Raw genomic sequence first — 144,179 nt, 5'->3', positions numbered from 1 at the left:
CTTCAATAAGATCTTACAATCATTTATAGAAAACCTAAGACCTTATCATAAGGTTAGCTCACCAAAGATATTACATATAAATCAATTACAAATAAGTCTTGATGTGATATAATATGTTGGCTCAATACATTTACACAATATCGAATCAATAAACCATTTCCAAAACATGTTGTGTTGATCTGTAACATGATATCTTGTATTGGTCCATAACCTAGACCTATATGCCAGTAAAGGAAAATATGTCAACCTGATTAGACCAATAGGAAAAACACCAAATCCAAACATTCAATCCATGATTTTGACATAACCAAATGATCTCGAGATGATAACAATTCATCATCACTGTCGGTGAACATATGTCAGTGACAATAAACCAATACAACCAGAGTACCAAATCAATAATGTAGACCTCCAGGAAGATAAGTGTTGGGATCAATGACAAAACCAATGCACACATGACAAAGCCATCCATAATACCAACAAATAGATCTAAACCACCTTATAGATTTGAGAAACATAACACAAGGTTTTCCTAGGCTCCCTTAACCTATAACTGAGGCTCCAACTCACCAACAACAAGACCTTAAGAGTGGGTTTTAACAAGGCACCCAAAACCTTCAACATAACCAACCATGATGGTATGAAGCCTCTATGCAAAAATAGAAGCATCTAGATCCACCTCAATAGGAAATAGGTCTCCTCTAGTCACATCCATCTCCCCTTCCATAGAAGACAGGACCACCTCAACAAGAAAAACTACGGAAACCCCAAGATGCAGATAAACAAGAAAAAATGACCTTGCCATGGAGCCAATAGAGTTCATAATATAAAAAACCTCATCAAAAAGAAATCCAGGATAACAAAGATCTAAGCAGAGAAGAACAAATCCCAATAACATGATATATAAGGGTTTTAATAAGGCTCCCTTAACCTTCATATGGAACAAGAAAATTAGGTTTAATATAAAAATCTCAAAGCCAATAAAATCCACCCCATGGGGTTTTTGCAGGCTTCCCAAACCCAAAACACTAGATTTTAACATGGACCCTAGAACCAAAAAAGATTGATGACAGAGAGAAGCCATCCAAAAATTATCCCTTCATCTACTCACAAGAGGAAAACCCAGCTACAACTCCACCTCAATAGACATTTCAACAAACAACCCATGAGAAAGAAAACAAAGAGAGAATCTACAAAAGAAAACAAACCCCATATCGACCTTTGAGCAAGAGAAGAGACAAAATCCACAAAGATCAGCATCATCCAACATACCCACTAGAGACGACGACCCATAATGAAAGAATAGCACAAAAAAAACACACCCATTAGAAGCATTATCAGATCCATCAAGTAGAATTGCAGCAAAAAACCCACCAGGGTCCCAAAGGCAAACAACACCCCACCTAAACACCACTCTGCAAATACCATACACTTCCTATAACAACATATACTAAGAACATCTCCCACACAATCGGCCAGTTGTAGTGGAAAGAGTGGCGTAACAACATAGATGGGCAAAAACAAAGCCACCCAAACCCATCTACACGGGGAGTAATAGTGATGAGATCAACAGAAACACCGTTCATGGAAAACATACTAAATAAGGTAGTTTCTACACTTTAAACTCACTAATGATTTCCACCTTAGACCTCTACTTGTCTATAATAATTTATTTTTTAAAATGAAATTATTCACAATAGTAATTAATGCATACTCATACAAAAGGGTTATGTTATTAGATTAATTTAAATTAATTGCAGCAACTAAATAAAGTAGTTTCTACCCTTTAAACTCATTAATGATTTCCACCATAGACTTCTACTTTTGTATAAGAATTTATTTTTTTAAATCAAATTATTCACAATAGTAATTAATGCATACTCATACTTTTTTCTAAGATTTTCCAAGATTTTCTACCAAACAATTTTGATGTAAAAAAATTTGCCAATAAAATTAATATTTTTCTTTTAAAAACTAAATGATTTGCAAATAAAAATTATTATTTTATCCAAAATAAATAAAAATATGCCAAGGTTTTATATCTTTTTCTAAGGAGGGGTTTCTTAAATTTATCACTGTTTATCAACTCTTCTTTCATAGCTAACAACTGATATTCTAATACAAACTACTATGAGATAATAAATACTCTTCTTAAACATCAAATGATTTTAAAATCAATAAATCATTAACAATTTTATTTCTTAACCTAACAAAAAAAAAAAAATGTTTATCATACATTACAAAAAAAGCATACATTTAACATTTATAAATTCAGTTTTTAAAACTTGAATTACTCTATACTTAGTTTAATTTTAACTTTTAGAAAGCCTAAAAAATGATATTTATAATTTAATGAATACTGTGAATTTTTTTGATTAAGTGAAAAGTAGGTTTTGAAGGGGCCCCAAAACCCTATTACAGAAAGATAATCAAAAGATGAGACATTAAAGACTACCTAGATATAGCAAAACACAAAAAAGAGATAGCTAGCAAAGACAAAAAGCTAGCAAGAAGCTAAAAGAGGCAAAGGGACAACACACAAAAACTAAGGGTCAACCACAAGTAACAAACCCTAAGAAAATTTTATGAGAAGCTCCACTGCTTCTTGCTCCAGGTGGACCATAGAGGCAGTAGTAATCTTCAGTTCCTCTAGCTCCTTGGCATGTTGGGTCATCTTCCTAGTACTAGCTCAAGTTCTTTTGCCATGACCAGTAGTCCCCTCTTCAATAGTCAGAACCTTATCCTCGATAGTATCAATATTGTTTTTTTCCTAATAGATCTATTCTAGTTTTTTGATTATCACATTGAAAGTGTCGACAGAGGCTTTCAAATTTTTTTGGCTTTGTTCTCTGATGTAGAATGGATTGTCTCTCACTAGTTTGTTCTACCTTGTCTAGGTATCTCCTCCAAGCTACACAAGAACCATCCAATGATTCTATACCTCACACCCTCCAAGCATCTAGAAGACTTACCCTCTTTGACCTTCCCAAGGTCCTTAGGCTAGGATAAGCTCCTTTTGTTCTGTGAGTTCCATTTTCTTAGCTAGGAGACCATGTTTTTCCACTCCCTTTCACACTCAACCAAAGAGTTAAACCCCTCTATCGTAGTATCTTCATTCCCCACACTACAAACATTAGGATGGATGATTTTGGAAGGATTCCAAACCCTATTCCTTATTCAAGGGATTTTTCACTTACTGGTTTTGTCATTTACAAAGAAACTGCACTTTTAGGCCTAACTGAAGACCTAATTCCAATAGCCCTGTCAGCGGAGTATTCTACATTTACCGGTTAAAATTCCCTACTAATCCTATGAAATATTTTACATTCTAGACACCCTTTTAGGGATTACATACAATATTTCAAAATCGGAGGTGGGTTCTATCACTAACATATCTAACCCTTACCAATTAAATTAGACCTAATTGCCCCTTCCTAGGCCTTAAAAATAGGGATTGTTCAAAACTCCTTAACCAATCCAATTGATTGAGTGAATTAATGATAGTTTGGGGTCTATGCTTCCATATAGAATTGCAATCCAATCATACATTGCCTTCACCCACCGGATTCACCCAATTAGGGCTTGTTATCCATGATTCCTAATGCTTGCCAACTCAACATGCCAACCTTAGGGTATGGTGGCAAATATTGATTGGCTTCCCCTATCTCAAAACCAAAAATAAAACATAAAATACATTACAACCTAACATTCCACAATGTTTCAGAGAGGAAATCTACCATGGAACGTTAGGTTGGAGCCATTTTACTAGACGAAAATGCTAGATTTTAGGGCTCGTATACCTGCCTACAACAAAATGAAGTTTATTCACAAACTACAACATTTCAAGACTCAAAAAAACAAAAAAAATGAAGGTAAGACTCCATTCTAACATTCCATTGTTGGTATTTTGGTATGGTTTTGTCATTGATGTCAACACCTACCAACACTTATCAACTCTGGCACTTTGGAGGATTGGCAATATTCACTGGCAAACAAGTGACTTTATGCACAGTCACTGGTATTTGGTACACTGGCAGGATATATTGTTCACCGGTACTTGGAATGACATGGAAAACATCTGGTTATGTCGAAGACATCATTTAGACACTTTGTCTTGGAGATATGTTCATTGGTATATTTGTATTTGCATATTTGTTATTATCGGCAAATAGGTCATCGCTATGCACTAGTAGGCTTATCTATTCCAGATCAGCATGACACACTTTGGATATGATTTCGTTGTTATTCTAATGCATTAAGCCAACATGTTGAATTAGATATTGCATGGGTTATTGATTTACTTGTAATTATTTTATTGTAAAATCTTTTAGAGATGACCTACCAAAATTGGTCTTAGGTTATGGTATATATGCAAGATCTTATTCGTAAGATCGATAAGCGATTGGGATAAGGAATTGTAAGAAGGTATATGCGAGAATAAGAAGAGCTAGACACCCATACATCATTTAAGGTGAAGCAAGGTTTTTGTAAAGGCAATCAGAACTAGACCAATACTGAATCCAGCATATGAAGATGCTATTTTGAGAAGTACATCATTATTGGATTTAACCATCCAATTGTAGTCAGTGTGACTCCTATTTGTGTTTGAGCAGTGAGCTCTAGGTGCTTGTCCTTTCTTCATCTACAGACCCCATTTGTACACACATACTATCTGTAGTAGTATCATCTGATTGTGGGTAGGGTTTTCCACTATGGTTTTTCCCCTTATAGGGTTTCCACGTATAAATATTGGTGTTATGTGTTGTGGAAGTTATTGTCTTTTTTTTTCATGCATTAATCTTTACCAGTACTGCAGTTAACTGATAAACTATCTACCAGTATAAAGTTTGGTCTACCAGTATTAAGCATTAAGGTTGGTTAAGTTATTTTTGGTTTGAATTTATTTGACAACTAATTCACCCCCCCTCTTAGTTGTCTCTGGGACCTAGCAATTGGTATTTGAGCCTAGTCCTCTTTTTGTAGAAGTTTAACAACTTGAAGAGATCTAATGTCTACTAACTATTTTAGGAAGGACAATCCTAAAGTCGATGGAACCAAATATGGCATATGGAAGATCAGAATGGAGACACATCTAAATTGCATTGGAAAGGACATTTGAGATGTTACAAAGAATGGATACATTGTTCCTACTCAAATTCAATGTAATCCACCTACCTTAGGAAAAGATGATGAAAATGATTGCAAGGAAAGCGAAGCACTTTTGAGCACATTATCAGATTAGAAAATCATGGGATTATCAGATAGGTCGTCTGCTAAAGATATTTGGGATCATTTGGAAAGATTGAATGAAGGAGATTCCATAGTCAAAATTGCAAAACTTGAAAGCTTCCGGGTCAGGTATGAAAATTTGAAAAATGGAAGAAGATGAAAGGATTTCTGCTTTTATGGAAAGAGTAAATGAAATTGTTTTGGTTATTAAATGTTGTGGAGGAACCTTAAGTGAAGATGAAATTGTTTCAAAAGTTCTAAGAGGATTGCCACCGGCATATAAAATGAAAGTTACTACTATAAATGAGTTGATAACAATGCCTAATACATCAATAACTATGGATACATTGATTTGAAAACTTTCAGCTTTTGAAATTGGGGAATTTGGTCCTGTTGCTACTACAAAGGCAGATTTAGCATTTAAAGAATCAACATCATCTACACCATCTTTTGACAAATCTGACTGGAAAGACTTTTATGCAAGAGAACTTTAGGAAAGAAGGAGAGAAAATGAATAACTTGAAGAACATGAAGCACTATTTGCAAGGAAAATGCCTAAAGGTCCAGTTGGAAGTAAGTATGAAGGTAAAGCATCCTTTAAATGTTTTAACTATAATAATATTGGTCATCTGGCTTCAAGATGCCCTGATAGACATGCTAGACTAAGAGAAGAAGCTAGAAGATCATACAAGCCTAACCCTGAATATCAGAGATACAAATTAAATCTTGTTATCTTGTTGATGAAGGAGTCACTAATGATTTTGATGAAGATCCGATAAACAATGGATGGGATTTTGTTGCTACAATAGAAGATCAACCGACACCTACTACTCAACCGGTAGAGCAAGACCTGACAGCTAAAGTCGAAGTTAAGGATGAATGGATCATTGATTCAAGATGTTCACATCATATGATTGGTGATAAAGGTAAATTCTTGAACTTTCAGGAATTTAATGGAGGTCTGGTAAGATTTGGAGATAATAAAGCTTGTTTGATAAAAGGAAAAAAAGTACTATATCTCTTGATGGTAAGCATAATACTGACAATGTTTAATATGTAGAAGGCTTAAAGCATAATATTTTGAGTGTTGGTTAATTAGTTGAGAAAGGATTTTAGTTACAATTCAAGAATGAACAATGCAAAATTATGAACAGAACTGGTTTGGAAATTTAAATCGGTAATCAAACTAGAGGAAATATCTTTCATTTAAATAACAGTGAAAAGACATGCTTGATTGCACACATTGATGAAATTTGGCTATGACATAAGAGACTCTATCATGTAAATTTTGATTGCATGGTAAAAATCAGTACTATTAGGATTCCCAAAGATACTGAGAGGGGGGGGGGGGGTGTGAATTAGTATTTAGCTAGTGAATAAATTTATTTGACTTAAAACATGAAAAACATATTAAAACTGTGTACCGGTAAACCAAAAATAATGCAACAAACAAGAATAACAACCACATGAGAAGCACACCATAACCCAGTTTTTTAACAAGGAAACCCGGTGTGGGAAAAACCTCAGTGGGATTTGTGACTCACAATATTCGCTTACTAGCCAATAAGGGAATATTACTCTTACAATAGGGGCCTACACATGCAAGAAGGCCAAGTGCCTAGAGCTCACTGCTCCATTACAAAAGAAGTCACACTGACTTACAAAAATGGATTATATTAATCAAAAGTCTTGTACTGCTTTAGATTATCATTTGCTATGCCAGATCCAGTACTAGTTTAAGCTCTGCTACATACATAAACCCTTAACCAATAATTCGTGTATTAGGTCTACATAATTTTGCCTATATCCTTATTACAAAATGATCTACAATGATCTCATACATATATGAGTCATATTACAACTCTCTATGTCAGCTTACAATGATTTTACAATTAATTACAAAATACATTTTAAACAAAATTGAAGTCAGCCAAGGTGTCGGTGTCCTTCCTTTCACTGTCGGTGTTTTGTATGCCCGTGTAGAGTTTGTCGGTGCTAGTATCATATGATTGCAAGGTTGCCATCAATGACAAAACCTTCAATCACCTACAATTTCTCATTGGAGTCTGCATTTGCCAACAAGTACTACTAAGGTAGTTAGAGACTTACCTAAGATTGTTAAACCTCACAATCTGGTTTGTAAGAAATGTCAATTTGGAAAACAATTTAGAGCATTTTTAAAAAGTATTCCAGAAAAATCAAATAATGCTCTTGAATTAATTCACACTGATTTATGTGGTCCAGCTAGAACTAAAAGCTTACAAGGTGATAGATATTTCATCCTAATCATTGATGACTATTCTAGAATGTGTTGGGTTACTTTTCTCAGAGAAAAATCAGAAGCACTTGGGAAGTTCAAACTATTCAAAGCAATGGTAGAAAATGAAATCAGTAACAAAATAAAATGTCTGAGATCAGATCAAGGAGGTGAATTCATATCTAAGGAATTTAATACATTCTATGAAGTGAATGGAATCAGAAGATAGTTGTCAACACCCCATACACCAAAGCAGAATGGAGTTGTAGAAAGGAAAAACATAACTATCTTGGATGCAGCTAGAAGTATGTTATCTGAAGTAAATCTACCACATGTATATTGGAGAGAGGCAATAAGCAAAACAGTCTATACATTCAACAAAGTTCACATCAAAGGTGAAATCGGTAAGACCCCTCATGAACTATGGTTTGGTATTACTTCTACTTTTGTATGGTTTTGTCATTGATGTGAACGCCTATCAACACTTATCAACTCTGGCACTTTGGAGGATTGGCAATATTCAACGACAAGCAATTGACTTTATGCATAGTCACCAATATCTGGTACACTGATAGGATATATTGTTCACTGACACTTGGAATGACATGAAAAATATCTGGTTATGTCGAAGACATCATTTGGACACTTTTTCTTGGAGATATGTTCATTGGTATATTCGTATTTGCATATTTGTTGTTACCGGCAAATAGGTCCAAGTTATGCACTGACAGGCTTATCTATTCCAGATCAGCATGACACACTTTGGAGATGATTTCATTGTTATTGTAAATGCATTAAGCCAACATGTTGAATCAGATATTACATCGGTTATTGATTTATTTATAATTATTTTATTGTAAAATATTTCAGATCTGACCTACTAAAATTGGTCTTAGGTTATGGTATATATGTAAGATCTTATTTGTAAGATCAATAGGCGATTGGGATAAGGAATTGTAAGAAGGCATATGCAAGAATAAGCAGAGCTATACATGCAGACATCATTTAAGGTGAAGCAAGGTTTTTGTAAAGGCAGTCAAAACTACACCAGTACTGAATCTAACATATGAAGATGCTATTTTGAGAAGTACATCATTATTGGATTTAACCATCCAGTTGTAGTCAGTGTGACTCCTATTTGTGTTTGAGTAGTGAGCTCTAGGTGATTGGCCTTTCTGCATGTGCAGGCCCCATTTGTATACACATACTATCTACAGTAGTATCATCCAATTGTGGGTAAGGTTTCCCATTATAGTTTTTCCCCTTACAAGGTTTCCACGTACAAATATTGGTGTTATGTGTTGTGAATATTATTGTCTTTCTATTTCATACATTAATCTTTATCGGTACTACAATTAACTAATAAACTGTCTACTGGTATAAAGTTTGGTCTATCGATATTAACCATTAAGGTTGGTTAAGTTATTTTTTGTTTGAATTTATTTGACAATTGATTCACCCACCCCCCCCCCCCCCCCTTCTTAGTTGTCTCTGGGACTTAACATCCATGCCCTATTTTATGATTTTAAATCTGTACAATCTGTACATGTCATACAACTTGCAAAGAACAACAAAAACTCAAAAGAACACACACAAATGGCAAACCCAAATTGTTTATAATTTTCTTCAGATCTTCAACCACCTTCAACAACTGATTATCATTGGCCTTTCCAAGCCTTATACTGACCTTGGTGTAGTTACAAATTCTCACTACTGATTGTGTCAACCAACTAACCCTTGGTGTATGAAAATTTTGCAAAGTTTTATGAGCGTCTTTTGCAACTTTTCCAATTTATTGCATAGGTGAGAAAATTTTCTCAAACCTAATCTTGGTCACTCTCAAATGACTCATATGACCTTAACAATTTTTAAACAACATCAACCAACCTAAATTACTCATAAACAACTTATCCTATGAAGTGTTATACTTGCCACCCTTAAGAACTCACATGCCAACATTGGCCAAACAAAGACTCTTAGGGCCCTTATAGTCATTTGAGAACAGACTCAATGGCCTCTTGTCCTTATTACAGAACTAAAACAATGATTCCATCATCCTATAAACAAACTCAACAAACAATTGCTAAGTTCCCTTGCACCATACTCCTGAGGTAGGAAAAACTCAAATCCCTTGAGTGAATAGCACTTGAACAGTGGTTTCATGATGTAGTATATCTCCTTTAGACATTCATGTAGCTTCAAATTCAGAGAGACATGTCCATTTTATTAGGTAGTCTCTATAGACTCAGTTCCTGATACTTTTGACAATCGTGGAATCCAGAATGCAATCCAATGTCACAGGTTGGCTTGGAGGTAGGTCTTGTACCCAATCTACATCTTTAGTAGTAGTAGACTTATTTGTTTGTAGTTGACTGAGTTCCTTTATACCAATACACATCACATACATTAAAGATTGGTGACTGTAGTGTCCTAAAATTGTCACACTTGCAATTTCGACTGCATTTCGGTCTTCACGATGGCGACGCAACATGCAACCTGAATGGAGACCCCGAAACTCGCTCACGACACTGAAAACTGCATTTTTCAAGTACTCTGGCGTGAACCTCCTTGCACCCTGATGTCCCGGGAGGTGGGACCAGAGCGCCCAGCGCCCTGGTCCCTCAGGACCAGGGCACCCAGCGCCCTGGTCCTCCAGGACCATGGTGCCCAGCGCCCTAGTCCCTGGGTCCTATTTTGGGCCCGGTCTCCTAAGGGGCTCGAGTCTCTTTGTTTGCAATGTGGAAATATACTTCCCTGGTCGGCCTAAGGTCGGGAAAATCAGTCTATCAGCCCTAAATGACAAGTATATAAACTACATTTTCCTCTTTCATTCGATATGATGGAAAAAGCGTGGAAACTATACTCAAGCATTCAAGCATTCAAGCATTCAAGCAATTGATCATTTCAAGTCTCCATTCAAGGCTAAGTGTTGCATTCAAGTCAAGGATTCAACCATTGAAGAGGAGATCACTCATTACATGCTACATACTACAACATACAACATCTAAACCTTTGCACATAAGGATACAAACATCCTTAGAACAAGGTATTAGTACTTGTTTTACATTACAGTCATTTACATTTACAGCTCTTGCTCATTTCTTGGTTAATTCCAAAACCAGGGTTCGACCTAAAGGCAAACCCCTAATCCCTAACCCCCCAATCATCTTCACTTTTCTGTGTGTAGGTTGTAGGTACGCAGCTGAAATTGAAGATCTGGAATCCTTGTGCAGAGACGAACAGATCCCCCTTCGTTTCGCAGATTTTTTGGAGGACCGTGGCGCCGGGCGCCATCGTCCCGACAACTTTTGCTCAAATTTGCAGGATAGCGCCGTATCGACATTTTACTGCTAATTCCAGGTCCGCAGCTTCATCCTATAACCCGAACTCAGTTTATAAGCGAATCTTTATGACTTTCTATGCATCCTTAGCTTAATTTCCTTAATCTTTACAAAAGAGGGTAGCCTTGCTTTCCTAACCCTTGAAATTCATTTAGCATCCAATCTTGCATTACGTGGGATTGGATCTTATGAGTTTCAACCCCTCTTTTGAATGTAAAGTTTTCCCCCCTAAGTGAAAACCCATCGAATCCTAGCGAACCTCCCTTCTCTCTCCTTGGAGTTAGAAGAGGGGAGACCAACTAGGGTTCGACCGCGATTTTCCGCTTTACATTTTGGTGAACCCGACGTGAACATCCTTTCTGATTTTTCATGCTTAGATCTGAAAAAATTGATTACATTTCCATGTTTGATCTTTTGCAAAGTTTTAGAGGTGATTGCATTAAAACCCTAAAATTTCTTTTTAATTAAACTTGCGAAATGTCTAAATGTTAACTCTTGTTTCAGATCTGTCCTTCTATTACAAATTATCAATTCATATTTGTGCTTTAATTCTGAAAATTAAGTGGTTAAAAGTCAAAACCCTAATTTTTGAAATCCTCTTGATTCAACCTTTGTCCGACAATTTGACCGATCAAAACATCTCCAAATCAGCTGTAACTTTGGATTCCGCAATAAAATCACAATATCTTTCATCCCTGAAAATTTGGAAAAAAGTTGCGAGGACCGTGTTGCACTCCGAGCGCCATCGTCCCCGACATTTTTTCCAAAATTTCGGGAGCGAGATCTTGCTGTATTTTCCTGCTAAAATCCAGAATTTTGGCTGATTTTGTCAATTATAACACTTTCAAAATTACAGTCAAAGTTGGTCTTGTGATTGCTTGGTCTAAGGCTCCTAATCATTCAAAAATTATCGAAACTGAAATTTTGTGTCAAAATTGTGTTCTTATTGTCTTAGATCTGAAAATTGTATTTGCATTCATTCGAAATTTCAGTGCTTTATTCAAATATTTGCATTTTGTGACTTTTGAAATTAAGTGCCTAATTACAACAACTTCGATTTCCGCTTTCAAAATTGAATTTTGCGTGAAATTGAGTCAATTTTCAAGTTTCAAAATTTGCATTGCTCTTGACATTCCCTCTAAAATCATAAAATTCAAAATTTTAGTTTCCCTCTCTTTTTCAAAATTCAAATTTTGCATTTTTTGACAATCTTGATAGGGTTCAATTTTGAATTTGCAACTTTAATTTGGCCTATCTGCAGATCATAAAATCCCTCAATTTTTTCAGATTAGCTCTAAAATCATCATACCTTTCATCCCTGCAAATTTCGAAAAAAGTTGCAAGGACCGTGTTGCACTCCGAGCGCCACGGTCCCGGACATTTTTTCCGAAATTTCGGGAGACTGTTGTGATTGCATTTAACAGCTTAAATCTGGAAGATTGGCTGGTTTTACTGAAAATTGCTACCTCTAAAATCAAAATCTTTTCTCTCTCTCTAGTGCATGAGTTTTACAACAATAAGCCCTACTTATACTATTCCCGTTAGACGAAGCCATAGAATTAAGTCTTTCCGAGGTTTAACTACTGAGGAGATGGAACCTAATTTGAGTAGTCTTTTTAACAAGGACATGGGTAATTCCTCTAATCTTCCTAATGATGAAGAAGCTCCCCATGAAGTTTCTGTTGAACAACTTTCCAAATTGGATAACCAATTTGACGATTTTCACCAATGGATGTCTCATAAGTATCCCGATAGTCAAGCTCTTCCTTTAATTGAGGGTCTAAAACGTATGCTTCAAAGTGATAAGAATGGAATTGATGTTTTACGTGGTATCGCACACATTGTGGATTCGAATGTGATGCCTATGAAGAGTTGTGCTGAATCTTTAGGTTATACACAACCTCCTACACAAGTCAATCATTCTATTCCTTTGACCACTTCTATTGCTAGTTTACCTACCTTTACATCAAACATCATGGCTACCTCTATACAAGACATTCCTCCTGTGATCACTAGTCATGGGGGCAATCCTCCTTCTTCAATTAACCCTATTCCTTCATTCAAACCGATTTCTTCATTCATTCCTTCAATAAGTGTTCCTATTACATCTTCACAAATGAACATGACACAAGGGGGCAATTCATTTAACCATTCCATTCCTCCTTGTAGTGTTCCTCCTATCCAATCATCCCCTATGGTTGACTATCATAGGGTCCCACCACCTTACTCTTTACCATCTTTCAATAACATCACACCTCCATCTCAATCTAACACACCTAATATGAATTCTTCGACTGAAGCTACCATTAATAATCTTGCGCAAATTGTCTCTTCTTTACAGCAACAAATTGCCTCTATGAATCAATCTAAGTTTAGTGTGCCCACATTTGATGTTGCGAGCCCACTTTCTCTTGACATTGTTCGAGCTATTCCTCCTAAGCATGTTGAAATCCCGCATTTGGAACTTTATAATGGTAAAGGAGATCCTCTAACACATGTTAAGACTTTTCAAACAATATGTACTGATTTTGCTTATGACCAAAGGTTGCTTGCAAAACTATTTACTAGAACATTAAGAGACAAAGCCCTACAATGGTATTGCTCGTTGCCTTCTTATTCTATTACTTCTTTCGAACAACTTGCAAATGCTTTCATTCAACAATTTCAAAATAATATAAGTCCTAGAGTTAGTTTGATTGATTTGATGCATTGTAAACAAGGTGTTAAAGAAAAAGTGACTGATTTCATTGGTAGATATAAGCATTTGTATGCTCAAATTTCTTTTCCAGTGCCTGATAATGATATTCAAAGAATCTTTATTTCTAATTTGCAAAAAGATATTCGAGACAAACTTCTATTTTCTGAGTTTACTTCTTTCCAACAGTTGTGCGCCACTCTTCACAATTATCAACTGACTGTGAGTCAAATGGAACAATCACATCCTATGGCTCCGAGTGATAAGGGTGATAGCAGTCAACAACCATTTGGGAAGTTTAAACTGAATAGAGATTCCATCAAATTCAATGAAAACATCATCAACAACAATGTGAATGCAGCATCAGGTGTGCCTCCTATTTCTAAATTTTTCAAGAAAGAAAGAAAGTATACTCCTTTGAATGAATCATTGCATGATATTATGAATAAGTTATTGGGACAAAATGTGCTTACCCTTCCTCCTATAAGACAAATTGATCCTGCAAAGATTACTTCACCTTATTTTGATCACAAAGCTTTTTGTCACTTTCATCGTCAGCCTGGGCATGCTACTGAAAAATGTTTTTCTCTAAAGGGTAAAATTCAAGATTTGATTGATAATAATACTATTTCTGTTTCTGGAGTGAATGATAAAGGCAACACATCTGTAGCTCCTCCTAACCAAAATCTTCAGATTTTTATTGATCCATTACCTTCTCATACTTCTCATACTTCTAATGTGATTGAGGCTAATGATTCCTCTCTCTCATCTGATGGTCTTGTGTCTATGACTCCGAATGTGATTAACTTTGTAGAGCAACAAGAAAACCCTAAAGAACCTTCCATCACATTTGATTCTAGCGAAACCATTAGGGCACCTGATGGTCCTTTATACATAGTTGCAAAAATCAAGAATATGCCTTGCCGTGGAGTGCTTATTGATCCTTCGTGCATGGTTAATGTTATTACTGAAGAATTTCTTTTTACTTTGCAATTGAATCAAGTGATCTATGACAAAACAGATGTGATTGTGAAACTATTTGATGCATTTTCTTCTCCTGCAATTGGTTCTATTACATTGCCTATTGAGGTCCATAACAAATCTCTTGATGTGAACTTTGCTATTATTCCTTCTTCTGAACAATTTCGTGTGAAGCTTGGCTATCCTTGGCTATCTTCCATGAAAGCTATTGCTTCTCCTATTCATAAGTGTTTGAAATTTCCCCATAATGGTGAAGTTGTTACTGTCAATCATAGTCTCTTTAAACCAGCTGAAAGAACCTCTAGTGTTCCTATTGATTACTTTTGGCCTAAACAATTCCAATCTCTTCCTCCGCGAAGTGATCATCTTTTCAAATCTTATCAAAAGTGGAAAACAGATATGATCCTATCTCTAAGTGAACCTAGAGCACCTAAACTTGACATTCCTATCATTCTTGAGAAGGAAATTCTTCCTTTGAAAGACAAAACTAATGTCTTTCCCCAAGAAGATTCCCAACCCGTCCCCATGGATGTGACTATGTCTATGCCTAATAAATCTTCTAAAAATAGACCTATACCTCCTCGTCATGATGGACTTGGTCTTCTTCCTAAACCAAAAATTCTTCCTTTATATGGAGCAGTTCCTCCTCCTGCCTTCTATAGAGAGAAGAGACCTTCTTCTTCTCCTATTATCCAGCCTAAAAGACCTCAACCTAAACATCCAAGTGATAGGGATGAGAATATTCCTCCTCCTCTATCTTCTACACTTCCTACTAAGACTAGACGTAATCGTTCTGGATGGGAACGTCGACGAAAGCGTCGTCTTAGGGCTCAAGCAGCTGCTTCTCAAACTTTGCAATCTCCACAAACACATTCAACAACCATTATTCCATTTTCCCCTCAGCCGGATATTGAGCCTAAATCTCCTAAACATAAGATGCATGATGGTCTTGATCCTGTGCGAGTTAAAGATCCTATTTTTATAAATCTTGATGATGATATAGATGAAAATATTACTCCTCTTGCTTCTGATAGTGAATATGAACTTGTTGATGTTGATAACCATTTATCTAATGAATTTTCTAAAGCACTTATCCTAGCTCCTAGACAAGAACAATGTGGCTTGGAACATGAACATAGCCCTTGTTTGGATCTTGTGATAGCTCCATCTGCTGTGTTGGATGTTCCTCCTCTAGCGTGTTCCCTGCCTTCCCGAAACATTGATCAGCAAGATCGAGGGGTAGATGACATGCTAGACTAGCTACATTAGCATAGCAGACTCTCTCCCCCTCTCTTTTGTTACTTCTTCTATATGTTATTCTCATTCTTCTATTTTTCGTCCTTAGTGTTGTCTACTTGAGGACGATGCAAAGCATTGAGATCTCTCGATCTCTCTCATGTTGACTCAAAAGACACATGTGTTCCCTTCTTCTAGGTGACCTTCCTTGATTGGGGAATGAAGAAGAATTATGCATACATACATATGATATATACATGACTTATCATACAGCATACTGACCCCGAGGAAAGCGAAGTCACCTTGTGTTTTTTGTTTGTGTCTATTATCCTTGGGTTTATCTCACACTTGGGGGCTAAATCCTTGCGATAACGTGCTCCTTTTTCTTATGTGTATCACTACGTTAAAACAATCACCCCCGTTGAGGTGTGTGCGATCGCTTTAACGTAGGGGGGCATACACCCTGTCTATCCTTTCAAAGATACTTGAAAATTTCTTGGCAAACTTAGCTTTGTCTTGAAGATTTTTGGTATTTCTTTTGCATGACTCATAGCGAGGGAACCTTACTACTGACAGTCATGGTTCTTCCTCGTGATCTTCCCTTTTACTTTGTCAATCCAAGTTGTAAGATCCTTAGTCCACTAGGGGCTTGGTGTATCTTGCCTCCTTGACGTGGTGAAAGTCTTTCAACGTTGTTTCCTTGTACTTTACCGGAAGTATGAGCATACATACTTCCGCTAAAGTGGGGGCTAAATGTAGCATCCTAAAATTGCGACACTTGCAATTTCGACTGCATTTCGGTCTTCACGATGGCGACGCAACATGCAACCTGAATGGAGACCCCGAAACTCGCTCACGACACTGAAAACTGCATTTTTCAAGTACTCTGGCCTGAACCTCCTTGCACCCTGATGTCCCGGGAGGTGGGACCAGAGCGCCCAGTGCCCTGGTCCCTCAGGACCAGGGCACCCAGCGCCCCCCTGCGCCCTGGTCCTCCAGGACCATGGCGCCCAGCGCCTTGGTCCCTGGGTCCTATTTTGGGCCCGGTCTCCTAAGGGGCTCGGGTCTTTTTGTTTGCAATGTGGAAATATACTTCCCTGGTCGGCCTAAGGTCGGGAAAATCAGTCTATCAGCCCTAAATGACAAGTATATAAACTACATTTTCCTCTTTCATTCGATATGATGGAAAAAGCGTGGAAACTATACTCAAGCATTCAAGCATTCAAGCATTCAAGCAATTGATCATTTCAAGTCTCCATTCAAGGCTAAGTGTTGCATTCAAGTCAAGGATTCAACCATTGAAGAGGAGATCACTCATTACATGCTACATACTACAACATACAACATCTAAACCTTTGCACATAAGGATATAAACATCCTTAGAACAAGGTATTAGTACTTGTTTTACATTACAGTCATTTACATTTACAGCTCTTGCTCATTTCTTGGTTAATTCCAAAACCGGGGTTTGACCTAAAGGAAAACCCCTAATCCCTAACCCCCCAATCGTCTTCTCTTTTCTATGTGTAGGTTGCAGGTACGCGGCTAAAATTGAAGATCTGGAATCCTTGTGCAGAGACGAACAGATCCCCCTTCGTTTCGCGGATTTTTCAGAGGACCGTGGCGCCGGGCGCCATCGTCCAGACAAATTTTGCTCAAATTTGCAGGATAGCGCCGTATTGATATTTTACTGCTAATTCCAGGTCCGCAGCTTCATCCTATAACCCGAACTCAGTTTATAAGCGAATCTTTATGACTTTCTATGCATCCTTAGCTTAATTTCCTTAATCTTTACAAAAGAGGGTAGCCTTGCTTTCCTAACCCTTGAAATTCATTTAGCATCCAATCTTGCATTACGTGGGATTGGATCTTATGAGTTTCAACCCCTCTTTTGAATGTAAAGTTTTCCCCCCTAAGTGAAAACCCATCGAATCCTAGCGAACCTCCCTTCTCTCTCCTTGGAGTTAGAAGAGGGGAGACCAACTAGGGTTCGACCGCGATTTTCCGCTTTACAGTGACATATCCAAGTCTGGTGGTAGTTCCACCTTATAGGAATTGTTGCCAAACTTATGCACAACTTTAAGAGCTCCAATATTTTTCATGCATAGCTTGATTGGTTGTCCCTTAGGAAGTCTTTCCTTTCTTAGATAGGCCATAACCATGTCACCTACCTTCTAGTGTACTTATCTTCTTGTTTTATTTTCTTGTGTCTTGTATTTCTCATTGTTCTGTTGTAATGTTTTTTTGACTTGTTCATGGATCTCCTTCATATTCTCTACAAAGTTTTCATCTTGAGCACTCCTATTATCCATAAAACTAAGATCTCTGATTTCTAAGATACCCCTTGGATGACATCCATATACAATCTCAAATGGACTTCGGCATGTGCTTCTATTGATAGAGTCATTGTAGGCATAGTCTACTTGTCCCAATACTAGATCCCAAACTTGACCATGTCGTTTGGTGAGACATCTCAGTAGATTACCCAATAACCTATTTAGTATTTCAGTTTGACCCATCAAATTGTGGATGGTATGCAAATGAAAAAGAAAGGTTAGTATAAATTTTCTTCCACAAGGTTCACCAAAAGTGGCTCACAAATTTTGTATCCCTATCACTCACAATGTTGAGACATAAACCATGGATCCTCACAATCTCATTGAAGAATAACCCTACTATATAGGAGGCATCATTAGTGCATTTGCAAGGCACAAAGTGTGCCATCTTGCTGAATCTATCCACTATGGCATAGACACTGCCATATCCTCTTGGAGTTCTAAGTAAACTAAGAACAAAGTCCATATTCACACACTCCCATGGCCTTGTTGGTATGGCAAGAGGCTGATATAAATTTGCATTGTTGGAGGTACCATTTTCCCTCTAACAAATAGCACATTGCTCCACAAATATTCTAACATCTGACTATAGTCTAGGCCAATGGTAGAACCTGCCAACCTTCTCTAAGGTTTTATCAAAACCAAAATGTCCACTTAGACTTTCTTGATGCTTCTCTTTGATGATATTATCTCTGATAGAGCACAGTGGTATGCAAAGTAGGTGTCCTTTAAACAATAAGCCTTGGTATAGGTCTCTGAGGTCATATAACCCCACACTTTGCAGTTGTACTTCTTGAATGGTTAGAATCCTTCTACTTAAGGCATCTGCTACCTTATTGGTGACTCCTTTCTTGTGCTTGATAGAAAAGGTGTAGGCCTATAGATACTCAACCCACTTGAGGTGTCCTTGATTCGAATTCTCCTACCCATTCAAAAAACTAAGTGCATGATTATTAGTGTAGACTATGAACTCTTTAGGTAACAAATAATGCCACCATTTCCTGAGTGCTTGCACCATGGCATATAACTCTAGATCATAGTTAGAATACTTTTATTTTGCTTCATTGAGCTTCTCAGATGAAAATGCAACTAGGTGACCATCTTGGCTCAAAATGGCCCCTTTAGAAAACTTGATGGCATCACACTCTATAGTGAAGAGATGATTGAAATCAAGGAGCCTAAGGTAAGAGAGTTCTGCTACATTTTGTTTTAGAAACTCAAACCCCTTGTCTGTTGCGCTAGTCCACTTAAACTGACAATTTATTCCACCTTTGATGTTGTTCAAGATAGGTGCACACACATGGCTAAAACCTCTAATGAATTTCCTATAAAAATGAGCCAAACCATGGAAACTTCTTACGTCTCCTACTAACTTAGGAGTAGGCTAGTTCACTATTGCTTCCACTTTTGATGGATCCATTTTTAAACAGTCTCGAGAAACTAGAAAAGCAAGATAAAAAAATTCATTTCTAGAAAACTCACATTTATCCAAGTTGATCATCAACTTTTCTTCATGTATCTTCCTCAAAAATTGATTCAAATGTTTGATATGCTCCTCCTTTGACTTGATAAAAATCAAAATGTCATCAAGATAAACAATGACAAACGTACTAATGAACTCTACAAGAAATTCATTCATGAGTCTCATGAATCTGTGAGGTGCATTTGTGAGCCCAAAGGACATCACCAGTTATTCATAAAGCCCATCATTTGTTTTAAAGGTTTTCTTCCATTCATCATCATGTGTGATCCTAATTTGATGATAACCTGATTTCAAATCCACTTTATAAAAGTAGCAAGCTCCACCTACATAGTCCATTATATCCTTAATCCTTGGCATTCAAAACTGGTATCTAATTATGATTTTATTTATGTCTGTAGAATGAGTCCACAACCTCCACTTACCATCTTTTTTAGGTGCCAAAATAGTATGCACTAAACATGGGCTTAAACTCTTCTTTATCAACCCCTTATCTAGCAATTCCTGCACTTGATTTGCTATTTCCTCATTTTGAATAGGTGCCATTTTTTTAGCAGCTTTGTTTGGCAAAGTTGAACCCAGTATGAGGTCTATTTGATGGTTAACATCTCTCATAGGGGGTAAGGCATCCAAAATAACATTGACAACTATGTCTTTATACCAGTCTAACTTTTAGGACTCCCAAAGATACTTAGAGGGGGGGTGAATCAGTATCTAACTGGTTTGTGAATTTACTTGATTTAAAACATGTAAAACATATCAATACTATATACCGGTAAACCAAAAATAATACAGTAAACAAGAATAACAACAACCACATGAAAAGCACACCATAACATAGAAGTTTAATGATGAAACCCGGTGTGGGAAAAACCTCGGTGGGATTTGTCACTCACAATATTCGCTTACTTGCCAATAAGTGAATATTACTCTTACAATAGGGACCTACACATGCAGGAAGGCCAAGTGCCTAGAGCTCATAGCTCAATTACAAAATAAGAAGTCTCACTAACTTACAAAATGGATTATACAAATCCAATGCCTTGTACTGCTTCAAATTAGCATCTGCTATGCCAGATCCAGTACCAGTTTTAGCTTTGCTTCATACATATACCCTTAACCTATAATTCACATATTAGGTTTGCCTTATTTTGCCTATCACATTATTCTTATAAAATTTTCTACAATGATCTCATACATATATGAGTCATATTACAACTCGCCATGTCAGCTTACAATCATTTTACAATTAATTACAAAATACATTATAAACAAAATTCCTGTCAGCTAGCGTGCCAGTATCTTTCCTTTGTCTGTCGGTGTTCTATGTGCTGGTGTAGAGTCTGTCGTTGTCAGTGCCAGTATATTGTCTTGCCGGTATCGTATGATTATAAAGTTTCCATCAATGACAAAACCTTAAATCACCTACAATTTCTCTTCGAAGTGTGCATTTGCCAACAATCTCCCCCTTTGGCATTGATGGCAACACTCATGAGAAAAATCCAAAAAGTGTCATCCAAAAATTAGTCTGCCAGAATTGTCTAACCAAAAAAAAATATGAGCTCCCCCTAAGCTGATGAGCCATTTTTTGATTATTTTTCTCATAGCTTTTACTCCCCCTTTGACATCAATGACAAAGGTTGTCATTCGTTGTCAGTGGAGTCCTGCCTAGTTTCTTTTAACTGGTGGGTTACACTGTAAAATATATCTATCAAAATTAAATTTATGTCGTTGCTGAATATTTGACTTTCTTTTATAGCCTCATGGGTTCTCTGCACTATACCGGTGAGTATGTGCATTTTCTCTTCCAGTGTCTTTAGTCTAGGAACCAGAGCCTTAGATATTTCTTTTATCAAAGAAATAAGATACTCTAGTCTTGGACCAAGTCTACATTTTAAGTCCTTTTCTTTGTCCTTTATTCTTTGTTCTTTATTCTTTGTTTTTCATTTTCCAGTTTCTTGATTTTCTCTTCCTACTCTACAATTTTCTTCTCTAATTCCAAAAATGAATCTGATGTTCCAATCAGATTGTAAGCAATATTGTTAATCTTATCCTGTGTCTTTCTGATTTCATTGTCAAGATCTTCTGTTAATACATATGTTTTGCAATTATCCCTGTACAATTTCTTGAAGTCAAAAATGATTTGATTGAGTTCCGATAAAAGAGTATCCATCTCCTTTTTGTTCTTATTCATAATTTCCATAAAGAATTTCTCTTTTTCTTTTATCATCCTTTTCTTAAAAGTATGCTCATTTATTTGATCAACAATGATTAGGTTACCAGTGATTAATTTAGACAATCTGTCTAATTGTTCTAAAGAATCTTTATTCTCTATTTTACACTTGGGTGCAATCATCTTCAAAATTGGTATGGTGTCATCAATAGCCTTATATGCTAGTGCATTACAATCTATTATTTTCTTAATTTAATCTAGAAATACCTCTATTACATTTGTTGGTTTGAACATGGAAGTTTTGGATGTCTGTCCAATTGTCTTCACAATTTGTAATTCATTGGTGGTGATAATAGCATTGCTTTCCTCATTCACTGGAGGATCAATTTGTGTCTGTATTTTAGCTACCAAAGGTTTAGGTCTTTCAGCTGTAGCTAGTGGCATTGTCTCTCAATGTACTTGTGAATGAACCTATTGTTCTACCTATTTCTTTGTACTCTCTACTAATGGTTTCTTTGATGGTGCCTCTGATGATTTTTCATTGGTATCCACTGCCGGTTTTTTTGTTTGTGACTCTGTATTTTATACTGGTTTCTCTAGGCTTTCTCCTGAAATGTTTTGAGCTAGTATCTCAATAAATTTTTCATTGTTATCAATTGTCATGTTGTTTATCAAAACTAATTAACCCAAGTACACCTGCAATTGATCTATGAAGTAGCCAGTTCAATCTATGAAGAACCTCAGGGCTTGGACAACATGACAAGGATATGAATCCTTCTACTCTTCAGGCTTTGCAAAACCTAGGTGATTATACCTTTGATGCTTAAAATTCAGAGTCATTACCCACATATGACAGCATCAATAAAGCAGATAGATCTCATAAACGGTTCAAAAACAAGGAGGGTACTATAGATAGGCTAAATCTACATTGACAACTCAACAATGTTTAAATCATGAGATGGATGGACACTTCCACATAACATAAAACATAAAAAGATATTCTAATTTTATTTTTTAAATGATGTTTTAGCAACCCTTCAATGTTACAAAAGACCAATGCCTTATCTAGGCCACAAAGTCATGCATAAAACTGAAAGAGAGATCTCAATTACTAGTTATTTTCCATATTAAATTCTCATTTATTAATCTCTTACACTAACACAATCTTCTGCTCTATCACAAAACCATACACATACATATCAAATTTACACACTCAAAATCACTAATGTGGGATTTCAGGATTTAAATCCTTCCTTGAAGAATACCCAAAAACACACATTACACTCTCAGAAAGGACTGAAAGAAACAAATCCAAATTACCCTTAATAAAATGAAATCATATGAACTTGAATGGTATTTTGGAGACAATTTTGTTGGAACTCACACATTCCTTGCATATGTGTAAACCTGCAAACTGAAACCAAACTTATAGCAAAGACAACACTAAAAACCTCGAAGAACACACTATCATTTGCAAAAATAAAAAGATGCCATCATTGGAACCTACAATTTCAGATTTCTCCCTTGGAGAAAATCTCTCAAACATTGGAACCCCTACAATTGAGAAGAATTGTGAATAAGAAGAAGGAAAAAGATCAGAATCCATCAGAACATGCCAAGTGTCTCCTTTGTCCCTAACTGCAAAAATATCTTCTTCATTCCCATGTAAAATGCTCTCTAAATATCCCATATCTATTGAAACTAACTCCATAACTACATTCATCATCTCAAGAGCTTTCCGGCAATATATAATACTTCATATTTTGGCCAAAAATAAGCCTCTGAGCGAATTAATCACTCATGTGTGCACAATCATTTAAATTTTCCAATTTTTTATATAGTCTCAACTATATATTTAATCTGATTTTAACTTTGATTTTTGGCTTTGATTTTGGCTTGATGCCCTGCCATGTGGTGGTCTCTGACTGGTTGATGGGGTCCACTAGGTGCCACCTAGGATGAAACCTCATCACTCTGCCACATGTCTACCACCAAGCTACTTGCTCATCGCCATGTGTCTGCCACCTGTGCGCCACCTCATTGCCACTAGACAACCATCTCATTGGGACCCACCTGTTGGACTGCCAATTGGACCTGCCACCTGGCTTTCATCATTTCGCGATAGGTAACTAGTGTGCATCTTCAGGCTCCAAAATTACGCGAGCCATTGGATCTTCTTCAACTTGCACGATCTTTACCTCAATTTTTGTGCACATGGTTTTTTGGTATTTCACGAAGGGTATTTGGCATGCATCTTCCCTTCGCGAATCCACTCGCATTGTCAATCTTTTTGGAACATGCTCACTGGTTAAACCATCTGTTTCCTACAAAACTCACATGTCTACCTCGAGATTCATGCCTGCGTGGGGTCCACCTTGGTCATCTCTCAACCTTCTCAGTCACCTTGGAATCTGTGCCCACCTGCGTGAGGTCTGCCTTGGGTGCCCATAGCACCTTGCATCAAAAGCCCTTAAACCTTTGACACTATAGTATGGTGGAGCCTTATATTTAAATACCAAAACATTACATTTCCTAGCCAATGTGGGACAAATGGTTTTGCCCAGAAATGCACTTTCTGAAGGTTTTTCCTAGAGACTTTTCATGGCCACACAGGGAGGAGTTACTATCATTTGTTTGGAAACCTTTTGCAATTTTTGGCAAACACAACATGACCATTGGAGATGGGGAGGCACATGAGGGAGGACTGCTATTACACCTTGATTGCATTTGCTTTGCATTTAACATGTTGCTACCCCTTTTCCACCACGTGAGGGATTATGTTTCATTTTATGCACTTGCTACAATCAATAAACCCCCACATGAAGCTTTATGTTTCATTTTCTGCAGGTGAGGGAGGGGAAAATGGCTTTGAACTAGCCAATTTGCATGTTCTTTGTTTCTGGTAGCCTTTTCACACACCACAGCCAGCAGGGAGATGGGGAGGATTTGTCTTGGTAGAACATCTGCCACTTACCATTTGTATAAAATTTAAATGTGCCTCCAAACACCACACCAACCACTGATTTCCTTCTTCCATTGCATTAGCTTGAAGTTTCTAATGCCCACATGACCTGCCAATTTGCATTGGTTGCAAGTTTCATTTTTTTGTTTTTTGTTTTATTTCACTCACCTCATGTGAAGGAGGGAGGACTAGCAAAAGGCACTACAGTTGGGATATACACTAGGTAATTGCATTTTTGTTTTAAACCTCCCCACTCTCCATGCAGGGGCTTCACTAATTCCCACTTGGGGAGGGGAGTATGCTGAAATGTTGTAAAATCTAGGCTTTACACCAACCAAAGGCAAATTTTGAAAGCTTTAAAAATTTACTGAATTTCCCCCATACTCCACCTCAAATGTAGCTGCATCTGCCATCATTGCATTTTCTTGATTTTTATACGCTTGGGTCAACCACCATGTAGAGGGATATTGCTGCCATTTTGACTTGGCAATGCATCTGCTCGAGCCTTCCATCGATCAATAGAGGAACAAGATTCATTTGTTCTTTTCGGTTCCTCTCCTCGTCTTGTTTGCTTGTGCTTCCTCTAAAAATTTCTCTTTTATTCTTAAATCATATAACATATGATTTAAAACAACAATTCAAACTTTGCCTGAAAAGATGCATGAAGTGGCCAGCCAGGTTGGGCCCCAAAGTGGGTCCGGCTAAATTTTTTTTTGTTTTCACACAACTGACCTCTAGAATATCTCAGGAACCTTAAAATTACCTCTGGAAATGATCGACACCATTTTTGGATCACCAAACTGAGTTTTGCAACTGTTCGGCGCTTACCCCACATTTTCGCATTTAATTGTGAAGACGTATTTTTCAAGCCAATCAAAACACCTTTCTGGACCTTGCCATCTGACAGATGTGTACCCTAATATACAAGGATGAACTCTACAAAGTGGTTTTTCAAGACAAGTCCCGAGTGAAGAGATATTAATTTTCAAAAATGCCCAATTGGCTTTGTCGACACTACGGACTTGATGAAGTCAATGTTCTGGCAACACATGATGCCTTTCTTAAAAATATCAAATGACCTTCGTAGACCCTTAAATTTGAAACACCGGTACCTTGAAGTACATATTAAATCTTTGGATTCTTAGTTTGACCAAAAGTCTGACTCGGTGCAAATGGCGTGCTCATGAAAATGGCTACTTTAACTGATATAGCATTGAAAGTACGGATCACTGAAAATGATAGACTCAATGAACCCTTTTGAAAACTGGTCAAATGGATTAGCAGAGGCTTGAAATTTGAAATGTAGCTCATCATTTATACTAACATTATCCTGGAACAAAAATTGTGTCATAAAACTTGTTGAGGCAACTTTTACACTTATGCAAAATAGGGCTCCGTCTGGCGGCTGAAACAGGGACTTTTCCAAACATTCAAACTGCAAATAGTTTGATCTTGGTAAACTAAGCAAATGGATTCATGAAGACTTTAAATTTTACAAGATAACCCACATTTATACATACAATTCAATCCATTTTAAATTATTCATGATGATCAATAGGGAAAAAGATATAAACACCCAAAGTAGGATACTCAATAAAATCCGCATTTGTGCCTAAAATGCACTTTTAGCTCACCCCTTGAAATGGGTACCTCATAAATTTATCCAAACTGAATTTTGAAAGTTGCACATCACTGAATAGGCCAAATGAAAGGTTTACAACAAGTTTCCAAAGCCTTACCCCCTAAAAATCAACTGGCTCCATTTTACCCCCTCTCTAACTAGGCCATTCAAACTAACTCATTTGGAAATCCAAAGCAAAAATTTGAATTGGCCCTCAAAACTTGACTAAAATTTAATGAGTCCCAATAGTGGCTCTGACAGGGGATGTTTGATTGCTAGATCAACACAAGAATCTAGAATCTATGGTTAAGAAGACAGCCCAAGAAAATGGATCACTTCTTCTCTTCTCAAAAATAGGGCTTCCTTATTAAACCCAAACAACATGGCACTTAATTGAAAGCCACACAACTGAAGTAAAGGAACTATACAAGATGTACAAACATACTTACAACTGATTATAAGCTACTCCACTTTCCCTAGCAGTTACATCTATCAAAAATCTGATTTTCATCTCTTGATATCGTGATCCAAACAAAGGCACCTTCCAGTAACAACTGAGCATAATCATTATAATCAGCCTCTTTTGTCTCATTATTGTAACAGCTGGTGTGCATTCCTCTTATCTGATTTTGAACTTTATAACCACACACTAATTCAACAAAAGCAAAATCATGAGATAAACCACTACAAAGGCTTTCCCACAAGCTACCATACCTTTCACTATCCCAGTCAATTCTATCTTTTGCAAGGACATCATCATGCCGAACTTCAAACATAAATCATTAATTTTCAACATTGTAATTCTCATTAGCACATACCTTACTATCATTTAAATCAAGAGAATAAGGTACACTACTGTAACGTCCTAAAATTGTGACACTTGTAATTTCGACTGCATTTGGGTCTTCACGATGGCGATGCAGCACTGAACCTGAATGGAGACCCTGAAACTTGTTTATGACATCAAAAACTGCATTTTTCAGCACCCTGGCCTGATCCTCCTTGCACCCTGCTGTCCTGGAGGTGGGACCATGGTGCCCAGTGCCCTGGTCCTTCAGGACTAGGGCGCCCAACGCCCTGGTCGCCCAGGACCATGGCGCCCAGCGCCCTGGTCCCTGGCCCTATTTTGGGCCCGGTCTCTTTTTGGGCCTCGGGTCTTTATGTTTGCAATTCAGGAAATAATGTTTCTTGGTCGGCCCAAGGTCAGAAAAATCAGTCTTTCAACCATAATTGGAAAGTATATAAACTACATTTCCTCTCCCATTTTAAGGAGGAAGGACATATGTGTGGAAGATGCGGAAGCGATATTAAAACATTCAAGCATTCAAGCATTCAAGCATTCCTTCAAGCAATTGAGCATTCTAAGTCTCCATTCAAGGCTAAGTGTTGCATTCAAGACAAGGATTCAACCATTGAAGAGGAGATCACTTACAACATACAACATACAACAACATTTACACCTTCGCATGTAGGAATACAAACATTCTTACAACAAGGTATTAGTACTTGTTTACATTACAATCAAATACATTTACAGCATTCTCATTTCTTGGTTAATTCCAAAACCGGGGTTTGACCTAAGGGCAAACCCCTAATCCCTAACCCCCTAATCGTCCTCTCTTTTCTATGTGTAGGTTGCAGGTACGCGGCTGTAATTGAAGATCTGGAATCGTTGTGCAAAGACGAACAGATCCCCCTTCGTTTCACGGATTTTTCGGAGGACCGTGTGCACGTCGGGCGCCATCGTCCCATCAACTTTCACTCAAATTTTTAGGACAGCATCGTCTCAACATTTTACTACTAATTCCAGGTCCGCAGCTTCATCCTATATTCCTATCTCTGTTTATAAGTGAATCTTTCTCACTTTACATGCATTCCTAGCTCAATCCTTCTATCTACATTCTTTACAAAAGAGGGTAGCCTTACTGTCACAACCCTTGAAACTCATTTAGAATCCAATCTTGCATTGTGTGCGATTGGATCTTGTGGGTTTCAACCCCTCTTTTGAATGTAAAGTCTCCCCTAAGTGAAAACCGTCAATCCTAGTGACCTCCTTTCTCTCTCCTTGGAGTTGGGGAGGGGAGAACACTTCGGGTTCGAACATGATTTTTCACTTTACATTTTGGTGAACCCAACGTGAACATCCTTTTTGATTATTCATGGTTAGATCTGAAAATTGGATTCCTTAATTACATTTCCATGTTTGATCTTTTGCAAATTTTAGAGGTTAATTGCATAAAAACCCTAAATTTTCTTTTTAGTAATTGAGCTTGTGAAATGTTTAATTGTTAATGCTTGTTTTAGATCTACCCTTCTATTGCAAATTATCAATTCATATTTGTGCTTTAATTCTGAAAATTAAGTGGTTAAGTGTCAAAACCCTAATTTTTAAAACCCTCTTGATTCAACCTTTGACCGACAATTTCACTGATCAAAACATCTCCAAATCAGCTGTAACTTTGGATTCCGCAATAAAATCATAATATCTTTCATCCCTGAAAATTTGGAAAAAAGTTGCGAGGACCGTGTGCACCTCGAGCGCCATCATCCCCGACATTTTTTCTGAAATTTCGGGAGTTAGATCTAACTATATTTTTCTGCTAAAATCTAGAATCTTGGCTGATTTCATCAATTCTAACACTTTCAAAATTAAAGTCAAAGTTGGTCTAGGGATTGCTTGGATTAAGGCTTCTAATCATTCAAAAATTGTTGAAATTGAAATTCATGTCAAAATTGTGCTTCTTACTATCCTAAATCTGAAAAGTGTGTTGGCATTCAATCGAAATTTCAGTGCTTTATTCAAATTCTTGCAATTTGTGACTTTTGAAATTAAGTGTTTAATTGCAACAACTTTGATTTCCAATTTCAAAATTGAATTTTGCATGAAATTGAGTCAACTTTTAAAATTCAAAACTTGCATTGCTCTTAGTATTCCCTCTAAAATCATAAAATTCAAAATTTCAGTTTCCCTCTCTTTTTCAAAATTCAAATTTTGCATTTCTCAACAATCTTGGTAGGGTTCAATTTTGAGATTGCAACTTTAATTTGGCCTATCTACAGACCGTAAAATCACTCAATTATTTTAGATTAGCTTTAAAATCATCATAACTTTCATCCCTGAAAATTTCAAAAAAAGTTGTGAGGACCGTGTGCACTCCATTCGCCACGGTCCCTGACATTTTTTCTGAAATTTCGGGAGATTGTCGTGATTGCATTTAACAACCTAAATCTAGGAGATTGGCTGAATTTATTGAAATTTGCTACCTCTAAATTCGAAAATAAATTCAAAATTCAAAATCTTCTCTCTCTCTCTAGTGCATGAGTTTTACAACAATAAGCCCTACTTACACTATTCCCGTTAGACAAAGCCGTAGAATTAAGTCTTTCCAAGGTTTAACTACCGAGGAGATGGAACCTAATTTGAATGGCCTCTTTAACGAGGACACGGGTAATTCCTCTAATCCTCCTAATGATGAAGAAGCTCTCCATGAGGTTTCTATAGAACAACTTTCGAAATTTGATAACCAATTTGATGATTTTCAGCAATGGATGTCTCAAGAGTATCCCGATAGTCAAGCTCTTTCCTTAATTGAGGGTCTAAAATGTATGGTTCAAAGTGATAAGAATGGAATTGATATTTTGCGTGGTATTGCACACATTGTGGATTCGAATGTGATGCCTATGAAGAGTTGTGCCGAAACTTTAGGTTATACACAACCTCCTACTCAAGTCAATCATTCTACTCCATTGACAACTTCTATTGCTAGCATACCTACCTTTACATCAAACATAATGACTACTTCTATACAAGACATTCCACCTATGATCACCAATCATGGGGGAAATCCTTCCTCTTCAATCAACCCTCTTCCTTCATTCAATCCGACTTCTTCATTCGTTCCTTCAATGAGTGTCCCTATTATATCTCCACAAATGAACATGACGCAAGGGGGCAATTCATTCAACCATTCCATTCCTCCTTGTAGTGCTCCTCTTTTCCAACCATCTCATATAACTAACTATCATAGTGTCTCACCACCTTACTCTCAATCAATACCTTCTTTCAATAACATAATACCTCCATCATAATCTAACACGTCTAATATGAACTCTTCAACTGAAGTGACCATTAACAATCTTGCACAAACTATCTCTTCTTTACAGCAACAAATTGCCTCTATGAATCAATCTAAGTTTAGTGTGCCCACATTTGATGTTGCGAGCCCACTTTCTCTTGACATTGTTCGAGCTATCCCTCCTAAGCATGTTGAAATCCCGCATTTGGAGCTTTATAATGGTAAAGGTGATCGTCTAACACATGTTAAGACTTTTCAAACAATATGTACCGATTTTTCTTATGACCAAAGGTTGCTTGCAAAACTGTTTACTAGGACATTAAGAGATAAAGCCCTACAATGGTATTTCTCATTGCCTTCTTATTCTATTGTTGGAATAATGATATATTTGTCATTTAGCGAAAACACTTATTCGATTTTGAATGCTTACCGAGCTCATCATTCAGTCCACAGCCTATACCGAGCATTCGGCAAAGCTTACCGATTAAACAGTTCATACCGAGCAGTAAGACTATTACCGAGCATATGAGACAAACAGCAGTAACCGAGAAGTCAGTTCTTACCGAGTTACCAGTGGTTACCGAGTGACACTATATCTACCGAGTCACCGCAGCTACCGAGTTCCAAGCTACACTTCAGGACTAGTATGGACCAAGCTTCTACTCTTACCGAGAGCATGTCGATGTCAAGTACTGTAGTGGATGCCGTGTATCAGAAGATCACCGAGCCAGCTTGAGGAACCGAGTATCTACCGACTCAGTAATATTTTGTTCACCTATGTAAGGCCGACTTAAGAATGAGTTTATGTTATTAATTTGTATGAGGCCGACTTTATGAAATGTAAATGTAATTATGGACGGTATATATATGTGATGTATTATACCATCTGTAATCCGTAATGTGAAAAATGTATGTAAGAGGTATGAATATGCAAAATTAGAAAGAGCAGAGCAGAAACTGCATTAAGGCAGCAGACCAGAACATTTTCGCAGAGTCAGTAAAGGAGCAGAATCGACATATCTATCTCAGAAGGAGATCAATACTCAAAGGATCTTATCAGCAATAAAGTTGTAAGTCAAGATCTACTGTTTCATCCTAACAGTTGAATCAGTTTGTAAATCCTTTTACCGGGTAGACTTAACAGTCTTTTGTAAATCTCTTAACCGAGTGCATACTTCATTGTATGTTTGTAAATCCTCTAACAAGGTGGACCTAGCAGTCCAAATTTGCTTCTAACAGGGCAGATCATCAGAAGTGATCATTGTAAGCCTTAACCGGCCAACTTTTACTGCAGTACCAAAGTTTTGTGGGTACCATCCCCACCCCAGTTTTACTTTCTATTTGGAAGGTTTCTGGGTCACCAAATCTTTGTGTTAAGTGTTATGAATGATTATACTTTCATGCATACAGTAGATTAAATGAATGAATGGTTTAATATATACAAGTGCAGAAATGAGCTAAAAGGTTTAAGTGTTACTGATTCACCCGTCCCCTCTCAGTAACTTGGTTAGTCCTGAATATTTTCAACAATTGGTATCAGAGCATTGTGGTTCTCAGAGTAAAAGTTTGACAGCTTGAGAAAAGGTCAAGACAATGGAGATATTCAGACTTGACAAAGCTATTGAGAATGAAAAGCTAGATCTGGAAATGGCCATTGCTCAACTCAAAGAAGAAAGAGAACATCTTTCCCAATCCCTAAAAAGAAGGAAGGAACTAGCAAAAGAAATAAATGATCATGAGTATGTTGAAACAAAAATTGAAGATCTCTTTCCTACAGTAGTTAAAATGAAGTAGATGAAGCAAACAATGCAATCAAAGAACTCCTAGAAAAGAATGGATTACTGCAAAAAGAAGTAAGGATGCTAAGAAGAGAACAGGAAATTCAGTCTGCAAGATTTTGTGAAATCCTGGAACAAAGGAATAAAATGCAAAATGAAATAGAAGGAAGAAGCAATGAAATTGTACAGCATGAAGATCTCACCGAGCAACTCTCCAATGCAAATGAAGAGATCAGAATTCTCAAAGAACAGAATGAAAGTTTGAAAAATGAGCTAGATATTCAAAAGCAAGCAAATGAAAGGATGATGAAAACTCAAACAGACTTGGATCAATTAAATGAGCAAAATCTTCACAAACAAAAGGGTAAAGCTGGTCTTGGTTACAATGAAGAAGGTGAATCTTTCGAGCAAGGTAGCCAAAGAAATCAAAGACCTACATGCAATTACTGTGGTAAGACAGGTCACACATCAAACAAATGTTGGAGCAATGGAAAGACAAGATTCAAAGGCAAATGCTACAACTGTAATCAGCATGGTCACAAGGCTAGTGAATGCAAGGAGAAACCAAAATTTGAAGGCAAATGTCACAAATGCAAGAAACAAGGTCACAAAGCATCAGAATGTAGAACAAAGATATTCACTCCAGCAGAACAAATTGTCAAGGCAATATTTGGTTGGGATTACAATACCTGGTGCAGATGTCATTATTGTGGAGAATATGGACACATTGGGTTGAATTGTACAAGGCATCATCTAAGGAAGAAAGATACAACCATAAGATGTTATACATGCACTGAACTCGGACATATAGCCAAGAACTGCATGAACACAAAGAAGATTGAAGATGAAAAGAAAGCTAAAGCTGACAACATTCGGAAACAGATGAGACAGCAGTGGGTTCCTAAACCTACCGAGCAGGATAATTCAAGCAATGGTCCTGTCACTCAAGAATTGGGTGACCCCACCATTACAAATTAGATCCATTAAAGAAGATAAGGAACTGCATCTTCAAAACCTTACCATAAGCAGTTCCAAAATACAAAAGCATAATCGATGAAATCAATATTTCCGATACATACAGAAAAGTCACTTACCGAGTTGAATGTTACCGAGCATGGTAAAACTGCAGACCTTACCGAGTTAGGTCAGAAATAAGAACACCGAGTTAGGTCAGTCTTACCGAGCAATCGCTAAAGTCATTAAGTCATCTCACCTACCCACTTATCAAGCATTAATGATAGATTTTAATAAAAAGGGCAAAATCGACTTCATTCTTCACCGCGTTATTCAGCATTCGAAGAGCTTAGGTTTTCAAAATGCTTAAGGAGATTTAAGACGAATTTGCAGTGAAGAATCTAAAAGGAACTCAGGTTATTCAGCAATGACTTCTACTAGCACAACCAGCAGGAGCAAGGCGAAGAAGACTTCCAATATGTTAGTGAAAGGAGTTAAATGGACAGCGCCGAACTTCAAACTCGTTCCAGCGATCGCAGAATCACTCGACCCAAGTGGAGCACAGTCCAGAATTCCTTCCAAGGTACTTCTCATCAATGACATTTGTACTCATTTCAAATGCACTATTCAGGAGTTAGGGACTTTGGAAATGGACAATGCCCTAGATCAGCTATGTGTTGACAAAACCCTGAAACCCGTGCATAGACATTTGGAAATCAAAGGCTTGACCCATATCCCACACCTACCAAGAAACTTTCAAGTAAAATGGATTAGGTATGTATTGAGCCGTGTACATGATGGGAAACTTTGGTTAGATCAACCTATCTTAATAACAAAGAAGATGATTCATAGAATCACAGGATTACCGATGTCAGACAGAGCAAAATCCACCAAAACCCTAGGTCGGGACGAACTGCAGAAGTTAACTCAAGTCGAGTGGGATGGTAGAGGAATGAAAATTAACAATGTATCTGATGTTGAACTTAAATTTGGTATTATTATCATTGCATATAAGCTGTATAGTTCCAGTAGGCTAAATAGTGTGTCATGTGAGGCGGTAGACCTTGGCTACAAGGTAGTAAAGAAGAACATGGATTTTGACCTAGCAGAGGTTTTACTAACACAATTCAACAAGAACATGGACAGTATAAGGACATCAAAGAATAATCCATGCAAATTTGGTTCTTTGTTGATTTGTATATTTTTCTATGTACAAAACTTTTTCCCTTCTAAAGGCATGGTAGTATGGAGGAAGGATACTCCAATTTTGTATCAGATAAATGAGTTTATAGCAGAAATAGGTCAGAATTTTGAGACAGTAATGGATAATTATTTTGAAGAATTTAAGGACAAAATGAACAACAGGTTCAGGATTCCTCCTAAGTTGGTAAAATATTACAAGGATGATATATGCTTCATGGTAGACTGTGATAAAGTTTACATCCAGGCAGCCATACCCCGAGTGGCATGGGTAAAACCATTACCCTATGAAATTAACATAGATGAAGCAAGGGATATCATAGAAGCACTGATAAATGAACCAGCCATTCCCAACACCCCTGCATTTGGCACTTATGATGAGGCTAAAGCTAGAATTGAGCTTGAAAACAAGCTTCCAAAGGCCACCACCAGTACCAAGAGAAAGGCAGCTAAAACAGAAGAAACAGAAGAGGAATCAGAGGAGGAAACAGAAACATCAAAGAAGAAAGGCAAAGTAGTAATCACAAAGCCCAAACCTAAAACTGCAGTGTTCACAAGGAAAACCAGAAAAGGGCAAAAAGAAAGTGAAATTCTATTCAGGATACCCCCTCCTTCCTTCGAAGAAAAATTGAAGCAGTTGGAACAAGGATCTGGCATGTCTAACTTCAAGGCACTGAGGTATGAAAATAGATCAGATGCAGAAAAGATGCAGATCGAGGAGCTTTTACTGAACAAAATGGGTAAATGGAAATATACCCCAGATGATATCAGTCCTCAAATTCCAAATGAGCTTCTAGACAGGATTAGACCAAGATGGACTTCAGCAGTGCAAACTGTCAAAGACATTTATGCACAAACCTTAAAACAGTTGTTACCAAACTTGACATATAAAGAAGTTAAAGAGGCATTAAAGAAGAATGAACACCAAATGACACTTAGGTTTCATACCTTCTTAGTTCTCTCCAAGCAGATAGAAGCAATAGTAAATAATGCCACAATTGTGTGGAAAAGGATATATAATCTGCCAATGCCATCTGACCCCACGGTAACAACTGAGGATGAAAAAGAAGAGGATGAAGAGGATGAAGAGGAGAAGGAAGAAGAAGAAGCAGCTGAGGAAGAAGGAGACACGGTAATCATAAGTGAAGAAGAAGAAGGTGACACGGTGATAATAGGTGATGAAGAAGATGATCCTGAACAGGTAGCAGCAAAAGTCATTGCATCTCTTCCTCACTCACCGCAGAAAGGCGTTGCATCATCACCTTCAGCCAGCAGGATTGTGAGCACAGTAGCTACATCTATTGCTCAATCCTTGCCAATCACCTCTCAGCTCTAGACTCCAATAGTTACCTCATCCACCGAGCTGCAGAGCATGTCATTATCTACCGGGATGCAGAGTGTTGCTTCTACCGAGCAACAAGTGATTTCTTCAGTCACCGAGATCACAACTTCTCCTGCAGCATGTATAGTAAGTTTTGCAACCTCTCCAGTTTTGACACATTCTTTTGCACCTATCAGCACTCCTGCATGTACATCAATTTTGGAAACAGTCGGTACATCCATGAGTCTTCCTATTCCAGTTATAACAGCTAGTCCAACCTTATCAACCATTATAACTACATCAAAAAATAAGGTAGTAAGCACAGAAGTAATACAAAAGACACCTTTAAAACTTCTGCTTACCGGCAAGGCTATAGAGGAAGATATAGATCTGGATAAAGAAATTGTCATACCACAAATAGACCTCAATACTGCATCAATTGATGAAATGAGATTGATCAGCCAGATGTTAGAACAGAAAGCAAAACAAAAACAATTAAGAAGTGAGAGAGACAGGGAGTTCAACATCATAAATGGTGCAAAGACCATTCTTACAGATGCCTTAGGCATAAAAGTTGATCCCTCTCAACACATTTTGCTACAACTCGAAGAGGCTGTGAATAGATTCAATGAGGACTCATCAGGAGAAGAGAAACTGATAGAACGAACCGAGAAGAAATTTGATAACAAGGTGCTTGAGCACATTGCTCAGCAGATAGCAATAAAACAAGTTGAATTGACCACTAGTTTGGCCAAGTTCGAAAATTCTTTTAATAATGTAACTTCATTCTTTGCAAAGTTATGTGATGTCACCGAGTTCACAAAAGGAATCAGAGATCAACTGAAGAAAGTTGATGATGATCTGAAAGCAAGTGCACAACAGTTGCAGCTTGACCCCAGCTCAAGCTCAACTCACCATTCAAAAATCAGACTCCTATCAGATAAGCAATCAGAATTGCTTAGGGAAGATGCAAGGATCCGGTCTACATTGTTAGATATTCAGAATATGATCCTCCCTAACATGGATACAATGCAGAAACATATTACACATTCTAAAACATTGATCCATGATAACAGTTTTTCAGTTGCAGAGCATGTAATTGAACTATCAGCCAAAGTTCAAGTTGCATTGTCTATTTGCACAATTTTGCAAGGAAATTGGGATAATACCTTGGCTCATATCAAACAGGTACACTCAGAGTTTATCTCACGCTTTAATATCTCTATTTGAGTTATCTATTCTTTGGCATTATTGTCAAAAAGGGGGAGAATATGGAACATATTATTAGAGACAAGGGGAGAATGTAAATAACAATTGGTATAGAGATAAGTATAGAATCATGTGTATATTCTATGGGGGAGTTATGTACAGTGACATATACAGGTATATACAGCAATCTACAATTGGTATCAATTTTGAAGAATCAAGTCAGCATGACAGATTCATTTTTGTCTCATAAGTGTTTTTTTCACTAATGCCAAAGGGGGAGATTGTTGGAATAATGATATATTTGTCATTTAGCGAAAACACTTATTCGATTTTGAATGCTTACCGAGCTCATCATTCAGTCCACAGCCTATACCGAGCATTCGGCAAAGCTTACCGATTAAATAGTTCATACCGAGCAGTAGGACTATTACCGAGCATATGAGACAAACAGCAGTAACCGAGAAGTCAGTTCTTACCGAGTTACCAGTGGTTACCGAGTGACACTATATCTACTGAGTCACCACAGCTACCGAGTTCCAAGCTACACTTCGGGACTAGTATGGACCGAGCTTCTACTCTTACCGAGAGCATGACGATGCCGAGTACTGTAGTGGACGCCGTGTATCAGAAGATCACCGAGCCAGCTTGAGGAACCGAGTATCTACCGACTCAGTAATATTTTGTTCACCTATGTAAGGCCGACTTAAGAATGAGTTTATGTTATTAATTTGTATGAGGCCGACTTTATGAAATGTAAATGTAATTATGGACGGTATATATATGTGATGTATTATACCATCTGTAATCCGTAATGTGAAAAATGTATGTAAGATGTATGAATATGCAAAATTAGAAAGAGCAGAGCAGAAACTGCATTAAGGCAGCAGACCAGAACATTTTCGCAGAGTCAGTAAAGGAGCAGAATCGACATATCTATCTCAGAAGGAGATCAATACTCAAAGGATCTTATCAGCAATAAAGTTGTAAGTCAAGATCTACTGTTTCATCCTAACAGTTGAATCAGTTTGTAAATCCTTTTACCGGGTAGACTTAACAGTCTTTTGTAAATCTCTTAACCGAGTGCATACTTCATTGTATGTTTGTAAATCCTCTAACAAGGTGGACCTAGCAGTCCAAATTTGCTTCTAACAGGGCAGATCATCAGAAGTGATCATTGTAAGCCTTAACCGGCCAACTTTTACTGCAGTACCAAAGTTTTGTGGGTACCATCCCCACCCCAGTTTTACTTTCTATTTGGAAGGTTTCTGGGTCACCAAATCTTTGTGTTAAGTGTTATGAATGATTATACTTTCATGCATACAGTAGATTAAATGAATGAATGGTTTAATATATACAAGTGCAAAAATGAGTTAAAAGGTTTAAGTGTTACTGATTCACCCCTCCCCTCTCAGTAACTTGGTTAGTCCTGAATATTTTCAACATCTATTACTTCTTTCGAACAACTTGCAAATGCTTTTATTCAACAATTTCAAAACAATATAAGTCCTAAAGTTACTTTGATTGATTTAATGCATTGTAAACAAGGTGTTAAAGAAAAATTGACTGATTTCATTGGTAGATATAAGCATTTGTATGCTCAAATCTCTTTTCCAGTGCCTGACAATGATATTCAAAGAATCTTTATTTCTAATTTACAAAAAGATATTAGAGAAAAACTTCTGTTTTCTGAGTTTACTTCTTTCCAATAGTTGTGTGCAACTCTTCACAATTATCAACTGACTGTGAGTCAAATGGAACAAGCAAATCCTATGGCTCCGAGTGATAAGGGTGATAGTAGTCAACAACCATTTGGAAAGTTTAAACCAAACAGAGAGTCCATTAAATTCAATGAAAACATCATCAACAACAATGTGAATGCAGCATCAGGTGTGCCTCCTATTTCTAAGTTTTTCAAGAAAGAAAGAAAGTTTACTCCTTTGAATGAATCACTGCATAGTATTATGAATAAGTTATTGGAACAACATGTGCTTACTCTCCCTCCTGTAAAGCAAATAGATCCTGCAAAGATTAATTCACCCTATTTTGATAACAAATCTTTTTGTCAATTTCATCGTCAACCTGGGCATGATACTGAAAAATGTTTTTCTTTAAAGGGTAAAATTCAAGACTTGATTGATAATAATACGATCTCTGTTTCTGGAGTGAATGATAAAGGCAACACATCTGTAGCTCCTCCTAACCAAAATCTTAAGATTTTTACTGATCAATTACGTTCTCATACCTCTAATGTGATTGAGACTAATGATTCCTCTTTCTCATCTGATGGTCTTGTGTCTATGACTCTGAATGTGATTAACTTTGTAGAGCAGCAAGAAAACCCTAAAGAGCCTTCCATCACATTTGATTCTAGTGAAACTATCAGGGCACCTGATGGTCCTTTATACATAGTTGCAAAAGTCAAGAATACACCTTGTCGTGGAGTGCTTATTGACCCTTCTTGCATGGTTAATGTTATTACTGAAGAATTTCTCTTTACTTTGCAATTGAATAAAGTGATTTATGACAAAATAGATGTGATTGTGAAATTATTTGATGCATATTCTTCTCCTGCAATTGGTTCTATTACATTACCTATTGAAGTCCATAACAAATCCCTTGATGTGAACTTTGCTATTATTCCTTCATCCGAACAATTTCGTGTGAAGCTAGGCTATCCTTGGCTATTTTCCATGAAAGCTATTGCTTCTCCTATTCACAAGTGTTTGAAATTTCCCCATAATGGTGAAGTTGTTACTGTCTATCATAGTCTCTTTAAACTAGCTGAAAGAACTTCTAGCATTCCTATTGATTAGTTTTTATCTAACAATTTCAATCTCTTCCTCGGCGAAGTGATCATCTTTTCAAATCTTATCAAAAGTGGAAAATAGATATGATCCTATCTCTAAGTGAACCTAGAACACCCAAACTTGATATTCCTATCGTTCTTGAGAAGGAAGTTCTTCCTTTGAAAGATAAAACTAATGTCTTTCCTCAAGAAGATTCCCAACCCATTCCTATGGATGTGACTATGTCTATGTCTAATAAACTTTATAAAAGTAGACCTATACCTCCTCGTCATGATGGACTTGGTCTTCTTCCTAAACCAAATATTCCTCCTTTATATGGAGTAGTTCCTCCTCCTTCCTCTTATGGAGAGAAGAGACCTTCCTCTTCTCCTATTATCCACCCTAAGAGACCACAACCTAAACACCCAAGTAATAAGGATGAGAACATTCCTCCTCCTCAATCTTCTCCACTTCCTACTAAGACTAGATGAAATTGCTCTGCATGTGAACACCGACGAAAGCGTCATCTTAGAGCTCAGGCAGCTGCTTCTCAAACTTTGCAAACTCCAAAAACACCTTCAGCTAGTATTCTTCCATTTTCTCCTCAGCCGAAAATTGAGCCAAAATCTCCTAAACATAAGATGCATGATGGTTTTGATCCTGTGCGAGTTAAAGATCCTATTTTTATAAATCTTGATGATGATATAGATCATGATGAAAATGTTACTTCTCTTGCTTCTGATAGTGAATATGAATTTGTTGATATTGATAACCATTTATCTAACGAATTTTCTAAAGCACTTATCCTAGCTCCTAGACAAGAACAATGTGGCTTGGAACATGAACATAGCCCTTGTTTGGATCTTGTGATAGTTCCATCTGCTGTGTTGGATGTTCCTCCTCTAGCGTGTTCCCTACCTTCCCGAAATATTGATCAGCAAGATCGGGGGGTGGATGGCGTGCTAGACTAGTTTCATTAGCATAGCAGATTCTCTCCTCCTCTCTTTTGTTACTTCTTCTATGTGTAATTCTCATTCTTCTATTTGTTGTCCTTAGTGATGCAAAGCATTGAGATCTCTTTTGGTCTCTCTCATGTTGACTCAAAAGACACATGTGTTCCCTTCTTCTAGGTGACCTTCCTTGATGAGGGAATGAAGAACAATTATGCATACATACATATGATATACATGAATTATCATATAGCATACTGACCCCGAGGAAAGCGAAGTCACCTCATGCTTTGTGTTTTATGTCTATTATCCTTGGGTTTATCTCACACTTGGGGGCTAAATCTTTGTGATAACGTGCTCCTTTCCCTTTTCATTTCTTTTGTGTATCACTACCTTAAAGCAATCACCCCCGTTGAGGCGTGTGCGATCGCTTTAACGTAGGGGGGCATACACCCCGTCTATCCCTTTAGGATACTTGAAAATTTCTTGGCGAACTTAGCTTTGCCATGAAGATTCTTGGTATTTTTCTTACATGACTCATAGTGAGGGAACCTTACTACTGACAGTCATGGTTCTCCCCTCGTGATCTTCCCTTTTACTTTGTCAATCGAAGTTGTAAGATCCTTAGTCCACTGGGGGCTTGGCGTATCTTGCCTCCTTGACGTGGTGAAAGTCTTTCAATATTGTTTCCTTGTACTTTATCAGAAGTATGGGCGTATGCTTATACTCCCGCTAAAGTGGGGGCTAAATGGAACATCCTAAAATTGTGACACTTGCAATTTCGACTGCATTTGGGTCTTCATGATGGTGATGCAACACTGAACCTGAATGGAGACCCCAAAACTTGTTTATGACATCAAAAACTGCATTTTTTAGCACCCTGACCTAATCCTCCTTGCACCCTGATATCCTAGAGGTGGGACCATGGCGCCTAGTGCCCTGGTCCTTCAAGACAAGGGTTCCCAGCAACCTGGTCCCCCAGGACCACGGCGCCCAGCACCCTGGTCCCTGGCCCTATTTTGGGCCCGGTCTCTTTTTGGGCTTCGGGTTTTTATGTTTGCAATTTAGGAAATAATGTTTCCTGGTCGGCCCAAGGTAAGAAAAATTAGTCTTTCAACCCTAATTGGCAAGTATATAAACTACATTTCCTCTCCCATTTTGAGGAGGAAGGACATATGTGTGCAAGATACAGAAGCGATATTAAAACATTCAAGCATTCAAGCATTCAAGCATTCAAGCATTCCTTCAAGCAATTAAGCATTCTAAGTCTCCATTCAAGGCTAAGTGTTGCATTCAAGACAAGGATTCAACCATTGAAGAGGAGATCACTTACAACATACAACATACAACAACATTTACACCTTTGCATGTAGGAATACAAACATTCTTACAACAAGGTATCAGTACTTGTTTACATTACAATCATTTACATTTACAGCATTCTCATTTCTTGGTTAATTCCAAAACTGGGGTTTGACCTAAGGGAAAACCCCTAATCCCTAACCCCCCAATCGTCCTCTCTTTTCTATGTGTAGGTTGCAGGTACGTGGCTGTAATTGAAGATCTGGAATCCTTGTGCAGAGACGAACAGATCCCCCTTCGTTTTGCAGATTTTTCGGAGGACCGTGTGCACGTCGGGCGCCATCGTCCCATCAAATTTCGCTCAAATTTTTAGGACAGCATCGTCTCAACATTTTACTACTAATTCCAGGTCCGCAGCTTCATCCTATATTCCTATCTTTGTTTATAAGTGAATCTTTCTCACTTTACATGCATTCCTAGCTCAATCCTTCTATCTACATTCTTTACAAAAGAGGGTAGCCTTGCTATCACAACCCTTGAAACTCATTTAGAATCCAATATTGCATTGTGTGGGATTGGATCTTGTGGGTTTCAACCCCTCTTTTGAATGTAAAGTCTCCCCTAAGTGAAAACCGTCAATCCTAGTGACCTCCTTTCTCTCTGTTTGGAGTTGGGGAGGGGAGAACACTTAGGGTTCGATCGCGATTTTTTGCTTTAAAACTACTAACCAACTGATGCAAACAAGGAACATAAACATTTCGGTTTAGAGGTGATACTTCCCTATGCTGATCACACTCTTTACCATCCTTGTTCATCAAGCTCAAAACCTTCGCATTCTCAAAATCCCATTCATGAAAAAGAATGCATACCTCTAGCTGAAGCAAATCCTTAGCTAAGTTTTCTTCATTTAAACTTATATCCACCTGAAAAAATTCCATCTGTGGTCTGGAGTAATCATCACACAACCCATGCCCCTTACCTTCATCATGAAGTAATTTTTTACTAGATTGAGTTTTGCAACTTTCCAGCGCTTATGCCACATTTTCGTATTTAACCGCGAAGACGTATTTTTCAATCTAGTCAAAACACATTTCTGGACCTCGCCATCTGACAGACATGTACTCTGATATACAAGGATTAACTCTGTCAAGAGGTTTTTCAAGATGAGTCCTAAGTGAGGAGATATTAATTTTCAAAAATACCCAACTGGCTTTGTCGACACTGCGGACCTGATGAAGTCAATGTTCTGGCAACACATGATGCCTTTCTTAAAAATATCAAACGACCTTCGTAGGCCCTTAAATTTGAAACACAGGTACCTTGAAGTACATATTAACTCTTTGGATTCTTAGTTTGACCAAAAGTCTAACTTGGTGCAAATGGCGCGCTCATGAAAATGGCTACTTTAACTGATATAGCATTGAAAGTACGGATCAATGAAAACAATGACTCAATGAACCCTTTTGAAAACCGGTCAAACGGATTACCAGAGGCTTGAAATTTGAAATGTATCTCATCATTTATACTAACATTATCCCAGAAAAAACATTGTGTCATAAAAATTATTGAGGCAACTTTTACACTTATGCAAAATAGGGCTCCGTCTAGCGGCTGAAACAAGGACTTTTCAAAACATTCAAACTCCAAACAGTTCGATCTTGGTAAACTAAGCAAATGGATTCATAAAGACTTGAAATTTTACAAGCTAACTTACATTTATACATACAATTCAATCCATTTTAAATTCTTCATGATGATCAACAGGGAAAAAGATATAAACACCCAAAGTAGGATACTCAATAAAATCCGCATTTGTGCCTAAAATGCACTTTTAGCGCACCCCTTGAAATGGGTACCCTGTGAATTTATCCAAACTGAATTTTGAAAGTTTTACATCACTGAATAGGCCAAATGAAAGGTGTACAACAAGTTTCCAAAGCCTTACCCCCTGAAAATCAACTGGCTCCATTTTACCCCTTCTCTAACTACGCCATTCAAACTGACTCATTTGGAAATGCAAAGTAAAAATTTGAATTAGGCCTCAAAACTTGACTCAAATTTAATGAGTCCCAATAGTGGCTCTGACAGGGGATGGTTGATTGCTAGATCAACACAAGAATCTAGAATCTATGGTTAAGAAGACCACCCAAAAAAATGGATCACTTCTTCTCTTCTCGAAAATAGGGCTTCCTTATTAAACCCAAACAACATGGCACTTTATTGAAAACCACAAAACTGAAGTAAAGGAACTATACAAGATGTACAAACCTACTTACAACTAATTATAAGCTGCCCCACTTTCCCTAGCATTTACCTCTGTCAAAAATCTGATTTTCATCTCTTGATATCGTGATCCAAACAAAGGCACCTTCTAGTAACAACTGAGCATAGTCATTATAATCAGCCTCTTTTGTCTCATTACTGTAACAGCTGGTGTGCATTCCTCTTATCTGATTTTGAACTTTATAACCACACACTAATTCAACAAAAGCAAAATCATGAGATAAACCACTACAAAGGCTTTCCCACAAGCTACCTTACCTTTCACTATCCCAGTCAATTCTATCTTTTGCAAGGACATCATCATGCTGAACTTCAAACATAAATCATTAATTTTCAACATTGTAATTCTCATCAGCACATACCTTAGTATCATTTAAATCAATAGAATGAGGTACACTACTAACCAATTGATGCAAACAAGGAACATAAACATTTTGGTTCAGAGGTGATACTTCCCTATGCTGATCACACTCTTTACCATCCTTGTTCATCAAGCTCAAAACCTTCGCATTCTCAAAATCCCATTCATGAAAAATAATGCATACCTCTGGCTGAAGCAAATCCTCAGCTAAGTTTTCTTCATTTAAACTTATATCCACCTGAAAAAATTCCATTTGTGGTCTAGAGTAATCATCACACAACCCATGTCCCTTACCTTCATCATGAAGTAATTTTTTACTAGACTGAGTTTTGCAACTTTCCAGCGCTTACACCACATTTTCGTATTTAATCGCGAAGACGTATTTTTCAATCTAGTCAAAACACATTTCTGGACCTCGCCATCTGACAGATATGTACACTGATATACAAGGATGAACTCTGTCAAGAGGTTTTTCAAGACGAGTCCCAAGTGAGGAGATATTAATTTTCAAAAATATCCAACTGTCTTTGTCGACACTGCGGACCTGATGAAGTCAATGTTTTGGTAACACGTGATGCCTTTCTTAAAAATATCAAACGACCTCTGTAGACCCTCAAATTTGAAACACAGGTACCTTGAAGTACATATTAAATCTTTGAATTCTTAGTCTAACCAAAAGTCTGACTAGGTGCAAAGGGCACGCTCATGAAAATGGCTACTTTAACTGATATAGCACTGAAAGTACGGATCACTGAAAACAATGACTCAATGAACCCTTTTGAAAACTGATCAAACAGATTGGTAGAGGCTTGAAATTTGAAATGTAGCTCATCATTTATACTAACATTATCCCAGAACAAACATTATGTCATAACACTTACTGAGGCAACTTTTACGCTTATGCGAAATAGGGCTCCAACTAGTGGTTGAAACAGGGACTTGTCAAAACATTCAAACTGCAAACAGTTCGATCTTGGTAAACTGAGCAAATGGATTCATGAAGAATTGAAATTTTGCAAGATAACTCAAATTTATACATAAAATTCAATCCATTTTAAAATTCTTCATGACAATCAACAGGGTAAAAGATATAAACACCCAAAGTAGGCTACTCAATAAAATCTGCATTTGTGCCTAAATTGAACTTTCAGCTCACCCCTTGAAATGGGTACCTCATAAACATATCCAAACTGAATTATAAAAGTTGCACATCATTGAATAGGCCAAATTAGAGGTGTACATCAAATTTCCAAAGCCTTACCCACTGAAAATCAACTGGCTCCATTTTACCCCCTCTCTAACTAGGCCATTCAAACTGACTCATTTGGAAATGCAAAGCAAAAATTTGAATTGGGCCTCAAAACTTGACTCAAATTTAATGAGTCCCCACATGTCTTTTGCTCAATATTATGTACACTAGTGCTACCAGCTTTTCTTGTATCCATTGTCTATTTAGTTTGTTGCTCACTCCCAATTTCAATGTCTCTAACTATATCTTCAACATTTGTCTCAAATGTTGTGTCCTCTACCAGTGGCTTAGTTGCCACATCTCTTTTCTCACTTTTTTCCTTATCAACCACAATGTTGACTTCCCGTGTGTCGATATTCATTGTGTACAACACCTCAGAATCAGGATTTGTGTCGTCATGTGTTGTCTTCATACTCTCTGTTGCTGGTTGATTTTCAGTAATGTCTACTAGTGGAGTATCTAAAGGCGGTGGGGGTAAGTTGTATGTTATCTTTATACTAGGGGGTCCACCAACCTTGCCTTTTCCTTTGTCCCTATCCTTTTGATATACCTTGAATGTTTTAGGTTTTTGATACTCTTCTTATTTCTCCTTTTGTACCAGTAATATATCCCATGCATATGTTGTTTCCTTTGTTATCTGATTCACTCTTCCTGCCATCAGTGCTACATGTTGGTGAGCAGTTGAAAATACTGATTGGTTAGCCTCAGAGATTAATTGATCTATCTCATCAGGTGAGTTAACAAGGTGTACATCAAGTAGTTTAAAAATCTTTATTTTCTTATCTAGCTCAATAATAGCTACTCTTCTAGCTTCTAGTCTGTTATATAGATCTACTGGTATTTCATCAACAGCTTGTATCAAAAATTTCTTGAAAATATCTAAGTGTAATATTACACTGTTCTCTACTCTCTCTTTGTCATCAACGGATAGTGTGTTGTACAGTTTGCTGATATTCTTCAACTTGCCATCCTCAGTAATTTCATTTAGTAATTTATCAATAGGAGCTATAGTTTGTTTTGACTTTTTCTTAGGAGTCAACTTCTTTTTTCTTTGGAGTTAATTTCTTTGCTGGGGGCCTTACTGCTTGTTGCTTCTATCTTTCTGGTCTAGGAGAAGGTTCCAGTGAAGGTTTTCTTTTTCTCTCAACTCTCTTGAATACTGCCAGTATGTCACTTTCTGAAGAAGTTCCAATTGGTGAAAGGTGTGTTTCCAGTTAGATTGCTTCTAATTCACCTTCAGTTATACCGGTTTGCTTTAGCACATATTCTTTAATAGCTTTTGCCTATCGAGTTCCTTTTCTAATAGTTGCCTCAATCCTTTTAACTCTTTTCTTTGATTGAATTTAACTTTTTATAGTTTCAGCATTACCAAATACTTCTTCTTCAGGTTCCTTAGGAACTTCTAGGAGGGGTTTTGCATAGGTTTCTATTATGTTGTCATCAGTCTCATAGCCCATTTCAATAACCCAGATGGTTCTAGGAACAACTGCCTCCATCCAAATTTCATCTTTCTTTATTACAAAATTGATTTCCTTTTGGTACTTATCCACAATAGCTTATGATAACCTCAGTCTTGTTTTCATTCGAGCTTTCAATGCATGAAAATACTCATTTAAGTTCTTTTCCCTATTCTCTTCCATGTTGTTCAACAATTCTGATAGTTGTTTTCCTACTGGTATATCATATCCAAAATCTTTGGTGCCAATACTAGGTACTTGTTTGGTTATATATAGCATCAAACAAACAAGTAGGTTTCCAAATCTAAATGTTCCTTTCTTGTCTTTCTTTATCTTTCCCAAATTATCAACCAGTTCATCTTTAAGCCATTCACATATGTCTATCCTTGCATTATTATTTACCATATCATAGGCACTTTTAATGCATAGGCTAGAGACTGAGTTTAACCTATTTTTATGTGTAGTTTTGTAGCCTAAGATCATACTGATAAATTTGACATTGATATCCGTTCCATCATTTACCCTCAGTGATCTCTTATCAAATGTTGCACTAGTTAGGTTTGTCACTAGATCATTTGAGACCTTCTTAGTTTTGTCAGGGCTATTACCAGTGGAAGGTAACCTTGTTACTGCTTTGACAACTTAGTAATCTTGTGAATAGAGTCCAACCAAAAGAATTCAACATGAACCCTGCTTAGCAAAATTCTTATGATATCCTTGGGGAAATCCGGGATACCGAGAATTTCAGTGAAACCTAAGGTTTCTATTATCTTATGTTTAGGTTTGACATTTCCTAATTCATCACAAATCACAGATTCATACATATTCTTAATTTCCTCATCACCTAGGTCATCAATATGATAGTGTATATACATTCTAGGTTCTTCACCATATACAACCCCTTTAGGTATTTGAGAAAATGCACCTAAACTATCATCTTTCTTTGCAATTTTGGGAACTAGCTAGAATACGGGTCTAGGGCATTTAATAACTTCAACAAAAGTAGGGTTTACAATAAATTCAAGAGTAGATGAAGATGCCATAGCTATAAATATCTTAATCTTCCCTAGGGATGAAAGATTTGATAGATTGCTTCGCTTCTTTGCATGGAATTCCTTTGCTTGGTATTTTCATGCTCTCGAAGATTTGAATGCTCGGTGAAATGAAAATGGAGCCAAAACACTTGTTTTATAATGTTATTTTCTTCACCTACCACATTTAATGCTTGCTGGTTAAGTCACAACTTAACTTATCTACCGGTAAAGAAGTAATCTCAACTTCTCACCATCAACCAAGGGAATAATAGCATGTTTTTCATTTAGTTGCTAAACCCCCAAAGGAATTTTCTTCAGTTAGATGAAGAGTCTCCTATTGGTGAAGTGTTACTTTGTTCTGCTGATGGAGGAGTATTCCCATCAACATTTTGTTTTGATTTTCTGATCCATTATTTTGAGAATTTTTTCTTTACCTCTTCAACCCTTTCTTTACCTTTCAAACTAGAACCATTATTATTTTCTGGTGGTGCCTTACTTTTGCAGAATTTTGCAATATGTCCAATCTTGTTTCAAGCATAACAAGTCACATTATTTTTCTGAATAGCTTTCCCATATCCTATGTTGGTTTATGTTCTACATTGATTAGATAAGTGTCCAAATCTCCCACAAACATAACATCTTACATTCATTCTGCAATTCTCTGAATTATGACCAACTTTGTTGCATTTAGAACATTGACCGATGGGTGTATTGGTGTTTTGATTATTTCTAAATCTGCATTGATTTGCTCTATGACCATACTTGTTACAGTTAAAGCATCTACCATTAAATTTATAAGAAATTGGTTTCCTTACCTATTTGTTATGATCATGTGTGTTTGTAGTACCAGATCTTTCACCAGCTTCAAAGCCAAGGCCAATAGTGTCACCATTAGGTTTTTGATTCTTCAGCATGTCACCAAGTTCTTCTAAGCTTTTCTTGAATTTTTCTTTGTGTTGATTTGTAGTAGCCAGTTCTCTTTCCAAGATTCCTTTATGTCTCACAAGTTCGTTTGAGTCATTTTATGTATGCATCAGGTCTTTCTTCAACATATCATTTTCATAACTAAGTCTTGTGTTCTCATTTGCAGCATCATTTAGTCTTTTAGTCAGATCTTCTTCATTTTTCCTCCTATCTTCAATTTCTTTGCAAAATCTCATAGTCATATCCTGCATCTCATTTTGTGTTGTATTGATCTCTTGTCTTAGTTTGTTTACCAGATCATTAAGAGTTTCCTTTTCATCTCCCTCTTTCCGCATCTTCTCACAAAGGTCTCTTCTTTTATTCCTTGCTATAGTGTAATTCTCTTGAAGTTCTTGAATGATATCCTAAGAAGCTTCTTGATCATCTTCAAGTTTGATATTCTTCACCTTTTTTGCATCATAGTCTGAAAGAGTTGTTTTCAATTGTTCTCTTAAGTTTTCCATCTTTATCGATGTCAAGATTTTCCTCAAGCTGTTAGGCTTCTGAAAATAGAGGACCAAGCTCTGATACCAATTTTTAGGATTCCCAAAGATACTGAGAGGGGGGGGTGAATCAGTATCTAACTAGTTTGTGAATTTACTTGATTTAAAATTTGTAAAGAATATCAATATTGTATACCAGTAAACCAAAAATAATGCAGTAAACAAGAATAACAACAACCACATGAAAAGCACAACATAACACAGAAGTTTAATGAGGAACCCTAGTGTGGGAAAAACTTCAGTGGGATTTGTGACCGACAATATTCGCTTACTGGCCAATAAATGAATATTACTCTTACAATAGGGGCCTACACATGCAGGAAGGGCAAGTGCCTTAGAGCTCACTGCTCAATTATAAAATAAGAATTCTCACTGACTTACAAAATGGATTATACAAATCCAATGTCTTGTACTGCTTCAAATTAGCATCCGCTATGCCAGATCCGGTACCAGTTTTAGCTCAACTTCATACATAAACCCTTAACCTATAATTCACATATTAGGTCTACCTTATTTTGCCTATCACATTCTTCTTACAAAATGTTCTACAATGATCTCATACATATATGAGTCATATTACAACTTGCCATGTCAGCTTACAATGATTTTACAATTAATTACAAAATACATTATAAACAAAATTCTCATCAACCAGGGTTTCGGTATCCTTCCTTTGTCTATCGGTGTTCTATGTGCCAGTGTAGAGTCTATCATTGTCAGTGCCGGTATAATGTCTTGTTGGTATCATATGATTACAAGGTTGCCATCAATGACAAAACCTTCAATCACCTACAATTTCTCATTGGAGTGTGCATTTGCCAACACTAACAAGGTTTGCACTTTTTGAGGTATTACCGATTTGGTTTTTGTCTTTGTCTCTTCTTTCGGTTTCACTATGAGAGCATATCCTTGGTTCCCTTCATGCTTCAACAATTTCAAGAACTCTTTCCTGCCAAGCAACATAACACTTTATCCAACATGTCTTTCTTCACCCTGATCAATCGAGGGATCCATTTGAAACTTTCTACTCTCCTTGGTGATAACATATGAATTCTTCTCCCCATCATGTATGGCTTTGACATCATACTACCAAGTGCATCCTACCAACAAGTGACATGCATCTATATGTAATATGTCCTATATAACTCTATCCTTGTAATCTCCTATTTCAAAATCTACCCAAGCTTTCTTGTCTACAAGCACATGCTAACATTTAGTCAACCAAGATACCTTATAGGGGGTGGTATGTGGTAACCTTTTCAATTTTTGTTTGTCTACTATCTCAACTACTACAATGTTCTCAATAGACCCTAAATCTACTATAACTTTATAAATCTTACTATGAGATCTATAGGTGGTTTTGAAAATTATTTTCCTTTGAGTAGGTTCTTTGGACTGTGGTACCTTCAACAAGGTCCTTCTTAGCATCAGGTTCTCTCCATCTAGGACTGGTCCTACCTTTTTGATTGGTGAGGTAACACTTTAAAAATATTCCTCTTTCACCAACTGAGTTCTCCTATCTCCCATGTGAGAGCTTGAAGTCTTTTTAGGACACTCACTCATGGTATGCACCACTTGATGATAATGGTAGCATTTTCCAGTGAAGACTATGGTTCCTCTTCCTGAATTGGCAAATCTACCTCTATAGTTATTTCTCCCTCTATATTTGTCTCTGAATTGTCCTCCTTTATTATGATTATCCCCACCATTCTCGGATTGATTTCCTTCTTTATTCTTGTTGGGGTTATAGCCCCTCCCAAAGGTGCCTCTTCCTCTGTAATCTTTGCCACCTTTGCCCCTTTGATTATGTTCACCTTTCCTTTTGATCTTATCTTCTTCTCTCAAGGATAACTAAAAGCACTTATGGACTATGTTAGGTGCTATCATGTTGATCTCATCTTGAATGTTTTGTCTAAGGCCATTTAAGTACCTTCTAACACTCTCCACTTCTTCCTCTTGCTTCCTATCTCTTAGGATAAGTTTATTGAATTCCTCTATATAGGTACTCACATCCATTTCTCTTTGTTTTAAATTCTACAGCTTCTTGTATATTTGCACCTCGTAATCTACAAGTAAGAATTGTCTTCATTCTTTCCCAAGAGATGATCTTCTTTCTCGCAGTTTGTTCTCTTTCTTCTTGCACCTGTTCCACCATAGTAAGGTTGATCCCTTCAATCTTGACTTGGCCAAATTGACCCTCTTTTATTTTACAACTTCCTTGTTTTCAAAATGATTTTTCAAGGCTTCTATCCAATCCAATAACTCTTCTCCACTTAGGCTTCCATTGTAGATAGGTAAACATTCTATGTTGTCTTTATTGAGTGACTTGAGGGCATCTGAGAACATCTGTTGATCTCTGTCCAACTCCTTCTTTTCTGTGATGACTCCTATCACATCTGCATCTTCATCATCAATTTTATCACCCCATTCAGTGACCTTTCCCTTTTCTTTCTTGGTTTCTTTCTCCTCGGCTTCACTAAGCATGACTTGGACCAACTTCCTAATGGCCTCTTGACTCATTTCCTCTGGTGGTATGATGCTAGTTTCTGACTCTACCTCTCAGTCTAAAATACACCACTTTGTTCAATCAATTGGCTCTAATACAAATCTGATGTAGAGTAGATTGTCTCTCACCGCTTTGTGCTACCTTGTCTAGGTATCTCCTCCAAGATGCACACGGACCATCCAAGGATTCTACACCTCATACCCTCCAACTATCTGCAAGACTTACCCTCTTCAACCTTCCCAAGGTCCTTAGGCTAGGATAAGCTCTTGTTTTAATGTGAGTTCTATTTTCTTATCTAGGAGACCTTATTTTTGTTGGCATTGAGTTGTCATTGATGTTAACTAGTATTGTAGGCTACCGGTAGAGGTATGTCACTTGGTATGAAGAAGATTGAATCATCATAAGGAATAATAACATGAAGGCTTGTCAATCAATATGGTGTAAGATGAGTAGGTATTAGGACTATAAGTAACATCATCGGTTAGAGGTGATATGGAGTTGTGTGTTGTCATGACAAGTTGTAACTGGTATAAAGGTTCATTGTTTGCTTGTGATAATGTTTGTGATAAAGAGGTAGACTGACAAAGAGATCACAAACCATTAGAGGTGAAGTTGTGCTACCAGTGTAGTGTATACTGTCACTTATCAACAGGAGAAGGTCTCACCTGTAAGGGCTTATGTTGGTATGAGTTTGTTGAATGTTCAAGTTTAAACCGACCTTGTGTCAGCACGCTGAGTGGATGTCGACGTGATGCCACATGGAGCTAAGGTGGCATGCATGCAGAGGTCGGTGAAGTTTCGATTGACATGGTTGTTGGAGAAGTTTGTCAATATTAAATGAAATAGCCACAAATCACGGTTCAATAACAGATTGATGTGGCTCATGAAATAATGAACGATAGAGAAAGATTAGGCAATTGTTGGGGCCTAGATCAAAGAAAGGAAAGAAAATTGTAGGAGGAACTCAAGAAGGAAACAACTGGGTCATGAATGAGTTGATAGATTTCAATGCCAAAAATCATGGTCGAGTTTCCTATTTTTGGCAAACACACTTTGGACAGATGGAAAATGCGTGGTGACTTATTCCTCTAATGTAGGTGTGAGATCTAAAGTGGATTGGACTAGATTGGATGAAAATTTGGTCGGTATAAGGGAACCCTATCCACCCTCTATTTCAATTTTTTTTTGGCGGGGAAAACTTCATTTAAATATTACAACCTCAGATAGATAGTGTTACTGTTGAAGAGTGAAGAAGAGTGTGAAATTTCTATCTAGAAGTTGAAGACAAAAACACTTGAAGTGTTTTATGAGTGAAGATAGTACTAGGAAGGAGAAGAAGGGTGAACCAGTGTAAGGAACTAACTGGCAGAGTGAGCATAAAAGTTAGAGGTAACAAACTAAAAGAAGCAGTACCTGATAGATTGTGACCAAGTGCAATTTGAGTTTAGTTGAATAAAGGGAGAGAAGATTAAGGAGAGTTAGAACCAATAGGAAGGCTAAGTTGCAGTGTCTGTTGACTTGATATAGACCGGTAAGATAGAAACTGGTAGTGCAAAGCTTTGAAAGGTTTTAAAACTTCATTTGCATATTTGAATCTTTCATATTGCATACACTGAGTAGGTGCTAGGTGCATGGGTTTTATCTCCTTTAGGTTGTAGCATATAAATTGTGTAGTGGTTGGTTCTCCTTTGATTTGGTGCCCTAAAATTTGTAATCAGATCCTTTCATTGTGAGGCTGGATTGGAGTAGAATATCTCCAATAACTATTTTCATCGACATTTTTCACACACTGGGTTTTCCTCATACATTTGGTGTTATGTGTTGCACCTTCATGTGTGTGAAGTATTAATCCTTTAGTTATTTCCCCTACACACATTGTTTGCATTATTGTGGCAACCAGTCTGCATCTTGTGTATTTCATATTGAGCTATTATATAACTCTAATTAATGTAAAAGTTTTTAAATCACCGATTCACACCCCTCTCAATGATCCATTGTGTCCAACAATTGATATCATAGCATAGGTACCCTATTTTGTCAAAGTGTTCTCTAGCTTTGGTAGATCCTGTTAAGTGTTCACAATGGCAAGAAATGAATTTGCCTCCTCAAAATCCCCTATGCTTGATGGTATCAACTATGATTTTTGGAGTAGAAGAATGTAAACCTATTTGTCCTCTCTAGGTCGTGATGTGTGGATGTCGATTGTGAATGGGTATAGTGTTCCTAATAATCCTCCTAGTGATCTAGATGCTAAGAAGGAATATGAGAACAATGTTAAGGAAAGAAACTATTATTCTTAGTGGACTATTTGATAATGAGTTTGTTAAGGTCATGCACTGCTCATCTACCAAAGCAACTTGGGATAAGTTGCAAAAACATTTGAAGGTTATGCTAAAGTCAAGGAATCCAAGTTATATACATTAAGAGCACAACTTGAGGGTTTCAAGATGAGAGATGAAGAGAAGATTGCTTACTATCTCCAAAGGATTGATGAAATGACGAACACCATTAGAGGACTTGGAGATGGTATTAAAAATAGTACTTTGATCCCTTACACCTAAGTATGATACTAAGGTATCTGCAATAGAAGAAGCAAAAGATCTAAAAATGTTTATAATGGATGAATTTTATGGTTCCCTAACTGCTTATGAAATGAGGACTGCCAGCATTGAGGCTATGAAGAAAGAAGTTGCATTCAAAACATTAAGAAAAGGAAAAGAAGAATCTACTCATGATGGAACCAGTGAAGACTCTAATCTTAACATGGAAAACTTTTTCAGAAGACTCAAGATAGGTTTAGGTAAATACAAAGGCAAGTTTCCCCTGAAATATTTCAACTGTGGAAAGATTGGACATTTTTCTGCCAAATATCCCTATGGTAATAAGAGGAAAGATGATCAATCAAGTGGTAGTAGATCATATGGTAAAGATAGGAAGAATAATGTCTATCAGCATGGTAGAAGAGGCAACCGGAAGCAAAACAATCTTTACACACATGAAAATGATACCAGTGATAAGGAGAGTGTTTCAGATGACTGTTGAAGTGAAGATGTTGTCAGTGCAACCCTTTTCATGGCCCAAGAGGTTTTGGTACGTGAGGAAGGAGAAGTAGATCTTGAAGTAGAGCTCATCAGTGCCTTGGAAGAGATGAGGAAAACAATAAGAGATCTAAAGAAGGTGAAAGAGGTTGCAACTCAAGAACAAGAAATGTTGGATAATTTTCTTAAAGAGTCCAAGAAAATAATTTATGATCTAAAACTTCAATTAGAAGAAGCTAAGAGGATATGTGAAGTTACTAGTACCGGTTTGAGTAAAAAGGAGAAGGAGCATCAAAACCTATAAGAAGAAATTGTCAACCTCCAGAAGGAATTAGAGAAAAGTAAGGAAGAAATGAAAGTGACAAGCAAATATGAAGACAACATCGAATCTTTCAACAAGATGTTGAGAAAACAAAAGCAATCTAAGGATACCTATGGCTTAGGATTTGAAGAGGGTCAAAGCTCGAATAGAAAAGACACATTGAGTAAGGAGATACTATTTACTTCTTCAAATGAGGGTGAAGAAAAGAAGACATTCACAGTAAGAAAAGATACACGTAAAAAGATATATGTAGATGTTGTCAAGAATCGTCACACAAATTGGTATACATAATCAATGAACTAGAGACCAAATTCAATATACCGGCATGTAGATCTAAGGAGAAATGCAATAGCTGATCATGAAGGATTCACCATAGTTAGAAGCATGAAAGGAAGACCCCCGACGAGGCAGTCATTTGCAGGACCAAGACAATCTAACCTGTATGTTCCAAGCTTTCATGGTTATTGTCACCGGTGTAATAAGTTCAGTCATAGAATGGAAGACTATGGAAAAATAAATGTAAATCCTAGTTTTGAGAGTAGAAACTCATTTTCTACATTACAAGGTACAGATTTCACTTGCTACAATTGAAATGAGCTTTGTCATAAGAGTTATGCATGTAGGAGAAGTGTGCAAATTTCCTACAAGAATTCTTTGGATACATCTTTCAATGTTGATGTAAAATGTTATAAGTATCAAAATTTTGGTCACATAGCAAGGCATTGTAAGTTGTGAACTAGTGAGAAAAAGAAAACTATACTAGATCATAGGATAGAGATTAAACTGGAACACAAGGTGACAGAAGAGGAGAAGAAAGAAGAAAAACAAGTTTGGATAAAGAAGGAGAAGAATATGATAATGTCAAGCTTGATTTTGCAGACTGCTCTACATGTTGAAAGGAAGAATTTATGGGTAGTTGATAGTGGCTTCTCAAATCACATGACCAAAGACATGAAATTTTTTATTAAGCTTGATGATTGGAATGGTGGTTCTGTCTATTTTGGTGAGAACTCCTCCATCAAGATTAAAGGTCGCAGTACATTGAATATTGATGGAAAGCTTAAGGCTCATGATGTGTACTACATGGAAGGATTGAAACATAATCTATTGAGTGTAAGTCAAATGTGTGACAAAGGGTACTAGTTCACATTTGACTCTACCGGTTGTTACATAAGAAAGAAGAGTATCAGTCAAGTTGTGGCAGAAGGAAAGAGAACAACTGTTAATCTCTATTATCTGAAGGAATGCTATGAGTCTCAATGCATGATGGGACAAGTTGATGAAATCCAGTTGTAGCACCAAAGATTAGGTCATGTGAACTTTGACAATATGGTGAAGATAAGAAAGAATTGATATGTAAGAAACATTCCAAAAATAACAAAACCAACAAGTATCTTTTGTGATGAATGTATCATCAACAAGAAAATCAAAGTAAGTTGTAAAACAAAAGAGTATAATACCTTAAAACCTCTAGAATTAGTGCATACAAACCTGTGTGGGCCATCAAGGACAAGGGCTTTGACCAGTGAGAGATACTTCATGTTGTTAATTGATCACTACTCAAGGATGACTTGGGTGACATTTTTGCATGAAAAATCATAGGCATTTGAAAGATTTCAGATTTTTTTAAAAATGGTTGAAAATGATAGTGGACATCGGTTAAAGTGTTTAAGATTAGACTAAGGTGGAGAATATTCTTCAATTGATTTTATTAACTACTGTGAGAAACATGAAATCCAAAGACAATATTCAGCAACAACAACACCATAGTAGAATGATGTGGTAGAAAGGAAGAATAGGATAGTAAAGGAAATGGCTAGAACAATGTTAAATGAGGCTAGCATACTAGATACATACTAGAGGGAAGCAATTCATACTATTGTCTATACATTAAATTGGGTACAACTATGAGTAAATAGTAAAATGACTCCCTATGAGTTATGGTACAATTGGAAACCATCACTCAAGCATTTTAGGGTGTTTGGAAGTAAGTGCTTCATCAGGAAAGATGCAGATTGACTAGGAATTTTTTATTCTAGAAGTGATTAAGGAATCTTCTTGGGTTACTCAACCAAGAACAAAGCCTAAAAATGCTACAACAAGAACTTGAGAAAAATGGTTGATAGTATAAATGTGAGAATAGATGAAGATCTACATAAGAAAGAATTGGCATTGACAACCTATATTAATGTTTCAGATGATGAGCATTAAGACCAATCTAAAAATGAAGAAATAGAGGAAGCACCAAGCAAGAACTCCAACCTGTATGTGTAGAAGAATCACCCTAAAGAATAGATCGTAGGAGATAAAAATGAAGGTGTGAAAACCAAAAGAATACTAGCCTGAAATGATGGGCAGGTAAATTTCTGCCTCATGACAGGACTTGAACCCAAAACTTTTGATGAAGCTAGCAAAAGTGAGAAATGGGTAGATGCCATGGATGAAGAGTTGACACAAATTGAGAAGAACCAAACATGGGAACTTGTTCCTAGACTAAAAGACAAGAATTTCATAGGTACCAAGTGTGTCTACCAAAATAAGATGAATGAAGAAGGGAAGATAATCCGGCATAAAGCAAGGTTAGTTTGCAAAGGTAATGCTTAAGTGGAAGGTATTCAATTCAAAGAAACCTTTGTACCAATTGCTAGGTTAGAGGCAATAAGAATATTTTTAGCTTTCTCTTCCTATAAAGGTTACAAAGTCTACCAAATAGATGTCAAATCTTCCTTTTTGAATGGTAAACTTGAAGAAGAGGTATATATGGAACAACATAAGGGTTATCTTTTACATGATGATGAGAGTTTTGTATGTCGATTGAAGAAAGCTTTGTATGGATTTAAGAAGGCTCCCAGAGCATGGTATTCCTAGTTCGATAAATACTTGAAGGACCAAGGACTCCACAAAAGGAATGCATACAATAATTTGTATGTCAGGGTAAATGGAGATCACATGATTATAGTGGTAGTATATGTGGATGATATTATCTTGGGTGGAGACAAAGACATCATGTGCAAAGAATTTGCAGATCAAATGAAGACAAAATTTGAGATGTCCATGTTGGGTGAGTTGTCCTATTTTCTTGGTTTGCAGATCTCACAATAGGAGAAAGGAATTTTCATCTCCCAAACCAAGTATGTGAAAGACATGCTAAAGAAATTTAAAATGGAGGACAACAAACTAGTAAGTACTCCCATGGTTACTAGTTATAAGTTGAGAAAACTAGATGAGTCACCGGAAGTTGAGCAAACATTGTATAGGTCTATGATTGGTAGTCTATTATATTTAACAACATCTAGACTAGATATTGCACATGATGTTTGCATGGTAGCAAGATTATATAATGCTCCTAAATAGTCTCACCTAAATTTAGTAAGAAGGATCTTGAAGTATCTACAAGGAACTATGAGCTATGGTTTGTGGTATATAAAGAAAGGATACTTCTCTTTGCAAGCTTATACTGATGCAGATTGGGTAGTAAGTATTGATGACTGAAAAAGTACAAGTGGAGGTTCTTTCTACTTAGGAGACCGGTCTGTATCATGGCATAACAAGAAGCAACACCTAGTGTCACTATCCACTGCTGAGGCTAAATATATAGCTACTACTACATGTTGCTCACAAGTGTTATGGATGAAGAAGACATTGAAGGACATACAAGTGGAGATACCAGATCCTATACAATCTGGTGTGATAAATAAAGTGCAATCAACATCTCCAAGAATCCAGTAATACACTCAAGAATAAAACACATTGCAATCAAGTATCACTTCTTAAGGGAGAAGGTAGCAGGCAAGGAGGTCATAGTTGAATATGTTCCAAGTGAGCAGAATGCTAACATGTTTACCAAGCTACTTTCTTTGGGCCCACTTGAGTACTTGAGACAAAAGATGGGAGTTGTCCCAACAACTGGTAGCACTTAAATGCATAGGCAGATGTATGATTCAGGGGGAGTCAGCCATTGTTACTATCTTATGACTCTTGAATCATGAAGAATGGACATAGGGGGAGATTGTGTCCTAACTAGGTGTAGACTATGGTTCCCTTTTCCATTGCTATCAAAGGGGGAGAGAAACCAGAATAGACAATGTTGACATCAATGACAAAGGGAGAGATTGTTGGCATTAACTTGTCATTGATGTCAACCGATATTGTAGGCTATCGGTAGAGGTATGTCAGCTGGTATGAAGAAGATTGAACCAACATAAGGAATATTAATATGAAGGCTTTTCAAGTGGTATGATGGAAGACAAGTAGGTGTATACACCTAAAAATGGTTTGAAGATAGTTAATTAAATACGTAGTTATTTGATTAATTCCCCTTCCCAATTAATTGAATTCATAAGCAATTTAATTAATTTCTCTATTCATAGATACTACTAAATAAATCTAAATGATTTATTTATATAGTTCATCTCATATCCCCCTTTGATTAATTAATTCTAAATTAATTAATGTCTCCCCATACTAATCAATTCTTCTAATCCCTAATTAAGATTAACAAACTCAAGTTTGTTGAGATTAATTACCATTTTCCAATTATTTGAATTTCTAAATTCAAATGAGCACATGGCTCATAACTTTAACCACCCAACCTAACCATCCCCTAACCTAACCCATTCAATATAAACTTGGGTCTAACTAACCCTATCCTATCTTGCACATTCTAACCTCCTTATCCTAACCTCTCATGGTGTGGATATTCTCTCCTTGAGACACATGGCACTTTTGCCACATATCTCCTCCCTTGGACACTTGCCCTCTCATGAGCAAGGCTCCATGACACTTGTCACCATAGAGATGACAAGTGTCCCTTCCTCCAACTTCTTCTCCAACTTCCTCAATCTTGGCCTTTGATATCTTCAGATCAAATCTGGACCGTCGATTCCTACCACCTCAGCTTTGGCCTTGGAATTCCTATAAATATCCCCCATTTTGGAGCAACATGGATCCCATCTCATATCAATTTAGGCATTGTTACTATAGGCATTCACATTTCAATTATCTAGTAATTAGCATTTGGAATTGATCATAGCATGTTAATCTAGTTTCTTAAATCATGCATTTCATATCATATCCATAGTCAATCATGATCAAATAGCTACTCAACTCTTGAGTTGTCACTTTGGAGGTCATTGCTCCACTGAGAGCCCACCAATCCAACACTTTAAAGGTCCTCAAGAATAGAGGAAAATGGGACATTTCAAGGAAGGCTTATGGTTTGCATTTCTAATCTAGTTTTTCAATTAAGCTTTTCAATTACATTATATTGTCTCATTATATGTGTATGCCTTTATACTAACCACATTTTTAGCATCACAGTAGGTATTGAGATTGTCACTAACATAACTGGTAAGAGGTGATATGAAGTTGTGTGTTGTCATGACAAGTTGTAACTGGTATAAAGATTGGTTATTTGCTTGTGATAGTATTTATGACAAAGATGTAGAGTGACAAAGAGATCACAAACCGCTAGAGGTGAAGTTGTGCTACCAATGTAGTGTATACTACCGGTTAGAAATAGGAGAAGGTACCACTGGTAAGGGCTTGTTCTAGTATGAGTTTGTTAAATATTCAAGTTTAAACTGACCTTATGTTGGTGAGCTGAGTGTATGTGATGCGATGGCACATGGAGTTAAGGTGCCATGCATCCAGAGGTCGGTGAAGTTTCCATTGATATCATTGTTAGAGTAGTTAGTCGACATTAAATAAAACAACCACAAATTACAGGTCAATAACAAATTGATGCAACTCAAGGAAGAATGAACGACAAAGAAAGATCAGGGAGTTGTTGGTTTTGGCAAATGCACACTCCAATGAGAAATTGTAGGTGATTGAAGGTTTTTTCATTGATGGCAACCTTGCAATCATATGATACTGGCAAGACAATATACCGGCACTAGCAACGATAGACTCTACACTAGCACATAGAACACAGGTAGAGAGAGTAACGATACTGGCACCCTGGCCGACATGAATTTTGTTTATAATGTATTTTGTAATTAATTGTAAAATCATTGCAAGTCGACATGACGAGTTGTAATATGACTCATATATGTATGAGATTATTGTAGAACATTTTGTGAGAAGAAGAAGAATGTGATAGGTGAAATAAGGTAGACCTAATATGCAAATTATAGGTTAATGGTTTATGTATGAAGAAGAGCTAAAACCAGTACTGGATCTGGCATAGCAGATGCTAATTTGAAGCAGTACAAGACATTGGATTTATATAATCCATTTTGTAAGTCAGTGTGACTTCTTATTTTGTATTTGAGCAGTGAGCTCTAGGCACTTGGCCTTCCTGCATGTACAGGCCCCTATTGTAAGATTAATATTCACTAATTGGCCAGTAAGTGAATATTGTGGTTCACAAATCCCATTGAGGTTTTTCCCACACTAGGTTTCCTCGTTAAACTACTATGTTATGGTGTGCTTTTCATGTGGTTGTTGTTATCTTTGTTTACTGCATTATTTTTGGTTTACCGGTATACAGTATTGATATGCTTTACATGTTTTAAATCAAGTAAGTTCACAAACCGGTTAGATACTGATTCACCCCCCTCTCAGTATCTTTGGGAATCTTAATAGTTGGTACCTGGATTGAAGAAAGGAAATCAAATTGTAGGAGGACCTCAAGAAGGAAACAACTAGGTCATAAATGAGTCGACATATTTCAAGGCCAAAAATCATGTTCAAGTTTTCTATTTTTGGCAAACACACTTTGCATAGATGGAAAATGCATGATGACTCATTCCTCCAATGCAAGTGTGAGATCCAAGGTGAATTGGATTACATTAGATGCAGATTTAGTTGGTAGAAGGAAACCCTAGCTACACTCCATTTGAATTGGTTTTTGGCAAGAAAGATTTAGTTTAAATCTTTTGACCTAAGGCAGATAGTGTTTCTACTAAAGAGTGTGAAATTATTGTCTAGAAACCAAAGAGAAAAACACTTGAAGTTTTTTGTAAGTGAAGATAGTACCAGTAAGGAGAAGAAGGGTGAACCGGTGTAAGGAACAAACCAACAGAGTGACCATAGAATGCAAAGGTGACAAACTAAAAGAAGCAGTACTTGATAGAGTGTGACCAAGTGCGATTTGAGTTTAGTAGAACAAAGGGAGAGAAGATTAAGGAGAGTTAGGACTAGTAGGAAGGCTAAGTTATAGTGTGGGTTGATTTGATATAGACCAGTAAGATAGAAACTAGCAATGGAAAGCTTTGAAAGGTTGTAAAACTTCATTTGTAGCAAGGATCTCATTTGTATATCCGAATATCTCATATTGTATATACTGAGTAGGTTCTAAGTGTAGGGGTTGTAGCTCTTTTAGGTTTTAGCCTATAAATTGTGCAGGGCTTGGTGCTTCTTGGGTTGGTGTCCTAAAAATTGCAATCAGATATTTTCATTGTGAGGCTAGATTAGAGTAGAAGATCTCGAATAGCTAATCTCACCAAGGTTTTTCCCACATTAGGTTTTCCTCGTACATCTAGTGTTATGTGTTTCATATTCATGTGTGTGAAGTATTAATCCTTAAGTTATTTCCCCTACCCACATTATTTGCATTGTTGTGGTAACTAGTCTGTATCTTGGGTATTTCATATTTAACCGGTGTATAAATTTGATTAAAGTAAAAGTATTTAAATCACTGGTTCACCCGCCTCTCAGTGATCCATTTATTGGAAATCCAGGGGAATTGATTGTGTTGCATTGGTATTTTGTAATTGATGCCAACACTAGTTGTTTGGATTCTTTACAGACACCCTTCTGGTCCCGGTAGGTTGAGAGTTTTTTGGCTAACTTGGATCCGACATGGTTCGGTAGGCTTCGGTATAAACTGGTGATGGAATTAGCTTGTTCATGATACTCATGCTCATATTTGTTCAGTTGGTTTTGGTCTGGTAATTGGTTGATATCCTTCTTGATTAGAAGATTGGTTTCTGGTTTTAGTGAGGGTTTCACTTGCACAGATTTTGGTGGAGATATTTGATGAATTGCATAAGTGGTGTTGGTGCAGCTTTTGGTGAAGTTTCAGGATGATTTTAGTGATCATGTTTGAGACTTGGCAGTTGGAGATCATTGTTGTGGCGTTTGGACCTATACTTGGTCCCAATTGATCTAGATTATGGACTAGCTTTATTGCAATGTGTGGATAGGACCTATTCATGTATTTCTGGGATGGCTTATGTGTTGATATCATTTGTTTGGTCTAAGGTTGACATGTTTTGTAATTATGTAATTGGTTTATTGTCTGGTGGCTAACCTGATTGTTTATGGTGGAATGTTTGTATATATAGATGTAAGATCTCATTGTAGATCATCATGGTTATTCTTAGAGGTCATGGTCAAGGAATGTAATGTGTCTATAATGTAATATCACTCAGGTAGAGGAGTTGGTTGATCATTGGTGATCAAATTGTGTTTTTTTAAGAGGATTTAATACTTCGGTATTGAGCTTAATTGAAACTGTACTTAGGCATAGGAGATGCTATCTTTTACAGTTCAACACTTCTCCAGATTGTAGTATGGATTTCTATGTAGTCAGTGAGGCTCCTTTTGTGATGAGTAGTGTGTTCTAGGCTATTGGCCTTCTTGAAAGTGCAACCCCCCTCATTGTAATTCGCATACTTACTGCAGAAGTATTATCTAACTATGGGTAGCTTCCCACCATGGTTTTTTTGTTTACTGAGTTTTCCATGTACAAATATTGGTGTCATGTGGATGGTATTTATTCTATGATTTTTTTTATGCTTAATTGGTTTATCTATTATTTGAGTATTAATATTTTAGGTTGTGGTATTAAATTTTAAATTGCTAATGGTTCTGGTAATCTATGACAACTGATTCATCCCCCCTCTTAGTTGTCTTCCATTTATTTGAACTGTCTAACAATTGGTATCAGAGCTTTGGTCCTCTCTGCACAAAGCTTAACCACTTGAGGAATATCCTATGGTGACTAACAGTTCATGTTCATCTAGTTCTTCTGGAGCTATCTTTTGAAGGGATATTTTGAGGCTCGATGGAACAAATTACACAGTATGGAAGATTCAAATAGAGACTCATCTGAGATGTCTTGGCAAGGAAATTTGGGAGATCAAATAGATTGGTGTCACGCCCTATAATCCAAGATTTGGAACTCCTCCTCTAAAGAACTTGGACAAGGAGCTTGAGAATGATTGTAGATCAAGAGAAGCCCTCTTGTGTGCACTTTCTGATCAGCAAATAATGGGATTAACTGAAAAATCATCTAGAAAGGCTATATGGGATAAGTTGGAGACTCTTAATGAAGGTGACCCTATAGCTAAAATTGCTAAACTTGATGGTTACTGGGTTAGATATGAAAACCTGAAGATGGAAGAAGATGAAAGGATTACTGCATTTGTGGAAAGGGTAAATGAGATTGTTATGGGAATTCAATGTTGTGGTGGAACTCTGCATGAAGATGAAATTGTTTCTAAAGTCCTAAGAGCCCTACCACCAGCTTACAAAATGAAGGCTACTACTATTAATGAGTTGAGAACAATGGCTAATACATTTTTCAATAGATATACTTTGGTTGGGAAACTATATGCTTTTGAGCCTGAAGAATTTGGACCTTTTGGAGCTGTGAAGTCCGAACTTGCGTTTCATGCATCTAAATCTACAACTGGTAAGAAATAATAGAAAGCTTTGTATGCAAAGTAATTGGAAGATATGAAGAGAGAATATGATGATTTTGAGCAACCTTAAGCACTATTTGCTAAAAGAGTACCTAAAGAACCGGTAGGAAGTAAGTATGAAGGAAAAGAACCTTTTAAGTGTTTTGCATGTAATAAGATTGGTCATTTTGAATCTATGTGTCCTGAAATAAATTCAAGATTTGAAGAAAGAGTTAGAAGATCATTTAAGTCTAACCCTGGATATCAAAACAAGTATAAATATAAGAAAAGAAGATAAACATTATGCTACATAGCGGATGATGAAGACATTACTGATTCTGATGATGAATTTAATTAAAGACTCTGCTAGTGAATCTAGCAATGGGAAGGAATGGGTATTCCTATCTATCAAGGAAGATGATCTGACACTAGAAGAGAATGTACCTAAATAGGAGGCACTTGCTGCTAAAATTAAAGACAAATATGAATGGGTAATTGATAGCGGTTGTTCACATCATATGACTGGAGATAAAGGGAAGTTTTTGTCTTTGCAAGAATTTGAGGGTAGTCTAGTTAGATTTGGATATGACAAGGCATGTATGATCAAAGGAAAAGGAACTATATCATTGGATGGTAAGAACAATACTGACAATGTTTATTATGTTGAAGGTTTGAGGCATAATCTTTTGAGTATAGGTCAATTCGTAGATAGGGGATTTCAATTACAATTTAAGGATGGAAAATGCAAAATAATTAATAGATCTGGATTAGATATTCCAACTACTACACAGACAAAAGGTAATATATTTCATTTTAACACCGGTGAGAAGACATGTTTGATTATAGAGATTGATGAGAGTTGCCTATGGCATAAAAGTATGTCACATGAATTTTGATTGCATTGTGAAGATTAGTTCTATTAGGTCCCAGAGACAACTAAGAGGGGGGTGATAGTTCTGATACTTGATGTAAAGAGCTGATTCCAATAGCTAAGAAGATGAGAGGGGGGGGTGAATCATACAAACTTAAACTTCCATAAAATCAACAGATTCAACCTCGGTAACTTATACTTCAGCAATATAACAAAAAACTGCTAAACATGCAAACTCATAAACATATAATCATCATAAAACTCATAACACCAGATTTAATGTGGAAACCCAAATAGGTAAAAACCACTGTGGGATTTCAGACCCACTAAGAAATATATTCTTCTTGAGTATGCTTGGTTAAAAGCAAATCCTATTAAAGATTACAAACACATTGCTAGATGTGACTTAGTTAAGGAATTTCCCTGAGATCTATTAGGATCTTCACTTTGTTAGAAGTGACCTTGTGAAAGGATTTCAAACGCTCGTTTAGAATGTTACCTTGCTAGAGGGTTTACAAATAAGACTCTTAAGTCCACTCGGTTAAGAGATTTCCCTATTATTCAGAATAAACAATAGTAGTAAATATATTTGCAACTTCACATCTAATATGCTAAAGTAGATTCTTATTTGCTCAAAACAATCTAGTCATAAGACTTATCTTGTCCCTTTGCTGGGCTTCCTACTATGTTATTCAAAATAGGTCTTCAAGCTTCTGTGCTCGGTAATCACTATGTAGCATCCCTGCAGTTACATTTGCCCGCATGCATTGTTCATCAACAATTTCTTATTTATAAACAATTCTCACCGCTTAATCTCCTTGATCACATTTCCCATGATCAATCTTAGCAATCAGATCTTCACACTTAACTAGGTTCAACGCATCTTTCAATCTAAAAATGTTTTACCTTGCCTTAGGACTTGCATTCCTTTCTTGGAACTTGTGCAAGGTTATTGCAGTTCAATCTGCATTATAGATCTTCCTGCTGATCTTCCATTGCCATAGATCCTTTGACAAACTTCATGTGCAGAATTCTAATCATTTATACATCTCCAGCTAATCATTGTCCTTAATTAAATAATGTTTGTATTCATCCAATGCACTCTGTCATAAATTGGTTGCAACCTGGTAAATATTAAACTTTACTTAGTAGACATTCCGCCTTCATTAACCAATATCAATAACCTTAGGGTTTACCAACTAGGTTCCTTAGGGTTTACTGACTAAGTTCTTTGATCAGTGACATAGTATAGTATTAACCTTACAATCAACAACAAATGTAGGATATCAAAACAATCTAAACATCATGATCTCATCATTGTCTAACTTGGTAATAGCTGCCCATTTAATAACTTATTCCTCCCCTTTCTTATCATATTCTTTCTGTGTCTTTTACAAACCAGTTAATTCTCTTCAAATCAATTTCCTCAAGATATGGCAACATCATACTGAATCAAAAAATCAATTTCTTCACATCAATGAAAAAATAATGTTATAAAGATAGTTATCATCCTTTTTCAGTTATATCAAATAGTCTTCAACAACCTTCTCAATATCCTTAATCAATATCAACAATCTTTCTATCTACTGAAAATGCCAATAATCTCTCCCTTTGGCATTGATGGCAAAACCAATAATTAAATGGTAATACCAACAAGATATTCAAATTGATTTAGATTCAGATTGTTGTTGAACTTCTTCTGTTATCCTTGAGTTGTAGACATCTTCTGAAAGTCTTCTCCCCTTGTCATTAGTCTTCTGTTATCTTCTTCATTTAGGATCTTTACCATTTAGTCTTCTCCCCCTTTGACAACAATGCCAAGAAGTAAAAGAACTAAATCATGATTTCTTCCTCTATGAAGTGATTTGCCTTGCTATGTATCATCTTAGTCTCAGTCAGAGCAACTTGTCTCTATTCACTATTTCGTGCACAACTTTAGGTGTGTCATGCCCAAAATTTAGGGAAAAAATGGAATGATTTTTTTTTAAAAGACTAATTAATTAACTAAGTTTGCTAACTCGACATGCATTAACATCTTTTCCATATCAATATTCGAGCTAACTCTGATACTAAACTAAGTAATGAAATTAATTAAAAATTTATTTGTGGAAAACTAAATGATTTAATTTATTTTCTCATCAACATAGTCAATAGTTTAATTAAAACAAACTCATTAAAACTAGGAGATGAAGATAAAATTTAGTCTCCATTAAGACTATATTGTCTAAAATCTATTTTTAAATCCATAATTAAAATAATCATTTAAAGTGTCACTTAATTTAGATAATTTAATTTACAGGGGCGAAATTAATTACGAGTAGCTATTAATCAACTTGGAAAGCTAATTAAAAATTATTTTTCTAGCATCCATTCTAACCTCAAAATGAAAGATGCTTAAATTAATCCCTTTTAAATCCAAACTTAAAATTTAATGCTCTAATTAAATTAACTAGGGCATGATTAAGTATCTATCACACTAAATACATTTAAAATATAAGATTACGCTTTATTCTTTAAATTTACTTTTTTCAACTTCCTATTTGTATATCATATATGGGTATTTAAATATTTAAATCCCTATATAAATACATACCCAAATATATATATATAATCCTCTAAAAGATTTTTCCTACTTAATAGCAATTAAGCCCTACGAACCCTATTTAGGGATCTTCCATTATAAAATGGCCCTAAACTAAAAGAGTTAAACATTTTATTTTATTTTATTACCCTAGCCCTACCTAGACTAGGGTTTAATATATATTTTTTTGCTTAACCCCATGTTGCAAGGCCGAGTTGAGGGAGAGTTAGTGGCACAGAGGCAGATCAAGGAGAGGCGGGGGTTTCTTGGAGGCGGCTCGGCCATGGCCGCCCACTGTGCATTGCACAATGTTCAACCTTATCGCCCACTGTGCAGTGCACAGTGTGCGGCCCCACCGTCCACCGTGTATTGCATAGTGTGCGGCACCACCGTCCACTGTGCATTGCATACTACGCAGCTCCGCCAACCACTATGCATTGCACAGTGCGTGGCTTGCCTGCCGATCACTATGTGATGCATAGTGCTCGTTCCCTTTTCCCCCACATTTTTTTTATTTAATATTTTTATTTTATTTTATATATATATATGTGTATATTTACCAATATATTTTACAAGAAATTTTTTTTTAAAACAAAAAAAACAAAGGTAAATCATTATATATATATATAATGGTATATATACTTAGGCTTACATTTTCATTTGTTTTGTAGGGTATTTATATGATATGTTTTATATAAAAGTATATATAAATATATACATGATTTCTACATGTATATAAATATATATATAATTATTTATAACTTATAGTATTATTTCTTTTCTTAAACTAACATTGAAATCATGGAAGATTCTGATTTACAATTGTAGGAAAAGAAGTATAGTAATAAGTTTGTTTAATGGAGGGATATTTTCCAGAACTATATTGTACTCTATTGATTTACAGAAAATAGAATTATAATATTATTTTTAAACCTACAATATGCATGCAAATCTAGTTAATGACTCTCCTATTTATTTTTTTTATATTTTAAGTTCCTAAAAAATGGAAAGAACTTCCTGCTAAATTATTTTTCACAACACATTGGATATAATTTTTTTTGAAACTTAAGAAATACTAATTTAGGAATACATTATTCTTTTCTGCAATAAATACATTTACTGATTCTACAATTATTACAACAACTAAATAACCATTTTATTTATTTTTATTTAAAAGCTAACAACAAATACAACTCATATTCTTCTACAATTAAAATGAAGATAAATTTTCAGATAAAAAGAAAAACACAGAATTAAATAAAACTGATTTTCATATTACAAAGACTATTGCATTCAATTCAAAAGTAACTCTTTTCAAAACAAAAAATAGAAATATATCTCACTTTTTACAACACTAAAGATATTCTGCAAAATTTACAAGATGTTTCGTTAATTAACTACAATAACAAATCTCATGTCTATATTTCAAATTTACAACTTGCCTCTCATTTCAATGAATGAGGGTGTATTTCTCCTATCAAAACTAATAACTACAAATGAAATTAGATTTCTTCAACAATAATCTTCTACAACTTTTCAATTGTCCTATTCTTTTCTCCTGACATTCCTGCATAATAAATCACAAATATGACCATGGAGTGCTCACCTCCCAGCCTAGGCTAACTGGTAGCCACCCCCGAGCTTGGAGAACCAAGCCCTAGATGGATAACAAACATGCAAACACATAGAGGGCAGGAAACACACAAATTTCAAACACACTCCCAACTTCGCTACACTGCACCACACTTTGGTGATGACAGTTTCAAGGATGGTAGTAGACCAATACCCTAAGGAGAACTGCAAGTATGGAAAACATGTAGCCATCTCATGGCACAACAAATACATCAAGAATTTCAACCCCTTATTCCTTATGCCCCCCAAGGCATTCTAGCCTTATATCCCTCCTTATGACCCCCATTGCACAAACAGGCCATGCAGCAAGGGTCACACAAAAATCCATTATGATCGCTCTCAAAATGAGAGTCTCTCACTTGAGGGTTGTCACTGCTACCACCCACAAGATCCTCCTCTCTCCCAAGAGTAAGAGGTCTTGAGAAAACTCCCAAAAACACAAACAAAACATAATGCAAAATACCAAATGAAATTCCTAAAAAGGACATACAAGGAAACAGATTTCTTACACCAACATACTTTCAAACACATGCAAAGAAAAGAAGTCATTTTAAAGAATAATGAAACCAACCTTAATCTGCCCAAAGGTAGGATAGTATTTGAGGAAGAGCTACCCAAATCCATGGATCTTCTTCTTCTACCCTTAGCCAAATTTTCAATTCAAATCTATTCTATTCTTTTCAAGAATTCTCTTCTCTCCAAAAATGGAGAGTGGGTGATTACCCTCAAATTTTCAAATTCTTTCTTAAGAAGCTCATTCTCTCAATTCTCACAAGTTTCTAAAAACTAAAGAGGAAAGTAAGACAGAATGGGAAAGAGAACTCTCATTTGAATAGGAAAGTTTACAAATAGGTTCAAACTTCTAATTTCAATTTTCGCACAACTCAGAAAAGCTAAATTTTAGAATGTCTAAAAGGTCACTTAGGAGTAGAAACTTGCCTTAAATTACCCCCAACCCTTAGGTATACCTTATGGGCCTTAGGAAACCATATTAAACTAGCCCTAGGTGTTCATTTAACCCATTTTAAACCCCTCTGAAGTTGATTTTCGGGTCAAACAAATGTTGACCTCTCCAAAGATTCTTTTCCCAAGGCATTTATGACATCACGTTACTGTAACGTCCTAAAATTGTGACACTTGCAATTTCGACTGCATTTGGGTCTTCACGATGGCAATGCAACACTGAACCTTAATGGAGACCCCGAAACTTGTTCATGACACTGAAAACTGCATTTTTCAGCACCCTGGCCTAATCCTCCTTGTACCCTGCTGTCCCTAGAGGTGGGACCATGGCGCCCAACGCCCTGGTCCCTGGCCCTATTTTGGGCCCGGTCTCTTATGGGGCTTCTGGTCTTTAAGTTTGCAAATTGGAAAATAAGGTTGCTATGTCGGCCCAAGGTCGGAAAAATCAGTCTTTCAACCCTAATTGGCAAGTATATAAACTACATTTCCCCTCTCAAAAAGGGTAGATGAAAAAAAGGAAGGACATATGTGTACAAGAGGCGGAAGCGCTAGGCAAACATTCAAACATTCAAGCATTTCTTCAAGAAATTGATCATTCTAAGTCTCCATTCAAGGCTAAGTGTTGCATTCAAGACAAGGATTCAACCATTGAAGAGGAGATCACTTACAACATACAACATACAACAACATTTACACCTTCACATGTAAGAATACAAACATTCTTACAATAAGGTATCAGTACTTGTTTACATTACAATCATTTACATTTATAGCATTCTCATTTCTTGGTTAATTCCAAAACTGGGGTTTGACCTAAAGGAAAACCCCTAATCCCTAACCCCCCAATTGTCCTCTCTTTTCTATGTGTAGGTTGTAGGTATGCGGCTGTAATTGAAGATCTGGAATCCTTGTGCAGAGACGAACAGATCCCCCTTCGTTTCGCGGATTTTTTGGAGGACTGTGTGCACGTCGGGCGCCATCGTCCCATCAACTTTTGCTCAAATTTGTAGGGTAGTTCCGTATCAACATTTTATTGCTAATTCCAGGTCCGCAGCTTCATCCTATATTCCTATCTTTGTTTATAAGTGAATCTTTCTCACTTTACATGCATTCCTAGCTCAATCCTTCTATCTACATTCTTGACAAAAGAGGGTAGCCTTGCTGTCTTAACCCTCAAAACTCATTTAGAATCCAATCTTGCATTGTGTGGGATTAGATCTTGTGGGTTTCAACCCCTCTTTTGAATGTAAAGTCTCTCCTAAGTGAAAACCGTCAATCCTAGTGACCTCCTTTCTCTCTCCTTAGAGTTGGGGAGGGGAGAACAACTAGGGTTTGATCGTGATTTTCTGCTTTACATTTTGGTGAACCCGACGTGAACATCCTTTCTGATTATTCATGGTTAGATCTGAAAATTGGATGCCTTGATTACATTTCCATGTTTGATCTTTTGCAAATTTTAGAGGTTAATTACATGAAAGCCCTAAATTTTCTTTTTTGAGCTTGCGAAATGTCTAAATGTTAATGCTTGTTTTAGATCTACCCCTCTATTGCAAATTATCAATTCATATTTGTGCTTTAATTCTGAAAATTAAATGGTTAAGTGTCAAAACCCTAATTTTTTAAAACCCTCTTGATTCAATCTTTGACCGACAATTTCACTAATGAAAACATCTCCAAATCAGTTGTAACTTTGGATTCCACAACAAAATCATAATATCTTTCATCCCTGAAAATTTGGAAAAAAGTTGCGAGGACCGTGTGCACCCCGAGCGCCATCATCCCTGACATTTTTTCCGAAATTTCGGGAGCTAGATCTTACTGTATTTTTCTGCTAAAATCCAGAATCTTGGCTGATTTCATCAATTCTAACACTTTCAAAATTTAAGTCAAAGTTGGTCTAGTGATTGCTTGAATTAAGGCTTCTAATCATTCAAAAATTGTTGAAATTGAAATTTTGTGTCAAAATTGTGTTCTTACTGTCCTAAATCTGAAAAGTGTGTCGGCATTCATTCAAAATTTCAGTGCTTTATTCAAATTCTTGCAATTTGTGACTTTTGAAATTAAGTGTCTAATTACACCAACTTTGATTTCCGCTTTCAAAATTGAATTTTGCATGAAATTGAGTCAACTTTTAAATTTCAAAACTTGCATTGCTCTTAGTATTCCCTCTAAAATCATAAAATTCAAAATTTCAGTTTCCATCTCTTTTTCAAAATTCAAATTTTGCATTTTTCAACAATCTTGGTAGGGTTCAATTTTGAGATTGCAACTTTAATTTGGCCTATCTGCAGATCATAAAATCACTCAATTTTTTCAGATTAGCTTTAAAATCATCATAACTTTCATCCTTGAAAATTTCAAAAGAAGTTGCAAGGACCGTGTGCACTCCGTTGGCCATAGTCGCTGACATTTTTTCCGAAATTTTGAGAGATTGTCGTGATTGCATTTAACAACCTAAATCTAGGAGATTGGCTGATTTTATTGAAATTTGCTACCTCTAAATTTAAAATCTTCTCTCTCTCTCTAGTGCATGAGTTTTACAACAATAAGCCCTACTTACACTATTCCCGTTAGACGAAGCCTTAGAATTAAGTCTTTCCAAGGTTTAATTACTGAGGAGATGGAACCTAATTTGAATAGCCTTTTTAATGAGGACACGGGTAATTCCTCTAATCATCTTAATGATGAAGAAGCTCTCCATGAGGTTTCTATAGAACAACTTTCGAAATTGGATAACCAATTTGATGATTTTCAGCAATGGATGTCTCATGAATACCCCGATAGTCAAGCTCTTTCATTAATTGGGGGTCTAAAATGCATGGTTCAAAGTGATAAGAATGGAATTGATATTTTGCGTGGTATTGCAAACATTGTGGATTTGAATGTGATGCCTATCAAGAGTTGTGCCGAAACTTTAGGTTATACACAACCTTCTACTCAAATCAATCATTCCATTCCTTTAACAACTTCTACTGCTAGCATACCTACTTTTACATCAAACATAATGACCAATTCTATACAAGACATTCCGCCTATGATCACCAGTCATGGGGGCAATCCTTCTTCTTAAATCAACCCTCTTCCTTCATTCAATCTGACTTCTTCATTCATTCCTTCAATGAGTGTCCCTATTATATCTCCACAAATGAACATGACGCAAGGGGGCAATTCATTTAACCATTCCATTCCTCCTTGTAGTGCTCCTCTTTTCCAATCATCTCCTATGACTAACTATCATAGTGTCCCGCCACCTTACTCTCAATCAATACCTTCTTTCAATAACATAATACCTCCATCACAATCTAACATGTCTAATATGAATTCTTCGACTGAAGCGACCATTAACAATCTTGCACAAGCTGTCTCTTCTTTAAAGCAACAAATTGCTTCTATGAATCAATCTAAGTTTAGTGTGCCCACATTTGATGTTGCGAGCCAACTTTCTCTTGACATTGTTCGAGCTATTCCCCCTAAGCATGTTGAAATCCCACAATTGGAGCTTTATAATGGTAAGGGTGATCCTCTAACACATGTTAAGACCTTTCAAATAGTATGTACCGAATTTGCTCATGACCAAAGGTTGCTTGCAAAACTATTTACTAGAACATTAAGAGACAAGGCTCTACAATGGTATTGCTCATTCCCTTCCTATTCTATTACTTCTTTCCAACAACTTGCAAATGCTTTCATTCAACAATTTCAAAACAATATAAGTCGTAAAGTTACTTTGATTGATTTAATGCATTGTAAACAAGGTGTTAAAGAAAAAGTGACTGATTTCATTAGTAGATATAAGCATTTGTGTGCTCAAATTTCTTTTCTAGTACCTGACAATGATATTCAAAGAATCTTTATTTCTAATTTACAAAAAGATATTAGAGAAAAACTTCTGTTTTCTGAGTTTACTTCTTTCCAACAATTGTGTGCAACTCTTCACAATTATCAACTGACTGTGAGTAAAATGGAACAAGCAAATCCTATGGCTCCAAGTGATAAGGGTGATAGTAGTCAACAACCATTTGGGAAGTTTAAACCAAATAGAGATTCCATTAAATTCAATGACAACATCATCAACAACAATGTGAATGCAGCATCAGGTGTGCCTCCTATTTCTAAGTTTTTCAAGAAAGAAAGAAAGTTTACTCCTTTGCATGAATCATTACATAGTATTATGAATAAGTTATTGGAACAAAATGTGCTTACTCTCCCTCCTATAAAGAAAATAGATCCTGCAAAGATTAATTCACCCTATTTTGATAACAAATCTTTTTGTCAATTTCATCGTCAACCTAGGCATGATACTGAAATTTTTTTTTCTTTAAAGGGTAAAATTCAAGATTTGATTGATAATAATACTATCTTTGTTTCTGGTATGAATGATAAAGGCAACACATCTGTAGCTCCTCCTAACCAAAATCTTAAGATTTTTACTGATCCATTACCTTCTCATACCTCTAATGTGATTGAGACTAATGATTCCTCTTTCTCATCTGATGGTCTTGTGTCTATGACTCCGAATGTGATTAACTTTGTAGAGCAGCAAGAAAACCCTAAAGAACCTTCCATCACATTTGATTCTAGTGAAACTATCAGGGCACCTGATGGTCCTTTATATATAGTTGCAAAAGTCAAGAATACACCTTGCCGTGGAGTGCTTATTGATCCTGCTTGCATGGTTAATGTTATTACTGAAGAATTTCATTTTACTTTGCAATTGAATCAAGTGATCTATGACAAAACAAATGTGGTTGTGAAATTATTTGATGCATTTTCTTCTCCTGCAATTGGTTCTATTACATTACCTATTGAAGTTCATAACAAATCCCTTGATGTGAAGTTTGCTATTATTCCTTCATCCGAACAATTTCATGTGAAGCTAGGCTATCCTTGGCTATCTTCCATGAAAGCTATTTCTTCTCCTACTCATAAATGTTTAAAATTTCCCCATGATGATGAAGTTATTACTGTCAATCATAGTCTCTTTAAACCAGCTGAAAGAACTTCTAGCATTCCTATTGATTATTTTTGGCCTAAACAATTCCAATCTCTTCCTCCGCGAAGTGATCAACTTTTCAAATCTTATCAAAAGTGGAAAAAAGATATGATCTTATCTCTAAGTGAACCTAGAACACCCAAACTTGATATTCCTATCGCTCTTGAGAAGGAAGTTCTTCCTTTGAAAGATAAAACTAATGTCTTTCCTCAAGAAGATTCCCAACCCATTCCTATGGATGTGACTATGTCTATGTCTAATAAACTTTCTAAAAGTAGACCTATACCTCCTCATCATGATGGACTTGGTCTCCTTCCTAAACCAAATATTCCTCCTTTATATGGAGTAGTTCCTCCTCCTACCTTTTATAAAGAGAAGAGACCTTCCTCTTCTCCTATTATCCAACCTAAGAGACCACAACCTAAACACCCAAGTGATAAGGATGAGAACATTCCTCCTCCTCAATCTTCTCCACTTCCTACTAAGACTAGACGAAATCATTCTGCGCGTGAACGTCGACAAAAGCATCGTCTTAGAGCTCAGGCAGCTGCTTCTCAAACTTTGCAATCCCCAAAAACACCTTCAACAAGCATTATTTCATTGTCTCCAAAATCTCCTAAACATAAGATGCATGATGGTTTTGATCCTGTGTGAGTTAAAGATCCTATTTTTATAAATCTTGATGATGATATAGATGAAAATGTTATTCATGATGAAAATGTTACTCCTCTTCATATTGATAGTGAATATGAATATGTTGATGTTGATAACCATTTATCTAATGAATTTTCTAAAGTACTTATCCTAGCTCCTAGACAAGAACAACGTGGCTTGGAACATGAACATAGCCCTTGTTTGGATCTTGTGATAGCTCCATCTGCTGTGTTGGATGTTCCTCCTCTAGCGTGTTTCCTGCCTTCCCGAAATATTGATCAGCAAGGTCGGGGGGTGGATGACGTGCTAGACTAGTTTCATTAGCATAGCGGACTCTCTCCTCCTCTCTTTCTTTTGTTACTTCTTCTATGTGTTATTCTCATTCTTCTATTTGTTTTCCTTAGTGTTGTTTACTTGAGGATGATGCAAAGCATTGAGATCTCTTTTGGTTTCTCTCATGTTGACTCAAAAGACACATGTGTTCCCTTCTTCTAGGTGACCTTCCTTGATTAGGGAATGAAGAACAATTATGCATACATACATATGATATACATGAATTACCATACAACATATTGACCCCAAGGAAAGCGAAGTCACCTCGTGCTTTGTGTTTTGTGTCTATTATCCTTGGGTTTATCTCACACTTGGGGGCTAAATCTTTGTGATAACGTGCTCCTTTCCCGTCTCATTTATTATTTGTATCACTACCTTAAAGCAATCACCCCTGTTGAGGCATGTGAGATTTCTTTAACGTAGGGGGGCATACACCCCGTCTATCCCTTCAGGATACTTGAAAATTTCTTGGCGAACTTAGCTTTGCCTTGAAAATTTTTGGTATTTCTCTTGCATGACTCATAGTGAGCGAACCTTACTACTGACAGTCATGGTTCTCCCTCATGATCTTCCCTTTACTTTGTCAATCGAAGTCGTAAGATCCTTAGTCCACTGGGGGCTTGGCGTATCTTGCCTCCTTGACGTGGTGAAAGTCTTTCAATGTTGTTTCCTTGAACTTTACCGGAAGTATGGGCGTACGCTTATACTCTCGCTAAAGTGGGGGTTAAATGTAATGTCCTAAAATTGGGACACTTGCAATTTCACCTACATTTGGGTCTTCACGATGGTGATACAACACTTAACCTAAATGGAGACCCCAAAGCTTGTTCATGACACCGAAAACTGCATTTTTCAGCACCCTGGCCTGATCCTCCTTGCACCCTGCTGTCCCTAGAGGTGGGACCATGGTGCCCAATGCCCTGGTCCTTCAAGACCATGGCACCCAGTGCCCTGGTCCCCCAAGACCATGGCACCCAGCGCCCTGGTCCCTGGCCCTATTTTGGGCCCGGTCTCTTATGGGGCTTCGGGTCTTTAAGTTTGCAAATTGGAAAATAAGGTTGCTTTGTCGGCCCAAGGTCAGAAAAATCAGTCTTTCAACCCTAATTGGCAAGTATATAAACTACATTACCCCTCTCAGAAAGGGTAGATGAAAAAAAGGAAGGACATATGTGTACAAGAGGCGGAAGTGCTAGGCAAGCATTCAAACATTCAAGCATTCCTTCAAGCAATTGATCATTCTAAGTTTCCATTCAAGGCTAAGTGTTGCATTCAAGACAAGGATTCAACCATTGAAGAGGAGATCACTTACAACATACAACATACAACAACATTTACACCTTCGCATGTAAGAATACAAACATTCTTACAACAACGTATCAGTACTTGTTTACATTACAATCATTTACATTTACAACATTCTCATTTCTTGGTTAATTCCAAAACCGGGGTTTGACCTAAAGGCAAACCCCTAATCCCTAACCCCCCAATTGTCCTCTCTTTTCTGTGTGTAGGTTGTAGGTACGCGGTTGTAATTGAAGATCTGGAATCCTTGTGCAGAGACGAATAGATCCCCCTTCATTTCGCAGATTTTTCGAAGGACCGTGTGCATGCCGGGCGCCATTGTCCTGTCAAATTTCGCTCAAATTTGTAGGATAGCACTGCATTGACATTTTACTACTAATTCCAGGTCCACAGCTTCATCCTATATTCCTATCTCTTTTTATAAGCGAATCTTTCTCACTTTACATGCATTCCTAGCTCAATCCTTCTATCTACATTCTTGACAAAAGAGGGTAGCCTTGCTGTCTTAACCCTTGAAACTCATTTAGAATCATATCTTGCATTGTGTGGGATTGTATCTTGTGGGTTTCAACCCCTCTTTTGAATGTAAAGTCTCTCCTAAGTGAAAACCGTCAATCCTAGTGACCTCCTTTCTCTCTCCTTGGAGTTGGGGAGGGGAGAACAACTAGGGTTCGATTGCGATTTTTCATTTTACAGTTACATTATTTGAAAAAGCTATAGTTGTACTCTTTCCCACCAATAGATAAAAATAAAACATTTAAACTTACATCCACATAGATGTCAAGTGACACAAATAAAACACTTTTACGATTTAAAACATGAAATCGTCTCTTGTGGATTTTACACAATAAATTTAAATAACACTTAACACACATGCAGCAAATGCTGTTACAAATAAAATACAACACAAATGGGGTGTTGTCTCTCCAAATATACAACCCTTGGCTTATGAACATACATAAGTCTATGTTTGGTTCTCCGTAAATTTCCATGGTCACATGGATAACTTCCTACACATCTCAATTTACACATTAGTACTTTCAAATATCCACATATAATATAATTCAAAGGAATAATAATACACATCATCACTTGCATACAATTTACATCCGAACAGATTAAATACATCTTTTATCAAGCAATTTCGCATAAGCAATTTCATCCTAATTCACATAAACTAAACCATACATCATAGTTCTATTATCATAGTAAAGTCCTAAAATTTCAATAACGACATCTATCATCGCAATATCATCTTATCTAACAATCATGTAGTGTTCTAACTCATAAAGCATATAAGTAAATCATCAAAATATAGCAATGTTATCCAAATCCTGAAATCATATCAGTACTAAGTTTCAAAATGCATCAAAATAAAGTATCCATAATAGTCAATATATAAAAATCACTGAAATGTTAGACTGAGTCAAGGTGAGGCCTCACACCCTCCCCCTCTAGGCATGAACTTCCTCCTGGAGTTCATCAAAGAGGTGGGGGTACTTTGATCTCATACGTGCTACATCTTCCCATGAAGTCGTAACCTCATCATAACAATCCCATTGGACCCTAACCTAGTCCAGCTCTCGACCTCGAAGGGCCAGCGTCCAGCGTGCTAAAATGTGAATGGGCTACAAAGCTAGCTTCCCATCCGACTCCACCTACAAGGCATCCCATTCTAAAATGTGAGACTCATCATAGATATATTTTCTCAAAACTGATACATGAAACACATCGTGGATGCGTGACAGGCTAGGTGGTAATGCTAAATGGTAGGCAACTGGGCCTATCCTCTCAAGAATCTCAAAAGGTCCTACAAAGCGAGGTGCGAGCTTAGAACCCTTTCTATAATGGATTAGACTCTTATGTGGTATCACTCTCAAGAAGACTCTATCTCCAACCAAGTAGCTATGATCTATCCTCTTTGCATCAACATATTTCTTCTGTCTATCCTGAGCCTCTCTGAGACGCTGCCTAATCAAATCCACCTGCTGTTCCATATCCTAAACTATCTCAGGACCAATAGCAACTCTGTCCTCTATGCGACCCCAACTCAAGGGCATCTTGCAAGGCCTGCCATATAATGCCTGATAGGGTGGCGTCCCCAAAGAAGTGTGATGCCCATTGTTATAGGCAAACTCCACTAAAGGAAGATACTCCTCCCACCATCTATTTTCGGGTGATAGGCTGTACTGAAATTGAGCTTAGTGCCCATAGCTGCCTATAATGACTTCCAAAAGGAAGAAATGAAAAGAGAATCCCTATTAGAAATAATCTTGTGGGGCATGCCATGAAGTCTAACAATGTCTCACAAGAACACCTATGCTATTGCTAGAGATGTGAATGTAGTACGGATTGGTGAAAAGTGAGCTACTTTGGTCAACTTGTCAACTGTCACCAAGATAGCATCATGGCAATGAGAAGACATAGGAAGACCAATGATGAAATCCATGGATATAGTATCCCACTTCCACTCTGGTATAGCATGAGACTGGAGCAACCCACCTGGATGGCAGTGCTCCGCCTTTACTCTCTGACACTCAAGGCATCAAGCTACTATCTCACCAATGAGCTGCCGCATTCTCGGCCAATGATATAACTGCCTCAAGTCAACATGCAACTTTTTAACCCCGGGATGCACTACATAAGTAGCTCTATGAGCCTTCATGACAATGAACTCTCACAACCCTCCCGAGGAAGGTAAATAAATGCACCCTCTATGGCGTAATAGTCCATCAGACACCAAAGAATAATCCACATATTTCCCTTCTAGAGTAACCTAAGATCATATTACCTGACCAACCTCTGCATACCATCCATCCTTTGGCAAGTCTTGTAATATAAGGTCTCTCAAATCCATGCCCATAGATATGGTGTAAACCTTGTGACGTCTCCTACTCAAAGCAACTACAACTACATTTTCCTTTCCTTTGATGTAGTGAATGTCAAAATCATATTCACACAAGAACTCCATCCATCTCCTCTGACGTGCATTAAGATTTGGCTGAATGAAAATATACTGAAGACTCTGATGGTCTAAATGCAACTTGAAGTGATGACCTAAAAGGAAGTGTCTCCACCTCACAAGTGCATGCACTACTGCTACGAGCTCAAGGTCATGAGTGGGATAATTAAGTTCATGGGTCTTAAGTTTCTTAGACTCGAAAGCTATGGCCCTACCATCCTGCATAAGAACTGCTCCTAAACCCTCCAAAGAAGCAACTGTACAAACCATGAATTTAGTTGTAGGATCTAGTACAACAAGGATAGGAGTGCTAGTAAGTGCCTTCTTGAGTTCTTGAAAGGCCTTCTCTGACTTCTCTATCCACTCAAATTTCTTCCCTTTACACTGAAGAGAAGTAATAGGGTGTGTGACTCTAGAGAATCCCTTGACAAAATGTCGGTAATACCTTGCTAAGCCCATGAAACTCTTGACCTCTGTCACACTGGTTGGTGCTAGCCAATCCATAATAGCCCTAATCTTTGATGGGTCAACTCAGATCCCATCGCCAAAAATAATGTGCCCAAGGTACTTGACCTCTAACCGAAAGAAAGCACACTTCGACAAACTGCCAAACAACTGGTTATCCCACAAACACTACAATACCTGTTTCAGGTGCTCCTCATGCTCCTTCTCATTTCAAGAATATATCAGTATATCATCGAGAAACACAATAACGAAATGGTCCAGAAATGTACGAAACACCCCATTCATGAGGCTCATAAAAACTGCTAGGGCATTCGTAAGTCTAAATGGGACTATGGTGAACTCATAGTGACCATATCTAGTGCGAAATGCAGTCTTGTGGATATCACTCTCCCCTATTCTCAGCTGATGGTATCTTGACTTCAGATCTATTTTGGAAAAGACTTTGGTACCTTGAAGCTAGTTGAATAAATCATCAATTGTGGGCAAAGGATATTGGTTCTTGATGGTTACTTTATTTAGTTGCTGATAATCCATATATAATCAGAGAGATCTATCCTTCTTCTTAATGAAGATGACTGGTGCACCCCAAGGGGATACACTAGGATGAATATGACCCTTTTCAAGGAGTTCCTCAAGCTATATTTTGAGTTCATTTAGCTCATTTGTCGTCATCCTATAAGGTGCTCTGGAAACTGGCTCAGCTCCTGGTACTAGGTCTATATGAAAATCAATCTCTCTACGGAGCGGCATTCCTAGTAGCTCTAATGGAAATAAATCTGAATATCCCTTAAGGATAGGATGGTCATCGAGCGATGTTTCTTTTTCTTCCTCTTCTCTTCTGTCATTGATAGTGATAGCAAAAAGCTGACATCCCTTTTGCATGCTCTGCTTAAGCTACATTGTAGAGATCATATGAAGAGACACGGGCCTCTGAATCTTGGTGATAACTATGGGTGAACCATGATCATCCTCACACTTGATCTTTTTCAGGCGGCAATCCATCTTGGCTCTGTGGGCATAAAGCCAATCCATGCCAAGTATGATTCTGTAAGATCCCAGTGGGGTCACTCTAAGGTCTACTAAAGTGGTGGTCTTGCCAATTTGTAGCTGACATGCCCTAACCTCTGATTCAACTGACACTCTAGCCCCTGAAACTAATTCCACTTCCCAACTAACACCCTGTCTAGTTGCCACTAGCTCGCAATGCTCCACAACCAATGGAGATATAAAGGAGTCAGTAGCTACTGAATCAAACAAAATAGATACATTGTTACCTTTGATCATACCTATAGATTTGATAACTATGGCCTGATGCTCAGCCTGGCAGTTGTCAACCACTGCGAATACTCTATGGGACCTGCCCATATCACCAACTGTTGGCTCTGAAGCGACCATTTGCTGATTCCCTACTAGCTGACCCTGAGGGTAATCCCTCGCCATATGCCCCATGGCTCGACACATAAAGAAAGCACCCTATGCCTGAAACTAGGCACCCTGAGGCCTAGAGAAAGCCTAACCTCCTGTCCTACTGGATCTGCTGTACCCACCCCTGGAGGACTACTGAGTCCTTGCCGGCTGTGTGTACTGCCCCTATGCTCTCTGATCATGTCTCTGTCCTTGAGTCTGCCACTGCTTAGGCTTGAAGCCCTACTGATACTATGGAGGCTTCTACCTCTGGTTCTGTGGTGTCTATTGCGGAGGAGCGGGTTTGGAGAACCCCTGAGAATTTCAGTTGTTTCCTTTCTAATGTGGTTTCTGGAATCCATAAGTCTGAGGTGCAAGATTTCGGTTTTGAAACCGATCCCTATTGTCCTGTGGTCTGACCTGAATTTCCTCGGTAATCAGTGCCTTCTCCACAGCAACCTAAAGGCTCTCTGGAGTGGACATCCTAACAGGCTCGGCTATACCAACATTTAACCCTCTGATGAAGCGGTTTACAAGAAGTTTGTCATCCTTTAGATAATCTACATAAGGCAACAACTCAAAGAATTTACTCTCATACTAGGTTACTGACAAGCCTTTTTGTTGGAGATCGTGAAATTCATCTATATGACGCTGTCTGAAGTGTTCTGATAGGTACCTCTTGTAGAATCTCTCTATGAATATCTCCCAAGTGAGAGTATCAGGAACTAATCAGCATTTGTACTCTTCCTGTCTCCACCAAGTGGAGGTCGACCTCTTAGTAGATGAACTGCGACACATGCTTTTAGGTTGCTCTCGTAAAAATGCAACACAAAGCACCTCTCAAGACTCAAAAGCCATGCCTCAGCCTCTACCCCATCTGTAGAACCTCCGAAGGATGGTGGCTAGAGGTGCATGACCTCCCTGATAAGATCCCTTGGATCTCGATGAGCTCTCTCAAAATAAACTGGTTCCACCGCTAGAGGTGGTCCTGGCATATGCACAGACTCTGGCTCATTTCCACCTTGACTCTCTATAGAAATAGGAGCTAGGCTCCTGCTTCATTCTCTATCAACAGATCTATGACTCCCAGAGTCATGACTTCTAACCTGAGGGTTCTCTGTTGGGATAATTTCCTGAACTATGCCAATAAGATTTTGTATTGCTGCTAAGAGGTCTCGGTTAGGTTCATTTGGCTGTTCAGGAGGTGCTCCTAGGTTCTCCTCTGGAACTTATGCCTCCTCACTCCCTCTTCATGTGCTATGCGCACACGTCTAGGACCCCATCCACGCTTGCGAGCTTCTCGCGTTGTCGGAGGCATCCTAAGAGGAAAATAAGGGAAAATAATTAATTAATTTCTTTTAGAATAATATTAATTCAATTAAATTTAAAAGTCTAATAAAATCAATTTAACAAAATAATTTAAATAATCTAAGGTGAAACATAGGTGGAGTAAGGTTCCTAGTGTGGAAACCTTGCTCTGATACCAAAATGTCATGCCCAAAATTTAAGGCAAAAACGAAATGATTTTTTTTTTTAAAAGACTAATTAATTAACAAAGTTCACTAACTCGACATGCATTAACATGTTTGCCATATCAATATTCGAGCTAACTCTGATACTAAACTAAGTAATGAAATTAATTAAAAATTTATTTGTGGAAAACTAAATGATTTAATTTATTTTCTCATCAACATAGTCAATAGTTTAATTAAAACAAACTCATTAAAACTAGGAGATGAAGATAAAATTTAGTCTCCATTAAGACTATATTGTCTAAAATCCATTTTTAAATCCATAATTAAAATAATCGTTTAAAGTGTCACTTAATTTAGATAATTTAATTTACAGGGGCAAAATTAATTACGAGTAGCTATTAATCGACTTGGAAAGCTAATTAAAAATTATTTTTCTAGCATCCATTCTAACCTCAAAATGAAAGGTGCTTAAATTAATCCCTTTTAAATCCAAACTTAGAATTTAATGCTCTAATTAAATTAACTAGGGCATGATTAAGTATCTATCACACTAAATACATTTAAAATATAAGATTAGGCTTTATTCTTTAAATTTATTTTTTTCAACTTCCTATTTGTATATCATATATGGGTATTTAAATATTTAAATCCCTATATAAATACATACCCAAATATATATATATATATATATATATATAATTCTCTAAAAGATTTTTCCTACTTAATAGCAATTAAGCCCTACAAACCCTATTTAGGGATCTTCCATTATAAAATGGCCCTAAACTAAAAGAGTTAAACATTTTATTTTATTTTATTACCCTAGCCCTACTCGAGCTAGGGTTTAATATATTTTTTTCTACTTAACCCCATGTTGCAGGGCCGAGTTGAGGGAGAGTTAGCTGCGTGGAGGTGGATCAAGGAGAGGTGGAGGTTTCTTGGAGGCAGCTCGGCCATGGCCGCCCACTGTGCATTGCACAGTGTTCGGCCTTGCCACCCACTGTGCAACGTATAGTGTGCAGCCCCGCCGTCCACTATGCACTGCATAGTGTGCGACACCGCCGTCCACTGTGCATTGCACAGTGCATGGCTTGCCCGCCGATCACTATGCGATGCACAGTGCTCGGCCCCTTTTCCCCCCCATTTTTTTTATTTATTTATTTTATATATATATAAATATATATATATATATATATTACAAGCAAATTTTTTTTAAAACAAAAAAAACAAAGGTAAATCATTATGTTATATATATATATATATATATATATATATATATAATGGTATATATACTTAGGCTTACATTTTCATTTGTTTTGCAGGGTATTTATATGATATGTTTTATATAAAAGTATATATAAATATATACATGATTTCTACATGTATATAAATATATATATATATATATATATATATATATATATATATAACTTATAGTATTATTTCTTTTCTTAAACTAACATCAAAATCATGGAAGATTCTGATTTACAATTGTAGGAAAGGAAGTATAGTAGTAAGTCTATTTAATGGAGGGTTATTTTCTAGAACTATATTGTACTCTATTGATTTACAGAAAACAGAATTATAAAATTATTTTTAAATCTACAATATGCATGCAAATCTAGTTAATGCCTCTCCTATTTTTTTTTTTTATATTTTAAGTTCCTAAAAAATGGAATAAACTTCCTGCTAAACAATTTTTCATAGCACATCGGATATAATTTTTTTTGAAACTTAAGAAATACAAATTTAGGAATACATTATTCTTTTCTACAATAAGTACATTTACTAATTCTACAATTATTACAACAACTAAATAACCATTTTTTTTTTTAATTTAAAAGCTAACAGCAAATACAACTCATATTCTTCTACAATTAAAATGAAGATAAATTCTCAGATAAAAAGAAAAACATAGAATTAAATAAAACTGATTTTCATATTATAAAGACTATTGCATGCAATTCAAAAGTAACTCTTTCCAAAATAGAAAATAGAAATATATCTAACTTTTTACAACACTAAAGATATTCTACAAAATTTACAGGATGTTTCTTTAATTAACTACAATAACAAATCTCATGTCTATATTTCAAATTTACAACTTGCCTCTCATTTCAACGAATGAGGGTGTATATCTCCTATCAAAACTAATAACTACAAATAAAATTAGATTTCTTCAACAATAATCTTCTACAACTTTTCATTTGTTCTCTTCTTCTCTCCTAACATTCTTGCATAATAAATCACAACTATGACCATGGAGTGCTCACCTCCTAGCCTAGGCTAACTGGTAGCCACCCCCGAGCTCAGAGAACCAAGCCCTAGATGGGTAAAAAACATGCAAACACATAGAAGGCAGGAAACACACAAATTTCAAATACACTCCCAACTTCGCTACACTGCACCACTCTTTGGTGATGACCATTTCAAGGGTGGTAGTGGACCAATACCCTGAGGAGAACTGCAAGTATGGAAAACATGTAGCCACCTCATGGCACAACAAATACATCAAGAATTTCAACCCCTTATTTTTTATGCCCTCCAAGGCATTCTAGCCTTACATCCCTCCTTATGACCCCCATTGCACAAACAGGCCATGTAGCAAGGATCACACAAAAATCCCTTGTGATCACTCTCAAAATGAGAGTCTCTCACTCGAGGGTTGTCACTGCTACCACCCACAAGATCCTCCTCTCTCCCAAGAGTAAGAGGTCTTGAGAAAACTCCCAAAAAAATAGACAAAACATAATGCAAAATACCAAATGAAATTCCTAAAAAGGACATACAAGAAAACATATTTCTTACACCAACATACTTTCAAATACATGCAAAGAAAAGAAGTCATTTTAAAGAATAATGAAACCAACCTTAATCTTCCCAAAGGTAGGATAGTATTTGAGGAAGAGCTGCCCAAATCCATGGACCTTCTTCTTCTACCCTTAGCCAAATTTTCAATTCAAATCTATTCTATTCTTTTCAAAAATTCTCTTCTGTCCAAAAATGGAGAATGGGTGATTACCCTCAAATTTTCAAATTCTTGCTTAAGAAGCTCATTCTCTCAGTTCTCACAAGTTTCTAAAAACTAAAGAGAAAAGTAAGACAGAATGGGAAAGAGAACTCTCATTCGAATAGGAAAGTTTACAACTAGGTTCAAACTTCTAATTTCAATTTTCGCACAACTCAGAAAAGCCAAATTTTAGAATGTCGAAAAGGTCACTTAGGAGTAGAAACTTGCCTAAAATTACCCCTAACCCTTAGGTATACCTTATGGGCCTTAGGAAACCCTATTAAACTACCCCTAGGTGTTCATTTCACCCATTTTCAACCCCTCTGAAGTTTATTTTCGGGTCAAACATATGTTGACCTCTCCAAAGATTCTTTTCCCAAGGTATTTATGACATCACGTTACATTATTTGAAACAGCTATAGTTGTACACTTTCCCACCAAGAGACAAAAATAAAACATTTAAACTTACATCCACAGAGGTGTCAAGTGACACAAATAAAACACTTTTACAATTTAAAACATGAAATCGTCTCTTGTGGATTTTACACAATAAATTTAAATAACACTTAACACACATGCAACAAATACTGTTACGAATAAAATACAACACAAACGGGGTGTTGTCTCTCCAAATATACAACCCCTGGCTTATGAACATACATAAGTCTAGGTTTGGTTCTCCGTAAATTTCCATGGTCATATCGATAACTTCTTGCACATCTCAATTTACACATTAGTACTTTCAAATATCCACATATAATATAATTCAAAGGAATAATAATACACATCATCACTTGCATACAATTTAAATCCGAACAGATTAAATACATCTGTTATCAAGCAATTTCACATAAGCAATTTCATCCTAATTCACATAAACTAAACCATACATCATAGTTCTATTATCATAGTAAAGTCCTGAAATTTCAATAACAACATCTATCATCGCAATATCATCTTATCTAACAATCATGTAGTGTTCTAACTCATAAAGCATATAAGTAAATCATCAAAATATAGCAATGTTATCCAAATCCTGAAATCATATCAGTACTAAGTTTCAAAATGCATCAAAATAAAGTATCCATAATAGTCAATATATGAAAATCATTGAAATGTCAGACTGAGTCAAGGTGCGGCCTCACAAGGTGACCTCCTAAAATGTAAATCAACATCAATCCACACATAATATTCTGTAGATTCATCAAATTGATTCTTTCACTGAACTCGGTCAGTGAGTAGAAGATAGGGGTAGGACCCCTAACTTGCTTCTGAGATACTCAAAAGTGTCCCTTGGTAGTGGCTTTGTGAAGACGTATGCAATTTGCTCCTTTGAACTAATATATTCCAGCACAACTTTCTTCTCTTGAATTTCTTCTCTGAGATAATGATACTTTATAGATATATGCTTTGTGTTAGAGTGCATCACCGGGTTCTTTGAAATGTTAATGACACTAGTATTATCACAGTATATTTACTAGCTTGATAACTTTTTCATTTATACCTTCCAATCATTGTTTGATCCATGCTATGTTTGTGCAATTCAATGTTGTAGCAACATATTGAGCTTCTGTTGTTGACTGTGAAATACATCCTTGTTTCTTGCTAAGCCAAATTACTAGTTTTTCTCCCAAAAAGAAAGCTCCACCACTTGTGCTTTTCCTATCATCAATGTTGCCTGCCCAATCAGCATCAGTATAAACTTTTAAATCAAAATCATGTCTCTTTTTATATACTAGGACACAATCTTCAGTTCCTCTCAGGTATCTGAAAATTCTCTTAATTGCTATCATATGGGTTTCCTTGGGATCTGTAGGAAACCTTGCAACTATACCTACTGCTTGTGCTATATCTGGTCTACTATGCACAACATATTGCAACTTTGAAATCATAGATTGGTAAAGTGTCTCATCAATAGATGTAGATTCATCATTCTTTGATAGTTTACAGTTGGTAGTCATAGGAGTACTTACTGGTTTAGAATCCTCCATTCCAAATTTCTTCAAGATTTCCTTTATGTACTTGGATTGAGTAATGAAAATCTCATTTTTCATTTGCAACATTTGTAAACCTATAAAATACTTTATCTCTCCGATCAATGACATCTCAAATTATTTGATCATTTCATTTCCAAAGTTCTTGCATAAGGAGTCATTACCAGAAAATATAATATCATCAACAAATATGACTGAGATCAGTATTCCCTTGTCCTCATCATTCTTCATGTACATGTTGTTGTTTTCACTTATCCTTATAAAACCAATCTTGATCAAATAAGAGTGTAATCTATCATACCATGCTCTAGGTGCTTGCTTCAAATCATATAAAGCTTTGTTTAGTTTACATACCTAATCTTTACTCTTGTCTTCAACAAATCTTTCACGTTGTTCAATGTAAACTTCTTCTTCTAGTATACCATTCAAAAATGCAGATTTAACATCCATTTGGTATACCTTGAAATTTTTGAAAGTACCATATGCCAACAATGTTCTTACTCCCTCAAGTCTAGCCACAGGTGCAAAAGTTTCACCATAATCTATTCCTTCTTGTTGAGCATAACCTTTGCAAACTAGTCTTGCTTTGTTGCGAATGACCTCACCTTTTTCATTTAGCTTGTTTTTGAAAATCCACTTTGTATTGATTACATTTTTTTCCTCTGGTCTTGGAATTCATGTCCATGTGTCATTCTTCTTGATTTGATCAATCTCTTCTATCATAGCATTTACCCAATCTTCACTGTTAAATGCCTCTTTTACTATTCTCGGTTCAAATTCATAAATCAAACATGTGTTTTGTCTCAGTTTGTTCCTTGTCATCACTGGATCATCCTTATCTCCTATAATCAGACTTGATGCATGATGTCTTCTAACATATTTGGCTAATATAGGCTTGGTAGACTCCGTATGATCTTCTTCATCACTCGATAATTGGACATTATCTTCATTTTCTTCATCAATTTTATCGGTAGGACTTCTCGGTTGAACATAAAAATATTCTTCATAATCTTCTGGTTCTTTGGAGTTTCCTTCATCATTTCTTTCTGCAAATTCATCAATTTTCACATTTGCACTTTATACTATTTTTTTAGATGATTTGATCAGACATTTAAATGCTTTACTTTTCGAAGAATAGCCAAGAAATGTTCCTTCTTCTCTTTTCTGATCAAACCTTCCATTTCTGTCGTCTTTGTGAACATAGCATCTACTTCCAAAGATTTTAAAATAACTTACATTAGGTTTCTTGTCATACCAAATTTCATATGGTGTCTTCATAGTTCCTTTCTTCAGTTGAACTCGGTTCAGGGTGTAAACTTCAGTGCTAATTGCTTCTCTCCAAAATGTTTGAGGTACCCTCTTTTCTATCATCAAGGTTCTGGCACAATCCCCAATTGATCTGTTTCTTCTCTCGACTATCCCATTTTGTTGAGGTGTTCTCGGTGCAAACACTTGCCTTTTTATACCATGATCATTGCACTATAAGTTAAATTCATCATAAGTGAACTCTCCTCCTCTATTAGATCTAAGACATTTCAATTGTCTTCTTGTTTCTTTTTCAAATCGTGCATTGTACCATTTGAACATTTGAAAAGCTTCTGATTTTTCTTTTAAAAACATGACTGACATCATCCTTGAGTAATCATCCACAAATAATATGAAATACTTATCACCATAATAACTTTGAACTTTCATAGGACCACAAAGATCAGTGTGTACTAGATCTAAAATTCCTTTAGAAGTGTAGGACTTAGTTATAAAACTTGATCTTGTCATCTTACCCATCTGGCATCCTCAGCATATATCATTCTTAGGTCTTTCAAGACTCGGTAGACCTCTTACTCGGTGCTTCTTACTTATTTTGATTAGATTATCAAAATTTACATGACAAAACCTTTTATGCCATAACCATGTATCATCTATCTTTGCATAAAGACACTTGTTCCTAGTTGAGTCAAGATGAAATGTATTACCTTTTGTTTGTGTTCTGGTAGTAGCTAACTTTCTATGCTTGTCATGAACTTTGACAATTCCTTTCTGAAATTCTATTCGGTAACCTGTATTGTTTAGTTGTGCTACACTTAACAAATTGTATTTGAATCCTTCAACCCAATATACATCATCACATTTAGCATTGTCAAGAAGTGTTATACATCCTTTACCTTTTACTGGACATGGTGCATCATTACCAAATCTTACATAGCCTCCATCATAGTCTTCTAATTTAATAAACTTGTGTTTATCCCCTATCATGTGATGTGAGAATCCACTATCTATGATCCAAGAATCATTATTATTTATGTGAGATACTAGGGCTTTCTCTTCATACCTTTCTTCATCAGATCCATCTTTAATAGCCACATAAACAACTTCCTTAGTATCAATTTCATCAGATTTATCATCATTGGATTCCTCATCAGCTATTAAGCATGTCTTTCTATCTCTTCTTCTAAAGTCTCGGTGTCCTCTGTACTTTTTGTCTTTCTACCTATCTTCCCGATAATCTCTCTTTTCACTAGATTCTCTGTCAAGACAGTTAGAAGTCATTTGTCCTATTTTGTCACAATTGAAACATTTCAAAGGTAGCTTTCCTTTATACTTACCTTTGCCTCTCGGTAACCTTCTAGCTAATAATGCTTCAAAATCTTCTTGCTTCTTGATTTCCTCATATAATTTGTGCACTTTTTCCATGTTCTTGTGAAATCTTTCACTTGCTCCACTGTGATCCCCTTCAGAGTACTTACTCATTCTATCATTGTAATCATCAGATTCATTAAGATGAAAAGAACTGAATCTAGATTCAACTTTATTTATTGAAGACCCACTGTCATCAAAGTTACTTAACTCAAATGCATGTAGCTTACCAATAGTAGCATCCAAAGAAACTGGCATGTTAGGTACAAACCTCAATTCATTCATTGCAGAGACACAAATGGCATAAGCTGGTAGAAGGGTTCTCAACAACTTACTTGTTATATCCTTTTCTTCAATAGTTCCACCTGCTCATTTAATTTGATTTATAGTCTCCTTTATCCTTGTACTATATTGGGTTATGTTCTCACCTTCATTCATTCTCATGGATTCAAGTTGTCCTCTTAGACTATCTACTTTTTCTCTTTGAACATGTTCATAACTGCCATACATAGATATGAGCTTAGTGCACATTACTTTTGCATCATTACAGCCTTCTAGGTCATTAAACTTTGAGTCGGTCAATGTTGATGTTATTTCAATCATAGCTTGGATATGTTCTTACTTTTCCTTTATCTCTTCCAAGGTCATTGGGTTGGTGCTCGGTGCAATGTAATCATTCTCCAGATAATATGTTGCATATTCTCCAATTCCTGATAAATGCAGCTTCATCCTTATCTACCATGTGGAGAAACTTGACTTGTTCAGCTTTGGTGCATCTCTTTTATACATCTTTGGATCTTTGCCTCAAGTACCTTTAAACTTTTCCTTCCAGAGTCCAAAGCTCTGATACCAATTGATAGTTACGATACTTGATGTAAAGAGGTGATGCCAATAGCTAACAAGATGAGAGGAGGGGTGAATCATACAAACTTAAACTTCCATAAAATCAATAGATTCAACCTCGGTAACTTATACTTTAGCAATATAACCAAAAACTGCTAAACATGCAAACTCATAAACATATAATCATCATAAAACTCATAACACTAGATTTAACATGGAAACCCAAATAGGGAAAAACCAATGTGGGATTTCGAACCCACTAAGAAATATACTCTTCTAGAGCATGCTCGGTTAAAAGCAAATCCTGTTAAAGATTACAAACACATTGCTAGATGTGACCCAGTTAAGGGATTTCCCTTAGATCTGTTAGGATCTTCACTTTGTTAGAAGTGACTTTGTGAAAGGATTTCAAACACTTATTTAGAATGTTACCTTGCTAGAGGGTTTACAAATAAGACTGATAAGTCCACTCAGTTAAGAGATTTCTCTGTTATTCAAAATAAACAATAGTAGTAAATATATCTATAACCTCACATCTAATATGCTAAAGCAGATTCTTATTTGTTCAGAACAATATAGTCATAAGACTTATCTTGTCCCTTTGCTAGGCTTCCTACTCTATTATTCAAAATAGCTCTTCAAACTTCTGTGCACGGTAATCACTATGTAGCATCCTTGTGCTTACATTTGCCCACATGCATTTTTAATCAATAATTTCTTATTTATAAATAATTCTCACCCCTTAATCTCCTTGATCACATTTCCCATGATCAATCTTAGCCATCAGATCTTCACACTTGACTAGGTTCAATGCATCTTTCAATCTAAAATTTTTTTACCTTGCCTTGGGACTTGCATCCTTTCTTGGAACTTGTGCAAGGGTATTGCGGTTCAATCTATGCTATAGATCTTCCTACCAATCTTCCATTGCCATAGATCCTTTAACAAACTTCATGTACGACATTCCAATCATTTATACATCTCCAGCTACTCATTGTCCTTCATTAAATAATGCTTGTATTCATCTAATGCGCTCTGTAATAACTAGGTTGCAACTCGGTAAATACTAGAACTTTACTCAATAGACATTCCACCTTCATTAACCAATATTGATAACCTTAGGGTTTACCAACTAGGTTCCTTAGGGTTTACCGACTAAGTTCTTTGCTCAGTGACATAGTATAGTATTAACCTTACAATCAACAACAAATGTAGGATATCAAAAAAATCTAAACATCATGATCTCATCATTGTCTAACTCGATAATAACTGCCCATTGAATAACTTATTCCTCTCCTTTCTTATCATATTCTTTTTGGTCTTTTACTGACCACATAATTCTCTTGAAATCAATCTCCTCAAGATATGGCAACATCATATTGAATTAGAAAACAAATTTCTTGACATCAATGACAAAATAATGTTTTAAAGATAGTTATCATCCTTTTTTAGTTATATCAAATAGTCTTCAACAACCTTCTCAATATCCTTAATGAATATCAACAATCTTTCTATCTAATGAAAATTCCAACAGGGGGGGTGAATCAGTTGTCAAATAAATTCAAATCAGAAAATACTTAACCAATTTAATGCTTAATACTGGTGAACCAGTCTTTTATAGTGGTAGAAAGTTTTATCAGATAATTGCAATACTGGTAAATATTAATGTATGAAACAAAATGACAAGGTCATCCACAACACATAACACCAATATTTGTACGTGGAAAATCTGTAAGTGGAAAAACCATGATGGGAAACCTTACCCACAATCAGATGATACTACTACAGATAGTAAGTGTATACAAATGGGGTCTGCACATGCAGAAAGGCTAAGCACCTAGAGCTCACTACTCAAACACAAAATAGGAGTCAAACTGACTACAATTAGATGGTTAAATCCAATAAAGATGTACTGCTCAAATTAGCATCTTTCTATGCTGGATTCAATACTGGTGTATTTCTATTTGTCTTCACAAAAACCTTCCTTGAATCTTCAAATGATTTCTGTGTGTATAGCTCTACTTATTCTTGCATATATCTTCACACAATCCATTTTCACATTCCACATCTGATCTTACAAATAAGATCTTACATTTATATCATAACCTAGGACCAATTTTAGTAGGTCGGCTATAGAAGATATTACAATAAAATCAATTTACAAATAAAACAATATCTGATACAATACTGATTCAACATGTCAGCTTGATGCATTTACAACAATAATAAATCATCTCCATAGCGTGTCATGCTGATGTAGAAAAGATAATTTTGTCAGTGTTTAACCTGGACCTATTTACCGGTAATAGCAAATATGCAAATATGAATTTACAAATAAACAAATCTTAAATACGAAGTGTCCAAATGATGTCTTGAACATAACCAGGTGTTTTCTATGCCATTTCGAGTGTCGATGATCATTATATCCTATCAGTGTACCAAATATCGGTGACTGTACATAAGTCATTTGTTTTCCGGTGAATGGTGCTGATTCTCCAAAGTGCCAGAGTTGATAAGTGTTCATAGGTGTTGACATCAATGACAAAACCATACCAAAATACCAACAATCTCCCCCTTTGGCATTGATGGCAACACAAGATGGAAAAACCATCAAAGTGCCAAAACAGAAATGCCAAATACCAAAATACCAATAATTATTTCCAAAATATAAGTAATCTCTCCCCCTGAGAGTGACATGTGTCTTTCTTGTGTTTTTCCATATACCAATCTCTCCCCCTTTGACATCAAATGGCAAAGTTACTACAAAATCAAGTTCATATACAAAATACCAACCAATTCAGTATACCAACTACTCCCCCGGAGAAGTAGCTTCCTCATCAAAGCCGAAATAAAATATTTCTCTATTAATTCTGTCGGTTGATGACAAACATCAACTCTCTAAGTATCTACCGGTGGGGGTATGACCCCAAGATAATCTCTAAGATATTCAAAAGTCTCCTTACAAAGAGGTTTAGTGAAAATATCTGCAATCTTCTCTTTAGTATTCACATAAACTAGTTTTATTTCTTTTGCTTCAACATTTTCTCTTAGAAAATTCAGTTTGATATAAACATGTTTGGTTTTAGAGTGCAATACTGGATTCTTAGATATATCAATTGCTGCAGTGTTATCACAATAGATAGTTATAGGTTCCTTGCATTTTACCTTTATGCCTTTCAACATTTGTTTAAGCCATAGTACCCATGTACAATTAGTTATTGCTGCAACATATTCTGATTATGTTGTTGATAAGGATGTCCAACTTTGTTTCTTACTCAACCAAGAAACTAGTCTAATTCCAAAAAAAAATGCTCCATTGGTGGTGCTTTTTCTATCATCCACATCTCCTGCCTAATTTGCAATCTGTGTATGCACATAATTCAAAGTTTTCATCTGTAGGATACCATAATTCAAGATTTGTAGTGCCTTGTAAGTAGTGGAAAATCCTTTTTATTGTTGATTCATGATTTTCTCTAGGATTACTCTGAAATCTTGAAACAATACATACTGCATTCATGATATCAGGTTTGGTTTGTGTCAAATATAGTAAACCTCCTATCATATATTTGTACCTAGTTGGATTAACAAGTGTAGATTCATCCCTTAGTGATAGTTTGTCACTTGTAGTCATAGGTGTGCTTACCAGTTTATAGTTCTCCATCCCAAATTTCTTTAGTAACTCCTTTAAGTACTTGGATTGACTCAAGAATATACCTTTATCAGTTTGTGAAATCTGTAATCCTAAAAAGAATTTTATTTCACCAATCAAAGACATTTCAAATTCTTGGTGCATTTCAATAGAAAAGTCTTTGCATAATCCATCTTCTCCTCCAAAGATTATATCATCAACAAAAACTTCTATAACCAAGTTGTCATCATTAGTCACTTTATAATATAAGTTTTTGTCAACATTACCTTTAGAAAAAACAATCTTCAAAAGATACTTATCCAATCTTGCATACCAAGCTCTTGGAGCTTGCTTCAATCCATACAAAGCTTTCCTTAACCTGCAAACCATATCTTTGTTATCTATCAAAGAAAATCCATCAAGTTATTCAATGTAAAATTCTTCTTCAAGATCTCCATTCATAAATGCACATTTAATATCCATTTGATATACTTTGTAGTTCTTATGTTCTACAAAAGCCAAAAATAGTCTGACTGCCTCAATTCTAGCTTCTGGTGCAAAGGTCTCATTATAATCAATTCCCTCTTTTTGAGAATATCCCTTACACACTAGTCTTGATTTATTTCAGATAACCTTAGCATCTTGATTAAGTTTGTTTCTGAATACCCATTTTGTTCCAATTACATTTTTATCTTTAGGTCGGGGAACTAATGTCCAAGTGTTGTTCTTCTCAATTTGTTTTAACTCTTCTTCCATAGCTTTAGTCCAATGTTTATCTTCACATGCCTCATTAACTGATGATGGTTCAATTTGAGAAATAAGACATACCTTTTCATTTGCCAATCTTCCTCTTGTCATAACTCCTTTATACTTGTTTTCAATTATCTAATCTTCTGAATGATTCAGTCTTACATACCGAGTTGTCTTTGTTTGCTACTGTTCCTCAGTTCTAGTCGAATTTTCAGATGATACTAGTGTACCTAGATCTTTACTCTATACTGGTGGGTTCAATGTAGGTTCATTTGTTTAAGTTACCGGTTCAGAGTCTATATACCTTGAAGTTCCTCTAAATTTTTCATCAATCTTCACATCTGTACTCTCAATAATTTTCTGCAATCTTTTGTTAAAACATCTATATGCTTTACTCCTAGATGAATAACCAAGAAATATTCCTTCATCACTTCTAGGATGAAATTTACCAATATACTCATCTCTTCTAATATATCATTTACTTCCAAATATTCTGAAATATTTAAGAGTAGGAGTAATACCAAACCATAGTTCATGAGGGGTCTTACTGGTTTCACCTTTGATTTGAACTTTGTTGAATGTATAGACCATTGTACTTACTGCTTCTCTCCAATATACATGTGGCAGGTTTGATTCTTACAACATACTTCTAGCTGCATCCAAGATAATTTTGTTTTTCCTTTCAACAACTTCATTTTGTTGTGGTGTTCGAGGTGTTGATAGTTGTCTTCTGATTCCATTCACTTCATAGAATGCATTAAATTCCTTAGATGTAAATTCTCCTCCTTGATCTGATCTTAGACATTTTATTTTCTCACTGGTTTCATTTTCTACAATTGCTTTGAATAGTTTGAACTTCCCAAGTGCTTTTGATTTTTCTCTGAGAAAAGTAACCCAACACATTCTAGAATAGTCATCAATGATTAGCATGAAATATCTATCACCTTCTAAAAATTTAGTTCTAGCTAGACCACATAAAACAATGTGAATTAAGTCAAGAGAATTATTGGATTTTTTTGGAAAACTTTTGAAGGTGGCTCTAACTTGTTTTCCAAATTGACATTCCTTACATACTGGATTGTGAGGCTTAACAATCTTAGGTAGATCTCTAACTACCTTAGTAGTACTGATTCTTACCATGCAATCAAAGTTTACATGATAGAGTCTCTTATGCCATAGCCAACTTTCATCAATATGTGCAATCAAGCATGTCTTGTCATTGTTATTCAAATGAAAGATGTTACCTCTAGTTTGATTTCCGGTTGAAATTTGTAGCCTAGCCCTATTAATGATTTTGCATTTTCCATTTTTGAATTGTAACTGAAAACCTTTCTCAACACATTGACCAACACTCAAGAGATTATTCTTTAAATCTTCAACATAGTAAACATTGTCAGTATTATGTTTATTATCAAGAGTTATTGTACCTTTACCTTTGATCAAACAAGCTTTATCATCTCCAAATCTCACTAGACCTCCATTATATTCCTAAAAAGTCAAGAATTTACTTTTATCACCAGTCATATGATGTGAGCATCCTGAATCAATGATCCATTCATCCTTAACTTCAATTTTAGGTACCAAGGCCTGCTCTAGTGGTTGGAATAAAGGTGCCAGTTGATCTTCTATTATAGCAACAAAAACCCATCTATTGTCTATCAGATCCTCATCAGAATTATCAGTCACTCCTTCATCAGCAAGATGACAAGATTTGTCTTTATTCTTCTTAAATCCGTATCTCTGATATTCAGGGTTAGGCTTGTATGTTCTTCTAGCTTCTTCTCTTATTCTAGCATGTCTATCAAAGCATCTTGAAGCCATATGACCAATCTTATTATAGTTAAAAAATTTAAAGGGTGCTTTACCTTCATACTTACTTCCAACTGGACCTTTAGGCATTTTCCTTGCAAATAGTGCTTCAAGTTCTTCAAGTTCTTCATTTTCTTTCCTTCTTTCTTCTAGTTCTCTTGCATAAAAGGCTTTCCAATAAGATTTGTCAAATGATGGTGCAGATGATGTTGATGCTTTAAAGGCTAAATCTATCTTTATAGTAGCAACATGACCGAATTCCTCAATTTCAAAGGCTAAAAGTTTTCCAATCAATGTATCTTTAGTTACTGATGTATTAGGCATTGTTCTTAACTCATTTCTAGCAGTGACTTTCATTTTATATGCCGGTAGCAATCCTCTTATAACTTTTGAAACAACTTCATCTTCACTTAAGTTTCCTCCAAAACATTTAATACCCAAAACAATTTCATTAACTCATTCCATAAAAGTAGAAATCCTTTCATCTTCTTCCATTTTCAGATTGTCATACCTGACCCAGAAGCTTTCAAGTGTTGCAATTTTGACTGTGGAATCTGCTTCATTTAGTATCTCCAAATGATCCCAAATAGCTTTAGCAGTGGACCTATTTGATAATCCCATGATTTTCTGATCTGATAATGTGCTTAGAAGTGCTTCTCTTGCTTTGCAGTCATTTTCCCTATATTTAGCCAAGTTAGGTGGATTAGGCTGATTTTTAGTAGGAGCAGTATAGCCATTTTTTTTAACATCCCAAATGTCCTTACCAATGCAATTTAGATGTGTCTCTATTCTGATCTTCCATATGCCATAGTTGGTTCCATGAAGTTTAGGATTGTCCTTCCTGAAATAGTTAGTAGACATTTGATTCCCTCAAGCTATTAAACTTCTACAAAAGAGGACAAGGCCCTAATACCAATTGTTAGGTCGCAGAGACAACTAAGAGGGGGGGTTGAATCAGTTGTCAAATAAATTCAAATAAAAAACAACTTAACCAACTTAATGCTTAATACCGGTGAACCAATCTTTTATACCGGTCGATAGTTTTATCATATAACTGCAATACCAGTAAAGATTAATGCATGAAACAAAATGACAAAGTCATCCACAACACATAACACCAATATTTGTATGTGGAAACCTTGTAAGGGGAAAAACCATGGTGGGAAACCTTACCCACAATTAGATGATACTACTCTAGATAGTAAGTGTATACAAATGGGGTCTACACATGCAGAAAGGCCAAGTGCCTAGAGCTCACTTCTCAAACACAAAATAAGAGTCACACTGACTACAATTAGATGGTTAAATCCAATAAGGATGTACTGCTCAAATTTTCATCTTTCTATGCTGGATTCAGTACCGGTGTAGTTTTGTTTGTCTTCACAAAAACCTTCCTTCAACCTTCAAATGATGTCTACATATATAGCTCTGCTTATTCTTGCATATATCTTCACACAATCCTTTTTTGCATTTCACATCCAATCTTACAAATAAGATCTTATATTTATATCATAACCCAGGACCAATTTTAGTTGGTTGACTCTAAAAGATATTACAATAAAATCAATTTACAAATAAAACAATATCCGATGCAATATGTCAGTTTGATGTATTTACAACAATAATAAATCATCTCCATAGCATGTCATGTTGATCTAGAAAAGATAATCATGTCGGTGTATAACCTGGACCTATTTGCCGGTAATAGCAAATATGCAAATATGAATATGCCAATAAAAAAATATTAAAGACAAAGTGTCCAAAGGATGTCTTTGACATAACCAGGTGATTTCCATGCCATTTCAAGTGTTGGTGATTATTATATCCTACCAGTGTACCAAATACTAGTGACTATAGATAAGTCATTTGTTTGTCGATGAATGTTATTGATTCTCCAAAGTGCCAAAGTTGATAAGTGTTAGTAGGTGTTGACATCAATGAAAAAACCATACCAAAATACCAACAAGTTCAACTAAGACAATTAGGGATATACCTAAGATTATGAAGCCCTATAATCTAGTATATAAAGAATTTCAAATGGTTAAACAAGTTAGAAGCTTTTTTAGGAGTATATAAGATAAATCAAATGATGTTATTGATTTTATTCATATTGATTTGTGTGGCCCTACTAGAGTTAAAAGTTTTCAAGGTGATAGATATTTCATGCTATTTATGGATGATTATTCAAGAATGATGTGGGTTACTTTTCTGAGAGAAAAATCTGAAGCATTTGAAAAGTTTAAAATCTTTAAGGCTTAAGTGGAAACTAAGATAAGATTGAAGATTAAATGTTTGAGATCAGATCATGGTGGTGAATTCACATCTAGTGCGTTTAACAACTCTGGTGACAGACATGGTATAAGAAGACAATTTTGTGCTCCCCGGACACCTCAACGGAATGGAGTTGTTGAAAGGAAGAACAAAACTATATTGGATGCTACTAGAGCAATAATGATGGAAGCTAGTCTACCTCATATCTATTGGAGAGAAGCAGTGAGCACAACAGTTTATACATTCAATAAAGTACACATCAAAGGAGAAATTGGTAAGACACTTTATGAATTATGGTTTGGCAATGCACCTATAGTTAAGTATTTTAGAATAGTAAATGTTATATCGAGAGAGATGATATTATTGAGAAATTTGATCCTAGATGTGATGAAGGCATATTTATTGGTTATTCTAATGAAAGAAAAGCATATAGTTGTTATAACAAGAGATTGCAGATAATTGTAGAGAGTGATAATGTCAAAGTAGATGAGTTAAACAAAATTCAAGTCAGATTTTAGGAGAAGGAACTGATAGTGGAAATAATTATATCTGAACTGGTACTACCTTTTCCAGAACATAGAGTTGAACTAGTTACTCTAGCAGTATCAGATAATTCTAAAGTAACTAAAGAATAGGGAAGAGAAACAAAAAGTCAGAAGACTCCTAGGTATGTGAGATTGAATCATTCAGAAGATCAGAACATTGGGGATAAGAGAAATGGAGTGATGATAAAAAGATTACTAGGAACTAATGAGGTATGTTTAATTTCACAAGTTGAACCAGTATTAGTAATTGAGGCATGTAAAAATGAATATTGGTTGAAAGCTATGGAAGAAGAATTATATCAGATTGAGAAAAATAATACAAGGACCTTGGTTTCCCGACCTAAAAATAAAAATGCTATTGGAAATAAATGGGTTTTTTAGGAATAAATTGAATGAGGATGGTCAAGTTATAAGGAATAAGGCTAGATTGGTTTTTAAAGGATATTCTTAGAAGGAATAAATTTATCATGGAGAGACTTTTGCACCTGTAGCTAGGATTGAATCTATAACTTTATTTCTTGCCTATACTACTTATAAAAACTACAAGGTTTATCAGATGGATGTTAAATGTGCATTTTTGAATGGGGATCTTGATGAAGAAGTTTATATTGATCAACTTGATGGTTTTTTACTATCAGATGATACATATATGTTTTGCAGGTTAAGGAAAGCTTTATACAGATTGAAACAAGCACCTAGAGCTTGGTATGCAAGGTTGGACAAATATCTTTTGAAGCTTGGTTCTAGTAAGGGTAGTGCTGATAGTAATTTATATTATAAAATCACTGATGATGATATACTGATTATTGAAGTATTTGTTGATGACATTATTTTTGGAGGTGAAGATAACTTATGCATATAATTTTCTATGAATATGGAGAAAGAATATGAGATGTCTACGATTAGTGAGATGAATTTTTTCTTCTATTTTCAGATTTCTCAGACTGACAAAGGTATTTTCATCTATCAAACTAAATATGCTAAGGAATTGTTGAATAAATTTGGTATGGAAGATTCTAAACCGGTAAGTACTCCTATGGTTACAAGTGAGAAATTGACAAGAAAATATGTTTTTGCACTAGTAAATCCTACAAGATACAAATCTATGATTGGAGGTCTACTTTACTTGACTCAGACTATGCCTAACATTATGAATGATGTTTGTATTGTTTCAATATTTCAAAGTGATCCTAGAGAAAATTATGAGATGGTAGTGAAAAGGATTTTTAGATACTTGCAAGGTACATCAAAATATGTCTTGTGGTAGCCTAACGATGATAAATTTACTTTATGTGCTTATACGTATGCTGATTGGGTTGGAGATGTTGATGATCAAAAAAGTATTTCTGATGGAGCTTTCTTTCTTGCAAAGAAGTTGGTTTCATGGATCAGCAAGAAATAGTCATGTACTTCTTTATCTGCTATTGAAGTTGAGTATGTTGCTACTGCTACTAACTGTACACAAGTTTTATGGATGAATCAAATGTTGAAGGATATAACGATGGATTGTGATGCACTGGTAGTTATTCACTGTGATAAATCTACTGCTATTGATAGATCAAATAATCTAGTATTTCATTCTTAAACAAATCAAATATCTCTCAAGTATAACTTTTGAAGGAAAAGGTGGAAGAAAATAAAGTCAAATTGGTTTATGTGAACACTAAAGAGAAGATTGCAGATATTTTCACTAAACCTTTGTCCAAGGAATCATTTAAGTACCTAAGAGATAGATTTGGAGTTTCTTCCCCTCCGGTAGAGACTTGATTGATGTGGTTTGGCATTAGTCCGACATGCATTATCATAGTTACTATTCATTTTGGCACTAATGTGGGATTCTACTGATTAGGAGGAGTAGTCAACTTTTGTGGTTTATATTTTTTCTTTGATATTTTTGTTAAATTTTTGGCATTGATGTCAGAGGGGGAGAGATATTGATGTGAAAAAGACAAAGAAAAAGTCAAAAGGGGAAAGATATTAATATTCAGAGCTATATGTGGGAGTTTGTAGCTTGTCTTCCATTAGGGAGACTTGTTTGGCATTTCTTGGTACTCAGATGTTTTTCACATCTAGTGTTGCCATTAATACCAAAGGGGGAGATTATTGGCCATTGTTAAGATTCCCAAAGATACTAAGAGGGGGGGGAGGGGGGGTGAATTAGTATCTAACTAGTTAATGGATTTTGTGAACTTATTAAATGAATTGAATTCCAAAATAGTGCACCAGTAAACCAGAATTAATGCAGTAAATAAGAACAATAGACACAACATAGTGTTGGCATTTTTAGTAGAAGGAGATTGTTGATATTCATTTAAGGATATTGAGAAGGTTGTTGAACATTATTGATATAACTGAAAAAGGATGATAACTATCTTTATAACATTATTTTGTCATTGATGTCAATAAATTGATTTTCTGATTTAGTATGATGTTGCCATATCTTAAGAAGATTGATTTGATGAGCATTAAGTGGTCGGCAAGTGACACAGAAAGAATGTGATGAATAAGGGAAGAAATAAGTTATTCAATGGGAAACTATTACCGAGTTAGACAATCATGAGATTGTGATGTTTAGATATCCTACATATGCTGTTAATTGTAAGGTTAATACTATACTATGTCGCCGAGCAAAGAACCTAGTTGGTAAACCCTAAGGAACCTAGTCGGTAAACCTTAAGGTTATCGATATCGGTTAATGAAGGTGGAATGTCTACCAAGTAAAGTTTAGTATTTACCGAGTTGCAACTGAGTTATGATAGAGCGCATTGGATGGATAAAAACATTATTTAATGAAAAACAATGATGAGCTAGAGATGTATAAATGATTGGTATGCTGTGCATGAAGTTTGTTAAGGATCTATGGCAATGGAAGATTGGCAGGAAGATCTACAGCTCAGATTAAACTGCAATAACCTTGTGCAAGTTCCCAGAAAAGAATGCAAGTCCCAAGGCAAGGTAAAACATTTTCAGATCAAAGGATACATTGAACCTAGTCAAGATTGAAGATTTGATCATGGGAAATGTGATCAAGGAGATTCAGTGTTTAGCAAATTGTTTATAAATAAGGAATTGTCGATAAACAATGTATGCGGGCAAGTGTAAGAACAAGGATGCTACATAGTGATTACCTAGCATAGAAGCTTGAAGATCTATTTGAATAACAGAGTAGGGAGCCCAACAGAGGGACAAGATAAGTCCTATGACTAGATTGTTTTTAGCAAATAAGAATCTGCTTTAGCATTTTAGATGTGGAGTTGCAGATATATTTTATTATTGTTATTTTGTAAAGTGACAGAAAATCTCTTAACCGAGTGGACTTAACAGTCTTATTTGTAAACCCTCTAGCAAGGTAACATTCTAAATGAGTGTTTGAAATACTTTAACAAGGTCACTTCTAACAAAGTGAAGATCCTAACAAATCTGAGGGAAACCCCTCAACTGGGTCACATCTAGCAATATGTTTGTAATCTTTAACAGGACTTTCTTTTAACCGAGCATACTCTAGAAGAGCATATTTCTTAGTGGGTCCAAAATCCCACAATGGTTTTTCCCTATTAGGGTTTCCACATTAAATGTGGTGTTATATGTGTTTATGAGTTTGCATGTTTAGCAGTTTTTGGTTATATTTCTGAAGTATAAGTTACCGAGGTGGAATATGTTGATTTTATGGTTACTAAGTTTGTATGATTCACCCCCCCTCTCATCTTGTTAGCTATTGGCATCAGTACTTTACATTTAGTATCAAAACACAACACATAGAAAGCACACCATAACACAATATTTTTAATGAGGAAACCTGGTGTGGGAAAAACCTTGGTGGGATTTGTGACCCACAATATTCACTCACTAGCCAATAAGTGAATATTACTAATACAATAGGGGCCTACAAACACAAAAAGGCCAACTACCTAAAGCTCATTGCTTAAATACAAAAGGAAGTCTCACTGACTTACAAAAATGGATTATGTAAATCCAATATCATGTACTACTTTTTTTCAGCATCTGCTATGCCAGGTTCAGTACTGGTTGAGGATCTTTCAATAATCATGAACCTTATTCCATAATCTACCTCAATATTCGCACATAATATCCATCTATGCATATTACCTATTACAAATGTTCTACAAGATCTCATACTTATATATGAGCCTTATTACAATATGCCATGTCGGCTTACAAAAATATATTACAATAAAATGTATTACGTAATACTTAAAATCCTATCAGCTAGGGTGTCAGTAATCACCTTTTCACTACCGGTGAATTGTATGCTAGTGTAGACTCTATCAGTGTCGATGTCTATCGATGCCATAGGATTGTAATGTTGCCACAATTTTTCATTGGAGTGTGCATTTTCCAACAATCTCCCCCTTTTGCATTGATGGAAACAATCATGGGAAAAAGCCAAAAAGTATATGCAAAAAGTGTTATCCAAAACTGTCTTGCCAAAACTATCAGAACTGTGTTACCAAAATTGTCTACTCCAAAAATGTTTGCTCCTCTTGAGTAGATGATCTCTTATCTCATACATTTTTCTCATCCTTATTCCTTTTTCTCATCCTCTACTAGTACCCCTTTGGCATCAATGACAAAGGTTGTCATTCAATGTCAATTGAGTGTAGTTCCTATCTAGATCCCTATAACCAGTGGGTTACAATTTGATAAAGATCCGCCAAAGCAACATTCAGACTATTCTAGAATCTTTCACTATCCTTTAGTGCTTCTTGGTTCTCTAGATTGTATCGGTGAGTAAGTGGATTTTCTCTTCCGGTGTCTTAACTCCTGGAACAAGAGCCTCAGAAATCTCGTTTCTCAAAGAGATGAGGATATCTAGTTTAGGACCTAGTCTGCACTTTAGTTCCTTTGCCTTGAATTTTAACCTTTCCTTATCTTTTTCAAGTTTTTCTATTTTCTCTTCAAATCCTACAATTTATTCTTCTACTATCAATATTGAATCTGATGAACCTATTAAATTGTTAGCAATATCATTGATTTTCTTCTATGCTTTGCTGATCTCACTATCTATATCTTCTGTCAAAATGTTTGTTTTACATGTATCTCTATACAATTTTTTGAAATCCAAAATTATCTTGCCTAGTACTGGTAATAATGTATCCATATGTTCCTTATTCTTCTTGACTATCTCCTCAAATAATTTTTCCTTCTCTTTATTCATTTTCTCTTTGAAGGTCTTCTCATTGATTTGATCAATTGTTAGGAGGTTGTTGGTTATGTACTTAGACAATGTGTCTAATTCGCTTAAAGAATATTTAATCTCTATTTTACATTTGGGTGCTATCAATTTCAAAATTGGTAAGGTATCATTAATAGCCTTATATGCTAGTGCATTTCAATGTGTTATTTTCTTGATCGAATCTAATAATACCTCTATCACATTAGTTGGTCTAAATTCAGTCATGGAGGTTCCGGATGACTGTCCAACTACCTTCACAATTTGTTATCCGTTGATGGTAGTAATAGCTTTGCTTTCCTCTTTCTTTGGAGGGTTAGTTTGTGTCTGCCATTCAACTACCAAAGGTTTAGGTTTTTTAGTTGTAGTTGGTGGCACTATCTCTGTATGTACCTATGAATGAACCTGTTGCTCTACCTGTTTCTCTATATGTGTCTCTACATGTTTCTCTGTGCTCTCTACTGATGGTTTCTCTGATGGTACCTTGATGATTTTACAGTGGTATCCACTGCCGATTTTTCTATTTGCACCTTAGTATTGTCCACTGCTAGTGACTCAGTAGGCTTTTCTGTAGCCGGTATCCCATGTGTTAGTTTTTAAATGTTATTAGTCACCATTCCAGTAACCAAGGGATCAACTAATTTTTTTAGTTTGTTGTTCAGTCCCAATTTTAACGTTTCTAATTGTATCCTCAATATTTCTCTCAACTGTAATGTCTTCTACCCGTGGCTCAGTTACCACATCTCTCTTCTCACTTGTTTCCTTATCAACCACAATGTTGACTTCCTATGTGTCGATATTCATTGTGTACAACACCTTTGAGTTAGGATTTGTGTCCTCATGTGGTGTTTCCATACTCTCTATTACTGGTTGTGTGTCAATAGTTTGTGCCGGTAGAGTATCAGAAGGAGGTGGGGGTAGGTTATCTATTACCTACTGGTCCTCCTAGCTTAAAGATAACAAATAACTTGCCCCCACCTCCTTTTTATACTCCACTAGCAAAAACTATTGACACACAACCAGTAATAGAGAGTATGGAAACACCGCATGAGGATACAAATCCTGACTCAGAGGTGTTGTGCACAATGAATATTGACACACAAGAAGTTAGCATCATTGTTGATAAAGAAATAAGTGAGAAGAGAGATGTGGCATCTGAGCCACCAGTAGCAGACATTACAGTTGAGACAAATATTGAGGATATAGTTGGAAATGTTGAAATTGGGACTAAGCAACAAACTAAAATATCAATTGATCCCTTGGTTACTGGAATGGTGACTGATAACATTGAAAAACCAACAGACGGGATACTAACTACATAAAAGCCTACCAAGTCACCGACAGTGGACAGTACTAAGGTGCAAACGGAAAAACCGGTCGTAGATACCATTATAAAATCATCAGAGGCACCATCAGAGAAACCATCTGTAGAGAGCACAAAGAAATAGGAAGAGACACATACAGAGAAACAGGTAGAGAAACAAGTTCATTCATAGCTACATACATAGATAGTGCCACTAGCTACAACTAGAAAACCTAAGCTTTCGGTAGTTGAAATGCAGACAAAAACTAACCCTCCAGAGAAAGAGGAAAGCAAAGCTATTACTACCACCGACAAATTACAAATTGTGAAGGTAGTTGGATAACCATCTAGAACCTCCATGACTAAATTTAGAACAACTAATGTGACTGAGGTATTATTAGATTCAATCAAGAAAATAACAGATTGTAATGCACTAGCATATAAGGCTATTTATGATACCTTACCAATTTTGAAATTTGATAGCACCCAAATATAAAATAGAGATTAAATATTCTTTAAGCCAATTAGATACATTATCTAAGTCCATAACCGACAACCTCCTAACAATTGATAAAATCAATGAGGAGACCTTCAGAGAGAAAATGAATAAAGAGAAGGAAAAATTCTTTGAGGAGACAATCAAGAAGAATAAGGAACATATGGATACATTGTTACCGGTACTAGGAAAGAGAATTTTGGGTTTCAAAAAATTATACAGAGATGCATGTAAAACAAACATTTTGACAGAAGATATAGATAAGGAGATCAACAAAGCACATAATAAAATCAATGATATTGCTAACAATTTAATAGGTTCATTAGATTCAATATTGGTAGTAGAACAAGAAATTTTAGGATTTGAAGAGAAAATAGAAAAACCTAAAAAAGATAAGGAAAGGTTAAAATTTAAGGCAAAGGAACTAAAGTGTAGGCTATGTCCTAAACTAGATATCCTCATCTCTTTGAGAAAAGAGATTTCTGAGGCTCTTATTTTAGGACTTAAGACACCAGAAGAGAAAATACACTTACTCAGTGGTACAATCTAGAGGACCAAGAAGCATTATAGGATAGTGAAATATTCTACAACAATTTGAATGTTGCTTTAACAAATCTTTATCAGATTGTAACCCACTGGTTACAGGGATCCATACATGAACTACACTCAATTGACATTGAATGACAACCTTTGTCATTGATGCCAAAGGGGGAGTAGTAGAGGATGAGAAAAATGTATGACAAAAGAGATCATCTACTCAGGGGGAGCAAATATTTTTGGAGAAAACAATTTTGGTAACACGGTTTTGACAGTTTTGGCAAGACAACTTTGGACAACACTTTTTGGATATACTTTTTCGCTTTTTCTCATGACTGTCTCCATCAATTCCAAAGGGGGAGATTATTGGAAAATGCACATTCCAATGAGAAATTTTAGGTGATTGAAGGTATTGTCATTGATGGCAACCTTACAATCCTATGGCACCGACACTGACAGACTCTATACCGACATACAATTCACTGATAGGATTTTGTTTATTACATAATGCATTTTATTGTAATATATTTTTGTAAGCTGACATGACATATTGTAATAAGGCTCATATATAAGTATGATATCTTGTAGAACATTCATAATAGGTAATATGCATAGAAGGACATTATGTGCGAATATTGAGGCAGATTGTGGAATAAGTTTCATGATTATTGCAAGAGCCTAAACCAGTACTGAACTTGGCATAGAAGATACTGAATAGAAGCAATACATGATATTGGATTTACATAATCTATTTTTGTAAGTCAGTGAGACTTCCTTTTATATGGCCATCTGTTGGAACTGATTATGTGTTGCACTATCATTTTTTCATTGATGCCAACACTAGCTATTTGGATGTTTTACCGGCACCCTTCGGGTCTCAGTAGGTTGATTAGTTTCTGGTTAAAGTTAGGATCCGACATGATTCGGTAGGATTCGATATAATTTGGTGATGGAATCATCTTGTTCATGATACACATGCTCATATTTGGTTAGTGTGTTTTGGTCTCATAATCAATTGATATCCTGCCTGCTTAGAAGATTGGATTTTGGTTCCTATGAGGGTTTCACTAGTAGAGCTTTTGGTGGAGATCTTTGATGAATTTCATAAGTTGTGTTGGTATATCTTTTGGTGAAGTTTTAGGATGCTGTTAATAATCATGTTCAAGACTTGGCAGTTGAAGATCATTATTTTTGCGTGTGGACCTATGCTTCATCTCGGTTGATCTAGGTTATGGACCGACTTTAATGCAACGTGTGGATAGGACCTATTAATGTATTTTTGGGATGTCTTATGTGTTGATATAATTTATTTGGTCTAAGGCCAACATGGTTTGTAATTATTTAATTGGTTTATTTTCTAGGGGCCAACCTAATTATTTATGGTCGAGGGTTTGTCTATATAGATGTAAGATCTCATTGTAGATCATCATGGTCATTCTTAGAGCTCATGGTCAAGGAATGTAATATATGAATAATGTAATATCACTTAGGTAGAGGAGTTGGTAAATCATTGGATATTGAATTAGGTTTCTAGAAGAGGATTTAGTCCTCTAGTATTGAGCTAAAATACAACTATACTCACGCATAGGAGATGCTATCTTTTGCAGTTCAACACTTCTCCAAATTGTAGTTTGGATTTCTATGTAGCCAATAAGGCTCCTTTTGTGATGAGAAGTGCGCTCTAGGCTTTTGACCTTCCTATAAATGTGGACCCCTTCATTGTAATTCACATACATATTGCAAAAGTATTATCTAACTATGGGTAGGCTTCCCATCATGGTTTTTCCCTTTACCAAGTTTTCCACGTACAAATCATGGTGTCATGTGGATGGTATTTATTTTGTGTTTATTGTTCATGCTTAATTGGTTTATCTGTTATTTCGGTATTAATGTTTTGGGTTCCAATATTAAAGTTTAAATTGCTAATGGTTCTGGTAATTTGTGACAACTGATTCACCCTCCCTCCTTAATTGTCTTCTGATTAATTGAACTGTCTAACACCATTGTGTCCAACAATGTTTCCACTTCCTTTCACACTCAATCTAATAAGAGTTCCACCCCTCTACAACATGATATTCATTCCCCATACTAAACACAATAGGATGGATATTTTTTGAAGGATTCCCAACCCTATTCCTTAATCAAGAGCTTTATCACTTATCAGTTTGGTGTTTTACAAGCAAACTGCAGTTTTAGACCTAATCGAAGACCTAATTCCAATAGCCCTGTCAGCGGAGTATTTTGTATTTACCGGTTAAACTTCATTAACAATTCTATGAACTCTTTTACATTCCAGACACCCTTTTGGGGTTTACATACAATATTTCAAAACTAGAGGTGGTTTATGTCACTAACATATCTAACACTTACCAGTTAAATTGGACCTAATTGCCCCTTCCTAGGCCTTAAAAATAGGGATTGTTCAAAACTCCTTCACTAGTTTGATTGCCTAAGTGAATTGATGATATATTGGGGTTTGTGCTTCCTTATGGATTTCCAATCCAATCATATTTTTCCTTCACCCATCAGATTCACCCAATTAGGGCCTATTATACATGATTCCTAATGCTTGCCAACTCATTGTGCCAAGCTTAGGGTATGGTGACAAATATTTGATTTGGATTCCCCTATCTCAAAACCAAAAAGAAAATATAAAATACATTACAACCTAACATTCCACAAGGTGTCAAAGAAGAAATCCACCATGGAACGTTAGGGTGGAGTCATTTTACTCTCAAAACCCTAGTTTTTAGGGCTCTTAGACCCGTCTACAAAAAAATAAAGTTTATTCACAAACTACAACACTTCAAGACTCAAAAGCACAAGATAAAGAAGGTAAGACTCTAGTCTAACAATCCATGACCCTGTTTTAGGATTCTTAATCCGTACAGGTTGTACAACTTGCAAAGAACAACAAAAACTCAGAAGAACACACACAAATGGGAAACCAAAATTATTTATTTTCTTTAGATCTTCAACAACCTTCAACATGTTAGACCATTCAAATAACTAGAAGGCAACTAAGAGAGGGGGGGTGAATCAATTTTCATAGATTACTAAAACATTTAGCAATTAAAAATTTAATACTAGAACCCAAAACATTAATACCGAAATAGTAGATAAACCAATTAAGAATACAAAAAAATCATAGAATAAATGCCATCCACATAAAACCAAGATTTATACGTGGAAACTTGATGAAGGCAAAAAACATGGTGGGAATCCTACCCATAGTCAGATAATACTTCTATAGTAAGTATGTGAATTAAAATTGAGGGGCCTTCACTTATAAGAAGGCCAACAACCTAGAGTGCATTGCTCATCACAAAAGGAGTCTCACTGACTACATAGATATCAAGACTACAATCCAAACAAGTGTTTGAACTGCAAAGATAGCATCTCCTATGCCTGAGTATAGTTCTAGTTAAGCTCTCTATAGGAGGACTAAATCCTCTTACATAAACCAAATTTGATCTGCAATGATCGACCAAATCCTCTTTCTAAATTATATTACATTATTTGTGCATTACATATCCATATCCTTGACCACAATCTCGATCACATCTCTAATATATAATGAGATCTTACATCATATATATAAAAACCCTCAACCATAACCCATCAGGTCAACTACCAAAAAATAAACCAATTACATAATTATAAAAAATGTTGGCCTAAGACCAAACAAATAATGTCAAACACATGAAACATCTCAGAAATACATCGAGAGGTCCAACCCACATGTTACACTAAAATATGTCAATAACCTAGATCAATCAGGATCCAATATAGGTCCACACACTACAACAATGATCTCCATCCATCAAGTCTTAAACATGAACACCAATATCATCCAAAAACTCCACCAGAAGTTGCACCAACACCACTCATGAAATTCATCAAAGATCTTCATCAAAAGCTTTGTCGGTGAAACACTCAGTAGAACCAAAAGCCAAACTTCCAAGTAAACAGGATAGCATCTGATCACTAGACCAATACCAAATGAATGAATATGATCATGAGTATCACGAATAATCCAATCCTGTAACCAAATCATATAGAATCTTACTGGATCATGCTGGATCCAAACCAACCAGAAACTGCTCAACCAACCAAGACTAGAAGGATGATGGTAAAGAGTCCAAACAACTAGTGCTGACATCAATGCAACACATAATCAATTCCTCCAAATTGTCAACAATCTCCCCCTTTGGCATTGATGGCAACACTAGATGTGAAAAAAATCTAAGTACCAAGAAATGCCAAACAAGTCTCTCCCAATGGAAGATAGCCGACAATGATCTCCCACATAAAGATATGACAATGAAAACAAAGACCAAACCCCCCCTATGAATGATATCTCTATAAATATCTAAAATATACATATATCTCTCTCCCTAATGTATACAACTAGCTCCTTAAGTTTATTTTTCACATCAATATCTCTCCCCCTTTGACATCAATGCCAAAAATATGACAAAAATATCAAAGAAAAACATAGATCACTGAATCACAAAGCTGACTACTCCCCATAAGAAGTATCATCCCCACATCAGTATTAGAATGAAAAATATTTTTGATAATGCATACCAGACTGATGCCAAATCACAACAATGAAGTCTCTATGGAAGGGGCAGAAACTCCCTAGTCTGTCTCTCACGTGCTCAAATGATTCTTTAGGAAATGGTTTAGTGAAAGTGTCTACAATCTACTCTATAATGTTCACATAAACCAATCTAAATTCATTTGCTTCCACCTTTTCCTTCAAAAAGTTATACTTGATAGATATGTGCTTTGTCTTAGAATTGTTAGATGCAATGAAAGTACCAAACACACTAAGATGGGAGAGGTTAATCATTGTCTAACCAATGAATGAAATATTTGAGCTTATTTATATCTTTGTAACCCAAATCAATGTACCAGTAAACAAGAAATAATGTAGCAAATAGAAATAACAGAGACAACATAAATGTACACCATAACACAAGATATTTAACAAGGAAACCTAGTGTGGGAAAAACCTCAGTGGGATTTGTGACCCACAATTTTTACTCACTGGCTAATATGAATAAATATTACTTACAATAGGGGCCTGCACATGTAGGAAGGCCAATAGCCTAGAGATCACTACTCAAGAGAAGATTCTCACTGACTACAATATGGATAATTAAATCCAATACAATGTACTGCTCAAAATAGTATCTCTAATAGCTGGTTCAGTACTGATTTAAGCTCAGCCAGATACCTTAACCAAAAACCTTCCCTATCCACTATATCAACTGATATAATAATTTCATTTATTACAATTCTCCCATACACACACACAATACAAAATGACCTATGAGATCTCATACATATATGAGTGTTTACAATATACCAAGTCGTCTTACAAAAGATAATTATATTTACAATACAATTCACATAAATAAAACTTGTCTCATGTCGGCTTGAGTTCTGATATACTTCATTGTTGCTGCAATCTGGATGTTGGTGAATATGTTTGCCAGTGCTAGTGCCTACCGGTGATGATGTCTACGATGTCGGTGTATTGAGAAACCTAATACTGGCTAGTTGACATCAATGACAACATCAACCATATTCTCATTAGAGTGTAGAATGTCAACAATCTCCCCCTTTGGCATTGATGGCAACACTCATGAGAAAAATCCAAAATTGTTATCCAAAATCTGAAGTCCAAAAATCTGATCCCAAAAAGACTATGCTACCCCTAAGCAAGTGATCTCCTCTGCATATTATTTTTCTCCAGACTACTCCCCCTTTGACATCAATGGTAAAGGATGTCAAAAAGAATCAAAGAATACAAAAATGCTACTTCATAGCCTATAACTGGTTGCCTATAAGCTGAAAAATGTCAGCCAAAATTAGATTCAGGCTTTGCATGAATTTTTTATTGTCAGAAATAATGGTCTATGTCTGCTAGATCGTGTTGGTCAGATAGTGCATTTATTGCTCCAGTAATCATTCTCCTTGAATTAATGCCTTTGATAGCTCAACCCACTGAGTAATAAGACTATCCAATCTTGGACCAAGTTTTATTTTCAGTTCATGGGCCTTTAACCTTATTCTTTACTTCTCTTTCTCAAGTTTCTCCAGTTTTTCTTCAAAAACTGCCATTTCTTGTTCAAAAATTGAGATAAGTCCCTAAGAACCTATCATATTATCCGCAATGTCATCAATCTCTTTTTGTGTCTTTTTAATCTCCTCATCAATGTCCTTTGTCAAACAATGAGGTTTACATGCTTCTCTATACAACTCCTTATACTCCAAAATTGTAGAATTGAGTACCGGTAACAATGAATCTAAGTGCTTTGTACAATTTTTAATAGTGCTCACAAATAATTCACCTTTTTCTTTATCAACTCTCTCCTTAACTATAGCCTCATTTAACTTTTCTATAGTTAGAACATTTTCAGCAATAAATTTGGACAATATATCCAATTTACCTAAAGAATCCTTAATGTGATTTGTCTTGTAGGTTGGTGCAATCATCTTCAAGATAGGTAATGTGTCATCAATAGCCTTAAATGCTAAGGCATTGCAATCTATTATCCTCTTAATAGAGTCCAATAGAACCTCTGTTACATTAGTGGGTCTGAAATCAATAGGTGATGTGCTAGGTTGTGCAATAGACTTCCTTTCAATAGATACTTCTCTAATAACTTTAATTATATCTTCCTTATTTCCATCAATTACTTCCTCCTTATTCACATTTTCTATTGGTTTCTCTGTCCGTGTAATTAACTCTGCTTCCTTTGATTTTTTAGTCTGAATAGGTATCTTTGCAACTGTCAGCTTCTTTGACTCAACATGAACCTCTACCTCAGATTGTTTCTCAATATTAGTTACTTTATCTTCTATTGGTATCTCAGTCTCTAGTTGTGTAGCTTGTGTCGATATCCTAGTGTTATGAGAGTCAACAGTTTTTGTTGGTGACTCAGAGACCTCACTGATCTTATCATCATCTATCTTAACCTCTACAATTTCCTTATCTACAATAATGTTAATATCCTATTTATCAATGTTCACAAAAAAAAAATTCAGAATCCAAGTTAGTGTTATCAAGAGAAACATTTTCAGTTCCCATATCAAGTGGACTGACTGAATGTACCAGTGGGATATCCTGAGTTGGAGGTGGAAGATTATCTATAATCTTTATTGAAGGAACACCACCAACTTTTCCTTTTCTCTTATCCTTATCCTTCTGATATACCTTAAAAGTTTCATCCATTTTTGGTCTGCTCCTTTCTTCTTGCTTTTCCTTTTCAACAAAGAATATATCCCATTTGTCTGTTGTCTCATTAGCAATTTACTTAACTCTCCTTGCCATTAGGATCACTTGTTGGTGTCCACTAATAAAAACTGACCGGTTTGCCTCAAAAATTAATTCATCAATTTCCTCTTTTGAATTTACAGTATGTACCACCAATAATGCTTCAACTTTCAACTTCTTATCAAGTTCCATCATTGACACTCATTTTGCTTCTAATCTCATATATAGATCAATTGGTAAATCATCAATCACTTCAATTAACACTTTCTTATAGGTATATAAATGCAAAATAATACTCTCTTCAATTATTTCCCTATCAGAATCCTTAAAGGAATGATACAATTTGTTTACATTAATCATATTTCTTTCTTGTGTTATCTCATTCAATAGTTTTTCCAGAGTAGGGGTAACCGATGTTTGTTTCTTCTTTAGTTTAAGCTTCTTCTTAGGTTCCCTAACTACCTATTCCTTCTTCCTTAGTATTCTAGTTCTCTTGGGAGAAGGAGAAGGTATCGATGATGATTTTCTCATATTCATTTCCACTCTCTTGAACTCAACTGCCTTCCTATTGCCGATATCAAAAGAAGTGATAACCGGTGAAACATGTGCTTCCGGTTTCAATCCTTCCATTTCACTAGCAGATATTCCCCTTAAGTTCATTACATTATATTTAACCTCCTTATCCATCTTGGATGCATCTCTGATAAATTTCTCAATTCTTTTTCTCTTCTTCTGCATAGAAACAAAACTCTCTATAGTTTTAGCACTTCCAAATATTTGTTCAGATGGTTCTCTAGGTGCATCAAGTAGTGTTTTTGCATATGTTTTAATAATATTTAGATTAACTTCATAACCCATTTCTATAACCCAAATAGTTCTATGGATAACTGCTTCCATCCATGTCTCATCATGTTTAATAACAAAGTAGATTTGTTTGTCATACTTGTCAACTATACTCTGTGGTAACCTCTCTCTTGCCTTCATTTTGGTTGAAAAAGTTTTGAAATAATATGTGATGTCTTGTCACAGTTAGTGCCCATACTAGTGAAAGCTTCCAAAAATTATTTTCGTACCGAGATGTCATATCCAAAATCCTTATGATGAATGTTGGGTATCTCTTTGGTGATGTAAAGCATCAGACAAACAAGCAGGTTACCAAATCGAAAAGTACCTTTCTTGTCAGCTTTAATCTTCTTCAAGTTATCAATCAATTCATCTTTAAGCCATTCACAAACATCAATTTTAGTGTTGTTCTTTATCATCTCATATGCACTGTGAATACAAAGGCTAGAAACCAAATTCAATCTATTTGCATTTGTTTCTCTATAGTCAAGTACCATACTAACATATCTAACATTTGCATCAGTAATGTCATTAACCCTAAGAGATTTGCTATCAGATGTAGCTCCAGTTAAGCTCATCACACCCTTGTTAGGTATTTTCTTAGTTTTGTCAAGCCTACTACTAGTTGAGGGTAAAACAATAACTACCTTAGTTGATTCCTTGGTTATTTTGCAAACTGACTCTAACCACATAAACTCTCCATGGACTTTGCTCAAGACAAGATAGACTACTTCCTTCAGAAATTCAGGAATGCTTACAATTTCAACAAAACCTAAGTCTTCAACAATCTTATGTTCAGGTTTAATCAGACCTTGCTCATCAGTACTAACATCATTAAACATTTTCTTCAAGTCCTCGATCCCTAGGTCTTTTATGTTACAGTGGATATAGATTCTCAGGTCTTTGGCAAAAGTGACTCCCTTCAAAATTTTTGAAAAAGCTCTGATAGAATCATCTTGTTTAGAAATTTAAGGGATAATATTGAATATAGGTCTAGGGCCCTTGATTTTCTTTACCATACTAGGGTTTGCAATAAACTCAGGTATAGAAGATGAAGATGCCATTTCAAAAGATAAATACCTCTTAAATTTAAATTTGAATGCCTGAAAATCACTTCGCTACTTCACCTTAGAATGGCTTTGCTCAATTTTGTGCTCTCTGAATGTTTGATTGCTTGGTGAGTTGAAATGGGGGCTTTTGGTGTTATATAACCCAAAAGTTCTCCAACAACTGCATTAAATGCTCTCTGGTTAAGTGAAAACTTAACACATATGTCGATAAAGAAGAAATGTATCTTCTCGCCATCAACCGAGGGTAGAATGCATGATTTTCAACTTGTTGGCATACCCCCTTATTCCTAAGTTGGATGAAGAATATCCTACTAGTGGAGGATTACTCTATTCTACCAATGCAGAGATGGTTTCATCAACTCTCTGATGTCCCTTCTTAATCTATTGTTTTAAAAATTCTTTCTTTATTTCATTTACCTTTTCTTTACTCTTCTCACTAGATCCTTAATTGTTTGTCGAGCTAGTCTTTCTCCTACAAAATTTAGCAATATGCCCAATCTTTTTACACGTATAAAAAGTTACATTATTCCTTTGAATAGGCTTTTCATATCCTTGACCAGTTTGTGATTTGTATTGATTAGATAAATGACCAAATCTACCACAAACATAACATTTCACATTCATTCTACAATTTTTTTAATTATGACCAACTTTATTGCATTTGAAACATTGACATGTGGGTAAGTTATTTTGATTATTTCTAAATCTGCACTGATTTTCTCTATGACCAAACTTGTTGCAATTGAAAAATTTCCCATTGAATTTATAAGCATTAGGTTGTCTTACTGGTTTACTATGATCTTGATTATTTGCAGTCTCGAAACTTTATCCAAGTCCAATTATATCTCCATCATATTTTTGTCTTTTCAGCATGTCATCAAGTCTTTTTGAACTTTTCTTGAATTTGTCTTTGTGTTTCTCTACAGTGTTCAACTCATTTTCCCGATTTCCAACTTGTCTTGTAAGCCCATCTTTATCATGTTGCATGTGAACCAAATATGTCTTTAACATATCATTCTCATGACAAAGTCTCAGATTTTCATTTGCTCCATCATTATGTCTCCTAGTCAAGTGTTCTTCATTCTTCTTCCTATCCTCAATATCCTTACATAGCCTCATGGTCAGATCTTGCATTTCATTCCTCATGTTAGTATTCTCTTATCTCAACTTATCTGCAATATCACTAAGAGTTTCCTTTTCATCATCATGTTTCTGCATTTGCTCATGAAGTTATTTCCTCTTATTTTGTGCTATAACCAGGTTCTCCTGAAGTCTTTTAATGATTTCATGTGTAGTCCTCATATCATCTTCAATTTTTATATTCTTCATTTTTTCTTCATCAAAATCTTCAAGAGCTCCTTCCAACCATTTTCTCAAACTCTCCATCTGTACTAGTTTCAAAATCTTCTTCAACATATTAGGCTTTTGCAAATATAGGACTAGGCTCTGATACCAATTGTTAGATGCAATGACAGTCCCAAAGGCACTAAGAGGGGGAGGTGAATCCATGTTTAACCGATGAATGAAATATTTGAACTTATTTATAACTTTGTAACCCAAATCAATGTATCGGTAAACAATAAATAATGCGACAAATAGAAATAATAGAGATAGCATAAATGCACACCATAACACAAGATATTTAATGAGGAAACCCATTGTGGGAAAAACCTCCGTGGGAATTTGTGACCCACAATATTTAATCAGTGGCCAATATGAATAATATTACTTACAATAGGGGCCTACACATGGAGAAGGCCAATAGCCTAGAGCTCACTGCTCAATAGAAGAGTCTCACTAACTACAATATGGATAATTAAATCCAATACAATGTATTGCTCAAAATAGCATCTCTAATGCCTAGTTCAATATTGGTTTAAGCTCAATCAGATACCTTAACTAGAAACCTTCGTTGTCCACTATATCACCTCATATAATAATTTCCTTTATTACAATTATCTCCCATACACACACACAATACAAAATGACCTATGAGATCTCATACATATATGAGTCTTTACAATATACCATGTTGGCTTACAAAAGATAATTATATTTACAATACAATTTACATAAATAAAACTTGTCTTATGTTGGCCTGAGTGCTAGTATACTTCATTGTCGGTACAATCTAGATGTTGATGAATATGCCTACTAGTGCCTACTGGTGATGATGTCTGTGATGCTAGTACATGTAAAAACCTAATACCGATTGGTTGTCATCAATGACAACATCAACCATATTCTCATTAGAGTGTAGAATTTCAACAAGAATGAAATGCCAAATTCTTTGGTATATCAATAGTAGCAGAGTTATCATAGTGAATAACTACTAGTGCATCACAATCCACTTGTATATCCTTTAACATTTGATTCTTCCATAAACATTTTGTACAGTTAGTAGCAACAACAACAAACTTAGCTTGAACAATAGATAAATAAGTACATGATTGTTTCTTCTTGATCCATGAAACCAACTTCTTTCCAAGAAAGAAAGCTCCACTGGAAGTACTTTTCTGGTCATCAACATCTCTGGAACCCAATCAGCTTCTGTATATGCATATAATGTAAAGTCATCATACATAGAGTACCACAAACCATATCTTGATGTACCTTGGAAGTATTTAAAAATCCTTTTGAATACACTCTCATGATTTTCTCTAGGATCACTCTGAAATCTCGATACAATAAAAACAACATTCATTATTTTAGGCCTAGTTTGAGTCAAATAGAGCAGACCTCCAATCATAGATTTGTATCTAATAGGATTTCCTAGTGCAAAATTATATTTTCTTGTCAATTTATCACTTGTAATCATAGGAGTACTTACCAATTTAGAATCTCCCATACCAAACTTCTTCAACAATTCCTTAGCATACTTAGTTTGATAGATGAAAATACCTTTGTCAGTCTCATTAATCTACAAACCTAAGAAATTTTTTATTTCCCTAATCATAGACATTTCAATTTTATTCTTCATATTGTTAGCAAATTCCTTGCACAACTTATCCTCACCTCCAAAAATAATTTCATCAACAAATACTTCAATAATCAGTATATCATCATTTGTAATCTTATAATATGAATTATTGTCAACACTACCCTTAGTAAAGACAAACTTCAAAAGATATTTATCCAACCTTGCATACCAAGGTCTAGGTGCTTGTTTCAATCCATATAAAGCTTTCCATAACTTGCAAACCATGTTTATATCATCTAATAGTGAAAAACCATCAAGTTGCTTAATATAAACTTCCTCATCAAGATCCCCATTAAAAATTGCACACTTAACTTCTATCTGATAAACCTTGTAGTTTTTATGAGTAGCATAGGCAAGAAATAATCTTACAACTTCAATCCTAGCTATAGGTGAAAACGTCTCTTCATAATCAATTCCTTCCTTCTGAGAATATCCTTTACAAACCAATCTAGCCTTATTTCTTATAAATTGACCATCTTCATTCGATTTATTCCTAAAAACCCATATAGTTCCAATAACATTCTTATTTTTAGGTTGGAGAACCAAAGTCCATGTGTTTTTTTTCTCAATCTGATCTAATTCTTCTTCCACAACTTTCAACCAATATTCATCTTTCCATGCCTCAATTACTAATATCAGTTCAAATTGTGAAAATAAACATACCTCATTAGTTCCCAATCTTCTTCTTGTCATCACTCCATTCTTCTTGTCTCTAATGATCTAATCTTCTAAATGATTCAATCTCACATACCTAGGAGTCCTCTGAATCTTTGTTCATTTTCTCTATTCTTCAATTACTATAGAATTTTCTAATACTGTTAGAGTAACTAGTTCAACACTCTATTCTAGTAAAGGTGCTACTAGTTTAGATATAATCATTTCCACTGCCAGTTCTTTTTGATAAACTCTGATTTGACCTTTATTTAGCTCATCCACTGTGACATTAGCAGTCTACACAATTCTCTGCAATCTCTTGTTATAACATCTATATGCCTTTCTTTCATTAGAATAACCAAGAAATATGCCTTCATCACATCTAGGATCAAATTTTGCAATGATATCATCTCTCTTGATATATCGTTTACTACCAAAGATTCTAAAATACTTAACTATAGGTGTATTGCCAAATGATAATTCATAAGGTATCTTACTAGTTTCTCCTTTGATATGTACTCTGTTAAATGTTTAAACCGTTGTGCTCATTTCTTCTCTCTAGTAGATATGAGGTAGACCAACTTCCATCATCATTATTCTAGCAACATCCAAGATAGTTCGGTTCTTCCTTTTCACAACTACTTTCTACTAAGGTGTCCGGGGAGAAGACAATTGTCATCTTATTCTATGCTTCTCACAAAAGTTATTAAACTCATTGGATGTGAATTCTCCACCATGATCTAATCTCAAACATTTAATCTGCAATCCTATCTTATTTTCCACTTAAGCCTTAAAGATTTTAAACTTTTCAAATGCTTCAGATTTTTCTTTCAAAAAAGTAACCCACATCATTCTAGAATAATCATCAATGATTAGCATGAAATATCTATCACCTTGAAAACTTTTAACTCTGGCAAGGCCACACAAATCATTATGAATAAGATCAAGAACATCATTAGATTTATCTTGTATACTCCTAAAAGAGGTTCTAACCAGTTTACCCATTTGAGATTCTTTACATACTAGATTATAGAGCTTCATAATCTTAGGTATATCTCTAACTACCTTAGTTGAATTGATCTTCACAATGCAATCAAAATTCACATGACATGACCTTTTATGCCATAGTCAACTCTCATCAATTTGTGTAATCTAACATGTCTTTTCACCATAGTTCAAATGAAATATATTACCTTTTGTCTATGTACCAGTTGTCTACCAATTGTTCTACACTCAAAAGATTATGCCTTAAACCTTCAACATAATAAACATGATCAGTATTGTTCTTACCATCCAATGATATAGTTCCTTTTTACTTCACCATACATTCTTTGTCATCTCCAAATCTAACTAGACCACCATTAAATTCTTGCAAAGATAGAAACTTCCCTTTATCTCTAGTCATATGATGTGCACAACCACTATCAATAACCCATTCATCCTTGTCTTCAATTTTAGTAGCAAGTGCCTTCTCTTCACATACATTCTCTTCCAGTGTCAGAACATCTTCCTTGATATCCAGGAACACACATTGCTTCCCATTGTCAGAACCATTAGTAGAGTCTTATCTCGGTTCATCATCAGAATCGATAATGCCTTCCTCATCCGCTATGTAGCATGACTTATCTCTATTTTTCCTATACTTATACTTGTTCTGATATCCAAGGTTAGCCTTAAAATATCTTCTAACTCTTTCTTGAAATCTTGAATTCCTTTTAGGATATCTAGATGCAAAATAACCAATCTTATTACATGCAGAACATTTAAAAGATGTTTTTCCTTCATACTTACTTGCTACCATTCCTTTAGGTACTCTTCTAGCAAATAGTGCTTCAAGTGGCTCAAAATTTTCATCTTCTCTCTTCATACCATCCAATTCCTTTGCATATAAATCTTTCCAATCTTGCTTACCAGTTGTTGATGCAGATGCATGAAAAATAGGTCCTGTCTTCATAGCCTCAGAGGGTCCAAATTCTTCAAGATCAAAAGTATATAGTTTCCCAACCAAAGTATCTCTATTGATAGATGTTTTAGCCATTGTTCTCAACTCATTAATAATATTACCCTTCATCTTGTTATCCAGTGGTAGGGCTCTCAAAAATTTAGAAACAATTTCATCTTCGCTAAGAGTTCCACCACAACATTGAATTCCCATAAAAAACTCATTTATCCTTTTCATGAATGCATTAATCCTTTCATCTTCTTCCATCTTTAGGTTTTCATATCTCACCCAGTAACCATCAAGTTTAGCAATTTTCACTGTAGGGTCACCTTTATTAAGAGTCTTCAACTTATCCCATATAACCTTTCTAGATGATTTTTCAGTCAACCCCATTATTTATTAATTAGAAAGTGCACATAAGAGGGATTCTCTTTCTCTACAATCATTCTCAAGATCCTTATCTAGTTTTTCCTCAGGAGGATTGCTAGATGTTTGATTATAAGGTGTGACACCATTCTATGTGATCTCCCAAATCTCCTTTCCAAGACATCTCAAATGAGTCTCCATTCGAATCTTCCATACTATATAATTTGTTCCATCAAGCTTGGGAATGTCTCTCTGAAAGATAGCTCCAAATGATCTGGATGAACATGAACTGTTAGATGCCATAGGATATTCCTCAAGCGGTTAAGCTTTCTATAGACAGGATCAAATCTCTTATACTAATTGTTATACAGTTTAAATAACCAGAAGACAACTGAGAGGGGGTGGCGGTGAACCAGTTGTCATAAATTACCAGAACATTTAGAAATTAAAACTCTAATACCAGAACCCAAAACATTAATACCAGAATGCTTAAACCAAATACTAGAATAGAAATTAAACCAATTAAGTATATAGAATAATCACAAAATAAATACCATCCACATGACACCAAGATTTATACGTAGATAACCTAGTAAAGGGAAAAACCACAGTGGGAAGCCTACCCACAGTCAGATAATACTTCTGTAGTAAGTATGCAAATTACAATTGAGGGGCTTGCACTTGCAGGAAGGCCAATAGCCTAGAGTGCACTGCTCATCACAAAAGGAGTCTCACTAGTTACATAGAAATCCAAACTAGAATCTAGAGAAGTGATTGAACTACAAAGATAACATCTCCTATTCTTGAGTATAGTTTTGGTTAAGCTCTATACCGAAGGACAAAATCCTCTTACATTAACCCAATTTGATCTCCAATGGTTGACCAAATCCTCTATCTGAATGATATTACATTATTCACACATTACATATCCATATCCCTAACCACAATCTCTATCACATCTCTAGTCTACAATGAGATCTTACATCATATATATACAAATTCTCGACCATAAAAAATTAGGCCAGATACCAAACAATAAACCAACTACATAATTATAAAAAATATCAGCCTTAGACCAGAGAAATAATATCCAACATATAAAACATCTTGGAAACACATCGAGAGGTCTAATCCACATGTTACAGTAAAACTAGTCCATAATCAAGATCAACCGGGACCTAGTATAGGTCCACACTCTACAACAATGATCTCCATCCACCAAGTCTCAAACATGAACACCAACACTACTTATTCAATTCATCAAAATCTCTACCAGTGAAACCCTCACCGGAACCAGAAGCCAAGCTTCCAAGAAAACAGGATAGCATTTGATCACCAAACCAAGACCAAATGACTGGATATGATCATGAGTATCATGAATAAGCCAATTTCATAACCAAATCATACTGGAGCCTACCGAATCATGCCAGATCCAAACCAACAAGAAACTGCTCAACCTACCAGGACTAGAAGGGTGTTCGTAAAGCATCCAAATAGCTAGTGTTGGCATCAATGATAAAACATCAATGCAATACATAATCAATTCCTCTAAATGACCAACACAACAACCGATTATCATCAGCCTTTCCAAGCCTTAGACTGGCCTTGGAGTAGTTACAAATGCTCAGAACTGATTGTGTCAACCAACTAACCATTGGTGTATGAAAATGTTGCAAAGTTGTTGTGAGCAACTTTTACAATTTGTTGCATAGGTGACTAAATTTTCTCAAAACCAAACTTGGTCACTCTCAAATGACTCATACGACCTTACCAATCTTAAAACAACATCAACCAACCTACATTACTCACAAACAACTTATCCTATTAAGAGGTCTACCTGGCACCCTTAAAAGCTCACATGCCAACATTGGCTAGCCAAAGAATCTTAGGGCCCTTACTATAATTTGAGCACACACTCAATGGCCTCTTGGCCTTACTACAAAACTAGAAATATTATTCCATCATCCTAGAAAAAATCTCAACAAAAAATTGCTAAGTGCCCTTGCACCATTCTTTGATTTTCTTCAAGGTCTTCTCATGATTGAGAACCTGCTTCTCCAGATTATTGAATCTAGCCTCCACAACCTTAAATTGAGAGCCATGCACTCTAGTGATAGACTCCACATCATTGATGACTTTTATCAATTCATTGAAGTAGTTAGGCAGGGTACTGCATGTTGGAATACAATGAACCCAAGAAAATTGAGAGGGGGGGTGAATTAGTGTTCTGTCGGTAACCCAAGAATTTAACCTTTTATAACATACACATATAAATTGGTAAATTAAGAAACATATAACATGAACCAAATAAACTAGCGACATGAATGAACACCATAACACACAAAACTTATACATGGAAAACCTCAAAGAGGAAAAACCACGATGGGATTTGTGACCCACAATATCAATTCACCGGCCATATGAAAGATATTACATAGCATGGGGGCCTACACATGCAGGAAGGCACATTGCCTAGAGCACACTACTCAACACAAAAGAGTCTCACTAACTACAAACTTTTGCTGAAATAAACCGATACTAATGAACTCACAAAATGCATCTACAATGCCAAAAAGAGTTCCAATTAAAGTTTTGTTTTGTGCTAGTTCATAAACCCTGAACCTTCTACCAGTATCACCTCTTCCTTGAATAAGTTTTTACAACCATCTACTAATCGTAGCATGATATTAAATTTGCATAAAAATGATCTTCATACATATCCTTCACACCACACAGTTCTGCTATTGTTCTCCTATATCACTATATTCAAAATGACCTAACAGACTGACTTATATACCCTTACAAACAATATGCCTTATGTCAACTTACAATACAAAATATATACAATGTTGGCCCAATACAATAATTACAAAATGATGTTACAATAAATTTTTTCTCAACCAGACTGATGTCGACTTCACTAAAATGTTGGATGCTGGTGCCAGTGTTGGTGATGACCCTGAATAGACAATATCGCTATCCATTGGTGTATGCCTCCAAATGTTAGTATATTCCTTCAATAGAATCTTGTTGCCATCAATGACAACATATGATTCCAATGAGTGTCAATTTCCAACAATATCCCCCTTTGGCATTGATGGAAACACTCATGTGAAAAATGTATTCCCTGTCGGTTGAACTAAAAAATGAATCATGCTCCCCCTAAGTTGATTGACCCTATCAACAATATACTGTACCTATCCTCCCCTTAGGATTACATAAATATTTTTCACATACATCTACTCCCCCTTTGGCATCAATTCCAAAAACCAGTGAAAGAATTAAAGAATAGTTACAAATTACTTTACCAGAGCTTGACCAATCTCAAAATTTTTGGGTAAGCCTTTTCTGGCAACTGTACATAGGTATCCCAGCTGGGTTTGAATATTTCAGTTATGGATACAAGTCCACTCAGTAAATGTGCTAGTGTTTCTTTCTCATTGACTTTTGTTGGTGTGGGCTTTGCCAACATATCCATACATTCTCTCTTATGCACACCGAGTGAATCCAATCTTGGACTCACCAATCCTCTAAGACTTCTTGCTCTCCAAATGATCCTGTCTCTTTCCTTTTCAAAATAAAAAATTTGGTTCTCCAAAGTCAAAATTTGTGCATCAATGGAAGTTGTAAGTGAAGTTAGTCCATCAAAAGAATTAACAACATTTGCTATCTTTTCATGTAATTCCTTTAAGCTCTGATCTACATTAGTTGTAAGAATTTGCATATTACAATAGACCCTGTAGATGTTAGTACATTGTTTCAAATATTTTTCAATGAGTACAAGTTTCTCTTCAACCTTCCTCTTCTCTGTTTCAATAATCTAGTCAAAAGTTGCTTTCTTGGCTAGAGTAAATTTTTCAAGTGCTTTCTTATCTCAAAATCTACTGCAATGATTGAAAGTTTTTAGATATATGCTCTATTAGTGCCTTAAGCTTGTCAGAAGGGGCTTTCTTTATTTTCAATCATATAGTCAAGAATCAATCTATGCAAACTATTATTGATTGATCTATTATTCCTTTGTCTATAGATCCCTCCTTCAAGAGATTTTGTGTAGCCATCATCATTACCTCTGTGGGACTCATCTCTATAATTGATTTCTTCACAACTTGTGAAGTGTCAATTGCCAAAGATTTTGCTCGAGAAACTATTGTCAGTTCAGTGTCCTTTAACTTATTTTCCTTATCCTCTACCGGTGAATCTCTTCTCCCCTCCTCTAATGCACCGGTGGCTTTGCCACTTGGTGTAGTATCAGTTACTATCAGTGGAGTATTGTCCACAATATTATCTGTAACATGTACATCATCTATATTATCTTGCCTAGACTATAAAAATGTAGTCTCTACCGGCTTAGTTTGTACACCCTCATCAGTTTTGGGTTTAACTATCGGTTCACTCAAAATGTAAACTAAAATTTCCAAAATTACTTTCCCTTTAGATTTATCTGGGATGGTGGGAGTAGTTGCCTTAGCAAATTCTTCTTGAGAGGTGAAAAAGTCAAGATTCTTTTGGAAGAATTTGGTCCAACCATCTCTAGTCTCATTTACTATCTCATTGACTCTACCAATCATTAGGCCTATTTGTCGGGTTTTTTTGTTAAAGACTATTCTATTAGCAACATCTATATATCCTTTCTTTTCCTCATTATTTATAGAGACACACATATTCAAAAGTTCAACTTCTTTGATTTCTCTGTCCCTTATAATTCCATATAATCTTATTGCATCTAACTTATTTTACAATGATAAGGGAATTTCTTTCAAAATCTCTACCAAAGCCTTCTTATATATGTCTAGATATAACACAATTACTTCTTCTATTTCATCTTGTTCATTATGTTCTAAATCTTCATAGAATTTTGACAGATTTTTCAATATTCCTTCTTTAGTTATCTCATTAATTAACTCAGCACAAGTTTTTTTCCAAGATTCAGTCACTTCATCACTCTTTTTCTTCTTGTTAGGAGTCATAGGAGCGGATGGAGCAGATTGCCTCTTCTGAGTAGGTTTCCTTGTTGGAGGTGTGCGTGCAGTTCTTACCTTTCTAACTACCTTCCTCCTTGGTTCTACCTTCTTCTCCTCTACCAGAGGGTTGTCAATTATCTCCCTTTGTACCCTTCTGAATTCAAGAGATTTATTATCCTCTAGATCAGAATTAGAAGTGATAGAAGAAATGAAAGTCTTAGGATTCTTCACCTTAGAAGCACTTCTTGCTACCGGTTGATCTATCAGTTTAGATCCAAAACCTAGTTTTATATCTATCCTGTGTATTACATCTTGAACAAATGTAGAAATTTTGTATATCTTCTTTTCTCTTCTTTTCCAGTTGAAACTCGTTTTGACATCAAAAGTTTTTTCTTGTGTAGTGCCAAAGTGTTCAGCCTTATCATCCAAAGGAGCTTCAATCAACATTTTAGCATATAACTCCAAAATGTTATCATCTACCATATAACCTAATTTAGTAACCCATATAGTTCTGAGTTCCACTGCTTTCATCAGTGTCTCATCTATTTTGACCATAAAATAGATATTAGTGGAGTATTTCTCCACAATGTTCTTGAAAATTCTTTCCCTCAGTCTCATGTTATCTTGAAAAGTTTTGAAATAGTCCCATATCTTCTCATCCCTTTTACTACCAAGACCAATGATTGCTTCTTTAATTTGCATACTGATAGTTCTGATACTAAATGTTTAGTATAGATGCTAAGCTAATAAGATGAGAGGGGGGGGTGAATCATACAAACTTAATCTTCCATAAAAATAATAGATTCAGCCTCGGTAACATATACTTCAGCAATATAACCAAAACTAGTAAGCATGCAAACTTGTAAGCATATAAACATCATAATACTCATAACACCAGATTTAACGTGAAAACCCAAATAGGGAAAACCACTATGGGATTTCAGACCCACTAAGAAAAATACTCTTCTAGAGTATGCTCAGTTAAAAGCAAATCCTGTTAAAGATTACAAACACAATGCTAGATGTGACTAGGTTAAGGGATTTCCCTCAGATCTATTAGGATCTTCACCTTGTTAGAACTGACCTTGTCAAAGGATTTCAAACACTCAATCAGAATGTCACCTTGCTAGAGAATTTACAAATAAGACTGTTAAGTCCACTCGAGTAAGAGATTTTCTATCACTTTACAAAATAACAGTAATAAAAATCTATCTGCAACTTAACATCTAAAATGCTAAAGAAGATTCTTATTTGCTCAATACAATCTAGTCATAGGACTTATCTTGTCCTTCTACTGGGCTCTATACTCTGTTTCACAAATAGGTTTTCAAGCTTTAGTGCTTGGTAAATACTGTGTAGCATCCTTATGCTTACACTTGCCCGCATTCATTGTTTATCAAAAGTTCCTTATTTATAAACAATTTGCCAACCGTTTAATCCCCTTGATCACATTTCCCATGATCAATCATACCCATCAGATCATCAAACTTGACTAGGTTCAATGTATCCTTCAATCTGAAAACCTTTTATCTTGCCTTGCAACTTGCATACATTTGTCGGAACTTGTGCTAGGGTATTGCAGTTCAATCTAAGCTATAGATATTCTTGCCAATTCACCTTTGCTATAGATTCTTTAATAAACTTGATGCAAGGCATACCAATCATTTAATCAGTTCCAGTTCATCAACTTCCTTCATTAAATAATGCTTTTATTCATTCAATTCTTTCTGTTATTACTCGGTTTCAACTTGGTGAATACTAAACTTCACTTGGTAGACATTCCGCCTTCATTAACCGATAGCGATAACCTTAGGGTTTACCAACTAGTTTCTTTGCTTGGTAACATAGTATAGTATTAACCTTACAATCAATAACATATGTAGGATATGAAAAACAATCTAAAACATCATGATCTCATCATTGTCTAACTTGGTAATAGTTTCCCATTGAATAACTTATTTCTCCTCTTATTCATCACATTCTTTCTGTGTCTTTTACCGACTTCTTTATACTCAGCAAATCATTCTTCTTAAGATATGACAACATCATACTAAATCAAAAAATCAATTTCTTGACATCAATGACAAAATAATAATATTAAGACAGTAAACATCCTTAATCAGTTATATCCATAATCATCATCAATCTTCTCAATATCCTTATTGAAATGCCAACAATCTCCCCCTTTGGCATTGATGGCAAAACCAATTGATTTGACCTCATGGTTCGGATTTCGATTAGTGATTGATTGCTCAAATTGCTGAAATGCTCTCCTCCTGTCATCAGTCTTCTCCCCCATACATTAGTCTTCTCATCCTTTCTCAATCTTCTCCCCCTTTGACAACAATGCCAAAAGTAAAGAACTAAAACATGATTTCTTTCGCTGAGAAGTCAATTCCTTGCTGTTATGTGTCAACTTAGTCTCGGTCAGAGCATTTTGTCTTCAATTCTTATTCCCTATATTTATTTCCTGCACACCTTTAGAAAATCTCCTAAAGTGTGTAAATTAGCATCAACTCCTGAAAGATATTCTGTAGAGTCATCGAATTGATGCTTTCACCGAACTTGGTTAGTCAATGGAAGATAGGGGTAGGACCCCTAACTGACTTCTGAGATACTCAAAAGTGTCCCTTGGTAGTGGCTTGGTGAAGATATCTTCTATTTTTTCCTTTTTCCTAATATATTCCAACCCCACTTTCTTCTCTTGAGCTTCCTCTCTAAGATAATGATATTTGATAGAGATATGCTTTGTCTTGGAGTGCATAATATGATTCTTTGAAATGTTAATAGCACTAGTATTGTCATAGAATATAGTTATTGGCTCAGTAACTTTCTTATTTATACCTTCTAATAGTTGTTTGATCCATGCTATGTTGGTGCAATTCAATGTTGCAACAACATATTCAGCTTCTGTTGTTGATTGTGAAACACATCCTTGTTTCTTGCTAAGCCAACTCACTAGTTTTTCTGCTAAAAAGAAAGCTCCTCCACTTGTGCTTTTTCTGTCATCAATGTTGCCTGCCCAATCAGCATCAGTATAAACTTTTAAATCAAAATCATATCCTTTTTGATATACTAAGCCATAATCTTCTGTGCCTTTCAAGTATCTAAAAATTCTCTTGATTGCTGTCATGTGTGTTTCCTTGGGATCTGCAGAAAATCTTGCAACTATACCTACTGCATGTGCTATATCTAGTCTGCTATGAATAACATATTACAGCTTTCCAATCATAGATCGGTAAAGTGTCTCAACAATAGATGGAAATTCATCATTCTTTGATAATTTATAGTTGGTAACCATAGGTGTACTTACTAGTTTTGAATCCTCCATTCCAAATTTCTTCAAGATTTCCTTTATGTATTTGGATTGAGTAATGAAAATCTCATTTTTCATTTGCAGTATCTGTAGACCTATAAAATACTTTATCTCACCGATTAATGACATCTCAAATTCTTTGCTCATTTCATTTCCAAATTTTTTGCATAGAGAATCATTCCCACAAAATATAATGTCAACAACAAATATGGCTGAGATCAGTATTCCATTGTCTTCATTCTTCATGTACATGTTATTGTTTTCACTTGTTCTTATAAAACCAATCTTGATCAAATAAGAGTGTAATCTCTCATACCATGCTCTAGGTGCTTGTATCAAACTATATAAATCTTTGTTCAATTTACATACCTGATCATTGTTCTTTCCTTCAACAAATCCTTCAGGTTGTTCAATGAAAACTTCTTCTTCTAATATACCATTCAAAAATGCATATCTGACATCCATTTGATATACCTTGAAATTCTTGTAAGTAGCATATGCCAACAATTTTCTTACTCCTTCAAGTCTCACCACAGGTACAAAAGTTTCACCATAATCAATTCCTTCTTCTTGAGCATAACCTTTGCAAACTAGTCTTGCTTTATTTGGAATGACCTCACCTTTTTCATTCAGCTTGTTTCTGAAAATCTACTTTGTACTGATTACATTTTTGCCCTTTGGTCTTGGGACCAGTGTCCATGTGTCATTCTTCTTGATTTAATTAGTCTCTTCTGTCATAGAATTTACCCAATCTTCACTATTAAATGCCTCTTTCACTATCCTCGGTTCAAATTCAGATATCAGACATGTGTTCTGTCTCAGTTTGTTCCTTGTCATCACTAGATCATCCTTATCTCCTATAATATGACTTGATGCATGATGTTTTCTGACATACTTGGCTAATACAGGCTCGGTAGGCTCTGTATGATCTTCTTCATCACTCAGTAACTGGATATTTTCTTCCTTTCCTTCAATAGTCTTCTCGGTAAGACTTGTCGGTTGAACATAGACAAGTTCATCATAATCTTCTAGTTCCTTGGAATTTCCTTCGTCATTTCTTTCTACAACTTCATCAATTTTCACATTTGCACTTTCTACTATTTTGTTAGATGATTTGATCAGACATTTAAATGCTTTGCTTCTAGAAAAATAACCTAGAAATGTTCCTTCTTCACTTTTATGATCAAACTTGTCATTTGTATCATCTTTGTTAACATAGCATCTACTTCCAAAGATTTTAAAATAACTTACTTTAGGTTTCTTATCATACCAAATTTCATATGGTGTCTTCAATGTTCCTTTCTTTAGTTGTACTTGGTTCAGGGTGTAAACTGCTCTGCTTATTGCTTCTCTCCAGAATGTTTGTGACACTTTCTTTTCAATCATGAGGGTTCTGGCACAATCCACAATAGATCTGTTTCTTCTCTTAGCAATTCCCTTTTGTTGTGGAGTTCTCGGTGCAAAGACTTGTCTTTTAATACCATGATCATTGCAGAATAAGTTGAACTCGTCAGAGGTGAACTCTCCTCCTCTTTCTACTCTAAGACATTTCAGTTGTCTTCCTGTTTCATTTTCAACTCTTTCCTTGTACCATTTAAAAATTTGATAAGCTTATGATTTTTCTTTTAAAAACATTATTGACATCATCCTTGAGTAATCATCCACAAATAATATGAAATATTTATCACCATAATAACTTTGAACTTTCATAGGACCACAAAGATCAGTGTGTACAAGATCTAAAATTCCCTTAGAAGTGTAGGACTTACTTGTAAAGCTTGGTCTTGTCATTTTACCCATCTGTCATCCTCAACACATAGCATTCTTAGGTTTCTCAAGACTTGGTAGACCTCTTACTTAGTGCTTTTTACTTACTTTCATCAGATTATCAAAATTTACATGACAAAACCTTTTATGCCATGACTAGGTATCATCTATCTTTCAATATAAACACTTATTCTGAGTTGAGTCAAGGTGAAATGTGTTACCTTGTGTTTGTGTCCTGGTAGCAGCTAACTTTCCATGCTTGTCATGAACTTTGACAATTCCTTTCTGAAATTCTATTCGGTAGCCTGTGTTGTTTAGCTGTGCTACACTCAACAAATTGTATTTCAAATCTTCAACCCAATAAACATCATTGCATCTTGCATTGTCAAGAAGTGTTATAGATCCTTTACCTCTTATTGGACATGGTACATCATTACCAAATCTTACATAGCCTCCATCATAATCTTCTAATATAACAAACTTGTGTTTATCACCTGTCATGTGATGTGAGCATCCACTATCTATGATCCAAGAATCATTAGTATTTATGTGAGATATTAGGGCTTTTTCTTCATACCTTTCTTCATCTAATCCATCTTTGATAGCCAAATAAACTACTACCTCTATAATAGTTTCATCTGATTTATCATCATTGGATCCCTCATTAGCTATTAGGCATGACTTTCTATCTCTTCTTCTAAAGTTTCAGTGTCCTCTATAATGATTATCTTTCTGTCTATCATCTTGGTAATCTCTCTTTTTAGTAGAATCTTTGTCAAGACAGTTAGAAGCCATATGTCCTATCTTATCACAATTGAAACATTTCAAAGGTAGTTTTCCCTTATACTTACCTTTGCCTCTCGATAACCTTCTTGCTAATAGTGCTTCAAACTCTTCTTGTTTCTTGATTTCCTCATACATCTTGTGTAATTTTTCCATGTTCTTGCAAAATCTCTCACTTACTCCACTATGATCCCCTTCAGTGTACTTACTCATTCTATCATTGTAATCATCAGATTCAGTGATATGAAAAGAACTAAATGTAGATTCAACTTTATTTACCGATGACCCACTGTTATCAAAGTTACTTAACTCAAATGCATGTAGCTTACCAATAGTAGCATCTAAAGAAATTGGCCTATCAGGTATAAACCTTAATTCATTGATTGCAGAGACTCAAATTGCATAAGCTAGTAGAAGGGTTCTTAACAACTTACTTGTTATATCCTTTTCTTCAATAGTTCCACCTACTTGTTTGATTTGATTGACAATATCCTTTAGCCTTGTACTGTACTGGGTTATGTTCTCACCTTCATTCATCCTCATAGATTCAAGTTATCCTCTTAGACTATCCACTTTTTCTCTTTGAACATGTTCACCACCACCATACACAGATATGAGCTTATCCCACATTGCCTTTGTATCATTGCAGCCTTCTAGATCATTAAACTTTGAGTCAGTCAATGTAGATGTTATTTCAATCATTGCTTGGATATGTTCTTTCTTTGCCTTTATCTCTTCCATTTTCAATGGATAGGTGCTTGGTGTAATGAAATCATTCTCTAGATAATATAGAACATATTCTCCAACTCCTGATAGGTACAACTTCATCCTTTTCTGCCATGTAGAGAAACTTGACTTGTTTAGCTTCGGTGATCTCTCTTGTACATCCTTGGATCTTTGCCTCAAGTACCATTAAACTTTTCTTCCAGAGTCCAAAGCTTTGATACCAATTGATAGTTTTGATACTAAATGTTTAGTACAGATGCCAAGCTAATAAGATGAGAGGGGGGGTGAATCATACAAAATTAATCTTTGATAAAAACAACAGATTCAACCTCGGTAACATATACTTTAGCAATATAACCAAAACTGCTAAACATGCAAACTCATAATCATATAAACATCATAATACTCATAACACCAAATTTAACATGGAAACCCAAATAGGGAAAAACCACTATGGGATTCTGGACCCACTAAGAAATACACTCTTCTAGAGTATGCTCGGTTAAAAGAAAATCTTGCTAAAGATTACAAACATATTGCTAGATGTGACCTGGTTAAGGGATTTCCATCAAATCTGTTAGGATCTTCACTTTTTTAGAAGTGACCTTGTCAAAGGATTTCAAACACTCAATCAGAATGTCACCTTGCTAGAGGATTTACAATTAAGACTATTAAGTCAACTCGGTTAAGATATTTTCTATCACTTTACAAAATAACAGTAATAAGAATTTATCTGCAACTTCACATCTAAAATGCTAAAGCAGATTCTTATTTGCTCAATACAATCTAGTCATAGGACTTATCTTGTCCTTCTACTAGGTTCTATACTCTGTTTCTCGAACAGGTCTTCAAGCTTCAGTGCTTGGTAAATACTATGTAGCATCGATGTGCTTACACTTGCCCGCATTCATTGTTTATCAATAGTTCCTTATTTATAAACAATTTGCCAACTGTTTAATCTCCTTGATCACATTTCCCATGATCAATGATACCCATCAGATCATCAAACTTGACTAGGTTCAATGTATTCTTTGATCTAAAAATGTTTTTCCCCGCCTTGGAACTTGCATACATTTGTTGGAACTTGTGCTAGGGTATTGTGGTTCAATCTAAGCTATAGATATTCTTGCCGATTTACCTTTGCCATAGATTCTTTAATAAAGTTGATGCACAACATACCAATCATTTAATCAGTTCCAGCTCATCAACTTCCTTCACTAAATAATGCTTTTATTCATTCAATTCTTTCTATTATTACTCGGTTGCAACTTGGTGAATACTAAACTTCACTCGATAGACATTCCGCCTTCATTAACCGATAGTGATAACCTTAGGGTTTATTGACTAGGTTCTGTAGGGTTTACCGACTAGGTTCTTTGCTTGATAACATAGTATAGTATTAACCTTACAATCAATAACATATGTAGGATATCAAAAACAATCAAAAACATCATGATCTCATCATTGTCTAACTCGGTAATAGTTGCCCATTGAATAACTTATTTCTCCCCTTATTCATCACATTCTTTCTGTGTCTTTTACCAACTTCTTTATACTCATCAAAACATTCTTCTTAAGATATGGCAACATCATACTGAATCAGAAAATCAATTTCTTGACATCAATGACAAAATAATAATATTAAGACAGTAAACATCCTTAATCAGTTATATCCATAATCATCATCAATCTTCTCAATATCCTTATTGAAATGCCAACAATCTCCCTTTCTCTGTTATAATGCCAACACATACCTATCGGTATGTGATGTGCCCAACGCTTCTTGCCCAAACCTAGTAGTTCATTCATGAAGTATAACATCAAGAAGACAATAAGATTGCCAAACCTGAATGTTCCTTTCTGAACTCCTTTAATTTTGCCAAGATTAATCATTAACTCACTTCTCAACCATTCACACAAATCGTACTTCTCATTATTCTTTATCATCTGATAAGCAGCATGGATGCAAGAACTAACAACATAGTTAAATCAACTTTATTGAGTTACCTTGTTGTTGATTATCATGCTGCAAAATTTCACACCAGTGTCTTTGATGGTCCTGACCCTCATAGATGTTCCATCATGGGTTGCGTCGGTGAGCTTCTCAAATGTAGTGGTGGAAATCTTATTTCCTGGTTCCTGTCCAACTTTAGGTAAGTTGGTGATCTCTTGAATAGATATTTTGGTAATCATGTAGGGCTAGTCCGGCCAAATAAATTCATTATGGACACTTCTCAGAACATATCTGATCACTTCATCCTTAAATTCTGGAATGTAAATGATTTCGGTTAACCCTAGATCCTCAATTATTTTGATATTCTGGTTTGATTATTCTGGAGCTGCCTAGTATCACAAATTGATACATGCCCTTGATTTCTTCAGCGCCTAAGTCCTCCAAGGTGCAGTGAATATAGGCTTTGACATCTTCTACATAGACCATGTCATCGGGAACCCTAAAAAATGCACTTGTAGAATCTTCCTTCATAGAAATTTTGGGAACTTCCTTGAAAATAGGCCTAAGCCTATCTTGACTTCAACAATAGTGGGATTTGCAATTAAAGTAGGAGCGGATGATGATCTGTATGCCATTTCAAAGAAATACCTAGATAATAGTCATCGGTTGAAGGGTTTTGATTACTTCTCAGGTGACTATTGGAAATTCTTTGGAATGCCTTTGCTTGCTCTTGATTGCCTATGATTTGCCTTTGCTTCACTCTAGTTTTCTAGAGTGCTAGATGAGTCAAAATGAGTCCATTTTCCCTTTTTATCTATGAGTAAACCCTAATTCATCACTATCATAAATGTTTAGTGATATGCCCTACAAGATGTTGGTTTCACAATTTTATGCTACATAAAGCTCCACCAATGATCAATACCACTCTCCAGATCTTTTTTAGATCCCTTCCGGGGAATATGCAAGATTTGTTGCCAACCCCTAAGGTATATGCCTTAGTTACTAGTTGAATTTCTTGTTGGTGCAAGAATACTCTGGTCTACTGGTGGAGTTACAGGTGCAGTTACTAGTGTAGTTGCATCTCCACTTGGTTCTTCATATTTTCTAACCCATCTCTTGGTGTGATCTTGTTGTATTTCATCTACCTTTTGCTTTCCCTTCTCATTTTCTTTATCATTTCTAACCGGTGTATACTTGCTTCTACGGTACTTAGCCATATGACCTATTTTGTTGCATGCATAACATGTAACATTGTTCTTTTGAATTTCTTTGACATATCTGGTGTCATTCCTTGACCTACATTGACTAGCCAAATGACCAAAATTTCCACATGCATGACATTTAACATTCATTCTACAATCTTCTAACTGATGTCCATATTTATTGTAATTTGTGCATTGATTGGGAACTGAATTATAGTTTTAATTTTCTCTATTTCTACATTGTCTAGCCATATGCCCAAATTTATCATAAACAAAACATCTACCATTAAATTTGTAAGAATAGATTGCCTTACCGGTTTGCTCTGTTCTGATGAGTTCTACATACTAGTTGTTTGATCTTCATTTGCAATACCAGAGCTTTCACCTTGTACAAATCCAAGTCCTCTACAATCTTCACTCTACCTTTGTCTTTTCAATAAGTCATCCAACTATACAACACTAATCATGAATTTTTCTTTATAGTCACTTACAGTAGTCAGATCATCTCTCAAAATAGTTATTTGTCTTTCAAGGGATTTTTCATTATTTTGGGAGTGTACCAAATCAGTTCTCAATAGATTATTCTCATGAGTCAATCTACCACATTGATCAAATTTGTTCTTCAGAGATATAAGAAGATTTTCTTCCTTTTTCTTTCTGTTCTCAATATCTTTTGATAACCTCATAGCCAGGTCTTGCATTTTATTCTTCATGAGCATGTTTTCTTGATTGAGCTTCTAACATTGTTCCTTAAGTGCATTTTTCTCTTCGTCATCCTAGTTTTGCAAAAGTTCCTGTCTCTTGGCTTAAGTAGATGATAACCTTTCTTGCAGAAAACCAATGAATTCATTAGTAGAATTCAATTCATCTTGTAGTTTTAGGTTCTTCATCCTTTCACCATCATAATCCTCAAGATCCATCTCAAGTTGCTTCTCCATAGCCATGTTCAATGATTTTGGTTTCAAGATCTTCTTCAAGCTGTTAAACTTCCTCCAAGGTACCAGGATTTGATACCAATTCTTGGAATATAGTGAACCCAAGAACATTGAGAGGGGGGGGGGGGGGGGTTGAATCAGTATTCTGCCAGTAACCTGAGATTTTAACCTTTTATAACATATACAAATAAAGTGATAAATGAAGAAACATATAACATGAACCAAATAAACTAGACACATGAATTAATACCATAACCTACATAATTTATACATGGAAAACTTTAAAGAGGAAAAACGTGGATGGGATTTGTGACCCACAATATCAATTCACTGGCCATATGAAATATATTACATAGCATGGGGGCCTGCACATGCAAGAAGGCACACTGCCTAGACTACACTTCTCAACACAAAAGAGTCTTACTGACTACAAGATTTTGCTGAAATAAACTAGTACTGATGAGCTCACAAAATGCATCTACAATGCCAAAAAGAGTTTCGGTTAAAACTTTTTTCTGTACCAGTTCATAAACCCTGAATCTTTTACTAATATCTCCTCTTCCTCCAAGAATGATTTACAACCATCTACTAATCATAGCATGATATTAAATTTGCATACAAATCATCTTCATACATATCCTTCGCATCACAAAGTTTTTCTATTGTTCTCCTATATCACTATATTCAAAATGACCTAACAGACTGACTTATATACCCTTACAAACAATATGCCTTATGCTTGCTTACAATAAAAAAAATATGCAATGTCAGCCCAATACAATAATTACAAAATCATTTTATAATAAAACCTTTTTGATCCAGACTGATGTCGGTTTCACTGAAATGCCGGATGTCAGTGTCGGTACTGATGATGACCCTGAATACTCAATGCCTATATCCGCTAGTGTATGTCTCCAAATGTCAATATATGCCCTCAATAGAATCTTGTTGCCATTAATAATAACATATGATTCCAATGAGTGTTAATTTCCAACACTGAGCTTACCTATTCCAACAGCTTCTAAAGTATCCACTTTCCTAGATGAATCCTCTTGCTTGTTCTTTAAACTATCCATATTTTAATAGACCCAATAAATAACCATGTACAACTCCATCATCCCACTCTTCATTGTATTCAACATAGTTAAAGGAGAGTTTTTGCTATAAATGTTGATGTTAGGGGTAGTATTATCTAGGGTCTCCACATTAACACTAGTAGCAGTGGGAGATAGAGTATCACCTTCCTTCACCATCTTCCCATATTCTTCAACATCATTTATCATTTTATGCACATCAAGAGGATTGGGTTGGATATTTAAAAAGTCATTCCCTTTATCAGAGTTAATATTAGTGATGACAGGGCTCCATTTATTTTTCTTCTTTGGTGGTGTGGTGACATAATCACTATCAAACTCCATCCCCTCGTCTTCCTCTTCATCATCTTCAATCCAGATGTCCTCCTCTTGCACCTTACTTCTTTTTCCTTTAACCCCTTTTCCATGTTTTTTCTTCTTGACCCAGAAGCCAAATCTTTGTCCTTCCGCTTGCTAGAACCTTTAGCAGAGGTAATCATGTCACCATCATCTTCCATCTCAGTATCAGACCCCTCATCTTCACTATCTTCTAAGTTCTCAAACTCATCATCCAAATCTAAAAGCTCAGTGATGGTATGCTGCATAGAAGAGGCCTTGACATGGTTGTATAAAATAAATATTAACCCTTCATGCATGGGAGGGTTACTATCAAGATTAGCCCTAAAATGCTTAATTCTAGTGTTAAGGGAGCTAAATAGATAGAAGGGTATAAACACTAGGTCTCTATGGTGAAAATGATTCAGAAGCACAAAGTCATAAGCATAAATGCGGTAGTATCTACCATCAAGAGTAACATACTGCGTGACATCAAAAAAAATCCATTTCCATACCTTCTTTCTCACTTTCAATGAGTAGTAGGTTTTATCGGATTTCACGAACTTGGTTTTCTTAGACTTCTACTTTGGGAATCTCCTGATCATAACTTCTGTGAGATTTTTATCTCTATAAAACTTTCTGCTTCCCATCGGCATGCCAATGACTTCCACGATCATCCCTTCGTCAATTTCAACCATTCTTCCTCCTATGGTAATTTTTCCATCTTTCCAATTCTTCTTGAATATTCTCGTAATGGTAGGTTTTTTCCCTAAAATACTTTCCATATACCCTCTCATCTTGGTTGTTTCCATAATAGCCCATGCCTTCAGCTTATCTTTCCATAAATCACATGAGAGTGGCTCAATTCTTTTCCTATTACCTCCCATGACATTAGCAAATAGATTATTCTTATCCTTCACAATGAAGAACAAGGCAAAAATAAAGATCAAAGTGTAGAGCAGGTGTAATACCCTAAAAATGGTCATCTAAACCATGGGCCCCTAATCTTGACAACATCACCAAGGTCCTAACCAAAGGCAATTAAATCAAACTTGAGCACACAAATAATTCTTTTAATCATACAATGTCACATGGCAAAATCAATCACTTAATATTAATTAAATATTTATTCAATTAATTGATCATTCCAAGTAAATCATTTTAAACAATTATCTTATTTATTTTATTAAATATCCTAGCATATTTATTTAAATAAATCAATTTTCTATTAAATCATCAAAAAGAGGAATTGGAAATTATGAGCACAAATCTTCAAAAATGGAAATAAATCAAAAAAAGGAATTAATTGACCAAAAAGAATTAAAATTTGAGAAAAGAAATCAATTGGAGATAATCTTGAAAAAAACAAATTAAAAATTGATAGATAATCTCAAAGAAAGCAATTAAAACAATTAAATCTCAAAATTGAATGAAATAGAGGATAAATTAGTTTTTTTTTCTGATTTAATCTTATTTTTAGTTCAATTTCCTTTAAAACAGATAAAAGCATCCAATCACATCAATTCACCTGGATTGTGCTTCCTCTTGGAAAATCTTAACCACTCATCATCATTTGATCTTAGCTGTTGGTTTCTTTCTGAATTTTCTATAAATTTAGGCTCATCTCTCATTCAAGAGAGGCTAGAGAATACATTGTTATTATACTATTTTTGCTCTAGGATCATTGCTATATTGCATATTAATTATTTCACACCTCTTAAATCATTTAGCTTGATATGCTTAAATCTTGTTAGATCAATATTGCATCCATCTAGCATTCATCATGCTCATATAGATTAAAATCTTTCATCTTGATGTTGCCTAGTCCCTGATATTGCTTATAATCTGAGAGCAATCTTATACTCGCATCTTTTAGAAGGCAATGGGTAAATTTGTTATGGTTTTATTAGTCATGATTATATCTGACTAACCATGCATGTAATGACTTAATTGAAATGTTGTGTCTTGCAGATACAAACTCTTATGCCACTTTTCACACACACATTTCTAGTGCCCACTGTGGGGTAGAAAACTACTTTTTCGGCCTCAAATTTATTTTTTTTATCCTGCAGGTTTCGTCCATACAATCTCTGCGAAATATC

Source organism: Cryptomeria japonica, chromosome 7 (genome assembly GCF_030272615.1).
Source record: "Cryptomeria japonica chromosome 7, Sugi_1.0, whole genome shotgun sequence".
NCBI classification, from domain to species: domain Eukaryota; kingdom Viridiplantae; phylum Streptophyta; class Pinopsida; order Cupressales; family Cupressaceae; genus Cryptomeria; species Cryptomeria japonica.
This window is presented reverse-complemented; position numbering follows the sequence as displayed.